The sequence below is a fragment of the Athene cunicularia genome (genome assembly GCF_003259725.1).
Source record: "Athene cunicularia isolate RWA chromosome Z unlocalized genomic scaffold, athCun1 chrZ_part1, whole genome shotgun sequence".
Taxonomy (NCBI): domain Eukaryota; kingdom Metazoa; phylum Chordata; class Aves; order Strigiformes; family Strigidae; genus Athene; species Athene cunicularia.
In genome coordinates, this window is record NW_020799142.1 from 23946483 (window position 1) to 24078171 (window position 131689).

General features: G+C 41.3%; 3 protein-coding genes across 6 annotated transcripts; all 3 read left to right on the top strand.

The window, feature by feature from the left end:
- Positions 1-59891: 59891 nt before the first annotated feature.
- C1QTNF3 (C1q and TNF related 3) lies at positions 59892-74856 on the top strand. Of its 2 annotated transcripts, none has more exons than XM_026865533.1 (6): positions 59892-60259; positions 65236-65347; positions 67781-67935; positions 71396-71525; positions 72963-73062; positions 74498-74856. In XM_026865533.1, exons 1-6 carry the CDS (start codon positions 59972-59974, stop codon positions 74655-74657), a joined length of 945 nt encoding a protein of 314 aa, XP_026721334.1. In that variant the 5' UTR covers positions 59892-59971; the 3' UTR covers positions 74658-74856. The 2 variants fall into 2 exon arrangements, with proteins under 2 accessions (XP_026721334.1, XP_026721336.1); XM_026865535.1 differs by having other exon boundaries at positions 59972-60055; positions 74498-74657.
- An 8745-nt stretch (positions 74857-83601) lies between these two features.
- AMACR (alpha-methylacyl-CoA racemase) lies at positions 83602-103884 on the top strand. Its single transcript, XM_026865532.1, has 5 exons — positions 83602-83942; positions 86461-86604; positions 88955-89115; positions 94284-94470; positions 102880-103884. Exons 1-5 carry the CDS (start codon positions 83693-83695, stop codon positions 103287-103289), a joined length of 1152 nt encoding a protein of 383 aa, XP_026721333.1. The 5' UTR covers positions 83602-83692; the 3' UTR covers positions 103290-103884.
- A 1187-nt stretch (positions 103885-105071) lies between these two features.
- Positions 105072-121625, top strand: SLC45A2 (solute carrier family 45 member 2). Of its 3 annotated transcripts, XM_026865536.1 has the most exons (7): positions 105075-105717; positions 106800-106976; positions 109785-110110; positions 113945-114088; positions 115338-115461; positions 116407-116612; positions 120362-121625. In XM_026865536.1, the coding sequence occupies exons 1-7, from the start codon at positions 105279-105281 to the stop codon at positions 120584-120586; spliced, it is 1641 nt and encodes a 546-aa protein (XP_026721337.1). In that variant the 5' UTR covers positions 105075-105278; the 3' UTR covers positions 120587-121625. The 3 variants fall into 3 exon arrangements, with proteins under 3 accessions (XP_026721338.1, XP_026721339.1, XP_026721337.1); XM_026865537.1 differs by lacking the exon at positions 113945-114088 and having other exon boundaries at positions 105072-105717; XM_026865538.1 differs by lacking the exon at positions 106800-106976 and having other exon boundaries at positions 105073-105717.
- The last annotated feature ends 10064 nt before the right edge of the window (positions 121626-131689 follow it).

A 131689-nucleotide genomic window follows, 5' to 3' on the forward strand; every position in this document is an offset into this window, starting at 1 on the left:
CCTTCTCCTCCCCACAATTTCTTCCATCCCGCATGACCAGTTGGGGATTCATGTGTCCATGACTGAGTCTAGGCCAAATCTCACCCTTCTCCCCCAGTCAGAGAAACAGGTGCAACAGAAGTCCCAACATGCTCTCACCACAAGCCCCTCTGCTGCTTTCCAATTACACCAAGCATACCATGAGCCTTTATTCTGTAAGAACCACTAGGACTCATTCCTCTGCTTCTCACCACCTTCCAGGTGGAGAGCTGGGGCAGACAGCTAGGTCTGGCTATCACCAACACTCTCCTACCAAATAAGACTCTATCTGGTAAGGAGGAGAGGAGAGACCTGGCACCTGAGAGTGGAAACACTCAAGCAGTAACCATTTTCTTCACAGCTAGTGAGAATTTGGAAGTGGAAAGAATGCGAAAGGACTCAACAAAATGAATGGTCATGATGGGGGTGGGGGCAGGCAGCAACCCACTACAGGCTTGGAGCCTTTCCAGAGTGCATTAGCCAGCTAAGTGGATAGCGGAATACAAGAGATACCCAGCAATGCACTCTGTGTGCACATCAGTGTGCTGGCTTTGCTGATCTGATGCCAGGTTAGATGTGCTCAGATTTAAGGCAGATCATGTTTGTGCTGAGAGGTGCCTAGCTATGCACAAGTCCACTGATAATTACCTTGAACCATGGCCTGCTATAACTGGTGGTATGCAGAGTTCCTAGAAGCAAGACTCACCTCCAACTTCCATTTGGGATCAGCAACATCTTGGAGCATCTTATTGCTGTCTTTCAATAAACAGAAAGTACAGATTTCAATTCGCTTATGCCAGTTCTTTCAGTTTCAAACTTTTCTTGAGTTTAAACAGTTGTCCAAGGAAGGAGAATAGAACACCTTTTTTGCAAGAGTGCCAACTTATGGAGAAATGTCTGATCTTACAAAGGGTCTGGTGGAGCCAACCTCTGAGGAAATATGGAGCCTGACTCTGGAACCTGTTAGCTTTTGTCCTGGGCACAGGAGTCTGTTCTTGCAGGACATGAGAGCAAGAGCCTGGCTGACAGTCTGGTGCTGCTTCCAGTTCCTTTAGCTTTCAGGTTTAATAAAGATCATTAAATATAAAAAGTGAACATTTGTTTCTAGTCAGTCGCTAGTTACTTCCTTCTGTTGCCCTGGAAAGAAGAACACAACTACTGAGAGATATGGATACACTTTATTAATCAACTTTTAAGTGCATTCAAAAATAAAAGCCAAGAAACTGTAGCCTCAGGTTGAAGTTATTACTGGAAGGAATGGAACGATTTAAATAAAATGTAATAATAAAGCACAGAAAGTAAATAAGATAGAATTGTTTACTTGGGTACTTGCTTGCCATTTTATTTTACTTTGCCATTTTAAAACACAAATCTGTTTTGCAAATAAACAGTGCCTACATATTTGCAGTGAGGATGTTGTCAATTCCATTTTAAGTAGTTGAATAGCAAAAGTATAGCTGCAAATGGATGCTGAAGAGTGGAGACAGATGGATACAGCAAACATTTTTTCTTTGAACATTAGATAGTTGGTGCTTGTTGGAATGAAGTAAATACCAAGTACCTTAAAATAATTTTTACTGCCTTTTCTCAGCATTTGTTTCTGCAACCATTTGTGAAACCAAGAGGTTTTTGCTTAGAAAATTCAAAGAAAAAAGGAGTCTTGAGAACATTTGTGTATACAAAGGCTCATAGAATGTCTTGTAAACCATCATTTTCTGCCATTGTATCAAAAAAGACTAGGTCAACTTCCCCCTTTGATCAAGTGAGACAAATTTTGCCTTCCAAACTCTACAACAGCATAATTCTCTATGGAGCTATCCATGAGGTTAGCCTCATAATTGAACCAGATTGCTAAATGGTATCTTAAAGTTACTAATTGTAATTTTTTTAAATGATGAGATGATGCTAAAACCTTTGCATGTGGATATATTTGTATTTTCTGTCATTACTTGGGCCCATATTTGTTCTCTATCCAGAATTTATTTCATGCTGGACAAAAGTCTTAAATTCTGCTATTCTGACTTTTGGAATAAGTTTCATATACCTCTTCGGATTTCATTAAATCTCCAACAATTTTAATTTCAGCTTAAAGCCTATCACTTTTATAGTTTCACTAAATCACTCTTAAATTCAACCTTGGTATTTATTCTAGAATCCAGCCACTCCAGCCAGTAAGTCAGCTTCATTGTGTGTAAATTCAAATGCCTCTCTGCAAATGCATGTAGCATGGGGAATAAACAAGAGGAATTGAAGTTGTGTGCACATCTCCAGGGCTTCGATCTTATTGGCATCATGGGGATATTGTGGGACAGCTCCTATGACTGTAGTGTTGGAAGGAGGGATACAGGCTCTTTAGGAACGACAGGCAGTGGAGACAAGGAGGGGGTGTCACCCTCGATGTCAGTGACAGCTGGAGTGCAGGGAGCTCTGCCTGGGGATGGGTGAGGAGCCGACCGAGAGCTGATGGGTCAGAACTAAAGGGAGGGCAGGGACAGGAGATGTTATTGTGGGGGTCTGCTACAGGCCACCTGACCAGCAAGACCGAGTGGATGAAGGCCTCTACAGACAGATAGGAGAAGCCTCATGTTCACAGGCCTGGTCCTCATGGGGGACTTCAACCACCCCAATATCTGTTGGAGGGACAACACAACAGGGCATAAGAAATCCAGGAGGAATGTGCTGATGTTACCTCCACATGATAGTGGAGCCAACAGGGAGAGGTGCTATGCTGGACCTTGTTCTCTCAACAAGGAGGGGCTGGTGAGGAGTGTGAAGCTCAAGGACAGCCTTGGCTGCAGTGACTGTGAAATGGTGGAGTGCAAGATCCTTCGGGCAGCAAGGAAGGTGCACAGCCAGCTCGTTGCCCTGGACTACAGAAGAGCAGACTTCGGCCTCTTCAGGGATCTGCTTGGCAGAGTAGCATGGGGTAAAGCCCTGGAGGGAAGAGGGGCCCAAGAAAGCTGGTTGATATTCAAGGATCACCTCCTCCAAGATCAGGAGTGATGCATCCTGACAAAGAGGAAGTCAGGCAGAAATGCCAGGAGGCCTGCATGAGTGAGCAAGGAGCTTCTGGTCAAATTCAAACACAAAAAGGAAGCCTACAGAGGGTGGAAGCAAGGACAGGTAGCTTGGGAGGAATATAGAGAAATTGTCCAAGCAGCTATGGATCAAGTTAGGAAAGCCAAAGCTCTGATAGAATTAGATCTGACCAGGGACATCAAGGGCAACGAGAAAAGCTTCTATAGGTACATCAGTGATAAAAGGAAGACTAGGGAAAATAAGGGCCCCTTCTTGAAGGAAACTGGAGACCTGGTTACCCATGACATGGAGAAGGCTGAGGTACTCAATGACATTTTTGTCTCAGTCTTCACTGGCAAGTGCTCCAGCCACACTGCCCAAGTTGCAGAAGGCAAAAATGGGGACAGGAAGAATGAAGAACTATCCACCTCAGGAGATCAGGTTCGAGACCATCTAAAGAATCCAAAGGTCCAAGAGACCCAATGAGATGCATCTGTGGGTCCTGAGGGAACTGTTGGATGAAATGGCTAAGCCACTATCCATCATATTTAAGGAGTCGTGGCAGTCCAGTGAAGTTCCCACTGACTGGAAAAGGGGAAAAATAACCCCCATTTTTAAAAAGGGAAAAAAGAAAGACCTAGGGAACTACAGATCAGTCACTCTCACCTCTGTGCCTTGCAAGATCATGGATCAGATCCTCCTGGAAACTACGCTAGTGCCCATGGAAAATAAGGAGGTGATTGGTGACAGCCAACATGGCTTCACTAAGGGCAAATCATACCTGACAAATTTGGTGGCCTTCTATGACAGGGTTACAGCATTTGTGGATAAGGGAAGAGCAACTAATGTCATCTACCTGGACATGTGCAAGGCCTTTGACACTGCCTGTGTGACATCCTTGTCTCTAAATTGGAGAGACGTGGGTTTGACAGATGAACCACTCAGTGGATAAGGAATTGGCTGGATGGTCCCACTCAAAGAGTTGCAGTCAACAGCTCAATGCCCAAGTGGAGAGAGTGACAAGTGGCATTCCTCAGGGGTTTATATTGGGACCGGTGCTATTGACATCTTTCCTGGCAACATGGACAGTGGGTTCAAGTGCACCCTCAGAAAATTTTCCAACAGAAAGCTGTGTGGTGCAGTTGATACACTGGAGGGAAGGGATGTGCCATCCAGAGGGACCTGGACAGGCCTGTGCAAACCTCATGAAATTGAACAAGGCCAAGTGCAAGGTCCTGCACATGTGTCAGGGCAATCCCAAGCACAAATACAGGCTGGGGGATGTGTCAATTGAGAGCAGCCCTGAGGAGAAGGTATTGGTGGATGAAAACCTGACTGTGAGCCATCCATGTGTGCTCACAGCCCAGAAAGCCAACCATGTCCTGAGCTACATCAAGAGAAGTGTCACCAGCAGGGTGAGGGAGGGGATTCTTCCCCTCTACTCCACTCTTGTGAGACTCCACCTGGAGTACTACATCCAGCTTTGGGGCCCCCAGTGTAAGAAAGACATGGCCCTGGCATGTCCAGAGGAGGTCCAGAGGGAGGCCATGAGGATGATCAGGATGCTGTCCCTATGAAGGCAGGCTGAGAGAATTGGGGTTGTCCAGCCTGGAGAAGGCTCCAGGGAGACCTTATAGTGGCCTTCCAGTACTTAAAGGGGCTACAGGAAAGATGGGGAGGGACTCTTTACCAGGGAGTGTAGGGATACCATGAAGGGTAACGTTTTTCAACTGAAAGAGGGTAGGTAGATTTAGATTATGTATAAGGAAGATATTTTTTACAGTGAGGGTGGTGAGACACTGGCACAGGTTGCCCAGAGAAGCTGTGGCTGCCCCCTCCCTGGCAGTGTTCAAGGCCAGGCTGGACGGGGCTTTGAGCAACCTGGTCTAGGGGAAGGTGTCCCTGCCCATGGCAGGGGGGTTGGGACTAGATGGTCTTTAAGGTCCCTTCCAACCCAAACCATTCTATGATTCTGTGGTATGTTTTCCTCTGCTTCTCTGGCTGTTGTAAGTCTGGTTTGTATATGAAGCAGTATGCAGAATGAAATTGCAAGCACGTTCACAGTGATTGTATCTGGAAAATGTATTATTCAGAAGTTGCAATGAGATGGTAAGGTGTTTGCAATGAGATGCTGCCCGGTGAAGAAGACAGTCTCTTGTAACAGACTTCATCCTTCAACATATTCAGTGCTTTGAAAGATATGTTTGCAACACTGCATTTTCTGAAGAAAGGAAATAGGTCCACTTGCTTTAGAGTCCTTATTAATGTAATTCATGGAATGAGAAATTCCCTTGGGAATGGCAGTCTTGCCTTTGAATTTCATTTTTGTTTTTATTTCTGGCAGAGCTTTCATGCAGTTTTTGAACTTTCCTTCTCCTCTCTTTCTCAGCATCGTTCATTCTCAAGGCTCTACTCTCAGTTCCAGGAACCTGACCATCCCACCTGCCATCCTTCAGAATATATCAAATCAGAATTTTTTTCTTCAGTGAGGAATGAATATTATACAAGTGAATAGAAGGGCTCAGTGAGAGACATCTCCCAAGCCAGGACAAAAATGGCCTATGCCTGCTTTAGCTTAGGCTCCAAACAAAGGCAAACATGCAAGTCAGAGTTTTTCTTTCAGACAACATTCAGTCCCCCTGAGCAAAATGTCCCCAACACAGGTGGTTCAAAGACATACAAACTACAAATCATTGAATTAGACCCATATACCCCCAACTCCCCAAGGTGTTGGAGCATGTTTAATGGATACCTGGGATGGACCTTCTTCTGAAGCTAATCCATGTGCACTGAAGTTGCTCTGCAACTCAAACCAACATGATGGGAGATTCACTCTCAAGACCAAACTAAAATATTAATGTAGGCACAGTCAAAGCTTCCTGACTTATTTGAAATTTGTTTACTTTAACTTGATTTAGGAACCAGAAGCAGGACAGTCCCTTTATGTTGCTACACAATAGCAAATGCCTGTCCAAATCCCCTCTCTGCATGTGAGGGGCTAGGATTGCATGATGTGTATCCGTGTATGAAAGCTGTTTCAAATTAAATTGAATTCATGCCATGCCAATAGGTCTTTAAGCCTCAGTTCACTTCATGATGCAGTGAGATCGCCATCAGTATTTAGCAGAATTTAATCTATGAAGTAGCACTTATTGTCATATACAACTGGTATCCAAAGAAGCATTTGTCCTTCAGGAATGGCTTCATGCTTCACTAGTCCAGAAGGTTAGCAAAGAATGTCATGTTCCTCATAAAAGGCATAATTGAGCTAACAGTATAATTTATTTTTAAAAAATCCTTAACTATGTTGCAGCTAATACCTGAATTCAGTAAGAAAAATAATACATGATATTATTCTTTATGCTTTTGGTTTTGTTTTTATTGTTGTTTTGTTTTATCACTTCTTCCTCTTCTTCATGGTTAGAGAACATTCTCTTCCCTTCAGTTTATTGTCAGTTTGTGCTCAGTCTCCGTGTAAGAACATTAGCACAGAGTTCTGCTTTGTGGGCTTCATGCTGTACATGGGAATTTAATTTATTAACATCAACTTTTTTATTTCTTGAGGGTGTTTATTAGTCAAGAATGTTGTGAAAAATTACGAATCTTAATTTTGTGCCAATTTAATACAATAGATTGCCTTCCCAACTACATCTATAAGGGTGATGTCGTTTATTCCTTTAAAGAGGATCTAAATTACATTTTCACTGTTTTACCTGCCATAAGGCAAATAAGAATCTATCCATATGCTCTATTCTTTCCTTCAGCTAACACTAAGTATGTACATGGTCCTGGAGCCAGATCTGTTTCCATTTACATGGTTACAGCTACCAGTAACACTAAACCAGTATAGAGATTGGATTCTTAGCTATTATCTCATTATTAAAACTGATTATGGGAGTGTTAACAAAAGCTGAGTAAGTGCTGAATCATAAGACCATGACTATACCCTTTACCAGCGTTCCAGTCATACCACTATAGGTGGCAGACTGGACCACTTCTTCTCATTGGTTGTGGGTTTTTAATTCTCCTTACCACCTTCAGAATAAATTCTTGGAATTTACAGCCTCTAAAACAAAATAAAATGAAGTGGAAACCCCAATAATCCAAAATCAGGATGTACTAGTAACACAGAGCTACTTACCTGATTATGTACTTGCTCTTTGGGTTAGGTTGCATCACAAAAGACTAGCTCAAAACTGGTTAAACAAGCCAGCCACATCTTCACACAGAAATGTTATAATACTTGTTAGCAAAAGGAAATTATGCTTATAAATTGCACTGTCAAAAATAATTCTTTTTACTGCATATCCCATCAACTAATAATTGTTGGAGTATTCAGTCTGGAGCTGGAGGTTTATTGCTACTTCCTGGTCCTTGAAATTCTCAAAGGGCAAGCATTCATTTATGGAATTAAAATGAAAAAACACAGATGGCCAGTGTTGATAACCATACTAAAAGCAGTTAGGGGCCAATCCTGGAAACATTTACTTACTCAGATAGCTTCTTCTCACGCAAATAGTTCTAGTAAAGTAAAACAGATTACAGATATAAGAAAGGGATGAAATGCATAAAAACATAAATACTGCTAAGACCTGTAGCAATATGTGTATTACGTCTAGTTGAAAGCATTCCAACACATAGTCATATTCGTCAAGCTTTTTATTTCATAAAATGTATCAGTCTAAGCTTTTCCTTTCCCTGCTACAAAAGTGATCTGAAGATGTGCAAGAGAGAGCGCTTCTTATCAAATCTCCAGGCAGTGGCAGGCTGAGACTCTAGATCAGCTAATCAATAAGATCACTTTATGTTTAATTTACATTTTAATCAGTAGGACTATATCCTAAGGTTTTATGGCTCTGAGATGAGATGAGATGAAATCCATAAAAAAAAAAAAAAAAAAAAAAAAAGAGTATATTAAGAACATGAAATGCTTCTACTGAATATTGGGGCAGTGTCTATTAAACTGGAAATTCAGTGTATAAGATTCTTTTACAGACTATCTCCTTAGGGTTATAAATCAAGTGTGCAGGAAATCATTACTAGTGCCAAGACCAGCCATTAACTCTGACAGTTCCTTTCACTGATCAGAGGACAATCTGGGTTTCATAGTCATGCATGTAGAGAAATGCCCTGCATTCAAAACCTTCCCATGCTACATGTGTAAATTTTTGTGAGGACCCTGCATCCATCAGGTTTTTAAAAACATTTCCATTAGTAATGACAATAATTGATGAAATAAGTTCCTCTAGTTCCTTCTCCCCTTCACCCTCCCCCACACCTTTTGTCCTTCAGACTCCAGCCCATTTGCTCTCTTTGCCTGGATTTTTTCCTTTACAGCTACCTTTTATCCCTTTGCTCTCTTCCATGACCTTTGTTTTCTTTTCCCTGCATGGTTCACTCCCCTCTATTTGCCTCTGTTTTTCCCACTCTTGTTTTAACACTGTTTCTCTCCTCCCCCATTCTCTCTCCCTCCATAAATCTTTTGTTTCCCAGGTATGTGTCAGAGAGGGCAGCCTTAGTGATGAGATTCAGTTTTTCTAAGGATGGATTGATCTTTTTAAAGATGATGTTTTAATTACTATATCTAGATTTATACTGAAGTCTGAGTACTTCTACAATAAGTACGTTATATTGTAAAACAGACAGCCAGAAAAAAGAAAACTTCTGTCTATCAATTATACAAGCTATCACTGCTCAAACCATACTACCTTTCCAGAGTGTACAACCTTCCTGGAGCCCAGATCTCCTTGCTCCCCCCATTAATTACCTAGGAAAGCAGAAGGGCGCTCCAGCATGCCCTGAAGGTCAAACAAATGTGAACAAAATCCTAAAGCTGATGATAATTTTCCACCATCTATCAGGCCAAAGTGGGCACGTTTTCCAGGGCTGAACAGAAGAGTTTGCTGCTGGACTTCCTCATCAGCTCATTAGGTAGCTATAGCTGACCTCATGTATACTTGCAATTTTAGTTATTTATGCATTTGGAACTCAATTGCATTCATAGTAAACCTTCTTTACATTGCTCTGCCAATGAAAGGGGACCTCTGAGTAGCTCTAAATTACATAAATATCTCAGGCTGATGCAATGGAGCATTAGAAGAAAGTGGTTCTTGGCTGGTTGTTGGCACCTGGAATTCAGCACAAATTCAGGAAGGAATTTTCAAGAATGGATGTATACATTTCCAGGAGATGAGCTTTAGCTCTTGCAAGTTACTGGACTGGGTAAAAGATAAAACTGAGTGAAATTCTGTGATGCAGGCTTCGCCTGTGATGAGACTAAATGCTCACAGTGGCCACTTACAACCATAAAAATTCATTCATCTTTAATTTTTTTCTGTAGATTTTTATCTTTTTGTTTGTTTGTTTGCAAACAACTCTAAAAGATACAGCATCTTTTTCAATGGTAGGAGAATAATGTTCTTTGCTTGATTTGCTTGTACCTTTGAACAGGATTTATATCAAGAACCATTTTTAATAGGAGGAAAAAGTGTGTGAGGAACTATGAGCATGATAACCTTGTTTTGTATTTATAAACTGATGTTTCCAAAGCAGATTTTGCACAGAAACTTCATATTCCTATCCAGGTCTCTTATAAAAATCATTGTTATTCAGGTGCTGTGATTAACTTTGCTCTGAGGTACAAATCTTCTTTTCATTGAGCAGATATCTGCCTCTATCCCTCCAGCCCAGCCACCTCTGTCTCTGAGGAGTAACAATCTGGGAGATAGGAATACTTAATAACTGTGCGATTATGGTCTGAATGCTCTGTAAATGTTTTTAAAAGCAATAATAAAAATGTGCAAGTAACAACAGATAATCCTGGAAAACCTCTCTTATTGCTGTAAAGACATCACTCAAGTGTGATTTCTTTTTCTGTCAACAAAAAGAAGTTCCTTAGGAATTTAGGTCGAGACTGGGATTTCCTAGTCTTCATCCTGGGTAGATAAGCAAAATGGGTGCAATATGAGCTAGAAGCTGCAATGGAAAATTCTCCTGCACAGCCTCAAATAAAAGATCCCTCTGTGGCTGTTACAAGGTTTTGCAGACTCTAGTGGCCTGAGAGAAACAGGAGGGTTGGGATAGCATGTTTGGAAACCCTTAAGCTAATGATAACCTGTCAGGAATGAGCAATTTAGAATCATTAAATAATCTTTAAAGAAAGCGGGAGGTTGAGTGCATCTGTCACACTACCCTGATCTGGATCAGTTATAAAAACGCAAAGGTCATACTCCAGTAAAAGTTCCATGTTGGACTGAAAAAGTGTTCTGCCTTTGAAAAGCAGGGAGGATTTTGCCTAGATGGTTTCCATAAACACTGCAAAAATGTGTAGAGTGTGGCTTCCCAAGCAATTGTATCAGCTCCGCTGGGGAAGCTGTGAGCTGTGGGCCCATGTGCTGGGTGGAGTGTACAATAGAGAGTCTTTATATTGGCCATGCCTTCGAGGAAAAGTGGGAAAGATGGGTAATTCTGCCTTAAAAATTGATGTCTGTGTGTATTTTTGAGCTGTGCATATGTCTGGTTTATGAACAAAGCATAATCGACTGCAAATGAATATTTGTAGCACAAATTTTGATGCAAAGGAAGGGTGTGGAGAAGGTTGAAAATGTATAGCTTTCTGTTAATACTTTTTAACCTCCCTAACATTTAAGCAGATCAGAAAAATCAGAATATTTAAAGCAAATATTTTTCTTTTATGCATACCTGAAATTTATTGCAGCCTGTTTGTGAGTATAACTGTATCCAGCTAATATTGAGAATATATTATAAAGTGGGTGTGGGAGATTGTTTTCTGGGTGTGAAAGAACAAATAATAATCTTTCAAATATGTAACATCTCAGCTCGTAAGTGTGCTCTGAACACAGATTCGGAATTTATTATTTTCTTTATTTTGTTGTTGTTCTGTTTTCCAAATGGTCCCTTTCAAAATTTGTCTCCTTTTGCTCCCCAATCACGTTTCATGACTTTTCTTTTTGGTTCCTTGTCCCTTCTTTGTATATTTTCTTACACACTGTCCCTTTTCCTCTGGTTTCTGGCATTCCCTCTTGTTGGAGGTGTTCTTAATAATACAACTACAGAAAAAAAAGGTTAGTCAGATCCACATAACCGTGCATCCCTACCATTTTTACACATCCTTCACTTTTTTCCATTCCCTTGAGCTGTCTGTGACTTTACAGAGCACCCTGTAGTCACTGCATGCCTATCGGGGGCTGTGCCTGAAAGAGCTCATGGCCAAGCTGCCTGTTAGCAGTGGTCACTGCTCAGACACCTGCATAATGGTGAGCACAGTCTGACATAGACCTTTGTTAATGCAGGCTGAAGCCATGCAAACACTGAAGCAAAACAAAATATTTTGGTCCAGTGCTCAGGTCTGTGCTTTTGCTGTGGTTAGTTTACTAATGCAAACATCCCACATGGCAGGAGCCTCTTGGGGGTTATTTTCAAGGTGTGGTTAATGTCCGTTGCTGGTTTTCCCCACTGATCCTTATACCCAGTGTGGATGCAGAGTGAGTGCATAAGATTCTCCCAGAAGTTAGGTTATAAAGGACACGTCCATCTTTTGGGTAGAAATCTGCATCTGAGTCAGCTCACTCATAGACTTTCCACAGCAACTAGTTTCTGCCCTGGTTTTATTTGTTTTTTTCTTAAATATACTCTTGTATGGTATACGTAATGAGGTCAAAAGATTTTAGTGCCTTTTTACCAAGAAGTGTTTCTTAATAACTTCTTGAGCAAATAATCTTGGCCATAGTCAGTAACTGTACAGATTCCCAAATCAAACAGCAAGCTGGAGCTGATCTATTACTTACAGTCAGCATTAAAATAAAGGGGCTTCAGACATAATACATGTGCAGAATTGACAAATGGAAAGGAGAAAACAGATTTTAAAGATTAAATAAAACAGTACACATGGAATTTCTACTGAACACAGCACCATAAGAAGAGAAAGTATTATGCAACAAAAGCATTAAAAATAAGTAATTCTGGGTTTCGTGGGTGTCAATGCACATGCCTGGCACTAGCTGTCAAGCAGTCTCACAGGCTGGCTTCTAGAACTCACCTATAAGTGCTTTGCAAGAGACTGAGGATAAATTGGTATATTCTCATTGTGCGTATTAGTTTTTAAGTCCTTTCTTGATGTTCTGGAAAAGCAATTTAGAAAAGCCTCTGTCCATTCAAAGTAATCGCAGGCTCCACAGACAGAAATTCCTGACACACTGAAATCGATCTGTTTGTGATACTCCTCCCCCCATCATGGACAGAACAGTAAATCCTGATTTCTTTCCAGAAACCTGCCATGGAGAACCACTTTTAGAGTCCTTAAAAGTACCAGCGTCCTCATATTGCGAGAAACATAAAAGCCGGTGACACGAGGAATCTGCATCTCCTACAGTACCATGGGAGAGGTGGGCGAAAAGGGAATTCCTTGTCTGTAGTTTCTAGCAAAATCAAGTATGTGTGTGTCTGTCTAATTACAGGAGGGAATTGCTGACCTTCAGCTACAGACCTTGCCCTTTGTCAGTCTCTTTTTTCTTTTCCTACAGCCCCTGAGGCTCTGCATGTTGTCACGCCCACCCAGAAGGTGATCAATAATGTACTGGCCTTATTGATTCAGTTCGGCCTCGCCACAGATAACAGCAGCATTGATAGAGGATGAGGCTGCTTTGGAAGCAGAATTATTGTTTTCACTTCATCCCCCTCAACTGGGAAATACACATGGTTTTTGCATTATGAAAGCATGCTGCTTGTGGGTATTTAAAAGCTGTATGTCTTGCTACTTGGAAGCAAAGCCAGAAAGAAGCTAGATGACACACTGCATCTTCTGATCATGCACAGTCAAGAATGCTTGACTTGTGAAACTCATACAATTTTTGTTTCACCCTTACTCTGGACAGACAGGCACATACAATTTATAAATGGTGTGCTGGAAAAATCCCAAATTCTTAAGGCAATAGGCAAGTTAGTCTCGAACATATCAGATTAATCCATCCCAAATAAAATAGAAATGAAAGCCACAGAGCTTGACTGCATTTTCAAAGGGAATTTTAGCTGCCAGACATCTAATTATGTTTATGTGTTTCTCTGCCCAAAATGCAAGTCATGGTACACTGGTGAAACAGGAAACTTTTACATTCCACAGAGTCCAGACATCACAGAAACAACCGTGAAAAGTTCACATGGCAGGTCAGCTCCTCGTGCATTGCTTCAGTCAGGCACCATGCATTTGTGAACTGGGAAACTCATTGTCAGTGCAGCCCTGGCAGAACTGCAGACATGCCAGAAAGTGTGCCAAAACACTGCTTAGGTCTGTGTGGGTGTGCAAGCGAGTTGTTCTTTAAAACCATTAGCTGTCTAATGTGAATGTACTTACTATTAACTGGGAATATTACAGTTAGATAATCCCTGTTTAAGCTGATTTTCAGTTGTCAGTTGTCAGATATCTTTTATTAGAGATACAGTAGAATACTCAGCTTGTCCATTTCCTTGACATGGTAGTACTTAAAAATGATAGAAGTCAGTCTAAATTCTTAGTCTGATGAATATAAACTTCATGGTTTGGAAAAAAAAAATATTTTGCTTTCCAGGCATGACCACAGGTCCATTTAGCATTCAGCCTTTGTTATTCTGAGTAAATTCATCAAATAGAGGGTTTAAATTAGAGAGGAGACAGAATCAGAAACCTAGATTCTCACCAACACTCTGACCTCGGGCATGTTTCAATTATTTTCAAAGCATTTCAGCTGGGCGACTTTCTATATAAAAAAAGACCAGACCTAAACCCTTGGTCTGGACACACTAAACTGCAAAGAAATTCAGTTTCAGGTCTAAACAACATAGCTTGATTTTGCAAAGAGCTGAAACCTATTTTGTCATTACAAAATAGTGACTTTGGGTGACTCCATTTTGGTGTGTGGGATAGAAGATAAAATTAAGGGTGATGATTTTTTTTTAATGTGGGTGCTCGAAACATTTTGAACATCCAGGTTTTTTAGAGAATTTAACCTCAAATCCCTTATCACTTCCTCTGTAGAACTATTTAATGGTGGCCAGAACGTACTTGGAATTAATTGTTTCACAGATTACTAATGGATTTAATAACAGAAGAATGGCTCTTCTATATTAATTAACTCATCTGGCACACTTTGAATTATTTGGAAATCTAATTCAACATGTACAACTCTATGCTTCTGCTTTGCAACTTTGCCAGCACTACAATCTGTATCGTCGGCCAAATGCCGGGGGCTGCCCTTGGGCCACAACAACCCCCAGCAGTGCTACAGGCTTGGGGAGGAGTGGCTGGAGAGCTGCCAGTCAGAGAGGGAACTGGGGGTGTTGATTGACAGCTGGCTGAACAGGAGCCAGCAGTGTGCCCAGGTGGCCAAGAAGGCCAATGGCATCCTGGCTTGTGTCAGCACTGGCGTGGCCAGCAGGGACAGGGAAGGGATCTGACCCCTGTACTCAGCACTGGTGAGGCTGCACCTCGATTCCTGTGTTCAGTTTTGGGCCCCTCACTACAAAAAGGACATTGAATGACTCGAGCGTGTCCAGAGAAGGGCAACGGAGCTGGTGCAGGCTCTGGAGCACAGGTCATAGGAGGAGCGGCTGAGGGAACTGGGGGGGTTTAGTCTGGAGAAAAGGAGGCTGAGGGGAGACCTCATGGCCCTCTACAGCTCCCTGAAAGGAGGGTGCAGAGAGCTGGGGATGAGTCTCTTTAAACAAGTAACAAGCAATAGGACAAGAGGGAATGGTCTCAAGTTGTGCCTGGGAAGGTTTAGACTGGATATTAGGAAGCATTTCTTTCCAGAAGGGGTTGTTGGGTGTTGGAATGGGCTGCCCAGGGCAGTGGTGGAGTCCCCATCCCTGGAGGGGTTTAAGAGTTGGGTCGACATAGTGCTGAGGGATCTGGTGTGGTTGGGAACTGTCAGGGTGAGGTCAGTTGTTGGACCAGATAATCTCCAAGGTCTTTTCCAACCTAGGTGATTTTGTGATTCTGTGATTCACTCAGAGATACCCACTGAAGTCTTACACTTCAATGTGTACTAAGTAAATCCTATCAGCATGTAGCTGTCCCCACATTTTGGCACCACAAGTAGCTATATCCTGAGCCTTTGGCTTGTAATTGGGTCGGTGTCCTGGAAGAAACAAACCATCTATCATTTTTGGTAAAACGTTCCTTCAGCCTACAACAGCATCTGTCAGGCTGGGTAAGGGGAAGGCAGTGTCCCTCTGCAGAGGGTCTAATGGCATTATAACAATTAAGCATGGCCAAACATAAACTTTGTTCTGATTTGAGCCTTCTGAATTACAACTCATGTATAGTTGTACACAAGGAAATTACCCCTTCTGTAAATGGCAACAGAATTCTGGTACAAAGTGGAGTCCATCTTAAAGTTTAACCAGTTTCGGTACTTAGTTAATATTAATTGTGTTGTCCATTAAAACAGCTTGTCCATAAAAGTCTGTTACAGTCTTTCAGCAGAGCAGTCTATACTTGCTTCTAACTGTCCTTAAAATAGCACTGCACCAAGATTTTGCTGTAGCACTCTTGCTATTTACTGGCCTTTCTCTGTTAATGGCTGTGCTTTTTATATGAACACAAACCATACGTTTTTCATTTCCTTAAAATAGTAAGAAATCTTTTTACAGAAACTGCTGCCTAAGCAAATTACAAGTCTATAATATTTCCATTGAGAGATCTTACTTTCCCAATGTCGAGTGCTTTTGGTGGTGTGTTATGAAGTCCAGAAACATGGAGTGAAAATTGTTCTTGTGACCACAGAAGCATTTTAGATTTTTCTGGTGAGGCCCATATCCAGGTCATTTAAATGTATGTTTGCTTTATGCTTCCTTTTTCACTTTGTAAATTATAGGGATTTAGAAGAGATACAGATTTCTTTCTGAAGATTGTTGTCTAAATGAGTGCAGCATAACTTTCACAGGACTTAAGGTTACACTTTGCCTTACTGGGAAGAAATAGGCATGTCTGGATGGTAGCTGCATCAGCAGTCCACAACTACCTCAATGTCTTTATGGGAATCATGGCTGGCCTGTACAGCTTAAAGCCATTGTTGGCTTCTGAGAACCTGGTGAGGTAAGAGACAGGGGAAGTGAAGAGAGGTGTAAACCCTCATTAACTGAAGTGATTCATCTCACATTTACTCCACACAAATCTCCTTCTTTTCAGAATGAAATAACTCTGTTGGACACAGCATAGTGAAGCAAAGTGTCAAAAGTTCAAAGCTGTCTATAGTAAAACCTGTATTACAAACTCAAATGCATGCAGGTTAGGATGCATATATGTAAATACAGTACACATATTGTAGATCTATGTCAAACTGAACCTCACATTTACTAGCTAGGTTTTCAGCAACTACAGGTGCAATTTCACGTAGTCATGTAATCACAAAACAATTTTTGCAGGTATTGCAGTGATGTGTCTGTGTCCTCACAACTTTACAGGCTACCTGGTTGTGTGCCCATGGACTAACGAGGACCAGCTCTCAACGTATGAGGCCTCTGACTGAGTATGTCTGTTTATATACAGCCATGATTTTCTCCAACTTGTTTGTCATGACGTCTACTTCCCATTTCCCTCAGCTTGAAGGAGTCAGGGGAGGGTCCTTGTATTTTATGTTGCTAAACATATGTCACAGTGCAAACATCAAAGACAGGAATGGTACACAGCACCTTATTTGCATTAGTTATCTCAAAAAACCCCCACTGAATCTGAGAGTTCCACTTGGACTACCTCCAGCTGCAGAAGAATGTAAGGATAAAGATAGAGTAAAAGTTTACTCAGGAAGAAACAGAATCTGGCTGTGCATTACAAGGCTGGAAACAAGGTTACAATAAGTAAACAAAAGAAAATCTACTTGACTGCTCCACTGGCCTGTCCCTTACCTGTAATTCTTCTGGCCTGCTCTGTACTGCAGATGCTATGTCATGCGTGCCTGACATCCTCTGTCTCAGCAACCAAATGATCTGATGAGACCTGGGTTTCCCATCTACCCCTCTAGTTACAGCTCTCTAGCTATACTAGCCCTTTCATGTGCATGGAAAAGCTCCATGGCTTCATCAGGACTGTGATATTCAAGTCTTGTAGGGATCTTGGCTTCCATCCTGCCTGTCCTTCCTTGTTATAAAGGTCACTGTCATACATTTTTCTCCAACTCCTCCTTCTTCGGGCAGAATAATATACCTGGAAAATCCTTCTCAGCTCCACCAATGTTTGCACTCTGCTAGGTATTCAGTGTAAATCACTTCTATTTCTCTTAGTGATTTTGGTTTGCTACTGGAGATCTCACACCCCTAAGGCAGGTCAGGCCACTGGGTGCATTGACTAAGCAGCCTCTGTCCCAGCTTGCTGTGAGCTGCAGGACTTCCCGGCATCACAGGTGCAAAGGACACAGATTCAAGCTGGTTGAGTTTATTACTCAGTTAGCACTGGGTCTGGAAGGAGAAAATAGGAAAGGACTAAGGCAGGAGCTGTATGATTAGATCTGGGGGAAGGCATCTCTGCATTAAGGTTTGGGTGGGCTAATGAACAAAGGTAGCTAATGGTGAAGCTGGGAAATTCAAGGTCTTAGACCTTGACCGGATTTGACACTACTTATGAAAGGAAGGGGAAAGTTTGATCAAGCTGATTAGGCTGGGATGGGACTCATCCTAAGGGACTGCAAAGGGTTAGGGCTGATAGTAGCAGGGACAGCCAGGGTGGCTGTATGCTGCCACTGTGGCAGGGCTCAGATTAATCCCAGGAACATTCAGAGATAGTGTTTCAGTTGTCAGGAGCTGATGAATCGGGCTGTGGTTCAGAGGTGGTGCTGAGGTAGGAGAAGCAAGGAACTCATCTGTTTTAGTATCACTCTGCACACATGGCTGGTGAATCCATTTGTTTAACCTTCTCATTTGCAGTCAGTAGTCAGATTTCCTATATCTGTTGGTCTCCTGGCTGGCGGTGATTGCTGCTTTACCCAGACTGCAAGCCAAAGGAAAAGAGGGGATCTGGAGGGGAGAGGGGAAGGTGGAAATATTGTGTGTGCAGGCAGCAGAGGTGCAAGCAGTTTTTGCTTGGGCATCCATAAAGATTTTAAGCCAGTGTTCGATTTTTTTACCAGTGCATCCATTCAAATGAGTTAGGCACAACTTTTCATTGTATTTGTGTCTTCCAGATCCAATCCTTGAAAATGCTTGAATCATGGTGTGACAGCAAACAACCTTTCATTTGGAAGGCTGGATAAAAGTAACAGTGATGCACAAATCAATCACTTCTGCCTAAGAAGCAGAATCCACAACTTCATTTCAAATTTGTCTCTTCCAGAGCTGTTTGACATGTCATCCATCTGGCTTCTGCTCCTTCCACTCCACTCACCAGACACACTCTACAAAATGCTGTTCTCCCTCAGTTTCACTGGTCCATCCTCCTGTGGCACTCCTCAGACCCCCCTGATTTTCCACTGTTCTGTGGGTTCCTGTCTTTGCCCTCTCCACTGTATTGGGCTGATCTTCACACATTATTACCCTATCTTTCTCTCACTTACCTACAGATGAACCTCTCAATTTCTGAGCCAAACTTTGTAGATGCTTTTCCCAAAAGCTATGCCTGCCTAACCAGTTTGTACCCACGCTCCTGATTGTGTCATCCTCACACCTCCCTGTTACTCATGCTAAAACAACAGTTTATGGTGCTACATGTGATGTTACATGTTGGAGCGGGTCAATGAACTCCTCTATACTAAAAGTGTATGTGGAGAAGGAGAAAAAGACATCGCCCATTGCAATCATTGCAATTTGCTTCAGCACTCCTCAGGCTGATGCATGGGAATAACACGGGGGTGGTGATGGGAGAGGAACGAGTGCTGGGAGCACTTGAAAACCACAGGCTTAACTTGGCTTCCTTCAGACAAGCCTATTCCTCTGGGCATCTGCCTGTGTGGCATATGGTGAGGGGAAACAGTCTTGCCTTGCCTGTGCTTGGGGCTGCCTGGAAGCTGTGTGACTGGGTTTCTGTGACCCAGAGTCCAAACTAATGAGCTCTATTAAAGCTGGTTATACTGAACCGGCCTCAAACCACCTTCCCCTGCACTTCATCTGTTTTCACTGCTGACATGGACAAAACTGAATTCCTCACTTTCCAGCTCTTTTCCTTGCACAGCGCACAGCACCACAGGGGCTCCCAATCAACTGTGTCCAGCACATTTTTCCCGTGATTTTGTGTGCATTCCTTGGATGTCAGTCTCATGGATTTAATGTAGTTTGTGCATGCTGATGCCTACAGTGGTACTACCTAGCAGATCCTGCTATCTGCCTCACTGCTTCTTCTATGGAAAAGCATTTAGCATTTAATAGGGATGAAAATAATATTATTATAGAGAAACAAAGTTGGAAATATCTAGGATATACCCAACAAATGAAAATTCAATACTGAATTAGATCCTTGAAGGCAAACTTTTAGTCTCACCTAAGGAATGTAATAGAAAATTCTATCCATATTATACAACGCTATAAACTGGTTCAAATATTTTGTATGAAGGCACTAACCTTCTGTGAAATTCACGTGACCCTTCCCATAGTGTTTGTCAGCTGCATGTGTTTAACTTTCTCAGTCTGATGGAGTTTTCTGAAGATGATCATTCTAGATCACATATTCTGTCCACTGGACTAATGGCAAAATTAAATAAAAATATTAAAAATATCAACTAATTGGCATATTGGTGAGAAAACATCCAGAGTTAAGGACTAAAAGGTTGCTTTGCTACGAGGACTGGAATTCTTTGGTGTGCCAACAAAGTTGCCAGCTGGCTATAGTAGAAGAAAAATGAGCAGAGAATCTGCAAGATATTTACAGTAAGGGTACAGGGAGGAGGGGAGCAGCCTCCAGAGTTTATCAGTGGTATGCAGAGGTCAAAACGTTTATCAAACCAATTTGATGTGAAATACCCTAATGAGAAAAGGATTTTGAATATTCTGAGCAAGTCCCAAGCTGATGAGTTGTGTCTTCCTAAGTGCACTTTGATTCCCTTGGGAACTGGACTGAGGGGAAGGGAAGGGGCAATGGGAGGAAGGGGGGGGAGGCTGGAGGAAGCTGATTTCTGTGTGTAAGGGTGTATGGCAATGGTGCGGAACTGCTTGGCTGTGGCCTGTGCACAGCCAAAGCCTTGGCTTGGGCTGCCTGGGCTGCCTTACCCACCATCCCCACTGCCCCTGCCCTGAGCGGATTTCATTATCCCTGTCTGGAATGCAGAAGACATTTCTTCCAGACAGCAATATACATATATAAACAAAGTGAAAATGCAGAAACAGCATATGATGGTCCCCCTCAGTTTCAGCTGACTCCTGGTACCTCCCATCCCACACAGGAGACTGGAGGAGGAAGAATACCCTCAGTCATCCTCATTTTCCTGGATTATTCCCTGCTGAAAAAGCCCAGGCTCCTCTCCACCACTCTCTCCTACTCTTCTTCACCATTCTGCAGCATGATTTGCAGCATGCATGGCTCTGTCCCCAGATTGCAATGCTCTCTGCAGCCCCTGCCCATCTCTGCAGGCTGGTTGGGCTTTTCAGGAATGTCATGCTGGTCATTTCTGGCTCATGTCTCCAGCCTGAGACTGCTGGAGCTGATGGGGGATTTCCAGGAATGGGGAAGTTTTCCAGTCTTTGCTGTCGCTGCTGGAGTACAAGGGGCTTTCCAACATGCAGACTCTTATTCCCGACACTGACTCAGAAGGAAGGCTAAAGAGGATGGGTGTTTTAGCCTGTCTCTCTGCCAAAAGGTGAAATGTAAGCTTTAAATCCCCTGGTTTAGATGAATTTAGGTCCTCAGGTATGAAGGGTATGAAAGAGTGTATCAAGCAAGTTTTGTCTTCCCACTTTTCTGCTCGCATTTCTCACACTTTAGAGCAGGTCAGTTCAGGGTCTCAGCTCTCCCCACCACAGAAAATGTGCAGCCACTTCTTCCCTGGGACAGAGAGAGTTAGGGCTCTCCTGGAAAGGAAATTTCAAATTTCATTGCCGGGAGAGTTCACTCCATTCTTTTCCCTGTCATGTCTCTGACCAGTCTTCATCCAGCATCTCAGTGATACTTTATCAGTTCAGACAGAGGTGAGGTGATCAGGCTGGCAAGGGCAGATGGGAAGGATCGGTGTGAGAAACAATGATGTTTGCACAGTTACTGGGCAACACAAAGGACTGTGCTTATTGTGGAGCTCCGGAGCTGTTCCATCCTTGGAGCGAGCTGTGAGGCAGCAGGACTGTGCAGCAGCAATGTCCCACCACAGCCATTCCTGGGGGATTAGTCACTGATTTCCCATGAAATGGGATCCAGTCCTAAGGGTCTAAAACTTTGTTCTCTGGTTTGTTCATGATGGTTGGGGTGACTCCTCTGAAGCAAATGCAAGTGCAGAACTGGTTTAAGCAAGAGCCTTTGGCTTTTTTGTGCCCTGCCCGAGGACATTACTTAGCCACTGGCGGTGGTTGTTCAGAGGGAGATGAGTGAAAGCACACTCTAGACATTAGCTGTGAGCAATGGCAACTGGTTTCAGGCATATGACTAGTGAGGAGTGGTGACTACTTCTTGTTCCTCATGCTGTGCCTACACTGCTTGCAACTTCAGTGTACATTAGAGCTGTTTTCTGGCTGCTCTCAATGAAGTTAATTAATCCTAAGAGACCAAAACCACAGCAGGATTAGACTGTGTACAGTCTGGTTTCCCTCCTTTCCCTGCTCTCTTTTCCTTGACAAACTGTCCTACCCTGAGCCCGACCTGAAGTTCAGGTAGATGAGATTCGCCTGACCCCACTGCCTTCAGCTGTTTGAAAACACTTGTATAAAAACCTGTAGTAAAGTGCTTGAGTTAAATACATATTATCAAGTTTGTCAAAATTAGGAAACCATGTACCTGACTTCCCATAAAAGTTACACAAGTTTATTCACAGCATCCTGCTGATAATTTCAGTCCTGCAAAACTAAAACCATATCAAGTCTGTGAGGTGGTTGTTTTGATTAAAAAGCTACTGGCTGTTTAGTGTGTGGGAAGCCTTGGTAAGTGATGGACAGAGAAGAGCAGAACAAGATCTTTCATTGCTCCTCAAGCACCCCACGCTAAGCTTTCTTGGCATTTACATGTCACCGTACTGCCCACCTAATACCCTGAGATACATGTTTTGAGATAGGAAGGACTATGGAAGAGGGCCGCCACAGCTGGTCTGTGCAAGGTATTACGAAGCCTTGAGGACTCATATGCAGGTCACTTGCAGATCCTCTTCTCCACCTCTGGTGGAGGAGGTTTTGATGGAGAATTTAATCTGAGAAAACAGTGAAAAATGACGGGTCTGTGGAGAAGGGATTAGGAAGAAACGGAGAGGAGAGAAAAGAGAAGATAATAGGGAAGGAATGTTGTTCTTGGAAGAATATTTGAAAGAGGAAGCAGATCATGTAACAGCCACGGGCAATACCACTTGTATCTTTCATAAAACCAAGGGAATCCAGCACTATGATTCACCTCGTAGCGTGATACCACCAGTCTTGGACAAAGAAGCACTGAGGGTCAGGGCTAACTGTGCATCTGTGTCTCTTGGACAGTCATAATTATGCCTTCTGCTTCCCTTGTGATGTGATTTAGCTAGGAAATGAAGACATCCCTAGGACTATCTATCACTCCACAGCATAGATTACCATGTAAGATGGCTTTTTTTTTTCCCACATCCCTCTTGAAAATAGGGCATAAACCCACTCTGAGGCTCCATTGCATGCAGGCAGCCCTTTTCTGCTTTAGCTCTTCACAGGGTAGAGGGATGAATGTTGCCAGACCAGGGAGCACAGTGGCCAGGCATGACTCCAGCTCTGAGGTAGCAGCAGTGCAATGAGGCGGTGCAGAAAATGGCTATGTCAGGCCATAAAATGCAACAGCATGGTGCATAAAGCTGGTATCAGCATCACTTTGATATTCCTGATTTTCATTGCATTTGAAATTGTAATTACTGCCCCATTATATGTTGTTCCTGCAGCTGGGATTCCTGTTTGTGCCAATAACTTATTTAACTACCCCTGCTTCATCTTGGGAGAAACCAAATTACCTCCAAAAGCACTGAGCCTTTCATGCCATGCCTCTTTTCATACTTATCATTGTATTGCCATTTACCTTGTCCACAAAAACTTTGTGTGTCCATTAAAAGGAACTTCAGCTCTGATCTGAAGCAGGCACACAGGAGCCATGCAAACCTTTCCACTTCCTCCAAGGTCAGTGCCTCCTGCTCTGTAACATGGGTTCCTCAGGGTGCAGTGTTGCTTCAAAGCACAAACTCCATCTGGAAGGGATCTGATAGTTCGTTGTCTGGCAGGAGTCATTTCCTTTAGGTAAAATGCCTTTTTTTACACTTGGCAGAGACAACAGTTTCCGAAACAACTCTCTGCATGGAAGTGTTAACACAGGGTGTTTTTCTGTTGCTTTGCCTCTGGAGTCTTGGTAGAACACATACAGGGAGGCTGTTCAGACAGGGACCTTTCGACAGAAAGCACAATGAGCAGATCCACGGCACTTGACTCTGCCAGGCTCCTTGGTCCCTCCATGCAGAACAGCAAAGTCTGTGCCACTTGTCCTTGTGGTGTGAGAAAAACACTGTCAAATATAAATAGGAAGGCACACCCAGTATTGCTGGAAAGGCAGCTCCAAGAGCTATTAACTCACTCATTTCTTATTCAGCTGTTTTTTTCATCGGTTCTGTATTCCTGTTCCATGAGGGTTTTCAGTGACCTATTTTCTCAGCAAGTCACACACTCCAGGGACAGGAAAGTAAATACAGAATAATTTGACATGGACAAGCCCATCTCCCTCAGATGCAAGCTGCTGGGGGACATTGCATCCCAGCACGGCCATGACAGGAGCAGGCAGCTAAACAGTGCCTGTGAAGCTCCAGCAAGAAGCACAGGGCAGGAGGTGGCCTGTAGCAACCTCACCACACTCATCTCTCCCCCCACCACAAAGGGTGGCCTGAATCTCTCCCAGAGGGCCACATACCACAGACTGCTTTTCCTTCAAGGCAACCACAGAAAGATTTATTTGTCTAAAGAAAGGGAAAGCAAGGATTTTAACTCCATACTGCTACAGCTAGTCAGTGGATTGCTCCCTTATGTGGTTACCTACCAGGTGGTCTAAGCCTCCCAAGTTAGGGAGCTTTGGGACTGTGGGATGCTGTTATTTAACTCTTCCTTTCCTCAGGAGCGACAGAGACCTCCCTCATCACAGGAGGTAACACATTAAATCACTACAGCTGTTCCAGAAATGGTTGGGGCCTTGCAGCTGTTAGAGATTTTAGCCATAGATCTCCCCAGTTTCAATACAGCTGTGCTGAAACAGCTTTGCTTTGTGCTCCAGACACTCCCAAGAAGCAGCTTACCCTTGTTTCTTGGGGTCTGAGTCTATACCCATGCTGCGTCCCTTGCAGCACCAATCACAGGCCTTTTTCTTATGCTGGTATGTTTCAATTTTATCCCAGGCTCCAGAGAAACTGCCACTGTCTGTAAGCTTTACCCTTCCACAGCTCTGCCACCTTGTCACATGGAAAATGCAACCAAAGCAAATACCGGTGCTGCAGGAAATGTGCTTGGCTGTGCGACGATATCGTTCTGCTCTCTGCCTTGGTCCAGGAGCTCTGCTCTCCCCCTCTATCCCACCACACCTGTCTTTTCTGCACTATGACATTTTGCCCTCATAACCGTCCTGCTCCATACCTTATCCAGCAAAACTGTCTTCACTTGTTTTTAACAGCTTTGCCCTGAGCTATGCAGTGGGCCATTATTTATTTTTCTGCAAAACATGTTGAAGCTACTCTGCTGTGGCAAACCTTGCTCCTCTTCTCTGTCAAGCATCAGAGATTTCTTGACATCTGCACTGTTTAGAGGAGAGGAGATGATACAGACTCTACACAAAATGCCTGCAAAATAAGGCCTGGTTTTAGACATCTTCTCATTTTCCAGCATTTCAGTTCCTTGTTTAGTGTCTGCAGAATGTGTCTCATGGTGTGTTTTAATTGTGACAGCAAGTGGTGCTGGGGGACCACAAAATGCATTTTTCTAATAATAAACACTCCTCATTCTGTTAAGTGACTGTGCAGCACACATAACACAGCCTGGATTTTCTTTGGGTCCAGCTGCCTGGAGCCCTATTTATCCTCCTCTGGAATTTCTGCTAATTGTGCTGAGAGCTGAGACCTCTGTTTGGACTATGCTTTTCAAAATACACAAGAACAATTGATAACATTTTATCACAAGTGGAATATGGAAAAATCTTCCATCTCTTAGCAAAATCATTGGGCCAGGAAACCTAACGACCTTTGTGATTACAGAGTGGGATACCACTCACTTAATTTTAGCCATCTAAAAGCCATGGCATCTTACCTAAGCTATTTGTCTGGTGTCTCTCTATAATCAGTGGAAAGAGATAAGCCTGTCTGGGGATGACTCATTCCATCTATTTTAGGGTGGGGTGAATCACCCCTTTGCAGCTGCCTTTCTCTATCTGTTGACTACAGAAGGAATCAAAACAAATCCCTTAGACCAGAGATACCTAATCTGGAGTAGCTACAGTTACAGCTAGAATCACCCACTCTTGGTAATACTGAGAAGCACAGTTGAAGAACCCTTTCTGCTGCCTGGGTGTTGTCCTGTGTGGTGAAAGATTGCATGATAATAAAATTATAAGTGATGCATCTTCATCTCATTTCCACACGTTGCTATGATGGACCCAATGGTTCCTTTTAACCTATTGCACTTTTGCCTTCTGTATCTTCCTTGGATGCCAGAGGTGGTTTTTAGCAGTGAAATGGGTTCAGCAATGCCAGCTGTCCCAGCCTGTGTCCTGCATGCTCCCGCAGCCATGGAGAGGCCCCCCACAAGCCACACAGGGGACAGGTGGAAGAACTAAAAGCCATTTCCTCAGCAGTTTAGTCCCAGATTGCTGGCTGACTGCAGAAGCAGGAAGAACATAATGTATGATATAACATATAGACTAACTGTAAATGCAATTAAGCATCACAGTGCCTTTCCTATGACTTTGACCTAGAGCTGCCTCTGCTCTCTATTCCGTTTTGTACATTGAGAGCTCACTTTGACCTCACTCACTGCAGCTGCACACTAGTATATTCCCAATTTAAATACTAGTCCAAGTGAGATGTGAATCTGGCCCAGCTGCTCATTATGTTCCTGTTACCTCCCGGTTCAGTAAGAGCAGCCATGGGGTAAGATACCTTGCCTGGCCCAGATGGCCTAGCTTTCACTATGGCTAGCTGGCTGCACCTCTAGTCAAGAAAATCTGTGAAGGGGTATTGGATAGATATTGTGGGATGAGAAGATTGCCCCCCACGGGCATGTGGCCTGGATGGGCGCTGTGGGGATGTTGTATGAAACTTAAGAGGGGTGGTGTGCAGCAAAAGATAAAAATTAAAGAAAAACAATTTGGAGGGAAAGAGAGGCAAGTGGTTGTTCTTTTAACAGGTGTGTAATATCACTCCATAATTGCTGTCTATGTCTGTGCTTGTGTGGTCCTATTCCTCTTGTACTTCTGTCACTGGCTAAAACCGTTTAAGCACTGTGTAAATTACAATTAAAAAAGTATCCACAATTGCTTGTCCTAGGGGTTGATTTTGTTACTCAGAAGTACCTGGTCCCAGGCCAAGATCTTTTCCACAGGATGCCAGTGTGCTACGTGGCGAGAGCTTCTGTTTCAGAGTTTTCCATCCGGGCTTTAGAAACTTAGGCAATTGCCAAGCCACCCGCCAGGCCAGTTAAAAGATTGCTCAGGGTAGCAGTCCACAGTCTGTTTAACTAACATTTTCCTACTGTTACATAAGAAGGGTGTAGAATACCAGTTAGGGAGGAAAATTAAAGCTTGTCTCTAAAAGATGAAGTGAATTTCCCCCATCTCACCTGCTATATCTGACCTCACTCTCCACTCTTCTACCACCAGCTTACTGTCGCTCAATAGATGTTTTCGTCTTTCTTCTACGCTAGTGCTGTTGTGGAAACCTCTTGTAAGAGCTCATTCCGTGGCCAAGAATATTTGCTTATTGAATATTTCTTTATCAGTCCTGGCTGATTTGTGGTATTGCGGTTTGCAGCTTCTTCTTTGGCTTTATTTCCAGTACGTCCAAACTGGCGGCATCTTCTGCACTAGGTCTGCACTATGTCTAGTCCCTCCTCAGACCCCTTCCCCAGGCTACAGCTGAACAGTCATCTGCAGTGCGGCACAGCCGGTGGTCCCATCTCCACCAGGCAATGCAAATTCAAATTCTCTCTGGCCATTCATTGTAATACTGCTTTTAAAAACACAGTGATGTGAGCTCTGTGATACCTGCGCAAATTCCAGCTGGAAAATCTTCCTTGAAAGAGCTTCCTTTAGTAGTAACAGGAAATGTTATTCTTCCCCCTCTGTCCTACCAAAAATGGGTGCTATCTCGCTGCTGTCATCCCATTCTTGGCTGAATTTCAATAGAAGGATGCAATTATGAAAACAATTTCACAACAGATTATATGAAAGTGTCCTCAGATAATTAATACCAGGATCAATCTAAAGAAAAGCTGTTATTAGCAATTCACATGTGGGTGTTAAGTGTCAACCCCTAAAAACTGCTTGCATGAGTCACCTTACAGAACCCTGGTACCTTAATACAATGAAAAAGTGTAGCTGCAAAAGAGTTGTCATGGAAACATAAAAATAGCTCTGGAAGGGATGTTGAAGGGCCAGCTAGTCCCTTCCCCTGTTACAAGATAAGATCAAATATAATTTAACCATTTCCGACAGATGTTCTCTAACCTATTCTTAGAAACCTCCTCAGTTTCCCAAGGCAACCTGCTCCATTACTTCAATTTTGCTAGAAAGACAACAATTTCTAGATAGCTGATCATTCTTCTTGGCAGCCTTATTCCTCTTGGTCTACATCTTTTCTGAAGAACATTTTCCTAAAGCAGACTCAGGTTCTGCAGGTGAAGCTTTACTAGTATTGATTTAAGGTGAATTATTATTTTCTGCATGTTATTTATTACATGTCAATGTGGTATTTACATTTTTGCATCAGTATTGCACTGCTGGCACATGGCAGGATTGCCTGAGCTCCCAGAAAACACATTCCTTCACCAAAAGAGAGTGAATGAACTGTGAATACATCATACGGTCCCAATAGCTCATTACCAAGGGGGACTCCCCTTTCCACAGCTTTGAGAATGTTATGTAGCAGGAATCTACCTTATAGCATATCTATCTTATGGATAGCAGGAATCACAGGGAAATTTACGTTCTGCTGTCTGGACCAAAATGGTTTTAGCTGGGACAAACATGGGTGAGTTCAGAGTTCACTGCCTGAAGCCCCACATGTGCATGGAGGAAAGGGCCCACAGCAGTTGGTCTGTGCAGTCAGAGGTGACTCCTTCCCTCTGAGAAGCCAGTGATTATGTCATGTGTTTACCACTGAGCAGTGCTAATGGCAAGGTTCGCATGCAAGAATATCGATTAGGTTGTGCTAGGAAACCTGAACCACCCAGAGTCCACAGACTGTTTTGTTCCCTGTTGGGAATGTGTCTGCTGGGAGTGGCATGGCTTCTCATGCTGTTTTAACCAGTTTTTACTACTTAGTATTATTTGAAACAAAATAATTTGATAAAAGTAGTTGAACTGTTTTATTTAAACTGTTTTTACCATAGAAAATTCTGGGTTTTCACTGCATGTCTTTTCGGGTGGGGAGGGGAAGTTTGTTTAAATTTCTCTTTAATTCATACACTGAAATTATTTATTTTGGACATTGCATTTGAGTTTTCTTGGAAAAGGTGCAATCTGTTTTCTTTACACCTCTACTTTTCTGTACTGAGGCTTCTCAGCTGATCTGTGTCTCCGGTGATATGATTCCTGCGATTTAACTGTCTCTCTTTATTGTGATGGATGATGGTGCTATTTACAGTTTGACAAGCTTCTATTTAGGAACACCAGAATCCCAGCTTCTGAGTTTTAAGGCAAATATTTCAAGGTTCAACTGTGAAAAGTTCTTCCTCCAAAGAAAATTAAACTATACTGTTCTGCTGAAAAAAATAAATGTTGGAGCAGCTTTGGGTCTTGCTGTGGATTTGAAAAATATCTGTTTGCAACAGGGCAGCTGGGATGCCCTGTGGTGATGGCATTTGTCTCTTACCAAGGAAACCCTCTTAAATGTGCTGCTTGAAGTCATCCCTAGGCACCCATTCTTGGAGGCACCCTCCCTCCACATGTGATGGAGGCCTTTGGACCTACACCTGGATGTATTTGGTGTTCAGGAAAGAGCAAAATCCTGTGTACTTTACCAGGTCTTTCTACTGAAGTAGAAAGTGCCTCAAGCAGAGCAGCTCCACCTTGCTCCCCCCTACCTTTAGCTGTGTTCTTCTACAGGTGCTTGCTGGGCTTGCAGCTGTGCTGTGATTAATTGGCAATACCACTCATCAAGCTCAAAGGGTTGCAGTGATTTCATATAGCAGAGAGAGTAGGGAGGGATGAGAGGCAAGCATGCTGCCAGGCTTTGTTAGCCACAAGTGAAGAGTTAAAGATCCTTAGCCTTTGTGTAGCAGTGATAGGTGTGTACCAGTAATATCAATCTACTTGCTAACAGGTAAATTAAATCTCTGCAAGGATATTGTTGTTTTAGTTCTTGAACAGGCATCTGACACCCGGTGAAGTGGTGTCTGAGTATTGCTAAGGTAGAGACGGAGATATTGGTATCGTTCAAGCGAAATGTACCTGTCAGGAAAAGCGAAGAAATCTTTAGCACAAGCAGCTCACGGTGACCCGAGAGCAATCATTCACACCATGGCAAAGGGTATGGAGAGCCACTGCAAGCAGCCCCAGCCCATTTGTTGCTCACCTTAGGGAGGACTTAGTGCAGGGGGACTGTGCGTCCAGGACATATCTGTTTATGCCAACTACAAGGGACAGGGCAGGGGCTCACACAGCCTTTTCCTGCTGTTTAATCATAACATTATGTCTCGTACTCTCAAGAACAACAGGGTCAGTGCATAGCGTGAACCAGGGACAGTTTTTGCTAGGCCAAGGATGTGGCCACCCTATTTTTGAGGGACAAGAACTGAACATGACCTTTTCTGTGCTTGTTGCCCCCAGGACACCAACATTTCCTCTCTGAAGAAAATGGGGATCAAATGAAAGTGTGGGATTCAGAAGACACAGCAATCAGCCTCTGAGCTACGATGTGCCACACATCACCTAGGTGTTTGAGGGACATGTGCCATGTCCTCTCTTGCAGCATCTCATCAGATGTGCTCCAGAGAAGGAATAACTCATCTATGACCAGAGACTGTTGCATATCCCCTTGAACAGCTGGATGTGTGTCCATCACGTCCAGTCTGGGTCACAGGACTGAGTGTCAAATCAACAGCGTGATAGGTGATCAGAGAAGGGACTTGTGTCTGTGGCCATATGGTTGCACATCTGGGGGACTGAGGAAAGGGGGCAGCTGGAATTGGGCTGCCAGCACAGTGAAAATGGGTCCTGAGGGAAGGTGGTGGAAGAACTGGACAGGTGGCAAACTCTTCTGGGACTTACCATTGACATGGCCAAAGGAGGAAACTCTCACTGCTTATGTCAGCCTCTGCTTCCTTGTGTCTCCCCTGAAACTCTGTCCTGGCCTCTCTTAGAACCAGTTCTCCCATGCCAGCACATTTCCGTGATACCATTCCTAGTTTCTGCTAGGCAAAATATAGGAGTGAAAATGTTTTTCCCATTTCTAAAGAAAAGACAATTATGAAGATAAACATGATCTCTTTTCCATTCACTAGTGAAGACTGACTTTTACATAATAAAGTTACAAATACCCAGATGAAAGGAGTACAACATAGAATGCACTAGATTAGAGGCAAAACTTCTTAACCTAGCAGTATGACTCAGTTATGTGGATACCTGTATCTCTACACAATATAAATGAACAATGCTCATCACCTTTCTTCCTATAGCTGGTAGAGCCAAGACTTTTGAAACTGTCTGCCTAAAGCTGTCCCCAAGCCTGCTGTTCAGCCATCTGAATAAGCTGTCTGATTTTCAGACATTCTGAGCCTTTTACAATTCCCATGTGATTCTGCTAACAGAAAATCTTGGCCTCCGAGCCTAGCTGTTAAATTAAGCAGCGCCAGGTCTGGCTGTGATTATTAGAGCCGAGAAAAACCTCCATTTGTATTTCACTGCATGCCAGGCAGAGCTGGCTGGTGTCCCAAGCAGACCTGTGCTAGGTTGCCTTTACAAAAAGATTTGCACAGCTGTGCTCTAAACAACCCCCAGAAATGTGGCCTCACATATAAAAATGCTGTGATAGGACTCCTGTAACTGCAGTATTGATGCAAAGCAGCTCTGAAACAGGCGTAGGTACAAGCAGTGGTGGAAAAGCTGCTAGGATATGCCCATCTGAGGAGTTAGAGATGTTCTGAGAAGTAGAATTGAATTTGCTGAGGCTTCAACTCAAGAGACGGAAGAAGCCCTGTTTCAACTCATCCTTTTAGTTCATGGACTAAACTGCTTTCACTTCAATGTTTTTAATATATTCAAACATTTTAAAACTGTGTGATATAGTACAATACACTCCCATTTGGTCAAAATTAAATCTCCATAGGCTTGAGACAAGACTTCTCTTCATAAAATAAATTCAAGTTTGTTCCAGCTTCAAATGAATCAACCAGGAAAATCTTTAAATCTTCCACAGAACAGAATTTTCTTCCTCCAGACATATGTCGGCAGCTGCTGCAGCTGGTGTGTCTGCCTGGATCAAAGGGATCAGGAAGAGGCAGTGAGACAGCATGACATTCATCCAGCATGTGATAGCGAGCACAAGGGTTAGTGCCTAGAATCATGATGTCATCGTATGAATTATAGAAAATCACTGGAGTCAAGGGAGACTTTTGTGTCCCTTTCCTGGTTTGGAGAATATTTATTTTGCAAACTGGCTGTGGAAATATTTAAGAACAAGTTACAGTCAGTCAAACTTCTACTTGTCAGTGGGAGTTTTGTATCAATCAGGAATAAAGGATTTAAAAGTTAGACATATTTCTGCAGATCTGCTCTACTTGTGTATAGAGACTTGAATATATGCACCACTAAATGCCATACTAGGCAACAACAGTGGCTTTTAGGATGATACTGTTCTTCTCCCGCTCTGTTTCTTGAAGGAATATTATTTTGTCAAGGTTAAAAGTCATGCAGAATTTCCCACCTCCTAGGTGGCTTAGCTTGAACATGGCCAGTGAGTTCATGTGACTTTGAACTTGTGTTGCTCTCCTCCCTCAGCTTTAGTTCTTTAACGATGTCTTTTTGTTGATTCATTGCCTGTGAGTGCAGAGATAACCTCTCCTTTTCCTTGTAGCTCAAATAGTCCGTAAGCACAATATAGCCTGTATGATTCAGCTGTCAGACCTCTCTGAGTCTGGCAATGAAGCTTTCCATGTCCTTCAAGTTCCAGATAACCAATGGGAGAAGCAGTTCAGAAATTACGAATTACAGCCCTGGTGCATGGAAGAGAACCAAAATTGGTGCTGATTTACCTTAAAATGACAGATTATCATTTACAACAGTTCAGGAGTGTATAAGGAGACATCTAGCTGTGCCTGCAACTGGCGTAGGAACCTCTGAACAAGGGTGGGACAGAGAGAGGGGGCAGACTGTCAGGTCAGCTCTCCCATACTTGTCATAAGCCCGTTAGTGAGTCAGAGCCCTCACCCCAGCTGAAGTCATTAAAGCTTTCGTGTGTCTCTGGCATCAGACGCATAATGCAAATGTGGGTGTCAACTGCCTGTGTTACAAACCGCACTTCCTTGAATGGACGTAGTGAACCACGTGGGGGGAACCACAGGCACTGATTTTTATGAAGCAACATGAAAAGCTTTGCTTCAGGACCCACATTGGGTTTATGTATGTAACTGCCCAGTGCTTTGAAAAGTGCCTTTTATGAGAAAAATGTAATTTTAAACAAAATGCAGTCATTTTTGATAGCAAAACTCTGTAGGTGTAATTACTTCCCTGCAAGTGGAAGATGAAGGGAATGTTGTTGCTATCTGGAGTTATCTAATGGGAGGGTATGACTGAGCCAGGCAATTCACCTCGAAGGTGGTGGTAGGACGAGAGGTGACAGACACAAGCTGGAGCATTAGATAAAAAGAAAAACTTCTTCATAGTGTGGGTGAACAAATCTTGAAGCAGGGTCTGGAGACGTAGGGAATCTCCATACCAAGAGATTTTCAGCACTTGGCCAGAAAAGTTCCAGAGCAACCTGATCTCAGCTGCTTGGATCAGTGTTTTGAACTGGGCAACCTCCACTTGGGTGTCCTTTCCAAAATTATTATTTTTAATGATTCTATAAATCCAACCAGCAGAAAACCACATGTAGTCTGGAAAGAAAAGCAGATTCTTAAGGAAAAAGTCTCTAAAGATGAAGTTACAGGTATCAGTTAACATTTCTCACCAAGAAGAGTAAGAGCAGGTCTACCCCCCTTGTTCGTATCACTGCCCCCAGATGTGTCTTGCCCTCTCCCTCATGTTTGTTCTGGTGCTTGTCGGACCTTCCATGGGGCCACCCCAGTCCCCAGCCTAGCAGAGCGCTGTTAGGGGTGGCGCAGGCTCAGGGCAGGCTCTGGCAGAGCAAGGGTGGTCACAGCACTTGGAGCAGGTGGGATCTGACAGAGAAGGAGCCTTCTTCCTTTCAGCCATGGTGACCCGTTTGATTACCTCAAGCCAATGCATACAACTGCACCCTGGTGAAGCATCCATGGTGCGGACCATCCAACAAAGAAAAAGCATGGCACTTGCAATTACAGTAACATACATCATACAGCGGCAACTCCACATCTATTGGACCATTATACCTAAGCAACTCACAGCAAGTACTGAGAGTACTGTGCTCACGACATATGCACTAGAATCTGTTTTACTCTTCTGAGTGAAATCAGAGGAGCTCTGCGGGGATCCTGGCCATCCCAGACCTGTGGTTGCCATCTAGCGGTCTCTGCTCTTCGTGCAAGCTCAAGTGGAGCCGGTGCCTCCTGGAGCAGCTTTCTGGAAACGGCTGTGCCCTTTGCCCTTTTCTGCCTTTGCTGGATGGAAGATCCTGTCCCATCTTCCCTGTGCTGTGTGTGTCCCTCCTGTGCTCTGTCCCACCAGCGTTTTCAGATCGAGCATCGTTGCCATCCCACTGCCCAGCTCTGTTGCTTGTAACCGGCTGAGTCCCAGGGCACTGTGGGGCCTGTTCAGAGGAACCCAGGAGGATACACACTCACCCCTTGTGTCAGGTTGCACCACCAAGGTCTCCTCATCATATGACCAAGGACACGGTATTTCATCCCCTGCCACATTAGGCTATCTAGAGAGAGAATGCTTGGGAGATCTCTTGCTCAGGGAAGGTAATTGAGGGCTTTCTGAGCAGTGCACAAAGCAGGGCCAATCCCTACACCAAGGAGACTGGTTACCTTTCCTAGGACATGAGACCGTTTTGCAAACTCCTGCTTTCTTGCTTTACAAACTGCCCACATGGATGGTTGTCTCCAGAGACAGAGGACCACTCTTGTCCAGCAGCAGAGTGTGAGCTCTAACAGGGCCTTGCCAGACCAGGCTGCCTCAGAGACTGCAGCTTTTCCGTAGGATGGCTTCCCACAATGATGAATGATGTGTTTAGCCTGAAACTCTGTCCTGTACATGGAGATGGGAACCACTGGTCAGGTGTGGACTTGGTCTTGTGTGCTGGAATCAGGGAAAAGCCTGCCTGGGCATGGAGGCAGGGACTGGGTTCATGTGTCAGTTCGTGTCCCCTCGTGTGGTACATCTGTGGCGTGGCCTGAGGATGAAAGCGCTTTATTTCAGTCTGACCTGTACAATTAATTGGACCTGCTTGTCCTTTCTGTGGCATTGATGGCTGAGGCCTTCCCTTTGGGGGAGGACTCAGGTGTAAGAAGCTGCTGAGGGAATCTGTGGAGAGGGAAGAGGTCTCCAGAGGGGTGAGCAGCCCTCCCAGGGCTCGGCTGTAAGTCATAAATCGTGCTCAAACGCCATCCACGGCCCAACCGTAGCTCTGCCACCTGCCTGCCCGCTCCCAGGCATCACTAGAGGGAGACGGAGCACTGTCTTGTGGCACTGCCCTGAGGAAGCTCCTTAAGATCCATTTTCCACGGCTTTTCTTTCTGTTCGAGGTGACTGCGGGAAGTACAACATGGCGGAGTACGCGCCACTGGCTGGGCCCTCGGGACCTTCTGCCAGGAGCCTGCGGGGCGGCACGGGCCCTGCGCTGGCCGCCTGCGCTGGCAGGAACGCACCCGTCTGTGAAGCAGCTGGGCGGCAGTGCCTGTGCTGGGGGCTATTCGGAATGAGTAAGAGGACATGGAAGGGAGAGCTGGCCGCGGAAGGCTTGAGCCGCTGTAAGGGAAAATCAGCAGAGGTTCCACTGAGCAGACGCGTAACGACAGCGAGGGGGACACAGGAGCTTAGAATGGCTGAACTGCAGGAAAAAATACGGGTTTGAAGAAATAATCTGTTCTTACTGGGTAATGTTTATATAAATACAGCCAGGAGTGATGCTCTCTCCATACAACAGACAGCCTAGAACTCTGGTTAAAGCAGTGGGTGCCTGGGAGCCAGAGGAGGAACAGCAGGTGGTGGCAGCCACTCCTGCCTGGTCACATCAGATCAGAAGGGACCGTCAGGCAGAGCTGGGATTATCCTCGCAGAACTTTGCCTGAAGGTTAAGTGTCTAGAAGAAGCTGTGTCATGTCCCAGTCCAAACAACAGAGAGACACCTGCTGCGTAAGACAACTAACTCACCTCCTCCCGGGACTGACATCAGAGATAAGTGGTGTGACTCATTCTCTTGATTTACTATCTCTACTGGCCACAGAAGGAGCCTACACACCTCACCTAGAAGAACTGTCTCATTGTTGGCTTGTGCTGGATGGACCAAGCATAGATTTTAATTGGATCTGCCACGCATCTTTGCCCTTTGCACACCAACCTGTTTCTCCTCCATCAAGAATAAACAAATATATCTTCCAGGAGGATGCCTGCCAAGCATATCAAGAACTGGACAATGCACTACTTGCCCAGCTTTTCTAATTTCTGATTTGAATTCAGCTGGTTTTAGGTTCTAGTCACAAGTTCCTGCAATGTGTTTCTCTCTTGGAAAGTGTTTTATCCCCACAAATTCATTTAATCACTACATTCAAATGCCCTCTCAATTTACATTTTGAAAAAAAGATGAAGGAGGAGGTTCTTAAAAGCATTTTGAATATTTTATTACTCTTACTTTGCCAAATTTTTTGAAGTCTTGAAAAAACATTGCCAGCAGAACAGTTTTCCTGGTTCCAGAGCTGGACTAATCATGGCTATGTGCAGGATCAAAATGAGTTTTTTGATCTCTGATCACATTAGTTTGTCCCTTGGGTACAAATTTGATTTTGTCACATCACACTGGGAGCTTTTGCTGAGCTGTTGAACCACTATGACTGTTGCGTTGTTTCACTGCCAGAGGTTCCCAGGAGGGACTCCATATAATATGCCTGATATTTTTGTTTAGAGCTTTGTAAATTTGCTTCGGTTGTGTTAGAAATATGTTTTTACAGGACAGTTCCAAGATAAATACAGGAGTATTGGAAATTTTGCCCCAGATTTTTTCTGTTTGATGAAGTAAGGGAAAGGTTAATTTTGTGTCCTCTCTATTTAACTTTCTATGTTTCCTTTCTTTCTGCATTATATCTACCCTCTCCTCCTGCCTTCCCTCGGGACAGATGTACAGATACAGATGAATCTAAGTCTCTCAAACATTTGTTTCCTACTCTTTGTCATGTGGACTGTATTCCCAATTCAAAACTTAAGCAAGTTGGTGTGTCTGCGTTCTGAAATATGTATGCCACGTTATATGAGAAGATTACAGCAAACAGCATGAAGTCCTGCTATCATGCTGTTCTCAGCAGTAATTTTTTTTCTGCTACATTATACTTTTAAATTTATCTCACTGCTGATGTAACACTATCTTATGTATAAAATTCCTACAAATTCTGTTTGAAACATTTTTATGTTTTCTTAAGACTTGGTTTTAGGGAAAATAAGAATTGCCAATCCCAGGACTGGGAGATGACTGAGGAACTTACAGCATTGTTTTTACCAGTGGGTAAATCAATTTTCCTTTTTCTATTTGATTTCTCCACTTGTCAGATAACAACTGCAGTGCCATATTGAGATGCCTTACAAAATTATTTGAAACCTATGGACAGAAATTACATTTATAAACGGGGATTTATGATTGGGAAGAAACAATTTGCATTATATCAGCTATGAAAGTGCATATAAAAAGTTGGAAAAACGCATGCAATTCTCCTCATATTCTCATTGCAGTCCTGGGCAAAAAAGTCTTATTCTGCAGAGCAGCAGCAGTGGATGAAGAGGAGTCTGAGAAACTTCTGTCTCTGCTCCAAGGGCTGCACTGACTGGGGATGCTCCAGACTGGCTGGCAGCTGAGGGAGTGACCTTCCGTTAGCTGCAGAGGAGGCCTGTGATCCCCTGAGAGCTGTGGTTCCCCTGTGCTCCCCCTTTGGGTCCACCAAACTTTTCACAACCTCCCCCTTCAGCACGGCTTCGCTGTCGGCCCTGCCTGGCTGCATGGGCTCTCAGTGCAGCTGGCATCCATCCTTCCTGCTGTCAAACCAAGCTTCTCATCATTAGAAATCATGGCTATGGGGACCTGGAAAACTACCTCCCATCTTATGACCATTCGAAAGGCTGGGGCACTATAAGCCTGCCTTCTTCCAGCTCCAGGCAGCCAACCTGACTAAATAGAGCCCTACATCCTTCCTTGCACAGTGCAAGTGCTGCACCACGTGCTGCAGCCTCCCAGACCCCTCTGTCAAGTAGCTGGTGCTGCTCTGTGTGCTGTCTCCCACCTTCTCCTTCCTGAGATAGCTTGATCATCTCCAGCATGTCTTTAAACAAATGACTGGCTATGGAAATGTCAGATGGGGTCATTAAGCAGAGAGGCAAAAAAAAGGAAAAGAAAAAAAAAAAAGAGGAAAATTAAAAAAAAAGGAAAGAAGGAGAAAAAAGTAAGGAAAGAAAATTGAAAAGAAAAACCCCAAGCCCCAGCATTTCTTCCATCAGAAGGAGCTGAAGACCAGGGGGAAGCTGCGTACTTTGAAGTGGCTTGACAGGGTGTTATATACAGCTACTGCACCCTCACATGGTGAGGGTGATAGGGTTTATATTACACACACAGAGCTTTGTTCATGGTGTCAGAATGCATGATGAACTGTGGGGAGAAAGGAAAGGCAGGAAAAGGAGGAAGATTACAGCCAGACCCCTCCTCCCAGTGCATTTGAATAGCCACTGGTGAACCTCTTAGAAAATACTGCAATGTTCCTTCTCCCTTTTTCTAAGAAGAAAATGAAGATGAGCAAATTCATTCACCATCATATTCCATTTAGGCTTCTCCAAATCCCAGTGGAAAACTCCTGAGAAAAAAATGCATTTAATATGGAATATGTGTCTCACAGCTATAGGTCCTGCATCTGCCATGAGTGCCGCTGACCAAGTGTGACCTCTGGAGCAACATAATACATTTAAAAACTGAGAAATGGGAATGTTTCTGCCGAGAGTCCTCAGATGATGTTCACTTTATCAGAGGACATTGTATTTCACAGATGTGGCCAAATACCTTGTAAGCTTGTACATTGGAGCTCCTCCCCAGCTGCTCAAAATGCCTAAGAGACAACGAGCCATGTGTGCACCTACATGTAGGTCAGGCCCATCACCTGCTCCTGTGGCCTCCTTCTGTTCACTCTGCAGACCCACTGAGAGTCATTCTCGCATATTCTTCTATTTCTGGGACATCTGTGACCCTTCTGCTCCCCACCCTGTGGCAGGGCCAATATAGGGACACCTTGTCATGCTCTGCTGCTGGCATCACTGTCCTTCAAGTATGTGCCCCATTCCAGTCTCTGCCACATGCTAGGGGCTCTTCATGCCCCTCAATTTGTTTTCCTATGACTCCAGTTCTCCCCTTCTCACCTCTTGCTGTGTCTCTGGCTGCATTTATCCTCTGTTGTGTGCCCAAGGGCCATCCTGTATCCTTCAGGCCTTTTCCCACCTTTAGCTCCCTGTCTGTCAGGACTACATGCCACAGAAATCCAGTCTGGTTCATGCTTTAAGACTTTGAAATTCAAAGATGGTTGTATGCAGGGACCTGGCAGCTAAGATACAGCACATTTGTGAAACTGAGATCCTATCTTCAGTTTCAGACATGTCCAAATTCAGAGGACTTTAAGACATTCTCTTATTTTACCTGTCTTGAATTAAGACCCTTGAAGAATATCTATGTGAGCATGTGGTCACACTGGCACTCTTGGAGAGATGCCAGCAAGTCACTGACCATGAGCAAACACTGCCCCTTCCAGGGGAGCTCTGAAGCACTGGCCAGGCTGAAACAAGGAGTCCATGGCTGAGGCAACTTCTCCTTCTGCTTGTTCCAGCTGTTTGCAGGTCTATGGGATGAGGGCATGGCACTAGTTCATAAACTGTAGTACACTGGAAAGATAGCTGAATCATATAGTCGGGGTTTTCCTCCTGATGGAAACAAGGACTCAGGTATCACTAATCATCCTAATTGCAGGCAGTAATGTGACAGATTAGAAGAAGAAATAAATTTTTACTATTTTTACTATTTTTACTATTTTTACTATTTACTGGGAGGAATCTCCATGGAGATGAGAGGGTACAGGACACATCTGGCCCCAAATACCCAGAATCGATACATACATCAGGAATACTAGAAGCCAGCATGTACACTCTTATCACCTCCAAAGTAACAGCCCAGTCTGTTACAGTGTAATTCCATCCCCTGGGGGTGATCTCTGCACAGCCTGCAAATCAAAACGGAGCCACCATGACTGCAGGTCATTGCATTTCTCTCTGAACCTGCCTACCTTCAGCAATATCTGGCTAATCAGCTTCAAATACTTGCCAGAGTATGTGGAGCATCAGTGCACACATTGCTGTTACATGAGAGAGCTGCAGGTGGTTTTCCTTGGGGTTAGACCAAGCCCTGGATGAGGTTATTCTCTAGATGTCTTCTCTGAAGCATGACCCAGTCTCATGCTGGGCAATGGCAGGGCTCGTTGGCTGAGGTCCTCATGAGCCTCCCTGCTGCACTTGCAGCAGTCATCCATACAGCTTCTGATCCCCAGGTGCACAGCTGGTGCTCCCCAGAAGCCCTGGGATCAGGGCACCGTCAGCCCTGCTGACCCCTCCAGTGCTCCCATTTAGGATGAACACCAGCCCTTTCCATGGGAGTCAGCTGAAGGTAGCCTACCTGACCCTTTTTCTATTGTGTGTGGTGTCCATTTTACCCATTTGCCTCACCACACACAGTGTTTAAGATGTTTTCATGGACCATGGCATCTTCTACTTGTTTATTCCACCAGAAATCCAAGTCATGCCCCAGCCTGGCAACCCTCATGGCCTACCCAACACTGACACGTGCTATTAATCAGGAGATTAACCCATGGGTTAATTAACCTACATGCACTGAGTGTAAACTGGGCCTATGGTGTAAAAAGTGATATCTTCTGCTAGCAGTAAACTTGTATGGAGGACATCATGTGCTCCATACTTGCATGGATTTGCTTCTAATATTTTCAACATATATGCAAACATCCAGCCTTTTCCTTCTCTCCTAATTAGGGAGGCCTTATGATTCACCATTATTATATTTAGTAGATATCTGTGACCAACTTTAAAATATCAAGATTCCAGGGCACAAAAGCTCTTTTATAGCCTTCATTCACAATTAGGCTTGTGCTGCATTCTTGCCATTTTGAAATGACCCTTGTTTTGTACACTGCATCTTGTGATGTGCAAATCAACTACAGGAAATGGTTTCTAAATGAACATAAATCGTTACTGATAATACACTGGTTGTATGTTTTATCTACAGATCTCTGACCTAGGGAGTTGTTATTTCTTAGAGCCTTTACCATAGCAAGGCAGAAACACTGCAGAGTATTATCCAACATTACTGTGCATGAACAGCACATTATTTTACAGTATTTTTGTAATGTAAGCCTGTTCCAAGTACCAACTGGAATATCAAGAGAAAACTCTTAACTGATGGCTCCAAATTTCCCATTGGCACTGCATTTCAAAGTGGCAGCTATAACCTCCCCAGTCCTTGCATGCATTTCTCATCTCATCCAAAACGCACATATTTATACAGAGCCTGGCATGACTCCAAGGAATCTGCTGCAATTTATCAAGTGAATATCCCACATTCGGAAATTGTCTGCATACTTACCTACGCAATGGGCTTCTCTGCTCCACATGAACTCCTTTGAGACAGCTCCTTCCCCGGTTCCCCCCAGCCTCTCCTTCTGTTTTCTTGCTTATTCTCCTGCACATTTCTGGCTGTGTGCCTCCATATTGCCACAGGACTTTTTGGGAACAGCAGGTCACACCGTCTGCTGAGCCATTCACCCCTTGTTGTGCATATGTGTGGTGTTGGAGAAGCATATCTTCATTTCACAATGAAAAGCCTATGTATTTTTCTAGACTCTTTATGGCACATGGGTAAGCAATGCTGAGGACAGTCAAATTCCTGTTGAATTTGCAAAGTGGCCCCTTTAATTTAATCAAGAAAAACCTTGTCTTCTGTCACAGCCCTTTTCATAACAGACCTATAATCCTTGTATAAATTATACTTCATTTATATACTATAATAATTACTTAACTGATACTCCAGGAGGAAGTTTCACTAATCTAGTCCATGTAAAGCTCTGACTAATCCAGTCCTGGGGCCCTTTCCCCAAAGCTCACTCTTCCCATGCAAACCCACCCTCTCCTTCCCCAGAAACCTTTAAAAACACATGGCTCAGCCATGTGAAACTTGTTATGGTTTTATTTATGCTGCAGAAGTGAATGCCAGCATGGCAGGACCCAGTCTTGGCACTGGTGCCACCCTCAGCCACAGCCATGATTTCAGCAACACTGGACATCCCAGTGGTTTTCCCAGACTGGGGGCTGACAGAGGCTCTTCTTCAACATAAGCCGAAAGAGCAGCAGGGTCACCTCCCATCAATTGCAGAGATGGAAAAACATATAGGAGAAACACTTCTTTCATCTTTCAGGATTTCTCTCTCTTTCAGATTACTTTGCATGTCCCAGCAAGTGACAAGCAGCACCCAAGTAACCACTGCAGAGCAGACAGGGCATACATGCTGACGCCCATCGAAGCAGCTATGTCAGCTGAGCCTGGGTAAAGGAAGGTCTGCGGTCAGAACCTCAAGAGACGTGGAGGAGAGGGGAAGGATTTGTAGGAGAGGCTTTTAGTGAAGAAATGAACCTTGTAGTTTTTTTAAAGAAAAACTTAGTCTCTCAGTTATTTGTAAGGTCAGCAGCAGCAGGTTCAGCAGGACTTCTGTTTGTGAGGTAACAGCAACTAGGCCTGCAATTAGTAATGATAAATGAGGATGTTTACAGTTGTGCAAGCTCACTGATTTACTCTGCTCCTGTATTCAGGTGGGTGCATCTGTGGCAATGTCAATCTGTGTTAGATGTATCCCAGAGTTATTAGTGCAGCCCTATCGAGAAGACACATCTGTTCTTACTTACATTGAGCTCATGTTTTCCAGCTTCTCTTCACAGGTGTGAGGGGCTGTTTTCTCAGAACAGAAGCTCAGAAATGAGACTGGAGGCAACAGTCTACTATGTTAACATTGGTGTTTCTTGACCATGGCACTTAGATGTCTAATACTCTCACAGAGCTGCTTCATGGGCTTGTAGCTCCTTCTGAGCCTGTCTCTGCTGTTAAGACAGCTGTTGAGTTGCTGTGTTGATGGCTGGTGGAAATGGGTCTTGCAGGGGTCTGAAGGTTAGTTGGAACTAGGAGGGTAGGTGGTTCCTTGCAGTGCCTAGACTGCACCAGGGAGAGAGATGGTTTTTCCACAAGCCACTCTTCAAGTCTATTCACACTTCTCAAGACTATTTCATCAAACCCTTTTGATGCTGATTTTCTGCTCTGACTCTGTGTGAGAGCTGCAGGAGAGGTGTCTTTGTATCATCACAGAGACATGAGAGGGGAAGAACGGTTCTTGTTAACAATTAATCTTCCCCTCAGGAGTGTGGATGAAAGACTGTTGTAGCATAAAAAGAACAGGAAGATAAAAGACCAAAAATATAGCCGATGTGAAAATTCAGGCATCTCCCCTTTCAGCCAAATTTTGCTCTCAGTTTCTTCCTATACTACTTTAGGCAGTGCAGTGCCATCAGTCTGAGTATTATTCCCTTTTTTTGTCTGTTTGCATGAAGGCCTTTGACCTTGGTATCAAACTGTAGGTCTCATCACACTAGGACATAGAACAATCATGTAACAAACAAGTAGCCAGTGGCTTGAACTCCACAATACAAGAAAACATTTGGACACGAAACTCAATAATATATGTTTTCACCCTTAAGAATGCATTTCTATTACTTCTTAGAATAATTTTTATATTTCTTTCAGGACATAAAGAATATGTTAGCCCTGGATATATATGAAGTGCATGCATCTGAATTTAAGTACAGAAAAGGACTGTGCTTGGACTAGCATGACAGGTGTCTCTCCATCAGTGACCATTTTCAGAGATACAGGTGCTTTGGAGAATGTGCTGGAGCTTGAGATCATGGTGTTTGGGCAACTGGAGCCGTCCTTGCTGGCAGGAGGAACAATGTTGGATCAGATTAATCTGCAGCTGTGGTTGGTCTCTTTGGGACTCCTTGAAGCCAGGTTATGGTTTTCTTTGCTGGGACCTATACTGACATGGAGGTAAATAGTGCTGAGTGACTGGAGAGTAAGGGGTGTTGGGTCATATTGTAGAGAAAAAGACCTGGAAACATGCAAACATTGCTGATGTCTCCTGACAGCTACAAGCGATCAAACAACTGGCCATCTACCTTTGTCTCTTTGCTTTGAAGGTTATTTTAAAAAAGAGATTTCTTCTGTGGGATCTAACCAACATTTCCCACAGGGCTGGGGAAAGTGGAAGGTAAATGGTGGAGAGAAGGCTGACATGAGTACCACCAGTCAAACTGCAAACCGTGTCCAAAGAAAGTAACCAAAGAGACAAGGTTGGAAGCTTCCCTCAGACTACTCTTCTCCCAGTCCTCACCCTTGGCTCAGAAGATCCCAAGTATATGGTGGCAGGTCCCTGAGGTGTGCCATGCTTGCCAGAAAGCCTTGGCAGTGTTGAAGCAGAGTGGAGTTGTTGAAGCCAGCCTACTGCTGCCATCTTTCACCACTGAGTTTAAAGCAAGTGGTTAGAAAATGTATCTACCTCCAACATCTTGTGCTAGCCTGTGCTCATCAGGTGGTATGGACATTTTGAATGGTTATTGCCAATTTCAGACAGCCCTGACATGTTCTGTCTGCATGGGAAGAAATTCTCAAACAGTTTTGACAAATCCATCGAAATCTGTAATGTAATTGATGTTGAAACTTTTTGTGAAACAGCTTTTATTTCAGATAAAAATCTCAGCATCGAAAGTGCCAATTAAGCAACATACTGTAGTTCTGAAAAACAGATGAAGAACAAAGAAAGTAATTTGGTAATTTAGTTTCACCATGCTCTTTAGTTTACTCTGTTTCTGCCTTTTTAAATCTCCACTTTTCCCCTCTTTTTTAACATCTTCCCACTTTTTCTGTGGGATGACAAAAGAAACCATTCCAAAAAAGCAAAAAGCAAACCATCTTTTTTTCTTCACATTTTAAAACCTGAAGGAAAACTAGGACTTGATGTGAAACAAATGTCAGTTTTATTCTGATATTTTATGTAAAGAAACCAAACACCTAAGTATGGGGAAAGAGGAGGGGAGAGGAAAAAGTCAAATTTTCCATCAGGCACCCTCAAGGTATCTCGACCATAATGCTGATGTCCAATTTTCCAAACACAACTTTGAAGTAAAGGAGAACAGCAGCTGCCAGTCTCCTCTGACTCTTTCAGCACCCTCCTTTGATTGCTCAGAACAGAGCAATTTGTTTTCCTCACCTCATTTTCAAAATTCAGACAAAGGAAATTATTGGCTCTCGGCCTGTGCAAGGCAATAGGCAAGGGCTGCAGCTGGGAGGTGAAGGTCCTGGTAGTTTCCCTCTGATCTGCAACAGAGCACCTGGAGGCCCTGTGGTCATTTGTGTCACCAAGCACTAGGGCTGGACAGTGGGGAGCACAGGACTGATGCAGCAGTTCTGCCCTGAGTGACCTCCTGACCGTTGCTTCCCTGCCCTGAAGACATGTGGATAGCAGTAACGTTGCTTCACTGCTTGCAAAAAAGCACATTCCTTGCCATGCAAATAACAATCAAACCTGAAGATTATAACTGCCAAATATTTTTCTGAATAGCTTGGACTGTAAGACCCTCTTTACAGCAGATCAGTTGAAATAAAACATCCTCTCTCCTAAGTTAGGGTGTGAGTGTGAAGAGCGCTGGACTCCCCAGAGGAAGCTCTCACATTTAAGAGAGAGCTGAAAAACCTAGACAAACAGCAGCGTTCACTTCCTAAGCTGTGGACAAGGATCTCCACATCTGAGGAGGAACTGTGAAATGATGAACAGCACAAGCATAACAGTCCAAAAGCTCCCCGTTCAGATTTCTGCTATGGTTTGCCCATTGTCTGCTGCTTAGCCCAGACACTCTTTCATATATTGGCTCACACTGCACCAAGCAAAGAGGAGAGAAACTTTCCACCATTGCTATCAGGGTTCAGCCACAGCAACATGAGAGCCCTACTGTGAGACAGCTTCCAGCTGGTAGCAGGGCTTTCAGCACAGTGTCATCTAACCCTCTGGGAGCAGCTGTCGGGAAAGCAGTCCAGAGAAATGCAGCGTCTCAACCAACCCAGTAATAATGGGTGGTGCTACTTGGATAAGATGCATTCTGAGAAATACACTCAAGCTGACATTTAGGGATCAGACTAAACCTAGAAAGTATTTTCCATCCCTAGTGGTTATAATTTTATGAGGGTCATTCCTACACTGCAAGACTGCTGGAGAAACATGAAATCAGCACTCCTTTTACCAGGTTTTTAAAAAAGCCTCATTGATTGGGCATTGTTTTTGTAAAATGAAAAAGCAGCTGTGAGTCAGCCCTACACGTCCAGTAGATCAGGTTAAACTATTCCACTCTAAGCCCACCTTGGAAATAAACATTTTCCTCTTCATTTAATTTCTGTTGCATATGGTTAATTTCTCCTAACCATCATCTGGGCAGAGAAAAAGCTGCTGTGATTGACAGCACAGAGAGCCACAGACGGTGCTGTTTCTGTTCAAGCGAAACCTAGAGAAATAAGACTATTCAGTGGCATTACTCTCACCTTATCTCTTTATAGTCACTTTTTTGTGATGAACTGTGTCAATACCTTCTAAGACAAGCACTCAGATACAAACCAACTTTAAATTAAAGAAACATCAAACCCCAAACATTTCTAGGCTTGTGTACTTTACCAGTATTTCTCACAAGCTTAAAAGCAGATAGTTTCTCACACAAGCATCAGTAAGGGTGCTGTAGTACCCAGAAACATATTCATGGTGCAAAATTCCCTAGTGATTGCTCAACGATGGCACTACTCACTACGTAGTACCACATAACACATATGGGAGGCTAAAAAGCATAATGAGTTTCAGAAGAGCAAAGGAAGTTAGTTGCTTGAGAGTGTGTCCAGAGTAATTATAGATATTACTTTGAGATGTATTGGTATAAGAGGGAATACTGTCCCTGGGTAATTTAGATAAAAAGCACTCAGCAAGTTCTTATCTTGGATTTCCTGGAGAATGAATTTTCTACACCCAATTTTTTCTGCACAGTCAAACCATAGCAGGGCTGGCAAGCAAATCTTGATGTGCAGGAAATCTCCTGTGTAAAGGAGAATTTCAAGCTATTCATCTATGGTTTTGGTCGTCTAGACTAGTTATCTGTGTTTTCCAAATTTGCTCTTTCCCTCTCAGAAGCATATCCAACCGACGCAGTTGCTCAGACACATTCTTGTCTTGTGGGCCTTCACAAGTACGGCCTTTACAAGTAGCTCTGAGATGTGGCTTAGTGTCAAATTCCCAAATTCTCGCTGTCTCATGGGGCCAGTGGCAGTTTCTTGAGCCTCTAGCATCCTACCTGCTGTGCATAGAGTTATGGCTCCTGATGTAGCCCCAAACCAGGAAAGCAACATAAACACTTTGCCAGTTAAGGCAGATGAAAACACAGGTTTAAGGACTTTCATCAACTGGGACCAGAATTGGAAGTTTGGTGCTACCCCAGAGTGACAGGGATTTGCTCAGTTCTTCAGAGGCTTCAGTCACTATCTTTTCCACTAATTTTTTGCAAAAATGGATCTTTGAAAAATCTGAAAAAAGTTAACTTGCCATAACTGAGCCTGATGTTAAAACATTTCTAGGTGCAAATTGTATTGGTCACTAATTAAAATGAACTCTTCCTTGCCCACCAACTTGGGTAAAGTGGTTGGAGATATCCTGGTGTGTGATGTTATTTCTCAGGGATGGGATGGAAGTGTCAGAGCAGAAGCAAAGTTAGTTTTTCTTTTCCAGGACGAGCCTTCTTTGACTGCAGGAGCTGAAAGTGGTAAAAGCCAAGCACCAATGGAGGGAGCTCTGCCACTACCATCACCCATTCACTATGCTGCAGGTATCATTTCACCAAGATCCTGTGGGCTCCTGGGGCTCCTATGTCAAAAGCCATTTACATTGCTCTGGCCACAGGGGAAGGCTCTGCTGTCTCTGTGTGTGTGTGTGTGTGTGAGACCAAGTACTTTAGTTTGCTTGAGCTTTGCATGTTCTTTATAACACAGCTATACATGAGTTAATCAAATTTTGACACAAACTCAGTGTTAAGGTCTGTGAACTTAGATTAAACCATGAGCTTTTGGCTTGTGGCAGTAGAAAAAGACAAGTAAGTTTTGCGGTGATTTTTCCAGTCCTACTTCACACCAGGGCTCAGACCAATGTGTAATCGGGCAATGGTCTGTAAATGTTCAGAGACTGTTCAGCTTCCACAAGAATGTCTGTGACCTGTAGCACAGAGCAATGGAGACAGTGACATAAACCCCATATCCTTTTTAGATGTAGATTCCATTCTTTACTTTAATGTATGAGGAAGAGACAAAATTCAAATCCATGAGATCCACAGCATGAACCATGAGCAAGACAATTTATGTACAGCTTTCAGCACGGGTTTCTGAAGTAAGGTATTAAAGCCATTGGTGGATAGATGTGTGGATGGATGAATGATAAAAGCTGCTCTTATTACATTTACAGGAGGTCCTTATGGACAAGGTATGAATTAGAGGTTTCATGTAAGGTCTCTGAATCTGAATAATGGTTTTCTGTCCTTCAGGGTTGGAATGAGGGTTGTTTAGTAGGCAAATGTGCTGCTCTCCTGATCCCATTGCTTTGAACGCATGCAGTCTGACATTTGAAATTCACATAAAATAATAGAATAATTCATGTTGGAAGGGACCTTTAAAGGTCATCTTGTCCAACCCCTCTGCAGTGAGCAGGGACATCTTCAACTAGATCAGGTTGCTCAGAGCCTATCCAACTTGACCATGAATGCTTCCAGGGATAGGGCATCTATCACCTCTCTAGACAATCTGTTCCACTGTTTCACCACTGTCATCCTAAAAAATGTCTTCTTTATATCTAGTCTAAATCTACCTTCTAAAAGCATTACCCCTTGTCCTATTGCAACAGGCCCTACTAAAAATCTGTCCCCACCTTTCTTAAAAGACCCCTTTAAGTACTGGAAGGCCGCTATAAGGTCTCCCCAGAGCCTTCTCTTCTCCAGGCTGAACAACCCCAACTCTCTCAGTCTGTCCTCATAGGAGTGGTGTTCCATCCCTCTGATCATTTTTGTGGCCCTATCATGGAGTATCAGGTGACTCACACATAAGTAACATTCTGTTCCCATGCAATCAAAATTGGGTTTGTCCCTAACTTCAATACATTTAATCCCCCCCCCCCGCCCTGCTATTATTATTTCCATTACCATGAATAGATGTACAGCATTGTAGCTTTTGCTCCAGTCAGCTTCTTTCAAGTTAGCATGGAAGGACACTCAGGAAGACACTGGAAGAAAATGGGGTATAACTCACCCCTACCCACCCCTGTGACACAAGGCAGAGCCAGCACAGGGAAGCAGCTGCCCCGCAGCTGCCTGCAGTGCTCTCCAGCAGCACGCTCCAGCTGGCGCAAGTGGCTGACCGTTCCCTGGCGACATCCTCCTGCAGATCCCATTGCTGTGTCTGACGCCAGGTTCAGTTCCAGTTTTTCCTCAATTAAAAGGGATGTGTGGCACCAGGCAGGATCCGTCGCCTTTGTCAGCAAGCTGCATGCACGCTATGTGCTCTAGGTATGGAGACAAGCTGGGCTGCCTCCTCTCTCTATAGATGGACCTGACACAAAATATGAGTATTTTAGATAGCTAAGTCTGGCCTCAGCTGAAATGTTCCTTTCCCCTTTTTCATCCTCCCTTCACTCCCTCCACTGTCCCCAGCACATTACTCCACTGCAGGGGTCCATGCTGGGCAGTGCTGAGGAGTACCAATCCCATGGCAGCTCCTGCTGCTTTGCTCACTGCAAGCATAGCACCCTACTTGCTTTGATAGTAAAGTAAGGTCAGACCACTAGAAATTCTGGTGCTTTTGGGGTTTTAAAAGAAACATTTCCCCTTTGTAGTGCCCATCATTGGCAGGAACCCATGTCACACTTCAGGTTCCTGCAGGGTATGAACCTCAGTTTGGATGCAGAAATGAATTTACAGCAAGACCCCAGACCCAGACGGACAGAAAAGCATGTTATAAGTGACATTTGGACGTGCTATGTGTAGTCTCTGCCCTGATATTACCTACTCTGAGGTCTCAGTTCAGTCTTGTTACTATGAAGGAAGCAGATGAGGTCCCTTTCCGCTGTGGTCGCTATGTTGGAGGGGGCTGGGACAGCTGTCCAAACCCTGTTTGACAGAAGCTATGAGCCTAGCAAAGTGTTTGTGGCCAGCTAGACTTAAAACTTTAGCAGGTCACTTCAGACCCTCCCAGCTCCAGTCACATACGCTGCTGTGGGAAGTAAATCTGTGTTTCTGAGTTGCACAAGTGTTTCTCTCCTGCCACACTGGGTGGACACCTTTAGCCTCTGTCTCTGCTGTTCATCTTTGCTCTGCCTGCGTAACCTCCTGGCATACTTCTGCCGGTGGGGATTGATTTTTCCTGGTTTTCAGGAAAGCACATGCTTGCCTGTTGCCTAGGACACAGGTCATCTGTGCAAAGTGGTATGTTCTAGGAGGCCTCTAGAGGGAAATGGGGTAAGGCCCAACAGCAGAAAATCCCATCAACTGGAGCACATTGTAACAATACCACTCTGAAGACTTTCAGAAGTTCCTTGAAAGGATTCAATTTTGTTCTTCAGAGGCACTCCAAGAAGCAGTTTTTCTCTGAAAAAAAACCCAAAACAACCAACTTCAACAGAGCATCTGTGGCTAGTCTCCTGCATCAGTTTTACCATCAGACAGGTGAAACGAAGTCTCCAAGAGGAGCTGAAAGCTGCTGCCCTGGGAATAGGGAGTAAAATGAAGATTTGCCCCAGCTGCACTCCCCCAGTGTCCCTTCAGCTGGTGGGGAAGGAGTGGGATCAACTTTGGCCAGCCGTGTCCTGGTTCTCTGCTGCTTTGGGAGGGCTATGATCTTCCAGCTTCCCCTCAGGCAGGCAGGCCCTGCTGGCTTTGCTGCTGCAACAGCAGACACATTGCCAAAGGCTGCTCTGTGGTGCAGTTTCTCTCTCTGGCATACATCTGTGATGCTGTTGCTATCTTTCAGGCTGCACCCTGGCAGCTGTCTGCTATGGCTGGCCACGGGGTGCAGCAAAATAAACACACTGAGCACAATGATAGCATTGCTTTTCGTACATACCATCTTTATAACCCAGCCCAAAGGTGGAGGTGTAGGCTGGGCTTGCTGCCTAGTGTGTTGGGAATGTCTCTGTTCAGAGATTTGCTAACAATCCTGTGGCTGAGCCATTCATAATAATACTCAGGTTTCTTTCCCACCAGAAAATGAATTTGACATTACTGATGAAATTAATAGAAATTACAGGTGCGGGGTGTGAAACTTGTTGAGCCAAAAGTGTCCCACAGCAGAAGATGTCTTGGACATAATTCAGAGTCCCATCTGTTTTTCTTGTGAGCTAATGAGCAACATTAATATCAGATCAGTACATTTAATGTCTGCTTTAGCAGCTTCTGTGTCCTGAGATTTCTGAGGCTTTTCTAAACATGTGTTAGAAAAATAAGTTCTCTTTATTTCTCTACAGAGCCTGTGTTGGCTAAATGAATCTGAGCTCTCCATGAGAAAGTTACACCTCCTATGAACCCAGTTCTGCACTTTTAAGCTTTAAATTGCCAAAGCTGATAAGATGATCAGCTTCTCTAAAAAAAATAAAAAAAAAAACAACACCAAACTGAAATGCAGTTTTTCTCCTCAATAGAAACAGTAATGAGTCAACAAGAAACCAGATTAATTTATACATTTTAGGGGGTAACTGATTTAGGAAACAAGCCTTATCTATGTCAGTTTTTCTTTGGTAGGACTTGTAGAAAGAAATGTTTTCTTTACAGAAAGCATATTAAAAGCAAAATACCTTTCCATAATGTTCCAACAACATAAATAGATATAGCAGCGCTGTGGGTGATCAAAAAGCAGCAGATACTGAGGCTGATAGGGAAAGTGGTTTTGAAACTGAAGATTCTGGCATGAGATGATAGCAAAGATATCAGATCAGTGTCCATCCACTTTTTAAATGAGCCTAATATTTTAAAATTATTATTTGGAGTCAGTCTCCCAAAATAAAACTTCAGGGTGTGTACCTAAGCCTGCAACTTTGGCAAGGTCAGTGTCACCTGAACAGGCGATGGGGCAGCTCTGACAGCCTCTCACTGCCCTGCCTCTGAGTGTGTTGGGTGTGTGCAGATTACACTGTATTTAGAGGATTAATTGTTTATACAAAGTCCTCAGCCATTTGTGTGACTTTGAGTTTTATGTGACAGAAAGAGACTTTTTGGCTATCCTATTTGTTGGCAAAACTCCTGCAGGATCTGTACTTGGGAAAAGCAAAGTAAGGGATGTTGCTGTCCTCAGTGGCAGGGTACAGAGCAATAAGCAATAACCTGGCACTGTGTGGATCATGTCACTGCAGACTTGAGAAACAACTAATCCTTATTAAAAGCAATGAACCAGACAGGGAAAGAGGACTGAAAGCAGAGTGTAAGAAATTGTCCAGTTCAAGTTTGTTCACAGCTTTCCTCACCTGTGAAAGCCCAAGGAGAGCCAAAACTGCTCTGCAAAGGAATTATCCATGATCCTACAACCCTACACCCATCTTGGATGGAAACACCTCAGTCTGCTGCTGGGACACCACCACAAAACTATCCTAACCTATTTTGGGTTATTTTGGAACATCAGCCTTACCAAGAAAGTAGCAAGACTCTACTCCAATGCTGCTAGCAGGATGAATTTGGGGAGATCCTTCAGCATTTGCAGGCCTAAAGGGCAAGAACCTTAGGTACCACTGCTTCCCCACTTATTTTTTACACTGTCTGCAGTCAGTATTTAGACCGTGTCAGAACATTTTATTAATCTTATCAGTGTGCATGGTTGTGCTCATGGAAATCAACTTACGTGATGCATCTTCCCTCCAGGGCAGCACACCATGGGTTGGAGACATTGCCTCTCTGTGCCTGGCCTGCTCACACTAGCAAGAGAAGGGACTTCTCCAGGCTTGAAGGACACCATTCACATCACCTGGCTAATGCTAAAATGATATCACAGCTCTAAGAGGTACTCTCAGCTCTGTACAGCAGCTAGTTCTACCACCCCTGTGTCCTGAAGAGACAATACTGATAGCATTGTCAGGTCACAACATCAGTCCCTTGATATATAGCCATAAATAGGTCACTCACGCCCTTAATTGCAGCAAGGAGCCCAGGAGCTGGCCGACTGATCTTGTGTCTTTGATACAGTGAAAACCTCAAGTAACATGAACACTCGAAACAGCAGAAGTGAGTATGCTTATGGCACTGCTAGAGAACTGAGGTGTCCAGCCCAAACTTTTAGGTCTAGTTTGCTTTTATTTCCACTCCACTCGCTCTGAATCAGCCCAAGGGCTGTCATAAGGGGATGAACATTTGATAACAAATGTAGCAGCCAAAAAGTGAACAAACTCCTGGAAGTCTTGCAAGAGCCGTTCCCTCAACCAGAGGGAGTCATCCTTGACTTTGAGAACAAAGGCCTGGAAGTGGTTGGCAACAGGTCTAGGAATGGTCTATAAGTGTGTGGAGCACTGTAAGAACATCTATCCTTTCCTATGGATGAAGAAGGAAATCAGTATATAAAGCCATAATCTTTTGCAAATGCCATAAAAACCTCACCATGGTGATATAATATCCTTTTCAAACTATCTCTTTTTTTTTTCTTCTCCCTGTGAAAGCGAATATTTAGAAACCAAATTAGGAAGACAAACACAGCTTTTCCTTGCAGGAAGCTCATTCTTTTCTGTTATAAATGGCTCTAGTCGGCTGGGCTTTTACCCAGCAAGGGCTGCCAGCCCTGTAAGAGAGGTTACTTTTCTCTCCAGTCAATGTGGCTCTTTCCCAGTTATTATTACAGCATATATTTTAAAAAATATTTTTAGTTTAAACAGGCAGGCAATGAATGAAAGTGAAAGTGCCAGATGTCCTCTCAATTCTGTCCAGTCTATTAATTTTCTGTCTCTTTTGGGGTAATAGATGCCTGTGGGTGGGGTATTTATCAGAAACCTTTTACAAGGGGAAGAAATTAAGCAAAAAGCTAGGCCTACAGCACACCACAGCTGCTGGCTTTATAGGCTAGATTGGCCTGGGTTGTTCTGGTAAGTCCAACCTTTTTCTCTTTTCTAGGGGTTGACTTCTTAGCTCTTTGCAAGCTGGCCCATTCAGGGTATGTATGGCTGGTAGGAGATGAAGGTAATTTAGCAAAATCATATGGTGTTGGACATTCCTGCTCTTACCACAGCATGATTTATTTTATCTGTTTCATGACCTTTGGATCACAAGTGTGGTGACACAGGTTTTCTCATTTTGGCTGGACCCTGGACACCGTGAATTCACAAACAAGCACTTGGACCTTTTTCCTAACGATCTCTGCAGAGCCCACCAGAAGGTTGTAAGCCAAAACTATAGCACTGCCATTTTCCTAACAGTCCCACTCTTGATCAATGGCATCTCAATACATGCATAAAACAAAGACTTTAATAATCTGCTATTAACAGTCAAAAAACATCCCAGTAACCAGATCTTACCAGGTTAATAGAATATGGATCAGCCACAATTCATTTTCATCCAGTGACCAAGTATGGTAGGGAGAACTCCTGACAGAGTTTGACCGTTTATATATTTGATATCTCTTAGGAACCTCAGAAACTCTGTTAAATCTGGGCTCTTAAAAATTATTTATATGACATCGTCATGTAAATTCTGGAATTCTGCTTACAGTCCCCAGACAAATGTTCTACAGTTTATTCTTCACCTCTCCTGGATATGAGAACACACTGAGAGCATTTTGCTTCATGCCTTTCATTGTGCAGGGCAGAAGAACAGTTTTGGGTATGGCCCTGAAACTGTGTCTTGGCTTCCCACACAAAACTAGCACACCTTATCTGAACTACCCACACATCCTGCATATGCAAAGCTTGAGCTGGGGATGCAGTCAGAGCAGGATTTCTCACAAAACATTCTTTATTGCTTGTTGGGTGGTTAAAATAATGAGGAGTTGTTTCTGTGGTATTTTAACCGTTATACTTTTGGTCCTGGCCAGAACAGAGGAATTGCAGAGAAGAGCATATTTCAAGCAATAAATTTAAACATTTTGAAACTTGAGGAAGAAAAGGTGAATTAAGATGAAGCCAAAGATTCAGGTTAGATCTTGTTTAATCCAAACCAGGATATCCATCCCTGACAAAAATGTTGACCACGGCTATTTTTTTGGCACCGTGTCTGTTCTATCCCCACCCTGCTTTCTTGGAAGTCACTGTGCTCTGGCTCTTCAATTAGAGACGGATAATTGATGAATTGCAGACTGGAAAAAGCTTATCACACTGCATTATTTGTTCCACCACCGGAGCCCTATCACCACTGTGAAATCTATTTCTGCAAGTTTGAAAGAAACTTGGATAAACCACCTGGTGATCCTGTCTGGGACTGTTGACAGTCTGATCCCAGCAGTTTGTCATGGACTCTTGAAAATAACATTGACAGAGTGAAGGGGTCTGTGTCTCCAGTGCATATTTTGGAGTGAGGGTTTGTGCAAATGAGCTGACAGAGGCTATGCTGTGTTTTGGAGGATCACTCAGACTGCAGCTTTGCTTATAGACAGGAGTTCAGGCCTGAATTTACACCCAGTGCTGATTCTTTTGTTCAGGAGATCCCTTAGTTTAGGTGTATAGAGAGTGGGAAAGATGTTTTCTAGGCTGTAAAAAGTGCAGGGATGAAGTAGCAGTGGCAGTCCAGGGCTGCTGGAGCACTTCACCGCAGGGTACATCCCTGGACAAACCACAGGGCCCAAAGGGGTGGTGGAAGGCAAGGGAGAGCCAGGCCCTCAGCATCAAGCAAGGCAAGAGGATTTCCTGATTGATGGAGAAAGCAAAGTTAGGAAGGATCCAGACACTTTTGGAGACTCATCTGCTTGGGGTGAAGGCAGAGGCCGTGTAGTGGAGCTGGATCTGCCCCAATCTCCCCCACTGACAGCTAGCAATGGCTTCTTATAACCAGTGAGGAAAACAGTTACAAAACACACCTCACTGCCACATACTTCTGGGAACTGTTATTACTAGACTAACTGGACTGTGTGTAGTTACTAAACTACACACACCTTGAGTGTCATGAAACAGACTGCTCAAAGCACTCACTGTATCACTGCCATCTGCAGACCTCAGTGGCAGTGGGCTACAGAAAAAAATGTTTAACCATGGAGAAGATGTTGCACAGACTGTGACTGTAAGCACTTTTTGGGTGCACAACACTTGGAAAGCCCCATGAATCTGCCTTTCCCGTGATGACCCATCTCTGGAGGCTGCCTTGGGGAGGAGGGATAGTGGGTTTTGCCCAAATCCCCATTACTGACCAAAACTCATGCAGAAGCAGGAAGATCACAGAAGCCTTCGATGAAAATACTTCAGTTCTTCCTGTGGGTTTGCCATGGTCAAACAGAGGTGGGAAAAGGTTTCAAAGCCATGATGAGGTCTGAGGGTTCTGTCTGTGGCTATTGCAGCAGCAAGCCAAAGAGCAGCATAATGCTGAACATTTTGCATTGGCAGTGGAGAGAGAAGGCTTTGTCCCTGCATTGCTGCAAGAGTGGTGGAAGTGCCAGCCAGATCGAAGGATCAGGCAGCCCAAGAAAAGCAGGGCTGAGACTATACCCAGGAAGTAAAAGCCCAGAGAGGTATAGCGGGCTAGGAATTTGGCAGTGGTTGGCGCACCATGGTGCTGGGTGGACTTAATCCCCTCAGCTGTGGTCTGGCTTTCTCAGTGTCTCTCAGTGGAGATTGTTGTGATATAGCAGGTGCAGATTACCCCTGTGTCTGGTATGGAGGAGTTATCACTGCAAATGAGATTCTTTCTAAGTGAAGGAACTGTAAATGTTTAATTATGGATACAAGCCTGCCCTGAGCAACAGCAGGCTTTTTTCAAAAATTATTTTTTAATTTTAATAATTTTGTTTTGTTGCCTCTTGAAACAGTGCCCTACAGTTTTATATAATAACATCACTAATAACCCACCTACCTAATGTCAATATGAATAACACAGTAATAAGAGTCCCCCTTCTCTACAGAGCCGTTTTTGTTTGCAGAGAAGATGGGAAGCAGCTATCACCCAGCAGCTACCAGATTTTAGCTGATATCTCATTACCTGACAAAAACAGATCCATGTGCTTCATTTCATCTTAAACGGTTGATTACCAGATAAAGGCATATCCTGCTGCCAGAGACCAACAGGGGAAGGGTAATTACAGCTGTGCTTGAGCTCAGCTGGCAAAGGCTGGAAGGGTGATGCTTGGTGTGCAAACACACAGCGAAGAGGTAGGGAGGGGGTCAGATTTTATTCTGTCTGTCAGCGCTCCTGCAACACACACAGTCCCTGCAACTAAAAGCAAAACCAAACCTTTTATTTCAGTACTTTTCTCATCTCCAGATCAGTAGGACCTGTTCTTCTCAGCATGAAGCATTTTCAGTGTTTTATCCCATTACAAAGTTAATTCAAAGCACTGCTATTCTGATGTCCTATTATTTTATATTCAGTTCACCCATTTGGATAAGTATATTTGACCATTTGGAGATCAGAAATGGAGAATCAGAATCAGTTCCTTCATCATTTTTACTTCCTAGCCCAAAATTTCTGTTTGTGGATGATGATTTTGTGGGCCAGCTATTCCTTGCTGAAGGCAGAGAGGAGAATGATGGGCAGCAGATTTCTGCAGATGGGATTCTATTCAAAATACTGGAAATAAAAGAGGAAAGTCTAAACTCTACTATTAATTTGGACCAAAAAATGTGTGCAGCATCAAACCACCAGAGCAGTGATGGGTAGGAACCAGGTGGACTCTATTAGAAAGGGAGGAAGGGAATCTTTCTTCTTTCTAAAAGCTGCCAGGAAACATGCTTGTTTCAGCTTTTGCATGAAATGATAGATGGGGGCTTTGAAGCCCAAATGTATTTGGTTTTATTCCTCCTCCCTCAGGGACATGGGTGCTGTAGATGTTCATTACTCACATTGGAAACATTTGCCACAGGAAGCTCCTGGAACAGAGTCTGGAAAGCCATGAAAGCCCTAACGGCAGCTGAGAACATCAGTGCTGTCCCAGCACTTGCTGAATCAAATTATTAAGTGCCAAGATAAATTAATGTTTGTCTCTGAGTCATTCCAAATTTTATAGAGTCCAGGGTTTTCAAACTCCCTTCCTACCAAGAAAATCCTCTCTACTTGAAAAAGAAACCCCTTTTTAGTGGCAGCAGTTTCCAAAATCTGGAACTGTGTTTGCAGAAGCTTTGCCTCACTCTCCCCAAATTCCTTTGCATCTCTCCTTGCCCAGTGAAATAACTGGAATATTTGCCTTTTTTTAAAATCAGGATTTTCAGTAGTCATAAAGCATAGGTTAACAAACCTCTTTTTCAAAGCTATTTATTTAATATTTATACACTGAAGCAAGGCTCAAGAGCTAATCTATGAAGTGTTATTCAATAATCCTTAACACTTGCCTCGAGAATCCAAGATTTCACTGAAATTTAATTATGATTCCTGCCATTAGAGCTTCAAAATAAGGGAGATAAATACAAAAAAAGCATTAAGCAAGGAGACACCAATGTCTTTTGGAGTGCACCATTTCCCCCTCAAAATTAAGCCTGGGTGTTATTTGTGGATCATCAGCTTCAGAGGATGTGTGATCATTACCTTCTGGACGGATGAAACCTTCATCACCATCCCAACAGGACCCTGGTGCTCCCAGTTCCCTCACATCCCATCCTTGGATATGCAACCTCAGCCTTGTGCTCTGAAAACACTGACTGTAGCATCCTGCAGCACAACCCTCACATTTCATCAGGCAACTGAATAGGAAGGGAAAAAAAAATGTTTAAATAAAAAAGTGGGATAATTTAGGGCTACACAGCACCCCAGAGGTGACAGAGGAGCCCCAACCAACACTAAGCAGGGTGGTCGGTCTTGAACAACTTGAGTAGGAGCCAGTCCATCACACTGCAGGGCCAGAGATCATTCCCTGGGACTGATGCCTATGGTAATGTTGTAGCCATGTACTGGTGAAGTGTTTCTCACAAGCCAGGGAGCTACTTGCTCTTGGGAAGGTTGGGTGTGCATGTAGACATGTATGCATTTGCAGAACTGCATTCTGCAGTTGTGGCTTTCTAGAGGATACCAGTGGGTGGTTCAACAAATATAATAAGGATATTATACATATATAATTTGATTCTTTTAGTCTGAAATAAGCCCCTGGTAAATTTATATTTACTTGGCAGCAAAGATATAAAACTTGGTTTGGCAGTTGCATTTAGGAAAACACTGCGAACTCAAGGGAAAAAATATCACCTGGCTGAGTAGATTGAACTAATTTTGAGAAATGGGGCTCTGTGAATCTGAATTCAATCCAGTTTTTCAGTTACTTACCCAGTCTCCTTCCACCACTTGCCATTTGACAGAAATTAAATATTTTTCTTTTAGTGAATGAAAAGCATAGTCAGAAACAGCTATTGGGTCAAGATCATATGCAAAAGCTCCTCTTGTGCTTTTGTTTCCTAATTGCTCTTGGAAGGATTTTTCGGACTGGGCTGACGCAGTTTTGTGTGTGAATTTCCTGGCAAATAAGGAAGGTGACTGTGTCCAAAAGACATTTAAGAGTGTGAATTCACAGCCTTTCCATGTCTAATCAAGGAGCGTAAACCATTAGCCACATGTTCTCCATTTCCATTACATTTTTTCACACTTAAACAAAAACATGCCAAGAAAAGGTGCTACATTTTTTAATGCCCCCAAATAGGAACCACGGGAGTCCGTTAAATGCTGTGGTCATTTCCAGCATACAAATCAATTTTCCTTGTGGTGGTGAAGTGGTGAATAATGCCTGGTTTGTTTAAAGGAGCATGACTGATTTTGGATGAAGGAACCTGTCACTTTGGCATTTTTAGTTTTATTTATTGCACGCAACCGTATAAAACCTGGTACTAGTCTCAGTGCCAGGCTTACTAGTGGAAAAGCTGAAAGGACCACATAACTCCTGGTGCAGCAAAGAGGTTCTCCTTCTGTAAGGCATTTGCTGGACTCCTGAAAATTATTTTTAATAACATGGCAGAGAAGGATTTCATCAGTTGGCATCTACTGGCTTTATTTTTTCTTCCATTTTGCCTGTGTCAAGATGAATACATGGAGGTGAGCAGAAGATCTTATAAACCAGTGGCCAAAGTATTGCAAAGTCACCACCAGACTGGCCATAAAGGTTCCAGAAGCAGGGAAATATTGAAACAGCGGAGTCAACTTATAGAGTGGACTGTTGATAATAGCACTTCTACAGACCAAAAAGTCCTGAGACCAGAGGTAGATGATGTAGAACTGACTACCTCAGATAGAGTCCAGGTACTCTGAATTAATCTTCTAAAGATATCTTTAAAGCTAATGAGATTTTTTTTTTTCTAAGTTTATTAGTGATATATTTATGAAATTATTTTTATTAAAGCTGTATATTGGTCTGTATCCTGCTGGGTTGCTTTATACAATCTTTTAATGAGCTGGTAGAACCAGCAGTGGTTGGGGACACTGGTTTCAACATAGACAGCAGCCCTTTGTTTTGCTGAAACTGTGATCCTGTGCAATTCTATATTCTGATATATAGCCTCTTAATTATTTCAAGGTATAACTTACTTAATATATTAAAGTTTTATAGTCTGTTAAATTATTTGGATGTGAAGGAAAATTACAGAATTTACAGAGGTATTTGGAAAGATTCAATTAGCAGAAAATAACATACTATATAAATTATACTTTTTGAGTTTGAGACAAACATGATGAAATTCTGAATGTTCAGAAATTTTATTCTAAGGAATAGCTTGAAAACAGTTTCTAAAGTAATGAGTAGATTTAATAATATATATCAACTTGACAGTTTCAGAGAAAAAAAAAGATTCAGAATGAAACAATCTGTAGTATCTGTGTTTAAAACTGGAAATCTTTTTATTACTTCTATATGGCATTTTAGATATTAGTCATTAGCTCACAGCAAAGGGAAAATGGCACAATTTGATTATACATAAAATATTGTAGTCCAAATTTAAAAAGAAAAGTCTGAAGGGCAGAAGATTAAGCTTTTTCTAGCACTAGGCAAAACAAAATTCCACTCAAATTAAGCTTTTGTTAATTTTTTTTTAAACAAGGACATGAGTGTTTTGTTCCTATTGCTGATACAAATGTTTAATTCCTGTATAGCTCACCTTTTATAATTTGTTTTTTAAAATGCTTTCTGATCAAACTGTGATATTTTGAATTTTGAATTCAAAAATCACAGACATGCAGACAAGTGTTGAATAGTAACCTACTTCATGATAAGCAGAGAAGACATTTGATTTTAATTCTGTCCTAGGCTTGAAGAAGTGAAACACATCCAAGTATGGGAATGTGTTTAATACACCACTATATTCCCTGTATTCAAATTGTATCGTGTTTTCCATATCATCTTTCTTGGGGAGGAGTTTTATTTTCTCAATGCACTTATCAAAATAGATATTTAACTGTAGGTATGTTAAATTGCACTTGCAGGATAAACAGTGTAAATCACCAAGTGTATAGTCCAATGAGCCAGCTAGTGTGTGCGTACATCTTTACTGCAGAGAGAATTGTGCAGCTGCATACTACAGACCATGTATTATTGGTACTTAAATAAGATTCCCCTTCCATGCAACATAATTTCATGTCATGCAGGATTTAATATAAAATCACAATTTTTTTAGGGGTTTAACTCTCCCACATAAAGTTTCACTGTGTTTGGGGTGCATGTGTCTCTCATCAGAGAGTTTAATGCAATGTGTTTGGAGTTGTCTGCTGGGGGAAGAGGCTCTGACATTAAAACTGAGCCCACCAAGTCCGAGTACAGCTGATGGCAGTCATTTACCTGCCAGACCCTCTCTAAGAAACAATCTTTGCTGGGGAAATGATGCAATTTTTGGCTTACTGAAATGAAATGGAGCACTAGCAGATGCATGACAGGGATAATCCATCACAGAGTGGCTGATGCAATAGGTATTTTCCATCTTCACACCCCAGGGATTTCCAGGCAGAGGAGAAGCAAAGGTGGCACAGACATGTTTTAACTCATGTCAAACTTCTTTCTTCCCCTTGAACAATCTGAAAGCTGTTTTACCCCCAAGTCTCTACTTTCTTGGTTGTCTTCACTCTGGCTGGAGAATTTCACCCTCTTGCTAAAGTGTTTTAACAGTCCCATTCCTGTTGTGAAATACAGACAATAGCATTTGTCTTTGCTGCACTGGGTAAAAGGCCAGTTTCCACACTGCTGGTAACCTATGTAAAATATAATTTTGTATATAATTATAAATAATAAAATAGAATTATAAACTGTGCATTTCTCAAGCACAAGAACTGCTAGTGACTCGGGAGAACCAAGCCAGACACATTCTTCCTTTTAAGGTTTCTCTTTGAAAACCTTCAGGTATACCTCAACCTGCTGGTGTTTTACCCTGAATTTTGGAAATTTTAGGTTGTTTAATTCTTTGCTAGAGAAGATGCACCCACATTCACATGGTAATTTGCATTCAGGAGTCAAGAATGGTGGATGTACATTACTTGTCTTCTGCATTCTCTTAGACAATATAACAGAAACCCATAAAATTAATCAGGAACTGAAAAAGGGCCAGATCTCCAATTATGATTCCTTCACAGCTTTAACTTAGGGGAATTTTACAGACCGTCTGTTGCCTTGAACTGCCTTCTACATACTAAATCATAGGAAATTCAGCAAACAGCCTCAGAAATATTCCAGTTGTCTATCTGTTACGAGGATATCAATGTGGCAGATGCATTACATGAGCTCCTAAATCATATTCATGTTCTGAGAGTGATGCCAAAGATCCATTGTGCAATAAAATTTATGTGCAAATGGCTGCATAGGACACCTTTGGCAAGTAGGTTGTAATTAATCTCTTTGTCCCATTTAAGCGTAATTTTACTTTAGGAACTGGTTTTTCCTTTAAATGTAGTCTTCATCAAGTTCTTTGTTTTTACAGATTAATAGAGTATCCTGAATATTAATTGTTCTGGCAGCTGACTATGAACATTTTTTTTCCTCCTAGTCAAAGGATCAGTAAAGATAATAGGTCAATAATACTTTATGACTTGCATAAGTAGTTATTTTGAACTCAGTGGGAACTGTTCTCATACAACCAGGCTAGCAGGACTTGCCTCATTTCACATGTAATAACGTGGTGAGCTTTTCGAGAGGTAATGCCAAATAGCATTTGGTTATGACCAGCACTAGTATCTATTTCATAACATAGCTGGTTAGCTAATAATGTTGTTCAGGATTTCAGTGCATTGGGTAAAAAAACAGATCATACCTGCACAGAGAGAGTCTCAAATGCAGTCAAGTTTTCTGGATTCATGCCTTCCCTTACCTACAACCCACAGTTCTAAGTCTCTGGAACTCTCTAGGCTGATATGACTTATTTTCTCTGGGCAGGTGTGTATACAGTTGCTTTCTCATTTGACATGAATATGAGGCAGTATCAAAAAAGACCTGGAGATTTTAATCTCAGTGCAACACTCAACATTAGCATTTCAGGTGGTGCAAAATGCTTGTGCAATTCCAGTCCTCTTGTATTTGGCTTCCCTTCAAGGACTGATAATGGGCTGAAAGCAGGGCTACTTCTCTCATATTAGGAAAGCTTTAAACAATGTGTTTGGTGATTATCAGTTATGTTTTTCCTAACAACTGGGAGAGAAAAAACAGCAATAAAGGTACAAACAGGTTATCCAGTAACAGACAGTCCAATAGGCAGAACTCGTGAAGTATAAACCTTATTCAGAATGAAGGTAAAAATCATAGTATTGACAAAAATTCCATACATATGAAGCCCTTCTGCCCACTGGCAAGTCTTAATATTTTCAGAACTTTGAATATGAAGCATATTTGTTGAACTCTCAGGTCAGCCTTTATTCCCATTGTAACTTTGTCAGTGGTTCCAGGTGGAGAGGGCACATGTTTATCCCATTGGAGGAGTGGCAGTATTTTGGTGGCATGAAAGGGGTTTCCGGTATCCATAAACATAAGTTCCCAAGCCTCCTGAAATTAATGAATTCTGGGAGTGTGCTTGGTATTGTTCAAAACATGGGCAGAAGGCTTCAGGGTTTCAGACAAGCCAGCTGACAACCTTGGGGGCAGGAACACAGCAAATATCTATGTTCATTTGGTAGCTTCCATCACACCAGAGGCTTGTTTGCTGTCATTAAACCAATAGGTCTGCATTAGGCAAGGAATTTGTGGATATAAAGATTAAAAGAAATAGAAAGGAAGACAAGTAGTAAAATGATTAGAGAAAAGTAGTAGTTGAATTGGTGTAACTATCACCCTCCAGAATTCAAGAACTGCAGATCTGCACCTCAGGATAACAGCAAAGAATTGTAGGAAAAAGAATCAAAGAGAGAGAAATGAGAAGGAGTTAGAGAAATTAAATAAAACCCCGGACCTCTGCCTCAGCTGAGCCATTGGAAGATTTGTGACCATTAAATCACCGCAAGAGCCTAGTTACAAAATCCAGCCAGGATTGAACAAGACTCCATTAGTATAAATACAATAATATGGGAAAGAAAAGCACTGAAACAAAACTATCATCACACTATTATTACAGTAGCTGAGCTGTAGTTATTTATTAATTTATTTATACTGCTATATTAGTTTCATCATATAAACAGGCTTTCATAGTTACACACCCACAACTACAAATAATCAAATGCCCCTAACACCAGGTATTGTGGTCAGTTCAAAATAAGTTCTCCCAACTTCAGTGGTGAGTAAATATGCAAGCCTGGGGCCATGAACAGAACTGTGCTGCACAGACATTTTTTAACATCTCCTTTGGGTGGTCCAACACAGTTTTCTTTAAGTTTAGTGGAGAACAGTTCATTGCTGAAGGTCAAATGAAGACTTGTGTCCTACCACTTGTACACAGACTTGTTTGTCAACAAAGGTCAGCTGAAATGCGGGCTCAGTGAAAAGCAGTATAGGAACTTAACTGAAATATTAATCTAATTTTCATTACTTGGTATTACTCTATTTTCAAAACCCTCATTATTTTACAGGACAAGTTGGGGTTTTTTAATATGTATATAGCTCTTAGAACACTTGAAGAGCTATCCCCTTAAATCTTTCAAAAATAACATCTTCAGGGACAACCCAAGTATGGGCGATTTCAGCCCAGATATGAAGTGTTTTGAAAACTTACCAAATATATAACCAGAGAATATATAATGAAGACCCTGTAGATGACATGCATATGATTGATACCATCCATGAATGAGCTACTTAAAGTGTATTTTTCTTCACTTAGCCCCCACAAACTGGACCGCAGAATCCAGACTGTAGTTCCTGCTGCCGTGGTGACTTTGGAGTTCGACTCTACCAAGGGCCCCCAGGACCTCCTGGACCCCCTGGGATGCCAGGTAAAGATGACCTTTTGTTCATTTTTTGATCAGTCTAATTACAGGCTATAGATTACAGGCTATTCTATGAGTATCAGTGAATGGTCCAAAAATCAGCACTTCAGGACAGATTTAGGAACAAGTTTTTCTATAATTTCTGGGCAGAGATTTTCAATTACACTCTAAAATCTTTTCCAGTGAAAACCGATTTGTTATTAAAATTCAGCTTTTATGAATTCATATTGAAAGTAATCTTATTACATTTATAGGGCAAATCAGTCTCTCTGCCTAAACCAGCATGAAGCCTCCACTGAAGTTGAAAGAACTTGTTCCCTGGAGTTGATTATTGTGATCACCTTTGAATATCCAGCTATGCTATTGTATACTGTATTTAGAGGCTTTTTTTCATCTAGCATACTGCTAGCCAATATTTTAGAGAGACATAAATGCTTATATTCTCCCATAGAACTTCTTCTTTTCTTTCTTTCTTCTTGTCTTCCATAATAAACCGTACCTTTTTTTTTTTTTTTTCCCCATTAAAAATGCATACAGAATAACAGGATACAGAAGAAAAGGCAATACTTTGATCTGGTAATTGGCATGGAAAACAAGAGCCTAGAGAAGGGAAAAAAAAAGTAGTTAGTTGCATGTTAGTGTAAACTGTTACTTCAGCTACCTCCAGGGATTTGAAAATCACCATTCCTAAAGCAGATGTGTAATGTAAATGAACATGTCATTAACTGACAGATATGTCTCATCTTCAAAAGCTTACGTCTTCTGTTATCACAATAAAAATGCAATTTCATAATCCTTTTGTCTCACAAATGTACTGACAGTAACAGATATGACAGACAACACAAAAAAAAAATTATGTAGTGATTTTTGGTAGAAACAGTTTACAGTAACAATTAAATCTGACTGCTATGAAGTTAAATTTGAGTGAACAAAGTGTTTCAAGAACTAGCTTCAGTTGGCAAAATACTGAAAGAAATTGTTACTTTGACATATTTTGGGTATTAGGCAAAATAATGTCATAGGCATATTTGCTATTAGCATGCTGTGAGCTATTCATGCATCAACCCTTTATAAAAATACCACTGACCATTACAAAAGTACGAGAAATCTAATGATGAGGCCTCTTGTGCAGAAATACTGCATTACATATGGATAAATTGTTGGCTTCTTAGAAGCAGAACATGATTTTGTATTAGACCCACACTTTCAAGGCAGCAGTGGACATACTGGGACACAGCCCAGTCCCAGCTTTGCCCTTTCCTCATGCATTTATCTCTGTCACACATTCTTGTCACCATGGGATGCCACAACTGTATGGCTGACAGCAACCTTCTGCATCCTGGAATTTCTCTACCTTCTTCATCTGCTGCATTTCATAACACTGTGCCTGCAAGGGGAACAACGACAGCTGTTTTTCCCTTGATTGAATCAAATGCCACTTGCAAACTTCTGTTCTGAACTGGTATATAATTAGTTCTGGCTTTACATGAAGGATCATTCTTATTTTTAAGAGTTATTGGTTTTTCTATCAAAACACGAATTTGCTTAACTTCTTTCATCATTTAACTACTTTGTCTGAAGTAAATTCTTTTCTCAGTACAAAAACTCTGAAGAATCACTTAATCATTAATTTTGATCTCAGACACCACCATTCTTTTGTACATGTAAATTTGTAACCAGAGTGACTAATCAGAGAACAAGCAGAGTGGCAAAGAATCTAATTTTAATTCAGATAGAATTAGAACAATGATGACACTAGTTAATTCCCTGAGTAATTACTTGAAAGGTTAGGCTTTTGCTTCAGCTATGCATAATAATTCTAGCCAACTTTAAAATTTTGTCAGTCACATAGATGTTTGCTCAGTCATTTCCTCAGTAAACATCAGGAAGTATAAAGATGCAGGAACATGTTTTTATGACCCATTTTACAAGAAGCCATCTCAGAAAAGCTTCATTATAAAAATGCCTTTGTTTAAATATAGGAGTATGCAATCAATCAACCCGTTCAGGCTAACCAATACCCTGAGAATGCACACTCTCCCATTTTTGGCACAGATGGGTCATTTAGATAGTTTAAGGCTACAGCCATTCTTCATTTGTATACACATGCTTTAAAGATAGCAAAATGTTAGCAAAATGATAGCTGAGTTCTTGCCCTTGCAGATTTCCCCAATAACACAGTGTGTTGACACATCCACAGTTTATACAGCAACACCAAGATAGCACGAGGATTAATTCTTAAACATCAACCTGTATTATTCTGGAAACTTGCTCATCAAAACCTTCACCTTCAGCTTAACCACACAGCTGTTTCTTATCCATCACAGCTCAGAAGTCCATGTGTTGCAAACTGGTGGAAGAGGACCCCACCACAGCTATCTGTTAAAATATACTACATAAAATTATTCAAGTTAAACAGAAAGTTCTGTTTCCTTTAAGGAAATCATGGAAACAATGGAAATAATGGAGCAACTGGCCAGGAAGGAGCCAAAGGTGAGAAAGGAGACAAAGGAGATATGGGGCCGAGGGGAGAGCGTGGCCATCATGGACCCAAAGGCGAGAAGGGCTACCCTGGGATTCCCCCAGAGCTACAGGTACAAAATCTCTGGCTTGTGTTGGCTGCAGCAGTTCTCAGGTTATGGTTTTATTCTCTGAAAAATAGCACCTAACTACTGTAAGGTAGTTAAGAAAAAAATCTCCCTTTAAGTTAATACAGCGAGCGACATATGTAGCCCTTGTCATGACTGACAAATGTGCTCTGCCAGATCTTCCTGGACAAGAAAGTCATTAGGGCTTAGTCTTCCTTTAGAGTAAGAATCCAGCTGAGAAATGGGCAGGAAGAAACATATATGGTTCCCTTTTTAGGGCAGAAAGCCAGTATCTGAGTCATTAAAGGAGAATAGCGGGGACTATCATTTTTCTATCAAGCTATACACATAACTGCTCTTCCTATGGCAGTAGGAGTAAGGAGTCTCTCAGGCCCGTCCTTCTCAGGTCTGTCAGGCTTTGTGAGATTCTCAGAAGCATATGTATCCAACTCTTCAAAGTATCAAGTCAAAACCTCTGAATGCAGTCAGAAGTCCTTTGGTTTTGAAAAATACACCTCAGTAGCTATCTTTTTGTATATCTATATACCTTAAATACATTGAGAAACATATAAATTCTGCCCATGAATGAACTACCCAAAAGACAGATAAGCAGTAAAACATGGGTTCAAGATTGAGCTGATAAGCTCTGCTAGGGGATGGCAGATATTTTTGGGGCACAACGCTGTGTTGGCATAGTCACATAGCTTTTGGATTAGAGCTACTTTATGCACCAGGAATCTGGAAGATGGCAGAAAGCTAATGTATATATGTATATACCTGCACACAGTGGACATGTGGTGTAGTCCTGTTCTTAAGGCAACTGAAAGTAAATGGGACTTGGATAACTAAGACCCTTGATTGTTGGTTGCAAAGGGGACTTAAAAGAGTTGTCCACACTGTATACTTCAGCAGTACCCGAGCAGTTCATCTGCAATAGCCTGACTGGATTATCTCTATGACATAGCACAGCTAAGGTGCTAAAATCAAGATTTAGATGCATGGCAGACCTTTGAGATGTATCCCTCCTGGTCTGCAGCTGAAGTCAGATTCAGCTCCAGAGACTACATGTGAGGGAAGCATCTAAACTCCTATGTAAAAGCACAACTCAGCTTAATCTGACAGTCACTGCTGGTTTTGGGCAAATGGGACTTCAAACACCACAGAGTATACAGGCTTACAGAAACTGTAAGGGAGTTTACATCCTCACTCACACATACCCACTTTAATGGAAGTGTCTTAGTCTTGATCTGATTCCCACCCCCCAAACCAAATTCACCACAGAAGGGACAAAATTGGATGTAGCAAACACACAGAGGAAAATCCCTACTTCCAAATACTCTGACTATGGGGAAAACTGAAGTTCTGATCTATTTACAGAGCTACACCTTTTAAGTGAAAGATACTGTTTTCCAACAACAGTCATTCATATATGTTTTATATCCTCATTAAAACCATGCAAATTAACAGCAAAATCAACAGTACAACCAATGTATGCAATGTGAGAAGATGGTTTTGGCTTTCTCAGCATTGTGTATGCTTGAATTTTTCACCCTAGGTTGCATGAAAATGTGACAACTGCAGAGAATAACATTTTCAATGAAAAAAGTTTCCAAAATTACTGAACTTTTGTAACAGCACAGAATTATTTTAGTATTCTTAAAGAATTAACTGGAATTAACATTATAGCTGAATATCTTAAAAACATATTTGTTACAATTACATTCAACATAAACCCTTCTGCAATTTTAAAATGAGCTATCAGCACTTTTTTTCTTACATAAACATAATGGTAGTAATTTAATTAAAAACCGAATAATGAAAGAGGGTGAATAACAAAAGCTCATACTGCAATACCTATTTCCAAGTAAAATTCCATCACTGTTTTTAACAGATGTGTTTAAAAATACTTTACACAGTATAGCATATAATTTCTTGTTAATATCATGGTTAAGAATTTTAAAGTGGGGGTAGTTAGAGGAGAAAACACTTTTTAATACAATACTGGTTTAAGTACAGGATTATTTTGAAAGACTTGGTGTGTCCATGTTAATCTGCTACATCAAAATGAGACCTAGAGAGAAAGGACGTATTTTTCAACTCTTCTGATCAATCCAAGAAAAGTAGCTTGGGGTCAAAGAGAATATGAAATGGAATCTAGACAAAAAGCAATAAATTCTATCAAGCTGCCACTGCAGCTGCTTTCTTTTAACATATGATGAACTTTGATGTGATCCTGGCTGAGAAGCAAGAAGTTAACAATTTGCCATCATAGAAAATGCATTCATGCAGGGATAAGGCAAATCAGTCCAAGCTTTCAGCTCACATCTGGAGCTCCTCAAATTTCTGAGCAGATGGTTAATGATTTCCATTGTTGGATCCAGACTTACATTGATTTTGCCTGTTTTGGTTTTGTTCTCATCTGGATCTGAAATCAAAAGAACTTAGGGATATATTTATTTTTTTTAAAAAAAAGAGACCAGTATAACTGGAATCTCATGAAAAATGTCAGTTTTTGTGAGGGGCTGTAACAACTGTAATTGAACACTTCTCATCTAAGAAGTTAAGATGTAGAGATAAAATGCCAACTCACTATGTGACCTTCTGGCATCCAGGTGCCTGTACCCTGTTTACTGACAGTCAGATGGAGGAGTCACAGGCTCATAGAAGAGATAAATCCCTTCCCTGTCCATGAAAGTTGACAGTTTTGTTCCCTGGTATCTTGATGAAGGTAATTTGTATTGTCCAGTGTGGAAGATTTTGCACTGCTTTCTATGAAACATTTTCCACAGCCAATACATCTCACTGCAAGAAGCGTAACATGAAGTTGAAGCACAGTTTTCACTTTCTTAGTGTCCTTGTTTGGTCTCCACCATGCTCATTGTCATGACTGAGGGTATAGGGCAACTGGTAAGAGAGAAAAAGCAAGAATGTTGAGTCCCAGCAACTACATTTCTAGCGGACCTCTAATAAAAATGCCTAACGTATCTCTGAGAGTAGCTAACAAGAAACACTAATGTTTATGAAATTTACTGAGCGTTATTTATTTCACAAATTCAGTTAAAAGCAATATCCAGTCTAAGTGCTTTGGGGAATACATAAAAACTAATTAAATCACTTTTGTCCGAAACACCACCCATTTCAATACCAGTTTTCTGTTGCATCATTCTAGAGAGACTTAAAAGTAAATAAAATCCCAAATGCAGGTCCTGACCTGCAAACACTTGCCCATACACTTACTTTTACAGTCATGAATAGTCCAATTGAATGTAATAAACCTAGTCCTCTTCCCGTTTCATTCAATGGGAGTTTTGTTACTGGAGTTTAATGGCTTTGGAGCAGGCCCTAGAAGAACATCTCTGTCAGGAAAATAAACAGACTGCAAATACAGGAAAAAATTCTGTAGCTGATTCCTCTACATATGTGCATTTCATGAATGACTGCCTGAATAGGAACTGTATTTTTGCAGGTCGCATTCATGGCTTCCATGGCTACTCACTTCAGCAACCAGAACAGTGGGATCATCTTCAGTAGTGTCGAAACCAATGTTGGGAATTTTTTTGATGTCATGACCGGGAGATTTGGAGCTCCAGTGAATGGTGAGTGTTTGAAAAATAAAATAATGCAATTCTTGGGCTATAGGAAGAAGTGTGGTCAATAATGATGGGAAACTAGTTAACTGCCTTTGCACAAGGCACTGATGAGACTCCCTCTGCATAGCTCTTGCTAACTACTTTCAGGAAAAATTAAATTGGAAACTGAGTGAGCCAAGAGAGGGCTTGCCAGCCAGTGAGACTAGTGCTGGCACAAAGGCAGGAGGAAGAGGCATGGCCAGAGCTGGGAAAGGAGCAGGACTGTCTGCTTTGAGACCTTTTGCCCTTCAGTCACTGTGATGAGATAACCATGGCCTTGATGTTGCAGCAGCAGCTTCACAGCTGCCTCCTGTCACTCTCTTCATCCTCATCTTCCCTTAACATCCATTCAGATGTGTGCCTGGATATGAAGCATTACAGTCTTTCCTGACTTATTTTTCTGCTGCACTGATCCCTCAGCTGATGCAGCTGTGGGGCAGGAAGAACAATAGGAGATGGGAGAGGCAGGGCCACAACCAAAAACATGTCTAAGCAAAGCCTGAAACCACCTTCCTTCATTTGGTCTTTCTCACCCTGCTATTCATGTACTCACTGCTATGGGAAATTATATTAGATTAAATGAAGGTCAGGCCCTCCAAGCTTGCTGTAGCACATCTTACAGACAGTTAGGGGTGCATGTCCTTGGAGCTGCCTCCTTTTGAGGCTAATGTATATGTGGATGTCAATAAACTTTGGCCCACAATGATTTAATGACTTTGATGCAAACTCCAAGCTCCTATTGCAGGGTCAATGCTACAGACTTACTGTTCAGGAAACAGGAGCTTGTCTTCCCATCTAGAGGAGTCTGCTAGAGTCATGACACATATAACTGTTGCACTGACAACATTGTTGGCACCTTTCAGACAGAGAAAGAGCTAAAAAGGATAATGATAAAGGTGTGTTGTGCAAGAACAGAAAGTGGTAGCTATGTCTGCATTGTTCAGGATGCAGTACAGCCAGGTGAGCAGCAGTGGGTGCTGCCAAAACCACTCATGCCCTGCCTGACCTGGGCAACACATTGGTTGCCTGACAGTCTCTGAGGCTGAACCCTCGATGGCCTGGAGACTGCCCTTTTGGGAGAGGGCAAGAGCAAGAAGGTAAGGAAAAAATGTGAGAGAAGGGTTACTAGGCTCAGCCTCTGGGAAATTCCCTTTTAGTGAGAAGAGATGAGCAGTCCTGCCATGTTCAAATACGGTCATTTCCCTGAAACATGATGTGGCTGAACCCCTGCCATAGGCAGAATAAAAATGAATCAGATTTTTGTAGGCAGAAGCAAAATACCCACTGACAACTGGAAGGTAATTTTGGCCTCAGCTGTTATGTTTTCTAAGCAAGAAGCACAAGTCTGCAGCAAGACTACCTCCTTCTATGAAGTAAACATGCTGCATTTGGTAATCTTTTCAGGGGTGTATTTCTTCACCTTCAATATGATGAAACATGAAGATGTGGAGGAAGTGTACGTGTACCTGATGCATAATGGTAATACAGTTTTCAGCTTATATAGGTAAGTGAAAGGTCAGGCCATTTTAATGCAAAGGACATGTTTGCGCAATGTGATAGCTTGATCATATTTCAAGAAACATGAAATTGTTCATTTTTTGAAGAAATTCTGTTGGGTAAAATAACCAATAAAGAAAATCTATTATATTTTGACCCCCTTAACTTGCAAATCTGGATCATAACTGCTACAGATACTGGACCTAAAATTCAGCCTTGATCAAAAGTTCCTCAAAGCTCAGGGGAAAGAAATTACCACTGCAAGTCAGGATTGGAGTCCAGTGCTAACAGGTTGGCATTCTGCTGAAACATATTTTCAGTCTCATTTTGCCTGTCAGAGAAAGGGCATAATGAAGTGTTCAACAACTAGTTACAGTTTTGTTAAACATTAGGGGAGAAAAATTTAAAGGTGGAAAGCATTTAAATTGCTGTAGTAAGGATGAGTAAGAAGCAAAGGTCCTCCATTTATGGACTTTATCATTAACACACTGAAAAAAAAGTTTCTGAACTCTTTATGTTAGCTGGAGGATCATCAAGAACAGAATCCAATTCTAGTCTATCAACTTCTATAAGATTAGGTCAAGAAGCTTGTAGCCAGATGGACATCTGAAAAAATATGTGTTTGAAGAAAATATTATTTCTTCAATACCAACCAGGGGCCTGATCACAAAATCAGGCTACTCCCCTGAGCCTGAATAAACAGACACAAAAGTTTAGATTAATCACACTGGATTTTAGACACTTAGATGATAGTAGGGTCATTTAAGCTGTCCAGATTTCTTCAACAGCCTGTACCTGAAACAGCACCAAAGGGTGCTTCATCCCCAATAGATTTTTACTGCAAAAGAAAAAGTGCCGCGTGTTTTTTCCATGAAGCACTAATGTGAGAGAAGTCACCAGGTAGAAGGAATGGAACCAAAGCTCATGCAAACCAGCAGGTTAGTCCACATCAAACATATCTATGTTCCAACAAAAGGCCTCAGGATGGAGTAAGATGCCTGTCACTGCCCACTGCCTGTGCAGAGAACACAGGGGCTCAGCTAACATGAGACTCCTCGCCTGGAAGCATTTAAAATTATCTGGGATGAATCCAAGGGAAAAAGAGCATCACAGGAAATCTGGAGTGTTGTGATGAATAAGCAGAGATTTATTTTAAACAACAAATTTGTCCCTGTGCCCTGGAAAAAAATATGTAAGTTTAACTTCCAAATTTTCACAAAGGAATGAAATTATGCAATTAGGTAAGCTGCAAAATGTGACTAGGAGATCAAATGCAGAAAGATGCCAAAATTTACTCATAAAGCTGAGAAAATGTTGGCAAGCCTTTCAAGGAAGTTTTGCTCAGGATAACAATGTGCTTTCTTGCATTTTTTTGTTTTAAGTTGTTTGCTTGATCATTGTTGAGAAACAAAAAGCTGACTTTTTAAAATATTCATCCTTAGCTATGAATCAAAAGGGAAAGCAGACACTTCAGGAAACAGTGCAGTCCTAAAACTTGCCAAGGGAGATGAAGTTTGGCTGCGAATGGGAAATGGAGCACTCCATGGAGACCATCAACGCTTCTCCACCTTTGCTGGGTTTCTTCTTTTTGAAACCAAGTAAAAAAAAAACAAAACCAAAAAAAAAACCCACCAAAAACCAATAGATGTTTATTTGAAGAAACTTCTTTTTTGGAACTGGTATTTTTCTCTGGACTGGGGAATAGCATTACAACACTGAAAGATCAAGAACGCTTGTTTTGATGCAATGCATTGCTATTTGTGTGTCAGAAATGAGCTGACTACATTGGGTAGTTGACACACAGATTCACAGAATGTGTATTGTCATCTGGGTTGTATCTAGTGAATTGTTAAATGTTGCTACTTCTCTCTTCTCCAAAGTGACTGAAAAACAAAGGAAAAGGAGCTTAAATAATCTAGAGAACAGTTTGCGCAGTAAAGTCAATTTAGTTAAGTATATGTCAGGAATTTAACAACTGATTCAAGTTTTTCTGTTCATTTATTCAGTTCTGATTACAAGCTCATTTATGTTTGCATCACAGAAACAGGCCTGAACGAATTATAAGTAGGCTCAGCTGAGACCAGGTTTAAAGGAGAAAGTTTTTACTAGACTAGAATGAACTTTACAAATAGAAGAAAAAAATGTGAAAATAAAGATGTCAAGGATTCAGGTTTATTCCATTTCCTTCTCAAACCTCTGAAAATGCATAATTTTTCATAGATTTTTAGTACATATTTATGCTTACTCTCTCTTTCTTAAAATAAGAGTGGTAGTAATTCTTGCCTTAGTAGCAGCTTCAAGCTAAGGTAATTTAGCCTGCAGTGTGCAGGGGATCAGACAGGGGAACGGTAATGCTTCTTCCTAGCCTTCAAATTATTGAAACCCGATGTAACTAACTACAAGGTGTCAAAGCAGAGGCATATACGCTGGAGAAGTTGGTATATGCCAAGAGCACAAACAGAGAAACACACATTTTATGGAGTCTGAAGCTCTTTTAGAAGGATGTACCTTTTAATATTGCATATTTACTTAACAGTGAAGTTGTTGATAGTTTTCCTAGCAGCCTTCCAAGAACCAGTATTTCACGAAAAGACGCTGCAGCCTGGCAAAGCAGCAACTAACCCAGTTCAATATTTAAGCAAACACAAATGCTGTCTGGCTCAGAAGTTCAGGTCACAGTAAACTGGGCCATTCTTCAGCATTAATATTTACCACCCGCTTTTCAAAATTTGGGTACCTGAAATTCTTTCTTGCTGTTTTCATCAGAATCAGCACAGAATATACTAAGCCAGTACTGAAGTTTGAATATATCTTCTGCACATTCTGGTTCTCCACACACAAGCTAATGAAATATAAATTACATTTTGACAGATACTACATTTTAACCAGATATTACCTGCCATTAATGTATAATAAGCAGGTAGGGTTACAAAAACATTTATTCGAAATTCTTTTAGAGTCAATACAGATATCAGTAGCATGATAATAGAGCAAATGAATCAAAATCTGCCCTATGAATTTTTATGTCCTTCTACATGTTCCTAGTGTATGTACACCATGTCCTATGATGACAAATGCATGTTAATACTTGATGATTGTGACTTGTGGTTTTTTAGTTTTATGCATCAACCACTGAAAATATTAGCTTTAATGAACTGTCATCCAATGAGTTTTATTGTTTGTTAACCTGAGTCAGGTTTGCACCACACAGGTTTTCAAAAAACCTGAGACCATGTTATTTTAATAAGCGTTTTAGCAAAATTCTGGCATGCCTTCAAACTAAAACCCACCCACCAGGTAATGAGCTAAAGTTATTCTTTTGGAATAAGTGCACAAGTTGCATGAGATATATGGCATCATAAGCTAATGTTCATAGTAGGAAAAATCTTGAAAAAGTATTTCCTGTTGTGTTAGAAATGTTTGTTTACTTTATAAAACATACATTTACCCAATAAAGATTAATAGTCATAAAACTATACTGGTTTGTTCATGTCTATATTTACCAAGGACCTTGCCATTTGGAGACTATGGGGATATAATCTTAATAGTTATTTCCTAAGCATTTATTTTGCTACTGAACATGAGAAAACCAGCACTAAGGTTCAAAATATATTTATTTTACTGGTGTGTGTGTGTGTGTGTGTATATATATATATCTATCTCTCTACATAAAATTTAAATCCCCAAGGTTTCCTTTGGGGACTTAATTTTCCTTTATGGCATGACCATTTAAATCCATTTTGGTCAGAATAAAGCACTTAGAAACTATGATACATATACTCATTTTAAGCTTCTTTACATTATCCCTTGTAATGGCAATTATATAAAAGAAAGCCAAGTTTTGCCATTCTCATTTTATGCTGTTTTCACAAGTTTTGTACAACTTGGCCTGCTAAGAGCAAAAGCAACTAAGAATGATCACAAAAGCTTCTGAAAAACGGCAGCATGGTCTCAGTTCCAAGGTTAAAGCTACGAGGTTTTTTTACATCAAGGTTGAAACTTCCTAGTTTTTGTATGAAATCTCTAGTCTTTTCTCTGCAAAGTTACTGCATGCAATCTCTGCTGAGTGTTGTAATACTTAAAAAATAAATTGTTAACTTACATATTAATTTCAAATATCCTTCAAAATATAGCAACTGATGTAAAAATCTGTGTGTGTGTGTGGTTTTGTTACTCACAGTTATCAGGTTTTGCATTCAGAAAGTCAAGTGGAATATATCTTTTTTTTCTCATGTTTATGAAAATTAGTCATCTTTCCACTGCTGCTGATAAATGAAAGCCTCTTGCTTAGCAGATGCTGAAGACAAAATGTCTTCTGTCAGAGACTTTAGTCCTCTATTATAAAATAGGTGGTATCTTGTAATTTGTGTTACAAGTAAGAAACCTGGAAACTCAAAAGCTGCAATTTGGAGTACACTTAATGTTTTTTTGCCTTTACTAAACTGAGTCTATATCTCTCTCCCACACCATGAGCTCTCAGATTTAAACAAAACTTTGCAAGAGCTGCAAGCCCCTGCCTGCCAGGAGAACTGTGGTTTGGTAGGTGATATCCTGCCTCTGTGGTAGGAGCTGGCATCCTAGCAGAAAGAAACACTGCCCCACACACAGACAAGTTGAGCTCTGCTCTATGTGAAACACCAGCTCCCACTCTAGGTCCTCCCTTCTCCCTGAGACTCAGGGACTGCTGCCCTTCCCTGTGACATCCTTGCAAGGTAGCAGCTCTCATCTTTAGATTCATTAGGAACATTAAGGGCTGCATTTTCCAAAACAGGTCTGTGTGCCACTTGAGAGATGCTAGTTGGACCCCCTTGGCAGAGGTAAAACACAACTTCTGTGCATGAAAAACATGAGCTACAATGAAACCTAACCGAAGGAAAACATCTGAGGTCTGGGTCAAAGTTTCATGAGTGGTGTTTAAAGAAAGCGGAAAGCAGCTCAGTTTAACTGGAAATCCTTGAGGAAAAAATTCACGGTTTGAGAGGCTAGTCCATGGCCTGAGGGTGACTGAGTTGATTCTGAGAAAGCAATTTAGACTGACAACAGTTTGCAGCCTGTTCCAAAGAAAACCTTGTGAGCCAAAGGGAAGACTTTATTTAAAATAAAGTATCAGTTTTTGAAAGGGAAAATAAGGAAAGCACTCTTCACTCAAATCTTTCATCTTCCCCATGAAATTTTGCACAGTTTCCTACATTACACCCTACTGCTTTCTGAAATACTTTCTAATAAAAGTGTTTTTTTACTAAAATTGTTTTTTTCTCCTACCTAGCTAATATTATGTTTTCTGCCCAGAACCCCCAAAAATCACACAAGGACAAAACATGCAGGGATTTGATGCATGGTGTCTGAAAAGGCCCACAGTTCTCAATTTTGGTAAATCAGTAGGAAAATGTCTCTGTTTTGCAGTTAATTGTGCTTGAGCAACCGAAGGAAAGAAAACTTGTCAGTGACTAGCTCAGATTTAAAAATCTGAGGCAACAAAATGAATTGTGCAAAGCAGTGCTCCAGGCTGCATGTCATACTTGGGTACCTGTGAAGACATAAACTCTAGAAACCATCTTCATAAATTAATATAATATGCAGTTCTTAGTATGACCAGGTTCCTTCTTACGCCGAAGGGCGACAGCTCCTTTATAGTCTTTGGGCCAAACCACACAGTCATAGCAGGAGTTAGAGCACCTGCAGTGCCATGTTAATTTTCATTATCAAATAGTTTCCTTGAGGGAATTAGGCAGCACAGGAGTAGCAGCACACAACTTGCCTCACCACCCTGCTCTCTGGTTACATTGATACTAAAAAAACAAAACAGTGCCAGAGTCTATTCTCCAGCCTGGAGTTATCATCTGACTATGTTAACACTAAACTCTCAGCCTCCATAGTGGGGTGTCTGCTTGCAAAACTGTCTGTTGGGACTAATCCCCAGTTTGAACTAACTTTCAAGTAGTACTGAAGAAAAGTTTGGGAGATAACTCCTTGTCATGGGCTAAAGGCATTTGCAAGGACCTTCTGCTAACAGTGGCTCAATATGTGTATCTGCATTTGAAATGCAGAAGTGCATCCTCCATGAGCATACTCACAGAATAGTAAAACCCATGTGGTGCAAAGTTTTATTAAACAAAGAGACTTCTTGTGTTAACTGGTGAAAAATTGCACAAATGGAGTTTTATCCTTCTGCTTTTCTGAAAACAACCCAGCAGATTTGAGAAATTCCACAAAAAGCAGTGTTTTAAAAGAATCACATCGTTACAACACCAAGAATGGAAATACCCATGTTAAAACCATCTTTGACATCTCAGCTCCCATTTCCTGTGAATGTGTCTCATCATCTAGCCACATGCTACTCCTTAGCCTCATCCAGCAGCAATTATATGATGCTTGTTGAATAAGACATGGGCCATATACTGGAATGTGATAGCAAGAGATGAATATAGAACAGCTTCATTCAGTAACTTCATCCAAATGAAGTAGTTACTACAGAAAATAGAGCATACTAATATGTAAGAAAGAACAGTGGAATTAAAATTCACAGCATCAACCTTAATTTTAGATTTAATTTTCTGTTTTTAAGAGCTTCCATTTTTCAATCTTAGTAATTTTTTGAAAGAAAAACACTCCAGACTCTTGCAGTGTACTAAAGTTGATGAGAGTCAAGGAAGACTGTAAGGACTGGAACTTCAGGCCAGGAGATGGGAATCCAGTGTTTGTGCCACTCTGTCATGTGAAAAGTCTTGGTCTGCACCTGAAAGTGTTGTATGGAATTTTATTTGTCTCCTGTTCATCTTTTAAACTAGAGAAGAGTAGAAGTGTGTGTTTTGAATAAAATCTTTAAGATACTGCATCACTTAAGATCAAAGCTTTCTTCCCTCCAAGACTACTTGCTTCTCAGAATGGTCCATGATTGTTTTCTAAAATTACCAAAGGCACACAAAATAAATAACATGAAGTAGGTATGCCACAGCTAAGGCGCAAATGAAGGGTGCATGGGCAAGGTGATGGAAGCAGTTCATAAAAACAAAGGCTTATCAATCCAAAGAACTAGCAATGCAGGAGAAACTGACTTTAATGAATGCAGTAGACAACACTGTCCAGCAGGAATGGCTCGCTGGAAGTAAGTTTAGGGCATGATTGCAAGCAGTAGTATGTGTGGTGCCCAGCACAGCGCTGAAGCTCCGTATCCAGGCAAACATAATCTGGGAATAACCCTGGTCTAGAGTCTGCAGTCCCTACAACAGTGGTTAATAATAAACACACAGGAAAATATTTACTTTCTACTGATTAGCCAATATAAAGATTAGCTAATTGCCAGTCTCTTAATCTAAATCATGAAAGCACAGTAATACCACAGACTGTGACTCAGAGGAGATGGTTCAGGTACAAGGGTAAATGACCAAAGTACAGAAATCACTTCCACAGGCATCAGTAATTTGTTCTACTTTAGTAGAGTATTAGAGGGCAAATTTCTGACTCTGTGACAGTTTGTGGCAAAGCCTGTTTACTGCAGCAAGGCCCATCACCCCAGTGACTGGACTAAACAACTCACAAACTGTATTTTTTCTAGGATGTGTAGATTTTAATGAGGTAGCACAAGGCAGTTTATGCAGTTGCTTTCTGTGGATGAGACTGAGCTTTCACTAACTCAATCTATAATTCATAATCTCAGATAGACAGAGCCAGATTCTCAAACAGCATGAATTCACATCTACTATTGATCTCAGGATAGATCCACTTTGGCACTTTTTGCTGGTGTCTGGTGGGATGTACACTTATGAGAGTGAGCAATAATATGTGAATTCACACTCACACAGAAGCAGAGAAACACAGAAAGGCAAAGAGAAGCTCCACACTGAAGAATCTGTTGAAACTGCAGAGATTAAGCTGTTGCATTTGACAAGAGATAGTGTGTCACAACAGCACACAATATGATGTCAGAAATCTGGAGTATCACCCACATGGTCTCTGTGGATATCAAGAAGTGTTATGAATGGAGCACAGCTCCTACTCAGGTAAGGCATAAACGCAGGCTTTGGGATAAAGCACCTACGCTTGAAAGCTTTGATAAATTTGGCACACAAAAATATCACCATAAATTTCATGAGAATGTTTAAAGTTCTTAGTTTAAGGTTAATACATTTGAAGTGACTAGAGAAGTTTCACCCTAAGTAGTGACCTACTGTTTGCATTTTCAGGCAATTATAATTATCAAGATTTGAAATATTAAAACAAGTAAGAGCAATTCTTGCTTTTCCATTTAGCAAAGCCAAAACTGTACTGATACTAGTATCTCTTTAACCATGTATTAAGATGGACTAAATTATAAACAATATACATTTGAAAGGGGAGAATCAAGGTTTTGTGTACAGCTACAACTTCACATTCCCACCTTAGTTTTTTTTCCAAAGGACTGAAAAGTAATTGTTAACAACATATCTGATACAAATTGTGAAAGTCTGGCATGCAGGGTAGCCAACCTGTACCAGAATTGCCTGTACCTCTGTAACACACAGTATATATAATTTAATTTTTTGAACACTGTAGAATACACTAATTTCAGTATAGGAATTATATACATTTGACAGGATGACACAGAAAGTGACTCACTGACATAATTCAATAAAGCTCACAAAAGCAGTCTGATAAAGTGTGAAACTCAGCCCAGTGTCCTGCTACCCACACTGGGGTTTTAATCTGAAAACAATCTCTTTTACTACACCTGTTGCTTCTGTAGTGAATTCATACAGCCACCTATTTGCTGCTGTGTGTTGATGATGAGTATTAAATGGTATCGCATAGATAAGCACTGCATGCCTTGGTTAATTGGAATATTTGTTTCTCTCTCATGCCTGTTTATTTCTTAGTTTGTTAAAATCCAATTTTTCAAAGTGGATTTAATGCTCACAAAATGCTCCCCTCACACCCCTGAAACTGAAATAATTTAATAAGGTCCTGACCTGAATGTTTCTGCCACAGAGTACCCATTGTCATGGTGAATGACAACAAAAAAGCAGGTGCAAAGGGCTGCATAATTAAACCATAGCAAAATCCAGACCTTATCCAGTGTGTGATCATGGTTATTTGGATATGATAAAACAAACAGAATCCGGGGAAATGAAAGCAGGTGACACAACAGAAATTGCTTGTTCCTATTCAACACAAACTCCAAGACTCAAAAGTTAGAGGAGACAAATGAAACTGAAATAACTTAAAGAACTGAAGTGTCCCAGTAACATGATGATGTCTGTGGAAATAAACCTTTATACAGAATAGTGTCTCTAAGGGAGGTGGATAAATAAAACAAGCTAGCTTCATTTGAATGAAAATGCACGTATTTTTATCTCTGTCGTTTCTTGTGGCTGGCAGTATAGCAGTGGATTCAATCAGTGCCTGCATTACAGGACCAGGACTTGGAAAATAAAGGGGTATTCTGGCAACAGACCTCTTCTGTTTGTTATTGCACAGTTAGAACAAATTCTGCATTCATATTTGCAGCCTTTACACATTTTTGTGGTCCAACTAATTTAAAGAAATAAATAAAATGAGCATGGAATTGATTTTAAGGGCCTCTTTGCTGTCTCCTACCTGGTAACCTGAAATACTGGTAAATTTGAAAAGCTGTGTGTTAATGCAATGCCTGTTTCATCACCTCTTCCAGATGGATGTCTTTTCCTGTGAGCAGCCTAAACAAAAACAAGACGACCAAGGCCTCCAGTCAAACATGGCTGCTTTTCTGGCAGGCTGCATTAAAAGAGCAACTCTGCATGAATGCGGGCTTTATGAAACCTCGTTTGATTTAACCAAACACAAACCCCTGTGCTCAGCGCAGGGGAAACTGGAGCCATTTCTGGCCAAAGCTCCACCACACTGCTGGCCAGGCAGAAGGCTGCCGGGCTGATGGCCTCCATTGTGAGTCTTCCCTTTGTGGCACCACTGGGCTGATGGCTCTGCACGGGTGTGCTGCAAGCATCAAGATCTTGATTAAAGTTTGTATTTATTTAAAATCCCCGTGACATACTTTCCACAAGCTGCTGTTCCAGCCCTGTCCTAATCAGATTTATCAGGGACTGTTTAAGATGTTGCTACTGCAGCTGCAGGCTTTGCCCCTTCAGGAGAGGCTACAGCTGCTGTAGCAGGAGCAACAGATCCAGATAGCCCAGTTTAAAGGCACATCTGGTGCTACTAAGCAGCTTTAATGAGCTCTTCTGCGAATATCCAAGAATGTGACCCAGAAAGGCAGATGTGTGTGCAGGTTTGGACCGCCCGTGGCAGCCCCAGCACAGGCTGCACAACCGGCACTGCTATCAGCCACCCTGTAATAGAGGACGGCTGGTACTGGGGAGGTTTTCCGCAAACTAGCTGCTGATTTTCACATACTTTGCTGCCTGCCCGACGCCCGGCAGCGAGAGAACGGCCATCTCCTGACTAAAACGCCATGCGGAGGGGCACCGGGGCGACCCTCGGCGTAAGACGCACCAGGCCGCGCTCAGGAGACGGGGCCGAGGACCGGGAGGGAGCCGTCAGGCCCCGGGAACCGCGGCCAAGGCGAAGAGCGGAGGCGTGCGCGTCACCGGAACCGTTCGTGCGTCGGCGGCGACCGATGATATATCGGCGCGGGTCGATATTTCGGCGCTCGGCAGGCGGCGGCCATGGCGCTGAGCGGGGTGCGGGTGCTGGAGCTGGCCGGCCTGGCGCCGGCGCCGTTCTGCGGCATGATCCTCGCCGACTTCGGGGCCCGGGTGGTGCGGGTGGACCGGATACCCCAGTCCGCCGTGGCCACCGACGTGCAGGCCCGCGGCAAGCGCTCCATGTTGCTCGACCTGAAGCGACCCCTGGGCGCCGCGGTGCTGAGGCGGCTGTGCCGCGGCTCGGACGTGCTGCTCGAGCCCTTCCGCCACGGTGAGGCGGGGGGCTGCGGTGTGGGGCGCGGGTCAGCCTCGGGGAGGTTGTGTGGTGTGCGCCGGAGGTCGGGGGGGTGGCGGCCAGGGGGCCGCGGGGTGCGGTGCTGAGGGGCTCGGGTCAGTCTGTGACCTCTTGTAGTGCACAAAGTGGGAACAGAACAGCGTCGTGTTGCTTCGTGTGACTGGGTGAGAAGTGCTGTGGCACGGACCGGAGTTCGTGAAAGTCAGCAGCCCGGCAACACCACAGGGAAGGAGAAGCCGTGGAAGGTGCTCAGCCGGGACCTTGCTCCACTGACTGAGGCGCTGAACAGATAGTTCTGGATGGCAGCAGAGGGTGTCTGAGCTGAGGACTCATGCACGAGCTTGGGCGTCAGTCCTGCAGTGATTTCTCAGGCTTGCTGATGTAATTCAAGTCACATTTGTAAAGCTGGCACCTGCGTAAGATGTAGCAGAGTGTTGGTCTAAGTCTCAGAACTTACGATTTTTCTGAAGACAACAGATCTAACATGCTGTCTTTGTTTATAAACCATACACAGGCAGTCATCTGGTGCTCACACACAGGCTATTTCATTATCTGTAGGGAGAGGCGCTCGGAAGACCTCGCGATGTACGGGAAGAATAGGGAACCAATCAAACATGCCAAAGAAGAATGTTACCAAAACACAGCCATGCTTAAGGTGGATCCCTTTAAGGAGCATATATAAGGCAATTGCACAGCTAGTAAGTTGAACAAGTAGCAGCCATCATATTGGTGTCTGTGCTTTTGTTCCCGCGAAGGTTTTAACCTCCTGCAAGGGTTAGCTGTGATCTGAGTGCTGCATTTCTGTGGATTGGCAGGTAGAAAAAGACAGCTCATGCCTTACCACAACAATTATACCTCCTGTTCCTTGAGGATGCTGTTCTGTTGTCAAGACGGTCAAGAAGGCCAGGTTGGACAGGGCACTGAGCAACCATATCTAGTTGAAGATGTCTGCTCATTGCAGGGCAGTTGGACTAGATGACCTGTACAGGTCTCTCCCAACCCAAACTGTTCTGTGATTCTATGATCATGCCTCAGTGAGGAGCTGGCTGAAGTGTTCAGGGGTTCCTGCAGTCAGTTTTAGAAATAGAAGGCTGTAGCAGTTAAACATCCCACATCACAAACAAATTACGTATTCTGTGTCACAGATAATGCTTTTTCATTCTGAAAACAGTTTTATGATTGTCATGTTTTTTTACCTTAAGAGTTTTTTGTTTTGTTCCTCAGAAGCTGTGCAAACAAAACTAAGACATTAAATTCCATTCTTCACTGTAGCTAGTTTCTTATTTAATTTGTGCTTTTTCGTATCATAGAAATTTCCGTTTTCTTTAGTTTTAAAAGCACTTTTTTTTTTTTTTTTGAAGTATGGAAATGCAGGTAATCTTGTAAGTAAACACCAGGTTTTATGGGCCTGTAACTGAACTATGAAAATCTGTGATCCAGCATGAAGCTGGTGTGAACCAGTAAGAAGATGAGAGCCCAAGTGGCAGCAGAGTTTCTCTTTTCACTTGTCCTTTTGAAATTCTTGCTCTTTATCAAATTTCACTGCTTTCTTCATGGCATTAATCACTTGCCACTGCCCAGTAAGTAACACGATAGAAATAGATCTTAGGAATTTGAAGGTTTAGTAATAGTATGGACTAGTCCATGAAACGAGTTGCGGTAATAGATTCTGGGGCAGAATAGCCATTGAAATTACATTACCCATACCCCTCCAGAATGCGTCTCCCTGCAGTGCCAGTATAGACTGTAGAGCATAGTTTAACCAAGCTCCACTGACCCAATAAAAATTCATAATTTATCTGCAACTTGAATTTTCTTCTTTTAAAACCCACTGTTTTAGAACTGCAAGATCAAAATTTTAGCCTTGATTGCTATAAACCCATGCTGACCAACTTACATTTCACTGATGTCTAAAAGTTCCTTATTCTCTGCATTACAAAAAGAACCCATTTTCTTCTGTGCAGTTGTTGCAGATCTGTTGTGGACTAGTGGCATGATCCATTTGCATCAGTGAGTTAAAGGACAGAGGAACACATGGGGTACTGAGAGGCTAATAAGGGTGAGGAAAGAATATTCTAGTGAAAAACTGAAGCAATTGCAGGTCATTTTAATGTGGAATCCAGAAGAATTTGCTTTCTTTTGGTTTTTTTCCTCCCCCAAGCCTTTGGTAGCTTTCTGTCCCATTCAGCAGTACAGGGATTATAGCAAGCTGTCTGGCAGTCTTTTGGGGAAGTAAAACTGGAAAAAAAGCTGAAAAAGAAGGGACCTTAGAACTTTATTTCCACTTAATTGGCTTGTATTCAAAATGTATGCAGTATGTTGGCAATTTCTAACATTCTGGCTTTTCACACTGTAATATAGATCCTGAATTACAATATATTACTTCATAAATTGCAATTCAGTTCTGTTGTATAATTTAACTTTGAATCATATATATTTTGAATCTTATTAAAAATAAATGTGAATTAGCATTCTGTGTCTTTGTCTTTTTAAGGTGTCATGGAAAAACTGGGACTTGGTCCAGATGTCCTTCTGCAGGAGAATCCCAGACTCATCTATGCTAGACTTACTGGATTTGGCCAGTCTGGAAAATATGCCAAGTCTGCAGGTCATGACATCAATTATTTGGCTTTGTCAGGTAGGCTGTTGAATTTCCTGTCAAATAAGGTTTTTTCCCCACTTAAATCAAGACTCAGGAATTAATTGAAAGGTTATTTGCAGATAGCTCAAGTTACCTGGGGTGCAGTCTGATGAAATAGCTGAGCAGATCTGAATAGTTTCTGTGAAAGGAGGGTTTTCTTCTCCTGTGTGCTTCCCCCTGCTCCTTTCTCTTAAGTCAGCTCTGGTACTTCCTTAACCCCTCTGTTAGCTCCCTCACAATTCAAAAACTGGGCAGGAGAAATAAGGATGTTTTTCTGCCATATTATTGAGGTGAAGCAGTCCATTAAGGGATCCAACAAAAATAAAAAGTCAAAATAGGAAAGGAGGAACATGGACTGCACGGGTTTTTCATTTTGGCAGCAGTAGTGAGCTGTTAGACTGGATCAGCATGTCTTCTCAGGCTACACAGTATTTTCCTTCCTTTGTACTATTTTATCTGAATTAAGTTTTTCTCTTTGAAGAAGGACTGAAGTTTTCATGCATTTTTGTCTTTCTTCAGGGCCTCTCTCGGGAAAACCTTATATTCAAAATCCCAAAGGGTCTACACATTATTTTGCATGTCTGTGAGCAGCTTTTTTTGAGTGAAGAAAAACTAGGCAGCCTAAGCCATTTGAGCTCTTGTGCCTTTCCACTGCAAATATCTCTCCATTGATACCAATCAAAAGGAAACCAGGCTTAAAATAAAGTGGTAATGCTGTTTCCTTAAGGTGATGTAGACAGTATGCTGGTTGTAAGTGTCACAATTCTACAACTATGTAGTAATAAACAGTAACAAAATTACCCAACTCTGGTGATAGCAGTTGGTGTCATGCATGGCCCAGCTACTGCTGTTCACACTTCTGCTGCTGCTTCTCTGAGCCTGCAAGGGAGGTGCAGAAGTGGCCCAAAGCTTCTTGTCTTCCCGCTGGACACAGCATTTCTTTTAGTCCCAGCAAAGGGCCAGAGCAGAGGCACTGCAAATGGGGGGATCTGGTATCACCTACTATGGGGGTCATTGTGTTGTGGAATTAAGTTTCTTCAGGGATGGGTTCAGTCTTTATGTAAGATTGTCAAAATACAAAAAAGAGAAAAGAAAGAGTGCCTTGTTTGAAACACTTTTGACTTCATATCAGATGATTTTAAAAGTTTTTTTATTTTTTATTGGCATAGGGAAAATAACAGTACAGAAACAGTATAGTCCATCTCTACCTTAGATTGTAGTACTTCTGTTCACAAAAAAGTGTTTTTTTCTCAGGAGCTGATTTAATCAGTAGTATTTTGGTTAGTGCTATCTTCCTAAAATCATTTTGCTTGAAATTTCACAGTCAAGTTTTTATCCTTATTTAAAAGAAGCACAGGACAAGGTGTTTGGGAGGTATCATTCCTCAAAATGAGATCTCATATTCTGAGAGTTTTCCTGATGAGCATTGCCTTTTTTCTTTAACTAAAGTCACTTGCGTGGGAAACTCCAGGTACAAGTTAATATGTTAATCTGCCTTTAGGCTGTTAAAAGTGAGATTTCAGTCAGGAACAGGGCTTTATGCTATCACTACAGGGTCTGGAAACTTCTTTACAGTGTGCACTCAGAAAGTGCATTAGACTGTTAGCTAACTAAACAGGCCATCAGAGTCATGCAGTTCTCAGGCAATTTTGACCATGTATGCTTCAAGTCTCAGATCTTAGACTACAGGCATAGGAGAAATATGAACATACCGCAGTTTCTTGCCTGCCCAAAGGGAATCACTATGAGGGAACTACAGAGTAAGGTGACAGTAAAGAGGTTGTTCAGGATGGCAGAGAAATGCTAACAGATGCAAAGCTCTTTCTGAAGTAAACTGGCTTAGCCTTTGCTCTGTTCTCTTTCATTTCTACATAATTACTGGCATGAACATAGGTTCCCCGTGTCTGTTGTATGCAATCAGAAGTAATCTTTCAGTGTTATTCACGCATTCTTCTTATACACAAAGTTGGTTTTTTTTTTCCAAAAGGTATTTGAAGAGGGAGGATAGGACAGAAGTCTAGTTTTTGGTGGAAAAATCCTTTGTTATAATATTTTTTGGATTAAATTTGTCCCTATATAGCTAAATTATCAATGGTTTATCTGTGAGACTTTTGTTAATCTCTTTAATTAAATGCATCTTCACTGGTGAGATCTCATATATTCTATTTTTTTGTGAATTAAAGAGTAAATACTTGCTATGACACAGCCGACTAGAGACAGAAAACTGTTAGTAGAAGTTTTCTTTATCCCTTGTTTGAAAAGAATGAAACTTTAATTGTAGAAATGTAGAAATTAACATTTATAATTAATTTTATACTTAGGTTTGCTTTGTTTGCTTTACTGTCAGGAGTGCTATCTAAGCTGGGTAGAAAAGATGAAAATCCTTATGCACCTGTAAATCTTCTGGCGGATTTTGCTGGTGGAAGTGTCATGTGCGCATTCGGCATTGTTACAGCACTTTATGAGCGTACCAGATCTGGCAAAGGCCAGATCATTGATGCAAGTATGGTAAGTTTGGTCTAAAGGTAGGTGGGGTTTCTTAGGTTTGCTTGTTTGGATTACTTTCCCAGTCTCAGTGTGTAAAATGGAGGAAATAGCAGCTTTTTTGTAAGATTTAAAATTGATAACTTGGTCAGGGGAAAGTAAGTAATACATAAAATAGCTATTACTTCATGTTCAAGCAGTTTTTACATATCCCTATTGCCATAACATCCTTCTGACATGGGACATATGGCTTTCCCCCTGTGCCATTCCCTCTCTTTCCTTTTACCAGTTGCCTTCTTCACAAAATATTAGCTGTATATATTTGATGAGTAAGCCTGGTGTGTGAAGTAGGGTATCTAATAAATAATTAACATCATGCATAGCAGCAAACATGAGGATCCTAATAAGATGAAGAATTGCATTAGCTTTATTCAAGATACATCTGCTTATGAATTTGTGACAGGTCATGTCTTATTAGAAGCACCGTGCCCTCGAATAATTGCGGTGGATTCCAAGAGTTTGCGTTAATGTACCATAAAATAAATGAAAGACTAAATGAGCTTAATATGGATTTTTTCACTGCAAGGCTACTCACTTCCAGAGGAAAAATATATGTTTGCATTTATCTGTGAAACCTATATTATATACAAGTGTTTTTTTTTCTTTCTGTCTCTCCGTTTTTCTTTTTAAAGAGCATTGCAGTTAAAATGAGACCTCTCTTCAAGGTGTTGTGGTACAGTGAAGACTATCATTTGAACTAATATAAATTTGATATATATTGTAATATATGTATAATTGAATGTATAAAAATGTATATAAATATACATTTATACATTTATATGTATATACATTGTTATATATAAAATTAAATATATATTGAAACACATATATCAATATAATTGAAATAATATAAAATGAATCTAAATTGAAAAAAAATATATTGAAGAAAATCCCTTTGAAGAGGTCTTGAAGATAGAAGAATAGCAAGATAAATTAGCTCTATTGACTTGAGAAACTTTTTGGCAAATTCACATGACATTCTTAGAAAACTGTCCTACATTAAAATTCTGTGGGATCAGTGCAAAACTGATTGTTTTAAACACATTTGCAAAAATGTTTTTAGCCTGACAATAGTTATTAGTAGTTGATTGTCAAAGTGAAAAACTTATCAAATGGAGTTCTGCAGATTGTTGTTTTGTTTTCAGTGTTTTCTCCAATAAGCTGAATAATGGATGAGTGATTGTGTTTAGTAAATTTACAGATGATAATATGTGTGGGAAGAACTACAAGTGTGTTGGACATTTGGATTAGAATTAAAAATGACCTTTTCAAATTGGAGAAATGACATGAAAAAAATTGGCTGAAATTTATGGAGACCAATGGTCTGTAGTCCTCTTAGGCAAAAACAATTAGCTGCACAAATGCAGTATGAGAACAATTGACTACAAAGCAATCCTGGGGTTTGTAGTAGTCACAAGCTGAACATGAGTCTACAATATCATGCTGTTGTAAAACACATACACACTGTATTAGGATGTATAAGCAGGAAATAGAGCCAGCAAAGTTTCTGAAGTAATTCTTCTAACCTATTCAACATTTATAAGGCCTCAGGAAAATACTGTTTCTGATGCTGGCCATCACCTTTCCAAAAAAATGACCGATTTGAGGGAATCTGAGAAACACCAAAAAAATTATGTGAGTCTGAAAATACGACCTACAAAGAAAAACTGAAGGATTTTTGTATATTTCTGAAGCAGAAACTGTGGAGAATTGTGGCAAGTCTTCAAATATTCAAAAAGACATTTCTTGAAGTTTAGAGTATTACCTTATTTCACTATCGGTAGTTTAAGTCATTAAAAGAATTTGTTAGAGAAGAATCATTGTAAGTCCGCTAATGTCCTGATGAGATCTGTGGCCCATTGGAAGTGGAATGTGTATAGGTTTTTGTGGTTTTAAGACATCAAAACTTCTTTCATTTTTTTTCTTGTCTCAATATAATTGTGGAATTTACAGTTCCCTGCTGATGTTCCTGGTGTCCTGTGAAATAGATGTAATATTGTCCAGTGTCACAGCCTATTTTGTTACGTTCCTTTCACCTGAACAGACTTCCAGTGAGACAACTGATGAATACCATACATGCATCATCAACAAAGACAGTTAAATAGACTGGGTTGGTGACCCTGTTTTTATATCTAAGTTTGTTTCATGGAGGTAGATATTTTTAAAAGCACAATACCACAGCATTTCAACTGTCATTTCATTTTAACATTATTTTTTGTTTAATAGCCCTGTTACTTAAGTTGTTGTACAGTTTAGGTAGTCTCAGTGTTAACAGCTCTGACATGTGGTGGAATTTTCTGTGGTAGAATAGGGAGAATTAATTTCTTTTTTCACAGCTTTGTGTCATCAGGATTTCTGATATTGAGTTTTCATCTTCATGGATTGTTTTACTCACCACTTGTTTATTTTTTTCTTTTACTGTAATGTCTATTTTTCAGAAGTAATGTAAAAAAAATATTTCTTGTCTTTGAGGTTAGTACTTCTGAATTGAGATTCAAATTTTTGTGATAGAAGAATTTGTTATTTATCTTTTATTTCTAATTACTATACTGAAAGCTGAAAAATGCTTTGAGTGCATTCTTATGATCAGTGATACACACATGAGAAACCCTTCTAGTTACTGAAACTGAACTGGTACAAGAAGAGATTAGGATCAGGCCAAGGGCTAGATTTGCATCATGTGTACACAGTGTCCAGTGTTATTTTTGCACTGAATAAAAAGTAGACACCAGGGTTTTGTTTCCAGGTATCTGCCTCAGAAGAATTAAATGCCTGGTCTGAATTGTTTCGTGTTAGTTGCTGTCTCTTCTCACTGACTGTATAGGGATTATGGGTATCTTACAGTGAGCCATATAGTTTCTGCATGCTGAGTAGGATGTGGAGTGGACACTGCAATATGATGCAGTAGGCACGCTTGTACATCCACACTGGAACAGAGGCATGTGAATCAGGGCCACACTTTAGGTTCACTCCAAAGTCAGACACCAAGTCTTCTGCTGATGGTAGGCATCTGACCAAACATGACTCACTCTTTGTGAAAAGATAGCCACAGTAGAAGATGGTGGTAGTTATCACTTGCATAACAGTCTCATGGCAAGAGCATTTAGCTGTCCAGCGGAAGACTGGCCTTCCAGGTTTTTCTCAGCCTGGAGGTATTTAAAACCAAAACTCCCACATTGTAGAGGCATTCATCAGTCACGAGGGTAAAGATTAGGTTGGTGTGGGTTTGTTCTCAGTTTTGTTTGAACGGCTTCACTCTGCAGAAGGAACAGAAGACTCATGGAGCAGACAGGTCACCCAGCAGGGTGATGCCTCTGGATTCTTGTTCTGCTTCAGAGTCTGCTGATGCTTTTATCTTGAGGGAGCCATTAAGTGAAACACATAACTGTTACTGTAATCATTCTGCAATTATGGCTAAGTGGAGTCTCCCCATGTTGTCCTTTTCACGTTTTGAAAGAAAGTGACTACATTAGTGTGTGTGTAGTGTTATCTGAGCAGACCTTCGGAGGTTTCGTGAAGATGTTAGACACATTTTCACTTGCCTCTGAATTGCAGTGGGTCTCAGGCATAAAGTAGCTGTCCAGTTGTGCAGCCAGGGATATTTTTAAAGTCCCTATACTAGTCCAAAACAGATGTGCCATTTTAAGTGTTTCCAGGGGAAGTAGCACTATGCATAGGTATTGCACGTAGTTCCGTCAGTACCAAAATCTAATTTGCAGTTAGAGTTTATTCTGATATTATCCACATATATTATTATCCTCACTTCCAGTGGTTTCTGTGTATTTTTGTTAATATGAGCAGTGGAAGATCAGATCATTAGTAAAGCAAACACTACTTTGATATTCTTGCAGTCATTTTGTAAACATGTAAATTAAGGTATACATGATTTCCTCATATGAAGGTACTTTAATTGACTGTAAAATATGACAAGCAGGACAGATGAATTCTTGTCCTTGTGGTGGTATGTGAGAAAGAGGCCGAGTAATACACATTAAATGAAGGACACCATGACTGCATACTGCAAAGATTTGTGTGTTTTAAATTCTTGCTTAGAAAGGTAGAAACTAATAGATCTTTCCATATGAAAATTCGTAGCTTTTTAGTTTTGTACAGTCTCTGTGGTTCTCTCTCTAGACAATATTGGGTTTATTTTACACAGCTGAAAATGCATGAATCAAAATGATATGCAAAATGATACAGCTCAGATTTTTCTCTCTTCTACTGGCTTGTTTCCAACCATATGCTGTTACTGCCTCATTTTCTCTTACAGTTTTTATAATGCAGTTGGAAGAAAATGGATTCTGCTGGTGAGCAAAACTAGTATGTGATCTTGCTTAGAAGGACTGGTAGAAGCTTGATAATTGTTGAAAGGCTGAAGAAACTGAATTTTCATCTGGCTGTACTCCACATAGCCAAAATTTTAACTTCCAAATTGGAACAGGATTAACTGTGTTTTCTAGTGCTGTATTCATCAGACACTTAACTATTTAGAGATTACCTTGCTAGGTCTATGTACCTGTCAGTGATGACAGTTGGAGAATTTTTGTTTTAACTTACTGATGGAGATGTGCTTCCCAGTTCCTATGGTATAACAGAGCTTTAACCTTTGTTTTCAGTTTTATTCTAAAAATAGCGGTCATTTTCTGATCTGCAAATTCGAAGAAGTTAATGTTGAGATAAAAATTTGACACATATAGGACTGGTATAGGCATCCTGATTTCCAGAGGTTTAGAAGGCTCGACAGCTGTCAGATACTTAATGTTCTGTGGAGCTAAGAAGCTTGTCTTAAAATTACTTACATTGTTTTTGTGAACTCCTAATTATTATAAACTTGCTAAACTGTAAAACTTTGTGCATTGAACATGTGTTATCCATCTGAAGCTACATTTTTACTTTTATGCTCCTTCTTTAATTCTAGATGATTTCAAATATGCTATATAAACGGTAATTGAAAAATTTAAGAAATTAAAACTGCTTATCAGAGATTTTGTTATTAAAAATCTTTACAAAGGACAGAACTGGTAGTAGTTTTTTGCTGTTTTGTTTTATGTAGAATTAAGGTAACATGCCAAGTAATTTGCTGAAGCTGTTTGGTTTTGTTTTGGTTTTTTTTTTTCCTGTAAAACTTCAAGGTAGAAGGAGTAGCATACCTAAGTTCTTTCCTGTGGAAATCACAAAGTTTGGGACTTTGGAACAGACCTCGAGGTGAGAACCTGCTGGACGGTGGTGCACCTTTTTGTGAAACCTACAAGACCTCTGATGGAAAATTCATGGCTGTTGGTGCCCTTGAGCCTCAATTCTATGAACAGTTCATAAAGGGTAAGTAGCTTGGAGCAGTTGTTTCACATCAGCAAAGCATGACTGAATGAACTCTTCAAGTACTTGGTTTTGATTCATGACATTGGCTATGTTAATTTCTTTGCAAAAGCCAAACACTTCTTGAAAATAATTGTCTAGTAGTGTAGCAGTTTAGTTGACTTTCTTCTTCTAGCAATTGAATTCTTTCTTTTTCATCCCTTCGTCACTTTACCCTCAGAAAATACCCTTAAATTACAGGTTTTCTTCTGGAGTTATGGTAATAGTAGTCTGTGATATGGCTGGAGCACTAAACAACTACTTTTGGAAACCGCTTTTTTTCAAGGGATTGTGAACATACTTTAAAAAGAAGAACTAATTCTTTGGTGTTGCAAAGAAAATTTCAAGCAATTTCAGTTATTTGTGCTATATTTTTTTAAAAAATGTTTCTTGATAGAATGGAATTTTTCTAGAAGCAAAGTCAGCTTTATAAATTAATTTCCACCACACAATTTCAGCTTTTAGTGGCAAGCTATGGATGTAATTTTTGTATTTGACTGAAGACTCTTTAAATATCACTGTTAAATATGATTTACCTATTTGAGAAATTAGAATGGGTCATGCAAAATAATTTTATGAAGTTAAACCAGAAGTTTGCAGGTGCCTCTCTACCTTTAATCTGTGTGCTTCAGGCTTTTGATTAGATGTGCTTTTAGCTTCTTACTGGTTATTTTAAAATAATTTATTCTGTTGTGCTCCTTTGGTAGATTATTATGCTTTTCATACAGAATTTATGAAAATATAAAAAAATTCATAAAAGAATTTGGTATTTATTCTCTTTCCGTTATTCCAAATATGAAGCATATAAAAAATTTTCAGTTTAATTTTAGTTTTGCTCAATGAGCAGAAGGAGTACCAAGGAAGGGTGTACATGAGGTGGATGTACCCAGTATTATATGAACCACTTTTGTATGTGCATTACTTACATGAAGTAAATCTTTGCCAAGTGAGGATGGTAGTGTTGTAGCTCCATACTCTTGATCAGTCTCTCCCCACTGATTATTCTTTGAGTGTATCATCGATACATGTACAGGTTTTGGCTGGGATAGAGTTAAATTTCTTCATAGCAGCTTGTATGGGGCTGTGTTTTGGGTTTGTGCTGAAAATAGTGTTGATAGCACACTGATCTTTAGGTATTGCTGAGCAAAGCTTACACATCATTACTTTTGTGCTCCTCACACTGCCCTGACAGTGACTAGGCTGGGGGTGCACAGGAATCTGGGAAGGGGACACAGCCAGAACAGCTGACCCCAACTGGCTGAAAGGATACTCCATACCATATGATGTCATGCTCAGCAATAAATGGGGGTGGGGGGGAGGCTGACAGGGGGACCACTGCTTGAAGACTGGCTGGGCATCGGTCGGTTGATGGTGAGCAGTTGTTTTCATTTGCATCACTTGTCTTTCTTGAGTTTTATTTTCCTCTCTCTTTGTTATTACTTTTTTCCTTCTTTACCTTACAGTTTTAAAAATTATTATTATTGTTTGTAATATTAAACTGTTTTTATCTCAAACCATGAGTTTGTTCCTCACTTTTACCCTTCCAGTTCTCCCCCCCATCCCACAGCGGGAAGAGGAGTGAGTAAGCAGCTGTGTGATGCTTAGTTGTTGGCTGGAGTTAAACCATGATGATTCTTATCACAGCCAATTACTGCCAGCTGAGTCCCAATCATCTATGTTGTGCAAACAAGAGCATAGTCAGTGCCAGGGCCTGCACTTCCAGGAATGTTTGAAATTCAGAAGCATGGTAAAATGAAATTAAGGTATAGGGTTGTAAGGTGGGGTATGCCTATGAGCAGGATTCCAAAGAGAAATCTTTTTCTATACACTTCAGCTTTGTTCTTTTGCAGCCTGTGGTGCTCCTAAAGTTCTTGCACATCTGTGGGTGTAAATGGCTGCTTCTCTATGTAGTTTAAAAAGGGCTGTGCAGTTGTGTAGAATAGCCATATTGGTACATGCTGATACATGAAACATGTCAGACAGGCTCCTGGAGACTCTCAGGAACATGTCTAGCATTATGTGCTGTCCTGAGATTAGATGTCAGGTTTGGAAGAGCCATTTTGGAAGAGTCAAGTTTTGGCTGAAGAGGCTGGTACTTTGTCCCTCATTGTTCTGACAATAACTTGTTTGCGAACTCCAGGTCTAAGCTACACAGTTGTGAAAAAGAAAGCATAGTCGATTATTCCATACTTTGCATTTCTTTGAAATGTTATTCTCATCCAATCCCTTAAGAATTTTTGCTTGCAAGAAATGGAGTTGGAGAGCAAAAATAAATATAAAACTGAATCAAAGTAAAATGTAAGCCCTTTCTCTGGAAGTTTGGGAATTTTGAATTCCAATACATGTCTTCAGGGAGAATGCCTGTATTAAATAAAAAGGAAACAAGAAAAGGATAAAGCTGCCTACTCAAATACCCATATGTTTGCCTTAAAGTGATCAAACACTGGCCTGCAGTATTCATGGCTGCAGTATTTTATTCTTCTCCAGAGGTAAGTTGAATAGTGCTTATTTTTAAGCTATAGGAGTGGGATGGCATCTGTATTTGTTCAAAAAGAAAACAAGTTCTGCAGTTAATAGAATCTGGTCTTGTTTGTCACTACTCTTCTCTCAACCAACCAGCCAGCTTATCTAGAATGAATCCAGAGGTCAGGCAATATGACATGATCACTGGCTGGTCTCTGTCTTATTTAGGTAACTCTTTACTGAGGAAAATGCTAAAATTCTGTTTTCCTCTTAGTTGTTTCTCAGAAATTTAGAACATAAAGTTGGAACAACAGCTATGAATTTACCTATCTATATTGGAGCACCCACATTGGAAAACTTTATTTTCATGTTTGAAGGTATTCCTTATGGTTACAATGCACAGAAATGGCTGTTAAAATTGCAGCTGAAGTTTAAAAAACAGTTATTCCACCAGTAAAGAACTGGTGTATCCGTCTGTAAATAGACAACAACTGCATTCACAGCTGTGCTTGTGTTTCAGTCTGTTTCTGTCATATTTAAAAAATCCAATGTACAGACTACAGTCTTCTAAAGAAATTTTGCTTTTTGCCTTTAATTGTATCACAATCTTTGCTTGTTTATAGTCAATAATTTTTCTTTATTTTGTAAAAGTGTGTGGTTTAAAGTATTAGATGGAACTGAAGATTTTTTTCATGATATTGCATCTAAAATAAGTGGTCTTTCTTAATTGCATTTTAGGTGCAAATTATGAATTGCTCAGATTTTCACATAAGAAATACTTATCCCCTTCAGTAGTTAGGTTTCAAGCTTTCTGAAGCAATAGTGTACTAAATTAGAACAGCAGATCCTTCTTGTGTCTTAGGGATTTTTTCCTTTCTGGGATATCTGTTTCAGAAATCTAGTTCATAATTTAAGCCTTTAAATGTTACAGGGAAGAAGCAGCTGCTTGTGAGATTTGTATTGCTTTTTCACAGACCTGAGGAGCTTTGATTTAGGCTGAGTCGTCTGTTCCAGGCATTAATTCCCTGCTTTGAAGTAGTTTTAAAATTATATGTTCCAGTTACAATTTCCGTAATTTTATTTCCTATTTTTTTCACATAATTCTGGTCAGTTCTGCTGGTGAAATATTTGGTGCTGTTCCATATGAAATATATTCAAGTCACTTTATGTCTCTCTGTCCATATTTAGAGAATGAGTTCCTTTTGCCACTCTATAACGAGAACACAAGGGTACAGTTGTTGCAGATGTAAGAGATGGAGATTTAAAGATTGCAGAATTGAGAAAGGGACATGATTTCCGAACCATTTGTCACTGGTCACAGAATTCTGGTTAGCTGAAGAGAAACTTAATTTCTTTTGGTTTGGTTCACTTTAGTGTTTCCCTGCAGAATTAAGAACCCACTACTGGACCAGAGTGCAGTTAATGACATTGTGAGGAAGGTCTGCAGAGGGAAACTAAGTAAGTTTAAGAAAATACAGCATCTTAGTTTGAGAAGATGGTTGGCTTTGTAGATTGTGCTCAGCGGGGAAAATAAAATTTCTGCTTACTACAAATTATGAATTTTTAAGGTCATACGAGAAACTGAAGCTGTATAAAATAGGTATGGTAAATAATTGCTGTAGTACCTGTAGTATAAGGAGTTGTATTTGGGGCTCACTATAGACTATTTACTGTTAACAAACATGCTGTAATCCTCTTGCTTATATACAAAAGTCAGCCAATAAATAACTAAAATGCCTTTGCATCTTACGAAAAATCTGATGTAAGAAACATGTGCTTCTAATGTTAAGTCTCAGTCTTTTAGCAGAAGGAGACAGAGTGTCTTCCAACTGACCTGCAATTTGCTTCTGCAGGTTTCTCTTGATTTTTAGCAATATATACTTAGTATTGTTGTAGCCAGGCTACAAGAGGCGTGCAGAACACGGTAAATTTTGATTGATTCTGTGTTACCATTAAACTCAGTTACATAAGGTGAACTTAGTATAACCTTACATTGATGTAGAAAGCACTAACAGTCACTAAAGTTCTGAACATCTATTTCATAGTACTCCTTTCATATTACTTTGATACTCCTGCATTGTGTGGCTTCTGTTTAAAAAGAAGGGAAAAAATGAGGAAGCTCTTGAAAAATATAGTTTAATCATTATGAAGAATTTCTACACGGCTCTCAGTTTTGTGATTGTAGAGTATTGTGTACTGTATTAAAAATCTGTTAATGTACTGAATTCAATACTGGGTTGTTACTGAGACATGTAAAGTGCACAGTTTCCTCATCACATTTTAGACACCCTCTGTTACACATAATGTTAAGTTTTCCTTGAATTTACTAATTGTGAAAAGCCTTAAACACTGTACAAGTATTGTAGAATGTAAGGTTCTTGCTGCACCAAAACATCTGCAATTGTGGTAATTAAATATGTAAACTTGGTGTACCGCTATGGATGCATTTGCAGCGATGGTCTTGTAGTACTCTGAGCCTGGTCAACCCTTTGCTGAACTGTCACTTTCTAAAAAATGATTTTGTTCTGGAAACTTTGAGCAGAGATTTTGAATATTTACTTTAATGAAAATTCACTGCTATCTTGGAATATTCTAAAGTTCAATTCCCTCTCAGAGCGTGACTGAATTCTATTGAGAGAGAGCAATGACATATACCTCATGGATGTGGTTTGGGCCAAAATTAAGGATTCCCATACTAGATGGTTGTGTTCTGTCATGTTGTGGCAACGTAATTTCAAAATTACTGTGCTATCAACATGTAATTTTGAAAAGAAAAATCAGAAAATTAAAGCAAGCAAGTCCTGAACAAAGCTCTGCTAGGGATCCCAAATGATCTTTTAAAATCATATGGCCGAAATACTGTTTATTTCCAACATACCAGAGCAGCTTCACTCATTTATGTAATGAATTTTACTGTTTTCTCTCTTGAAATATGTGCCTAATTTTACTGCAGTTTGTCTAAGAAGTTCTGTAGAAATAGACATTTCAATTTGTTGGGTTAATAAATGACATGCAGATTTATGTCAAAAAAGCTATAGCATTTAAAGGAGACAAAGCTATATGATTATGAGGAGACATAGTTTTAATTTTTCAAAAATTTCAGAGTTGTGCTAGAGTAGGTTACTGGGCTTTTCTAAACAAAAATCTTTAGATGAAAATTTGAACAAAAAAACTTGGAAACAGGTTGTGATTTCTTTACCAGATATTCTGTATAAAAGATACTTTTCTTCTGATTATGTTGGGTGAAACCTATCATCCTGTGGTATCCTAAATTCTGTGCTGTGTAAGTGTTTCCTTGTTGACTCAGTCACTCCTGCTGTGCACCACAAACAGTTAGCACAGGCTGGAAAATGAGAAGCTATAGTGCTTAAATGCTGTCGGTTCATGCTATTTAAAGTTGAAGTCTTCAGTGGTCAGTGGAAAATGAGCATGTAACATTAAATTCCAGGTTCTGCATATTGTTCTGTTTTGCTAGAGCATGTATGGTTAGGTTCAGCCAACTTTCCATCTGGCATGATCTTCAAATATAATTGTGTAATGGGACAATAATGGTAGAGCTCAGTTCATGTTGAACTGGCTACTGGAACGCAAACCATAATTAATAAGCAAATAAATACTTATGAAGCAATGTTTCCAATTGACGAGATTTCATGCATTGAGATGGAACCTCAGAGAGTGTGTTGCTACTTAGCTTTACTTACTGTGGAAGGTAAATTTGACTAACCTCCTAGTTCTTAAGTAAACTATATAGCATTGTTCATCTTTTAATATTGTACTTTGAACATTAATAATCAAATTAATTTTTAAAGCATTGTTAGCTTCTATTTAATTTGAATGCACAACCGGTATGAGTAATCTTCAGCTGATCATTTTTTAGGATGATATAAATGGTTATGAACACTGGGTTGTAAGTTTAGCGATTTAGTATGTTTAGTGCATGTGACCTGTAACTCAATAAGGATTGATGCTTACCTTGTACAGTCCTTATACTGACATTTGTAGGAGTCTCTCATAAGGTATGACAATGCTTATTCTGACTGTGTTGATTTTTCTTCTGAACATCAACAACTGCACTATGATATTTCTGAGTCTGGAGACTGGCAATTTCTCTGTGTTTTCCTGTGCAGTACTAAAGAAAGATTTCAAAGCATGTATTTGTTTTCAAAGCTACTATTTAAGGATTTTTGATAGTGAAATTCTTAAATGTTATGATAACTTGGGGGAGACTATGAGCCCCAAGAAGTGCGTGTATAATAGTAAAGTCTATGAACAGAAAGAAAGAACTTAAAGAGCAGAAGAATGGACATTATCTCAATTTCTTCTCTCCTTTATGTTTCAATAGCTATGTCTTTTCTTAGGGATAAGGAAGCTGTAGAAATAGAAGATACAGAAAGTTTTTTCTGCCTGTCTACACCTAAAGATTAAGAGGAGTTCTGTGTTAATTTTACTTGTAAACAGGCATCTAGTAGCCAAGCCTGTTAACAGTTGCAAGTCAAATCATCAGTCTGATACCAGATATCCAAAGATAAAAGGGAGAATGCTCAAAGTTTCAATTTTTGCAGAACTCCACATTTTCTCTGCCTTTTATGCAGAGCTCTTAGCAGCTCCCTTTTTTTGTTGTTTGTGAAGCATTATGATAGTTGCTCTCTAGCCTTTCTAATTTCTCACATTAACTTCTTTTTTATCTCTGCTTTTTCTGAATTTTTACTGCTGTATTCATGCTTCTGAATTTCAAGATGTGGCTGTTTGGACAGCCTTCAGTATACCACTTCTGTTTCATATTTTTACCTCTGTTTGTATTATCTTCATTCTGCAAGTGGGGTTTAATTGCCTTTTCTCTTTCTTATTTCTTACCTCCTTTTTGAGATAAACCCTACAAGAAATTATAACAATTCTTGTATCTCCTTGAAGTAGAAGAAAGGAACGGTAGGGAGTGTAGAGAGCAGAATCCTTGAGAACAGAAACAGAGATGGGAAACTGTCTGCACAGGAGAGATGTAAACTCCCCAGTGAGAAGGAAGGTGGTGCTTAGTTAAGACCTAGGGCTTGCCTAGTTCAGGGAATTTTCAGTACAAAGCTTGTGTGTCCATCTTCTGCTCTTGTGTTTTAGAAGGGATGTGTGTATTGCATACCTGTGTGGGCCATGCGACTGATCTTCTGGGAACAGTTCTTCAGCAGTTAGTGAGTGTAACTCACTATGGGTTTAGGTTTTCCAAAAGCTATGAGCTAGCTATGGGCTTCCCTTTTCTAAAAGAGCAGCAGTGGAGAGTTGGAATCTGGGAAGTGTGCTGAAGAAGGGAGGGCAGCAAACACTGCTGGAGTCCTTTTGGAGGGAGGGAGTTGAGAAGCAAGTTAGCCTGCAGACACCCGCAGCTGAGCTACCTCATGTACATCAAGCCTGGGTATATCCATCCACACCATCTTCTCATCACTGGCGTAGAAATAACCCGATCATGTTGGACTTCAGACACTAGCCTGCTGAATGTCCAGCTCCAGCAGATTAACTGGCTTCTGTAAGTATGTTGCTGTAGTCCAAGATCCATTCAGCAGACTTTTGTGTTGCTACTGCCAGGTAGAGAATACAATACCTGTTATAGAAAGATGTTCTCAGGACAAAATGCTGTCCTTAGGCAGCTGCTGCTCTTACGTTTATACAAATAAGTGTTTGTTGTACGTACTTAGTTAAAAGGCTGTAGCTGTTGTGGTTCAGTCAAGTAATAAAACATTTTATTCTTCTGCTCCCTCCTCATAGATAACCTAATAAAGTTTGAAGCGACTTTCAGTTAGTGTGCTCTGCTGTGTTGAACTGCCTACAAAATACTAGCTTCTTGAGGAACATACTTAGTTGTGGGCAGCACTTGGAAATGTATCTAAGCTATACTATAGTTAATCTCTGCTTTTCTCCTTTCAGGTCTTGGGCTAGATTCAGATAAGCTTCCCAGTCAGATGAGTTTCTCTGAGTGGTCAGAAATGAAGAAAAAATTTGCATCCACGTTTGCACAGAAGACACAAGCTGAGTGGTGCAGCATATTTGATGGTACTGATGCCTGTGTGACCCCTGTTTTATCCTTTGATGAAGTTGCCTCACATCAGCATAACAAACAAAGAAATTCTTTTATCAAAAATGATCAGGAAGAGATAAGTCCTAGACCTGCTCCTCTTCTATCAAGGACTCCTGCTGTTCCATCATTTAAAAGAGATCCTTTTATAGGAGAACATACAGAAGAGATACTTCTAGAATATGGATTTACTAAGCAAGAGATTGCTAAACTTTATTCTGATAAAATAATAGAAACCAGTAAACCAAAAGCTAATTTATAATCTCTAACTATGCAGATCAGACATATTTCAGGCTGATAAATTTTTATGCATTAAAATTTAATTATATGACAAATGTTTGCTTGATACTGCTTTCAGATAATTTTTGTAAGTTATTGAAGTTTTAAACTTAAATGAAAACAGTGGAAATTATGTACTTGTGTACCTGGATGACCTGCAGTCTAGAATGATACCAAGATTGTGTTCTGAAGATGTACACAGTTTGCTTAGTAAGCAGCTGTAAATCTTCAAAATGTTTCTTTAAATATCATATCCTCTGAAATGTTTGTTTCTTTTGATTCTTAATTACATCATGGCTTTGTAATAGATGTTGTAATTACATGAAGGCAATACTTTTCATAAAATACAGTTATATCGAAGGGATTTTTTTCTCTATCCTACCATATTAATTCATTTGCCTTATGCCAAAATAATGATCGAAATAATGCTGTTTTCTTATGTGCTGCTGCAGAGTTATTATCATAAAGTAATTCTATTTAATAGCCTGACTACATTTTCTTAATTGCAGTCTCCTGATTATATTACATTTGGAATTTCAGTTTGCCTAGAAAATCACTTCAGAATAAAATTTCTTATTTTAAAATAGCTGCCAAGTATTAATCCTTTCCCCTCTTTTTGGAAAAATGGTAGGCAGCTTAGCTGCACAGGTTTTAAACAATGGTTATGCCATGGTGGTTTTCATTTCCTTCAAAATTAAATTAAACCATCATTTGAAACAGTCTCCTTCAAGGCAAAAGAAAATATGCTTTTAAAAATAATTAGTTATATGGCCTTAACACAGCTTTCTATAGTCTGACATGTCAGGAATTATGATATGAGGAGGTGGGTTTTTTGATAATTTTGTTAGTTTACGTTGCTGAAGATTAGTTTGTTGCTTACAAAGACTTCCAAAGCTGAGATATACTTTGGCTCATTTTACACATATCATGCCCAGAATGTCATCATTATTAGTATAAAAAAATCTTTTACACTCTACCACATAAACATCTGCCTGGAAGCAAGAATTATCTGGTAGGTCCTGACCAATTAGATTAACAGTCAACAGTTATCTTAAATTTCCAGCTAATAATCACTCTAATGTAAATTACTGAATACTATGCACCTTTACAGTAAGATTTGACAATTTGCTTATTCCCAGATGTATCTGATTGTGTTGGTGAGCAATAGACATTGTCAAATGTAATCTCCAGTGCACCATTGACTACAAAATTGGTGAAGTCAACTTAAAAACTCATGTTAACTTCAGCACGGGTTGGATCAGCTACCTCACTCTGGTGGCTAACCTGAAAGGTGCAGTTATGCCGTGTCACTACAGATTTCTTTTAAGGCCTTCTCTTGGCAGGTAAAACTGTCTAAAGAGACCCACAGTGATTCTGATATCCTTTGTTTTTCAGAAACTAAGAAAATAATTGGTTGCATTGAGGGGGGCATGCAGCAGATACAAAAAAATACTCAGGAGTTGCTGTTTGACAGACATCTGTCAAGATTTTTATCTCCCACTAACACTCTAGGGCAATAGGTGGGTTCACTTATCTTCATGAAATGCACTGAGATCCTTTTCTGGGTACATATTACAGATTTTTTTCCCTGTTTGATCAAGAGGAAAGATGAGGGCTCTAGATTCTTGGTATCACTGCTATCTTACAGCAGCAAGAGGAACAGCTTTGTCTCCAGCTAAATCCTGTGCCTTGCTCATGTGATGTATGTTCCTGTTATATTTGTGTTTCATGCCTAGACAGTTCTTTAATTGTGGCTAGTTGGAAGCTTTGCAGACACCCAAGAGCTCAGATCTGCTAATGTTAACACACGCTTCCCCGCCCCCTTCCTTGCATAACTTGTGATCGCAGAGCCATGAAAATATGTGAGTCCCTCCCCCAGCACAGACCAATCCCACCTGGCATATGACCTGGGCTCCATGTCAGCCAGGGCGGGCAGCGCTGACTTGCCGGAGTGCTGCGCGTAGCCAGAGCGATGACCTTAATGAAAGAGAGTTTCCACAGGGCTCTTCCACCCCCTTCTGAGGTGGCCAAGGCCGACATGGACAGCACCAGAGAGAAGGAGGAGGCTGGGCTGCAATCTGTGTCGAGGACTGGAGCAGTGGTGCCAAGGAAGCGAGCGGTGGGAAGGCTGGTTATGCACAGCATGGCGATGTTTGGCCGGGAGTTCTGCTATGCCGTGGAGGCCGCCTTTGTCACGCCGGTGCTGCTCAGTGTAGGGCTGCCCAAGAACCTCTACAGCCTGGTCTGGCTCATCAGCCCTGTCCTGGGCTTCGTGCTGCAGCCCGTGGTAGGTTCAGCCAGTGATAACTGCACCTGTAGCTGGGGCAGGAGGCGGCCTTACATTCTGGGTCTGGGCATCATAATGCTGTTAGGCATGGCTTTGTACCTCAATGGGGACGTGATGATCTCAGGTGAGTGAGGGGCATGTGCTGTGCTGACAGACAAAACGTGTCCTAGCCTTTTGAATTGTAAAGAAAAGAGGGTTTCCTTTTCTCCCTGCTAAAAGGGGCTGTTAAAATTGGGTGTCATGTTACTCGTCTGCATTGAAGGAGTTGAGGAACACTGAAATTTTCATACATGTTCAATCCTAACGCTGCATGTTATGTACCCTGTACATAGTGCTCTGTGGTTTCTGCGTGTGATTACAGTGTGTTGTATGTTGGTGTGGTTGCCTGGTCAGTTCATACAAGTAAGGCCCAGAGTTTTTACAAACTGAAATCTACCTTGTTAAGTTAAATGAACAATATTGTTTGTGTGATGTATAACATACTCAAACTGAGTATCTGTTAATCCCTATTGTAGATGGATTAGCATTCAAAATACATGTCTTTATTGCAGCACTGGCTTGTCTCAGGACTGGGTTATGCTGGTGAATAATAGAAATCTGCAACTCACTGGAAATCGTGTTGTACCTGGAATGTGCAAAATCAAATAGGAGTGACATCCTTAGACACTGCAGTATTTCAATTTGAGATGTAACTTCTCAAAGTCTTGAGGGAAAGCTGTTGCTGTCATTATGACTTGGCAAAGGGGGGTGTGTGTGTTTTCATGGGTTGATCTATTTTCTCTTCCTGGATATCATTGGTGTTGAATACACTTGTATTGATGTGCCCCAAAAGAGGTGTTACAGTCATCTCTTGATTATCTAAAACAATGGAAGGGTGGGACAAATGGAATAAAACAAAAAAGTACTATGAAATGCATGTGTTAGGCTGCCATGAAGGTGCAAGGGAGTAGATTAAAGCTAGTGACTGACGCTCGATTGTGGAGCTGGAAGTACCCCGAGCTTGTGCTGACTCAAGGCAGCAAGTCAGCCTAGCACAGCTCAGTGCTACACAGACTCAGTTACCCTGCTTCTCTGATGTGATTCTGGTATCACTGCTCTCTCTTACATAAGTAAGCATAGTTTAGATTTGGATCAGGAAAGATAAAATATGATTTTGCAGAACATGGCACTGTTGCTGTCAGAATGAGGGTGTTTTTCTTTTTGTAGCTTTCATCGGTGAAAGAGACAAGCAGCGGACGTGGGCAATAGTCATTACCATGATGGGAGTAGTACTTTTTGATTTTGCAGCTGATTTTATTGATGGCCCCATCAAAGCATATTTATTTGATGTCTGCTCTCATCAGGATAAAGAGAAAGGTCTGCATTACCACGCCCTCTTTACAGGTACCCAGATCCCTTCTTTTCCTCCCTACCTCTTGAAGGGGGGGGGAAGTAATTGCATGGATTTTATCCTCACTGTGTTTCTAATCTTGAATGAACTGATCATCTGATCCCGCGCTTCAGTCACGAGTCTTTTGTTGCTGGGTTTTCACTACTCCAGAGAACTGCAACTTGTGGCTGCTGCTACAAGAATTCTGCTGCAGAAGGCTGCAGAGATAAACGTTTACACCAACATAGCCATAATTTAAATAAGAACAATTAATTATTTAAAACAGTGAAGTAGTGTTTATTCAGCTTGTTCTGATTTTTTTCAAGTTTTTTGTGAAGCAAAAATTAAGGGATATAACTTGTTTCCTTGATATAGCACACAGAAATAACAGTTTTGATTTGGCATGTGACATCAGTCAAGAGCTGCACAGACTAGAACAGTTGATTTCTATTCTTCAGCAGTGCTCCAGTGTGTGCTGCCTTCCTTACACAGCAGTTCTGTGTAAAATTCAGAACTTTTCAACTTCCACAAAAAAAGTCCAAGTGGTTCAGTCCAGACTTGCAAATGACGTAAGAGCTTCATTTGCCTTTATATGTTTGAAATGTTGCTGAGATACAGAAGGAAACCTTCTGTGGTACATGAGTGCTGTGTTAAGAAAATGCACAGGGAAGACACACAGGGCTGTGTACCTGTAATGTGCATCTGGAGAATCTTCCAGCCATGTCTGAGAGCAGTCACTGTGAAAGGACTAGACAAAAAGCAGACTAGATCAGAAGTCACGCAATCTGTGTTGATGCAGATTTTTGTGGGTACCGAGCTGTACCAAGAGCAGAGGCATGTAGATTCAGTGGCAGTTACTCTAGCCAAGGAAGGTGTACTAGTTATTGACAACAGGCTGATTTTGGACATACGAAAAAGATTATAAGGGAATCTTAAAGCCATGTGGGAATGAAATCAGTGTAATACATTATAAACTGAGAGAGAAAAATTTTAACAATCAGTTGTTTGGTCAGAGAGGGGAGTGAGTCTCTATGTGTATTCTTGCCTTTAGAAGAACTGTGGTTGCAATTTTTCTTTGAATGGTACTAAAAAGGTTTGATTTCCAAATTTGGAGCTACCGATATAGCTGATTCATTTGTGTACTGAGCTGTGGAAAGGGATGTGGGTCGAAGCACATCAAATAGCATCAAAGCACATTGCATTATTTGGTCCAGCACTCTGTGCCCTCTATAGCAAATTCACAGGGATCTTAACTCTTCCTGATCAGTAATTACCTAGCCCATTCTTGAAATCCTCCCTTGGCAGGAGTTCTGCAGCCCTCCCAGGACAGTCTGTTCCAGCACTTCACTGGCCTTGTTGTTTGACAGTTTTCCCTAAAATCTAATCTTAATATCCATTCCCTGCAATTTACCTTTATCGTTCCTTGTTCTATCCCTATTAGACATGGACAGCAATCTTCCCATTTCTTTTCTGGCTTACGTTTTAGATATTCCCCCCCCCTTTTTATACTAAATATCCAAGATTTTTCTCTCCAGTTTAAAGTTCTCCAGTTTAAAGTGTGAACATGAAACTCAATAGCTTTGAAGTTACAAAATTTACAAGCACTGAGACAAGTGGAAGAGTGCACACATCCAACATGCAACACTCCAACTGTATTCCAATATCATAATTGCTTTTTGCCAAAACAGTACGCAAAGATGACCTTAAACATCAAACATTCATTCTGTTCATTCTGTGCAAACATTTAATGTAGGTTTTATTCAAAAAGTTATTAACAGTTTGTTTTTTGTGCGAAAAAGCAAGGATACAGTCCCCTGTAAAATGCAGTAGGACACAATGAAGAAGGGCCATAGTCAGACCCAAGAGGGAAAGAAAGTACAGGAAGCCCAGAATGAAATAAAAATCCCAGGTTTTGTAGGTGAAACAAATGTAGGTCCTGTTAGACAAAATGGTTGGGCCATACATTGCCTTCAGTTCTCCTAAGCAGAAGAGTAGAAATACTTCAAAGTCCTTCAAATGATTCTATCCTGCTTAACTCTCACATCCTGCAGAGCCACCTGATTAACAAGGTGTTAGGACTCTACAAAGCTTCTTTCCCTACCAGAGCTCCGTACTGTAAGTAAGTGTGTATTTGTGCTTCTGAAACTGTGTGTACTAGTAACAAGAAGACACTGTAAAAAAATCAAGACTGAATGCTGGTTTTAGAGACACAAGGTAGCATTCTCATTTCACTTTTTATTCTAACTTTTCTGAGAAAAATCAGTAAACAGAATTACACATTTGTATTTGATCCATTTTGTTTTCTTTTCCAAGTGGTGAGGTACTTGGATTTTGATAACTACAAACAATGCTTTTGTGTTTATTTCCTTTTTAAAAAATTTCACACAGAGACAGTATTTCTGTTTAAATTCATCTATATAAAATACAATTTACAAAGTCCAAACTGTAGGTAGTCTCAATAGAATTATAAAAATGTTTGTCCTGTGAAGTTTTAAAACACCCATAAATTTCAGTAGAATTTTGTATTACTCACTGTTTCAAAGAAAATAAAGCTTCAAAGAGACAAGAAAAGAGATGGAGGCCCATGTTGCTCTATGTTCAGGGTTTTTTTTCAGAACTCTGTCCACCAGAGCTGAGATTTTTCAAAAGATGTTTTGGTAACTGCTCATATATGTGATTAGCTCAGTATTCCTGTTTCTTGTGATTAATATCTTAAAAGTGATTATTCAGTGGTTTCTAGAGGATATCACATGTTGAGGTTATTGTGTACTGTTTGTTTATCAATGACAGTAGACCTTTTTTCTCCTTTTTTTCTCCCACAGGTTTGGGAGGAGCCTTGGGTTACCTGACAGGTGCTGTGGATTGGGGTCAAACTGTACTAGGATTTTCCTTGATATCGGAATTCCAGGTGATTTTCTTCATCGCAGCCTTGGTTTTCATCATTTGTCTTACTGTACATCTGCGCAGTATTCCTGAAGTCCCACTCCTATACGAAAATGAAGAGACAAAGTTCTTGTTGGAAGTGACTGAATCCTATAAATATAGCTCCATAGAGGAGGAAATCAAGAATGGTTACTTAAAATCAACATGTACTGAAATAAAAGCTGCAGCTGAATCAGGGAAATGTGCTGTTACGTCACGTACAGAGGTAAGTGCAGAGATGATTTTGTAAACTATATTGTTGCATCCCTGGAGACCCTTTTATTAGCTAACGCTGACTATTTGGAATGGAGGGAATGGAGCCCTTTCACACACATAGAAGAAGGATCTTCCACCAGGATACAGGGTCAGGAGAAAGGCTGCTTTCTTTTCACTTTTTTTATTTATAAAGTATTTCCAGCAAGAGGGGTGAGACAGACTAGTCCTGGTGCTTTGAACAATTGGCAGGGATGAGGGAGAACCAGCTTCACGTTTCTGCTCTGTGACAGTGCTTTGATATCCTCCTCGTGTGAATTTTGTCAATAGGATCTGCTTTGGCCTTTAGTCTCAATAGAATTAACATCAAACTCTGCACAAGGACTACAGACAATTAATCTTTGATATAAATCTGTTAACTCCGACTGAAGTTCACACACTCTCATATGTGGTACATAAGAGGTGTTTGTTCCCTAGTGTAGTAAACATTGGGGTTTACTACTATTCAACATTTCATTGAGGATTTTTTGACAGTACCGATGAGCTTAAAATTGCTACTCCTATATCAGTACTACCTCACTTTTGGAGTTTTAGTTTTATTTCTAAGTTGTGGTGTAGCTCTGTCTTTGGCAGAACTTTCAGGTAGGAGAGAATAGTGAGTACTTTCAAGTCATCACTATTATTTTGTTTCTGCTGCATTTTTATAAGAGATTGCTTCAATCTAAGCCAGCTAGAAAAAGGTGAATCTACCTAAAAAATATCTGGAGAGCATATTTCTAGAATGGTCTTGGGAACAGATAATACCTTTTACTGTTTTGTTGATGACTTTTAGTGATAGAAATCCTCAATGCACTCTCATGGTACCCTAGGTAAGCAAAGGCTAAATGTGTATGTCTGAGTGTAATAATAAGTCTTGAAACAGTTGCTTGTTTTAATCTCACTTCTGATCTCTTGGCATTATGTATATCTGTCCCCAATACAGGTTTTGAGAAATGAGGTGAAAATACTGAGAATGTGCAGATGGTTATAAGTTAGAAACCAAAACTCATGTTTAAGCTACAGATAAAAGGGATTTATTATCTTTTACTATTTATAGTTTGTAATATAATAGCACTTGGTATTCAAGAAAAATATTATTGCACCAGATACAACATAAAGGTGGAATAAGAGATGAAAGATGCCTGATGAGAACGCCAAACACAGAGAGGGTCAGACATCAAAGCAGCAGTTTGTCAGGAGAATATGGCTAGCAGACTGTGGCGTTGTCTTTTTTTCCCCCATCATAGGCCAGCTTGAGCAGCCAGCATCCTTCACCAGCACTGTTCACTCTGGTCATCCTCCAAATGGTCAGAGATGCTGAGTGTCATTGACTGTTTGACCCATGTGGGCTCTAAAGAAAGGAGAGTAAATGGAGAGATGCAGTGAAAGCAAGGGGAGCAGACTATAGATTGGGGTAGCCTCTACCTTGGCAAGAACTAATTCCACTGAATCAGTAACATCTGACACTCAAGGTGAATCTCTGATGTCCATTGTGGGCAAGCTTGTGCCATTGCCCTCCTCTCTATATTTTTAACTGGACAGCCTGTTAGAGGCTCACAGTGCTTTGATCTGTCTCATGTTTATTTGATGTGCCTGGGAATGTATAAATTCTGGACACTCACTGCCTTAATGGTCTGTCTCTTGTGGCACATGTTTTTGGAGTTAATTCATTACTGTAATTGCTTCCTTGAAGAAATGGTTTGGCTTCCTGTTTTTCTGTGTCTCTTTTTTTTTGCTGCAGGCCCATCACAGCCCTATATCTTCTAAATTAAGGACTGTGCTCTTACATGCTAATAGCTACCATGATTATTAATGAGATTTGACCTGTTACAGTATGAACAGACATCCAAAGTGATTCATCTTTTGCTCATTAGTTTGGTGCCAAATTACTCAGGATTTACTGCCTTAAAACCCAGGTCATATTGATTCTGCTGTATCCTTATGAATCATCTTGGGCCTTGAGTTGTAGTGATTTTATAGTGAAAATGCTTGGGTATTGTGGGCTTCTAAAGGATAAGGAACTTAAAGGTAGGTAAACTTTAGCATGTCATTTAAATCAGAGCAGGGTTTGTGTGCTGGTGTGTATTGCATGTGTGTATTAAATATTTCAGTTTCCATTTCCACTCTCTAAAGTATCTAAGTAGAAAGCAAGCACTTCGGTCTGGCTGTCAAATTATTGTTTGTAATTACAGCAATGCCCTTTGTCGTTCCCTGACCTTATGTTAGCACTTTGATTGGAGAGGCTTTTTTAAAGAACTGCGTGGAAGAGTTGAACAAATTAAAGAAGCCAAGTCAAATGATAGTAATTATCCTTGAAATAACACTAATGAGACAGTGTGGAACTTTCTAAAATTTGTTTTTTATAACTGTAGCAGAGTAGAAATCTTACCCTGCTTAAAAGAGACAGTCATGCCAAGAGAAATTCCAAGGGATTTGGACAATATGCAGTTCAAGGTGAAAGTCAGCAACTTGAATTTTGGCATTCCTGTGAGGATTAAAAGCCTCCCACTGGAGCAAAGTATTTTCCAATTTTATATGTTGTGATTATTCATAAAGTAGCTTGCAGCATAACCTAGTTCAGAGGAAAGCAGAACTGTGAAAAGTAAGTAGAACATTGAAGAAGGAAAAACTGTCATTGTCTTACAGCAAACTGAAGACAAAATTCAGCTTTCCATTAATGAACTTTTACAGTTCTTCCACACTTCATGACCACGCAGCTTCCCTTACCATCTCTCCCAACACTGTTGCCTCTACATATCACTAGAGAATATTGGAAGTGTTCTATCATGCGCAGATAAAATAGTATCTTTTTTTCTTTAAATGCAAAGAACCATGTGGGAGCTTTAAAGCAGTAAGAATTGTGTGTTGCTAATGCCTGACATCAAGCACACCTATAGTACTAAAAAAAATTCAGGTGATACAAATGATCTGATGACTGTGACTGAAAAAGAAACTGAGAAAGAGTTTTGGGGCACAGGGTTCCAAAAAGGAGGAGGGAGATAAGGCGGTATATTGAAGATGGTGAGAAATTTCATTTTTACCCGTCAGTGAGATTTGTTAACCAGCACCAAAACCATTTTGATTTTGAAAAGAGTTATTTCTTCCTTGGGATGAGGTGTTCAGATGCTGGAGCTCACATTCTCTGGGCACTAGGATTTTGAGTGGTGCTTATGTCCTGTGGTATATCACAGGCTTTCCTGAATTCATGGAGGGGAGGAGAGTGCATAGTAGAAATCTCACGGTAATGATACACCAGAGGAGGTGAAGTTTTCTAGGGAATTTAGCACATAGAAGGAAATCAGGAATAAGGTCTCAAAGTGCCGAATTCCACAACTGTTAATTTTAATTCTCATGAAGTATTTTGAGTTTCATTTTTTCCATGGGAGCTTTAAATTTTTAATGGAAAAATTATTGCACCCATAAAGAAATTATTTTTGTTTCTTTTGTTTCTTTTTATTTTTTTTTTTAACTCCACCGAATCTGTTTTGGCAGAAAATTTTCATTTGCTTCTACAAGTAAACGATAATCCTACTGATTATAACAGTAAGAAATATTACATCCCTGCTGATGTACCCCAGGTCTACCAGAGGCTCTGTGAATCTTTCAGATCACTTTATTAGGCAACAACTCTGCAAATGAAATATATGGTGAAGGACATCCAGTAGCCAAGTGGCCCTTCCTAGTAAAAACAGAGTTAAAACTTTGGAAGTTTAACAATGAACAGATGCTGAGGCCTTCATTAGCTGTCAGCTATTTTATTAGCCTTCAGGGCAATAATACAGTATTACTGTTAAATACTTGCTTTCAGGATCAAAGGCGGATGACCCTTAAATCACTCTTGAAGACACTTTTAAGCATGCCATCCCACTATCGCTATCTCTGTGTGAGCCACCTCTTTGGATGGATGGCTTTCCTGTCCAACATGCTCTTCTTCACGGATTTCATGGGACAGGTAAAAGTGTAAAATCCTCTTGCTTCTCCTTCCTTGTAGCATCTCCTCCTCCACCAAAAAGAAATGAGACAGTGTCATAGTTCTGAAGAAGTGACAGTGGTGGCAGAGCCAGATGTATCTGTATGGCTCAACAAGAGTTTTGTAAAACAGCTCATTGATCTCAGGCCCTCATTCTGAGCCAGTCTGTGGGATCTTTGGAAAAGACCTTTTAGTATTTGTAAGTCTATTTGTGTCTATTTAACTGTTCCAAATGAAGGTTTTAGAGCTGTTCCAAATACATCCATTCTCAGCTTTGGCTTCAGAGACACTCCAAGGTGGACAAGTTTCCTGACTGATGTTGCTTAGATGTGGCTGGCCTCATCCTGGTTTGTGGGCACTGCCAGCACAAGGCTGTTCACCTACACTGAAGCCTCCCTGGCCTTGGGCTCTGCAACACTTTGCACACAGTGAGCTACTTGGTAGCTGAAGGGTCTTGTCTCCTTGAATTTGGCTGTGCTTGCCATAGGTCTTTAAACCTTTCCCCAAGTCCCTTCTGCCAGCAATTATTTGCCTTTGTGATACCCAGTGCTCCCTTTTCCATGCCATTCCCCCACAGTTAGACTGTATGTCCCCGCCAGTGTTTCTTGCCAATACGATCCTATCTGCCTCCTTTCTTCCAGCATACTCCTGGCACAAATCCTCAAATTGCCACTTCCTTTTTCCCGTGGTTTCCACACAGTATTCCCATTTACGTGCCTTTTTTTAGTCTCTGTAGGCAAGAGGGAGTTTTTTTCTTCCATGCAGTGTGTTTGAATAGCTGAAAGAAAAAGTTTTGTTTGCCTAGATAAGGAAATGAATAAGACAATTACTGGGTGGAAAAATAAATGTGTTGCGGTAAGCCTGAAAGAGAAAATGAAAAAATTAATTGTAGTTAAATTAAGGAAAGAAAGATTAAGGCAAGAAGGCAGAAGGGAAGAGAGAAGGAGAGTGGGAAATGAGACACCCAAAGGTAAAAGACCGAACAAGTCAGTGTAGAGTGGACAGTCCAGGAAAAGACAGAGGGTAACAAATGATGAGGAGCCTGGGATGTGAGAATCTGGGAGAGATGAGTGTGACACCTGGAGAACTGTGAAGGGATGGTTAGGGCACTGCTTAACATATTTCTTGGGTGCTATTTCCCCTGCTCTGTGTTGAGTACCCTCTTCCCATAAGAGGTATTATATACATGCAGTCCATCCTTGCCTTCTGTGATCTTTGTGGTCTCTTTCAGGTTGTATACCAGGGTAGTCCTTATGCTCCTCATAACTCCACACTTTACCTTACTTACAAAGCAGGAGTAGAGATGGGATGCTGGGGGCTGTGCATCAATGCAATTTCTTCATCAGTCTATTCTTGTAAGTACACAGGAATGTACCCCAACACTGTGTTTTGAAACAGTGTTTAAACTGCTTGCTATTTGCCATTGTTTAAAAAATAAACCAAAGCCCAATTAACCAGTTGGTTTTTTTCCACCCAAAAAATCTTTAAGAAATGTTGGATTCTCATCATTATGAGAAACTTGTATCTTAACATGAACAGTTCCTGACCACATGATCAAGGGTCACTATGGGAGTAAGGCATTGTTCTGCGTGTGAACTGACCCTGAACACCGAAAATCATCCTGAAGTTAAATGCCAGACTAAAATGGATGCCACGGGCATCATTCTGAGATGCTCTTTCGCCTAGCAGTGCTGTAGCTGTAGGTTCTCAAAGGTCCCTCTGGTGGCCTCTGCTCATCTGCATTCCTCACAAAACAACTCTTTCGCAATGCAGTGTAAGTTCTTGCCAGAAGCATGAACCTTGTTCTCCAAAATTATGTGTAAATATGCTAGCACAGTCCACCAGCTAGACTTCACCATAGCTCTTACCAAGGATTAAAAAAACCTAGCAATCTGAAAACTCAGATGAGTGGCATCTGGGGGGCCTTGAGGGAAACCTTTACCCCTTTGGAGCTTAGCTACAGGCATTTCTGTAGTGCCTTTCTCAGGTCAGAGAGAGCCTGATGCCAAATGCTTGCATTACAATCAAACAGTGGAAATGTCTGAGGCTGTCAATGGGAGCAGTTCTTCCAGAATGGTGAACTACTTCTCTGAAGTTGACTATGCCAGAATAAGGCTATCCCCGGAGGGAACAAGTATTTTTTGGCAAGTTTGTACATACAATAATTTGAGACAAGTTCCAAAATCAGTAAGATTATCTCCTTCATTGTATTTTACAAAATAAAACCCCTTAAAGGAACTCCCTGATGAAATGTGACCTGTTTTGTTTCAGCCTTATCAGCATTTTCATTCTTTTCACAGATGTGCAGAAAATCCTTCTGCCATACATAGGATTAAAGGGACTTTATTTCATTGGATACCTACTTTTTGGATTGAGTACTGGATTAATTGGCTTGTTTCCCAATGTCTATTCCACTCTGGCTCTGTGTTCCCTCTTTGGTGTCATGTCCAGCACGCTTTACACAGTGCCCTTCCAGCTCATTGCAGAGTATCACAGGGAAGAAGAGGTGAGTTGAGTGTCTAAGGAAGGGTAAGTTTTTATCTGTCTAGGTCTGTTTATTTTGTGAGAAAACTGGATAGAACTTGTGAGCAGCTTTTAATTTCAAATTCTTTATGATGACACATGTTATGAATGGAAAGTTTCTGTCAGAGAGAGTTAAGGTCTCAGCTCAAAACTCTTCAAACAGACATGTAGTGAAACAAATAATTATTTATCATCACAACTGAAACAGAACCGATCACAGGACATGTTTGGGCAGTAAGCAGATAACAGGGCTCTACTTATGTTGTTTTCAAGTCTAACCTTCTTTTTATCCTTCCTTCACCCTGTATTAGCTGGGATTTGACTTCTGAGTTCCTAAGGTTAATAACCACACCGTAAAGGCTGGCAGAATTTTAGTTAACTGCAACGTGTTACAAAAGCTGTTAGCTAATAAAGATATGAAATTCAAGTATAAACAGTTTTAAGTGGTTCAGTATTAAATTATACAGCACGTTCCCATTATCTCTTTAAATGTCTGGGGTTGGGTTTTGGTCTGGAAAAGCTTGCATTCCTTATGTCATGTTACCAGGCACAGCAGGATCTTCCTATCTTGTAGTGCTGAGCAATTTGATGGAAAATTTCTCTCAAGTCTCTTAAGTTTCTGGGGAAACAACTGGCTGGATGACCGAGCACAAAGAGTGGTGGTGAATGGAGTAAATCCAGTTGGCGGCCGGTCACGAGTGGTGTCCCCCAGGGCTCAGGTTTGGGGCCACTCCTGTTTTAACATCTTTATTGATGATCTAGACGGGGGGATTGAGTGCACCCTCAGTCAGTTTGCAGATGACCCCAAGTTGGGTGGGAGTGTTGATCTGCTCGAGGGCAGGGAGGCTCTGCAAAGAGACCTGGACAGGCTGGAGCCATGGGCTGAGGCCAACTGGGGGAGTTTCACTAAGGGCAAATGCCGGGGGCTGCCCTTGGGCCACAACAACCCCCAGCAGCGCTACAGGCTTGGGGAGGAGTGGCTGGAGAGCTGCCAGTCAGAGAGGGACCTGGGGGTGATTGACAGCCGGCTGAACAGGAGCCAGCAGTGTGCCCAGGGGGCCAAGAAGGCCAATGGCATCCTGGCTTGTGTCAGCAATAGCGTGGCCAGCAGGGACAGGGAAGGGATCTGACCCCTGTACTCGGCACTGGTGAGGCCGCACCTCGATTCCTGTGTTCAGTTTTGGGCCCCTCACTACAAAAAGGACATTGAATGACTCGAGCGTGTCCAGAGAAGGGCAACAGAGGTGGTGCAGGGTCTGGAGCACAGGTCATACGGGGAGCGGCTGAGGGAACTGGGGGGGTTTAGTCTGGAGAGGAGGAGGCTGAGGGGAGACCTCATCGCCCTCTACAGCTCCCTGAAAGGAGGGTGCAGAGAGCTGGGGATGAGTCTCTTTAACCAAGTAACAAGCGACAGGACAAGAGGTAATGGCCTCAAGTTGCGCCAGGAAAGGTTTAGACTGGATATTAGGAAGCATTTCTTTCCAGAAGGGGTTGTTGGGTGTTGGAATGGGCTGCCCAGGGAGGTGGTGGAGTCCCCATCCCTGGAGGGGTTTAAGAGTAGAGTTGACATAGTGCTGAGCGATCTGGTGTAGTTGGGAACTGTCAGTGTGAGGTTAATGGCTGGATGATCTTCAAGATCTTTTCCAACCTAGACAATTCTGTGATTCTGTGAAGTTCATGAGAAAGATGGAAACACATATTAAAGAGAGTTGGGAGGATATAGGAGAAGTTCTCATTATATCTGGGGACATTAAGAAAGGAAATGCTGAATGCTTGAAAAACAACATAGAAACCTGATACCAACACAGTCTAGATCAAGTCCTTGAGAACATGTCCTACTGTTCTGTACAACTTCTAAGCATCACCATCTGAATGATGAATACAAGAAAACTCTTAATTATTCTACTGAATCCTGGGAGTCTAATTCCTAATTTTCCGGTAATTTCTCTATTCCTTCCAACAGAGAATGATCATGATGAAGAGTTTTAGAAAGATACAACAAAGGGCAGGGAATGAACCCAGTTTAGGGTGAGATCACGATCCTAACCTCAAGTCAGCCAGCTCAGAGGGAATAAAGACAAAACTGTAGTCTAGCTCTGATTCAGAGCTGTTCCAAGACAAAAGTGAAATGAAATATGCTGAAGTGTGCATGGACTTTATATAATAGGCTAATATATTAAAATGTTACTTGTAAAACAACCGATTGTTTCTTGTTTAGTGCATGGTACTGGCTACGCCAGATGATAAATGATGAATAATTCTCTGTTAGATCTGATATTAACAGAACTAGGTTTAGCTCAAATCTTCTATAATGTACGTTAGAAAAAATAAAGAATAAACATCAAGTGCAAGATTGCATTCATTTACACATTCATGTAATTGTGGTCAGAACTACTGGCATATAGGAACACTGGTCACAGAAAAATCATGTCTAAAATTGGAAATACTTCAGGTGAAAAGACTGTATTATTCCAGAAAAAAGAGCAGACATTTTCCCTCACTATGCATTCTACCAAAATCATGTGCTGAGTTTTAAAGTGCTGCCATTTCTAGATCTGTACTGTGATGCTGTTCCCTAGGATCCAAATTCAGTTTTGTCTACTGGATTAGGAAGAGACTCTGTCTCCAGTACTTTGTGTACTTTGAGCTTTGTGTGGTAAAGGTTCAAAGGCAATGTTAATAGGTCTTGTGAAAAGCAAAAAACATCTTAATGGCTGAGAGTGTTTGGGTACCAGAAGACAGCAGCACAGCTAGCCTACAGCATGGAAAACTTGTTTGTTAGAATACAGCCTTCTCCATTCAACAGCCTATGCCAAAAGAACAGTATATATGTAAACTTTCACATAATTTCACAACAAAACAGAACAGTTCCCTTCTGGAGGGAATCACAGAACAGCTGAAGTTAGAAGGAACTTCAGCGATCATGCAGTCTGACCCCCCTGCTCAAGCAGGGCCACCTGGAACAGGTTGCCCAGAGTCCAGTCCAGTCAGGTTTGAATAATTCCAAGGATGGAGACTCCACAACCCCTCTGGTCAGCCTGTTCCAGTGATCAACCACCCTCATAGGGTGCTTATATGTGAGATGAGCAGAGCCTTTTGCTTTGCCATGTATATCATAGCAGATGAATAGATAATCAGTAGTTAATAATGGTCTTTGATGGTGTAGAAGAATCCTAGTCTGGACATGTGTTTTCAGATATTTTTTCCCCAGCAAAAAGGCATTACATCTAGATTTTAGTACTGAACTCCTTTATGTGCTTTGAGCCATAACTTCAGAGCACAGTGCTCCATTATAACTAATAATGCTCTGTATGTGTGTGGGACATAGTATGACTCATCTTAACATCCCTCTGAGGCTCTCCTTCAACCATGAGAGTTGAAGCTAAATTATCTATGACAGGGTGTCCCTTACTGTGAAATGTCAGTTTGCCAAAGCTCAAATAGACCTGAACTTGAAGGAAATGGGTAATTTTTCTGATCAAGTTTCAATTCTTTCCTTGAGAAAAGGGATAGAAGGAAAAATTGCATATGGGAGAAAAGGCCAGTTTGGAAGGAGCTTGGAAAACTCATTATCACTTGTAAAATCTCTTACAAACAGAAAAAATGGAAGGGAAGTAGAGAGCTATTGGCCTGTTTTGGTGCACCTGGGGGTTGTGACAGAGCATTGGCTGAGAGCTGCAAGTTGTTGGCACTGTCTCATTTCACTGGTTCTTGTTTTGTGCTTATTTGCAGAGCCTGAAGCTGCAGAATGGGGAACAAGTTGTAGAGCAGGGGCGAGGGAAAGGCATTGACTGTGCTGCTCTCACCTGCATGGTCCAGCTGGCCCAGATCATTCTTGGTGTGGGCCTGGGACTCCTGGTTATTGTTGCTGGCAGCGTGGTCACTGTGATTTCTGCATCTACAGTGGCACTGATCGGCTGCTGCTTTGTTGCTTTTTGTGTCCGATACGTGGAGTAGGACTATGTGAAGCGATAGGAAGAAATCTCCCAAGGGGAGCATTTTCTTTCTGGTGCTGTTGCTGTGCTGATACTGCTGGCACATCCTCCTCTCTTACCTCCTTGAAGCAGCTGAAATTCCAGAGCTTTACGAAATGGAGACTTGATAAAACTGGTTGCCTAATGGCTCAGATTGAAAGCTTCTGTATTTTGACTGCTTTATTTCTTCATTCCTGCTGACATCAGTGTATTAACATGCTATTACACATGACAGTGTGTATATCCGTGGTATCTCAGTTGCCCTGCATGAGGAGTCATTCAAAACTACTCATTTCCAATTTGTGGAAGTTAATAGACGAACTATGTGATAAATTGAAGAAGTAACAAAAATGGACAGCGGTATGAAGAAAGTTGTTATTTATCTTGTTTTTCAAGTATCTTAAGTTTGGGGATATTATGTCTGGTAGTCAAAAGCTACCGGACAATCAAACAGGTGCCAGAGGCCATGCAAGGTGCAATTGCATTATGATTAGTAGTACTGCTCAATGGGATTAGTTAATTTCCAGCTACTGTCACAAGCACATTTGGGTGTGAAAAATGATTGGAATATAAAAAAGATTGAAGCCTATTGTTTAAAAGCATAACTGTAAAGTAATTATGTTATACTGAATGCTGCTGCTTCTGTATAAATGAAATGAAAGTACTGGCTGAGCTTATCACAAAAGTCAGCCTAAGGCTGCTCTTCAAATCCATGTGTAGCCACCTAAACAATCCATCTATGGGAAACAGCTACCATTTCTTCCCTCTTAAAAAACTGGCCTCTTGACTTTGATACTGTGATTGAAAACATAAACTTGGCCAACATAACGGTTTTATGAATGGTTGTAAGCCACTGAAATCTTGACACTGGATATGATGGTATTTACCTTAAAGTAGCATCTCTGTTTTCTCTGTTTGCCTTCATGCATTTAGCTTTGAGTGAAATGGCATTTGTTCTTTACAGAATACTGTAAATAAATCCAGTTCTGCAAAGCACTATCAGGAATTATTGTACAGTAAATACTTAAATCCAGCTATTTGTATTTACTTGCATATGAAGCTTCATTCTTATTTAATAATATTGCCACAGTTTTGAAAATTCCATGTTTGTGAAAGTGATAACTGTGTTTATGCTGTGATTCTTCTGTCCTGAAAACTGTCGTATCCATATGCTATGTTATATGCTAAGCCACATGGAGCCATCTGCTAATGCAATATTGTTGCCAGGTATAGTGTTTGGTTTAGATTTTTTTTTTTTTTATGTTGCACATGTATAATCAACACTGTTCAGTCAAATGCTCTGTTGAGCTTATCAGCTCTTAGGAGCTCTGCATGATCCAGACAGACAACACCATAAATAAATGGCTAAATTTGAGCATAAGGTGCCTCTGCAGAGATGCACCAACTTAATCCTTTTCATATGTTTTCAAGAGTAGAATGGTTCATTTATTCTCAATTTTCCCTTAGGTAAATGCTCATTAGTTATAACAAGCTCATGACAACCTCCGCTACCTTTTCTTGTTGATGATTGCGTCCCCATTTGTAGGCCCAAAACAGGGCTCAGTGCATGATAAAGTTTACCTTTTTTCACAGCTCCTTCATCCTGGATTATGAAAAGGACAAATTTTAGGTGTGTTTTTTTTTTTTTTTTCATTTTGTGGCTCTTCATGAATCCCCCTCATGCCACAACTATGGAAGAGAAAAAGTTGGAAGACCAAGCCCCCAGACTGTGATTGGAATACTTTGTAGGTGCTGAGATAGCTGGAGCACAAGGGCCGAGCAGGACAAACAGGACAAGGCCAGAAAATGAAGAATGGTTGTCTTCTCAATTTGCTTTATGCCATCATTAACTCACTAACTTCCATTAACTCAGTATATCCTGAGAGGAGAAATTTTCAAGGGAAGAGGAAGGCTTATGTGGAGCTATAAAAACAGAGAAGGGAGGAGGTGATCTGGTTTTATAGGACTTCAGGACTTAAAATACTGTGTAAACCCGTGCTCCAGGAGCTGAGGTCATAAATCTCTGATTCTAGTGTGAGGCTGGGAAGGGAACTTTGCAATGTTTATCTGTGTCTTTGTCAATATTTTCTTTGAGGTTTAATGCCATCAGAACATTAAAATTTGAGTGGTCAATGCTATCTCTGCTCTGTTACCCAAAAAGAAAGCTGGCATTGATTCAGGCCCACAGAGTGACTGTAGACCTGTAGCAACATAAGAATTATGTGTCTTCAGAGAGAGGAGAGATGTAACCATCACATATATCAATGCTTTTATTTACAAATTCAGAGAAAACTGTTCCAGGAATTCACATTATCATCTTTCTCATGATCTTTCCTTTTAAAATTCACTGCACGCTATAGCACACAGAACAGAATTGAGTCAGTTTTTCTTTGGAAATCTCTCCATATACAAATCCTATACCTGTTTCTAAGACTTCAAAATAAAATCTTTCCTAATGAGCCTTCATCAAAACCAGCAAGCAGACAGAAAACTATCTACAATTTGAAAAGCAGTGTTTAAAACAGAAGAATTATGATGAAGTAAAAAATGCATTTCAGGTATTACTGAAAACAATCTAAAATGTTACTAATTCATGAGGATAATTATTTCTTTCAGCAGTAGACATGCTAAAATGTTAAAGGCATTGAAGAACTGTACTATGTTGCTAGTAATTTAAGAAGTTCCACTTTTTCTGTCCTTTTGCATTAGTTCAGGACTTGAACTAATATGATCAGATATTGTACTTAGTATCAGCTTTTATTGCAATGATATGAGTTTCAAAGTTGGAAGTCCCCTGGGTCTGGTCTTTCTTATCTGGTTTTATTTCCATATACATAAAATCAAATAAATATCTTCTCTATATCATGTTTACACAAATGATACGTTTAGATGAAGACAAGATGTCTTGAGATAAACCCCTCCTTCCTCCCACTTTAACAGAACTAGTCATGGCTGAACAAAACAAGGCAGGTAAAAGTCTGCCATCTTCACAACACTTTTCTTTTTCTTTCTCTTATGAATGTCTGCCACTTATTCCCATTTAATAAGCAGGCATGTCCTGCAAGCAAACCATTCAAGAAAGTTTTTGGTCCTCTTGTTTAGAGGACTCTCAGTATTAGTAATGTCACAATTGGATTTTTTTGAATGTTCATCTGTCTTTCACAGTGATCTCATTAAGTTTCTTTGACTTCCTTGAAAAGAAGTAACTCAGGTGGTTTGTGGGAGACAGTTTTCTTCCAGATACACAAGTCAGGATGAATGATAAATGCCATTGCCTTGGCAGAACTCACATCTTAGCATCGGTGCCCATGAATCATCACCAGTCCCTGCAGCATGTCAAAAGATAGGGAGAATGGTGTGAGTAGGGGATGTGGCAATGATGACATTTGAACTGTAGAGGGATTGCTTCATGGAGGAAAAGGGTGAAATTACCTGCTGTAAAATGTCTTCAAAATATTTTTGGCATGATAATGCTATTATAAAAATTATCTATAAACCAAAACTTTTCCCTCCAAGTTTCCAGCTTTTATTTCTTATTCCCTAGCTGCTCCTTCTGTGTTTATATTAAGCAGCAAGTATTTGGGGCCACTTGTCCAAGACCAAACTGTGAAAAGCTATTTATAATTCTGTTGCTTCCTACAGAGTATCTAGTTTCATACATTGCTCCTTTAGGTATGCAAAGTGTGTTCATCAGTTTTATTTCCTAAAGTTTTTTCTTGGAAATGAACTATTTACTTCCCCATGTATTAATATTTTACCTGTGTGTTAAAGATAATGGCTTCACATCATGCAGAGACATCAAACCAAAGAGGATTGCCTTGTTTTGCTTCAGGTAAGTACTTGTAGTAGTGGTAAAAACAAAATTCTGAGTTTTCCACTCTTGATTGCAGAGTAGACTGAGATAAGCAGATCTTGTATGTTATTTTCAAAGAGAGAGATCTGTGACGTCTGTTTTTTGAAAGGATAATTATCAAAGGCTATGTCTTTCCCGAGGGGAAGAGGGAATGGGGCTGCTGTCTTTTTAAGTAAGAATCAAGCACTTTCCTCCCCGAAGGCTGGGTGCCTGTTTGCCCCCCAGTGTTCAATGACATTATAGCACTTCTCCAGAGCGTAGGAGCTCCCTTTCCTTGCATGGCTTTCTCACCTCAGTCCTGACCCTCTGTTTCGTCTTACTCTGAAGTTTCCTTATAGTGATGCACTGCTGCAGTTGAGTTATCTTTTTTTTGTACGTAGACAGGAAAGAAAAGTTGCTCGTTACTAGCTGTACCCCAGCTGTGTAATGCCAATGAAAACAGTGCCATACTGACACATGGTGGTAGGAGCTCACTGAAGGCATGCTTGGTGTCAAACTCATGATAGAATCTGACCTTTGAAACTTTCAGTGCTAATGCCAAGAGTCAATTCTGTAGTGCAGCCATCCCCGTTTGTTTGGCAGATGAATTTTTGCTGCTTTCGTTCCCCACAGGTAAGAGGCATCTGGAGGCAGGGAAGTGGTCAGCACATAGAGAGGACAATAGACAGCATCAGGGTCTTTGACACCTCTGTTTTCAGGGCCCCACTGCTCATTAGGTGCTGAGGAGGAGACAAAAATAGCAGAACTGTGAAGTCTAAGGAGTGACATGAGGGAAAGAAAAAGGGTCTGGCAGAGATGCCTCTTGTTAAAGGCTGGGAGCACTAGTCTGGAGTTGCATGGCTCCAGATCACCATGTAAGTGCAAATGTATCTAAATTATTTGGTCTGCTTTTCAACATTCAGATCTCTCTCTCTCTCTTTTTTTTTTTTTTTTTATAAATGCCATCTAGTAATACAATTTGCAAATTACCAGATTCTGGGGATTTTGAGGGCTAAAATACTTGTTTCTGTAATAAATGCTGAAATTCCAACATAACACCCAATCCCAATAAGTAGGCCTTTACAAAATATATTAGAAATATTGTTAGGTCACCATAACATTGTAAAACCTTATCAATAAAACAGCTGTTAGAACTATGGTTATCTCTGAGAGAGATGGCACTTTATCAAAGGGTGTTCTTTTGCTGAAGAGGAGTTTTATTTTTTGGAATATTTTACTTAGAATGATGTTACAGGAAGGGTGCTCAAAATTCCAGATTTCAGTTTACTTTTCTGAAATCCCAAATCTGAAATTCAAACTATTTTTTTCACTATTTGTGACTGGCTGTACAGGTTGAGCAGTTATTTAATAAAGTGCTATAGGATCCCTATTACCTTCAGTTCAGGAGCTCATGCTTAGCCCTCTACCTCTATATGCATCACTGGATTTGACTGTGAATAAGGGAGGGGAGTGCAGCAGGAAACGCCTTTTGATGGGCAAGAGGAAGAGTGAGTATATTTTCTTTGAGCCCCCTAAGCTCTTTCAGCAGAAATAAAAAGCAGTAAAACCAGTTTTGAAATCTGTTTATGACCATAAACATATAATAGATTATTTGACATACACAGCAGGAGACTATTTGAGAGCATAAAATTTTTAGAGGTTTTTCCAGAATAAATGTCAAGCAAGACAGCCATGTGCTAACTCTGCTATATTGGAACAAAGATGTATTCATAGCAATCTGCAATCACAGAACCATGCAGAAGCACAGAATAGTTGGGGTTGCCCCTTGAGATGACCTAGTCCAAGCCCCTGCTCAGTGCAGAGTCACTAAAGCAGGCAGGTCAGGCGGTGTTCAGCCAGGTTCTGAGCATCTCCAGAGATGGAGAATCTGTAAGCTCTCTGGACAACTTGTTATAGTTCTTGACTGTTCTTACCATAAAAAAGGGAGGGTTTTTTCCTCATGTTTAAATGAAATTTATTGAATTTCAGTTTGTGTCTATTGCCTCTTGTCCACCCCCTGGACCACACTGAGAAGAGGGTTCTACCTTCTCTAACTCCCACCCCCCCATCAGGTATTTACACACACTGATAAGATCTTCCTGAGCCTTCTCCACTCCAGAACCAAACACCACCAGCTCTTGTCAGCCACTCATCACATGTCAGATGGTCCAAGCCCTCCATGATACTGGAGCCTCTCCAGTTAAGTTCATCTCTCTGATACAGGGAGCCCAGCATCCCAGATGTGTCTCACCAGGCTGAGCTGAGGAGGAGGATAACCCCCCCTTGATCTGCTAGCAGTGCTCTGCCTAATACAGCCCCGGATGCTGTTGGCTGCCTTTGCTGCAAGGGCACATCACAGAAAACTTCAAAAAACTTCCACAGCTAAATAAATTTTTTGTGTCTCCAGCTGTTTTTTTGGCCCAGTTTGCTCAGCCATGCTGTCAATCTATATTTGGTAAGATTTTGTGAAGGACTCTGAGGTTATGAACAAACATAGGCTGAGAAACCTGCACGTATGTGCAAATTCATTTGGATTTGAAAGAGACAGTTGTAAGGAAAAGAACTCCCTGCACCTAGGGAACACATCTAAGACATGCTACTAGTTACACTTCAGCAAAGGAACAAGTTAACTGGCTGCCCAGCCTTTTCTTGCAGACTGTCTCAGCTGCTGCTGCAGTGACTGAAGCTGAGAATATACTCAGAGGAGATTCTTATAAATGCTTAATCATGATAGTAATATATTTTCAATAACCCCTTCTGAGTGGATTAATCAGACTTCTCTTTTGAAGCAAGAGGAAAATAACCCTCACTAAAAAAAAAACAGGAGATCCAAGCTTCCAATTTAATGTCCTTGAGCTGCACTACACCCATACCTATGCCTGCTCAAGCTCAGGGAGAGCAATTAGATCAGATCTTCTGTGCAGGCACTCAGCTGAATAATCAACTTTTAAAGCAGAGTCATGAGTGGGAATGAAGGAAACCAGAGGGTTTTTTACTGCTGTAGTCAATGCCAGAATAACTCAAAGAAAAAGCGAAGCAATGTTTCTATTGACATGTCATTTCAGAGGGAAACACAGAAATGCAATTGGAGGTTATTACATTAAGATAAGATTACATAAGTTAAATTTGAGACGGGGAAGATACTTAAAAGCCCTTAGCCAGTGTCTAATGAGAATATCTGGGCTTTAAAGGTTCTTTCAGTTTGTCACTAGATGTCAGCCTGCACCTTCTATTCCCTGCCATTCTGTAGCAATGTGCACCTCTCTACCAGCACCCCACCCGGAATCTGTAACAGGAGTTCAGTCACGAAAATCTTTTAAAGAACTCTGTAAGTACTGTTTTGAATTCTTCAGCTGTGTTTATTTTAGCCCATGAAAAGGTGATTGTTACAAATGAAGACATGAACATTTGGAGGAAACAGGAGTATTTTTGAAGCGTGGTGTACTGATTACTTAGGAAACCCCCAGATACCCAGTAGGATTTGTTGTTGTTTATGTGTAGCTCAAAGCTGGAGCTGCAAAGACCCCCTCTGCTCAGGCCACATCCCTGATGCTGTGTACACACTCAGAAGAACTGACCCTTCCTTGCAGTGCCCAGGCTGGTGCTCCCACCCATGCAACACAGAGCCCAGATTTCATGCACTGATAACTGGAACTCACAGCACATGTGAAGCAAAATTTCTCTCTGCTCATGCACAGCTAGAGCAGTGCTCTTTGGCCATGCTGGACACACACTGACCTGTGCAGCCTGAACTAAACCAGCATTTGGCCAGTTGTGGATGGGTTGTGCATCTTTCAAACAGCAGATTCATGACCTACACCTGGTAGATCAGCAGTTAAGAAAGAGCTGCCCTCTAAGTCCATAGACAAGTCCCTACACATACGAAGTATTTTCCTTTTTGGATGATTTGCCAAATGTAAGTTTTTTTAAGTGTTTCGTGCTCAGATTACTGAGGCTTCCTCTGAGCATGGTATCTTGCTAGTATTCTGGGCCAACCAGGGGTTGCTCTGAACATCATCTATTTCACTGTGCTGTTTTGTTGGCATAAAATCACATCTATGCTGACATCCACAAAAGCACGTGGGTTTTTTCATGCTGAGCACTGCAGAGAATGTCTTTTAGGCAGTTTGCTATCTACTGAAATGCATAGTTGTGCTTTAGACACCTGGATAGCTTTTTACGCAATGCACAAGAACATTTAAACATCAGGATAGGGATTAAAATTCCAGCAAGCCAAGCAAGAAACTATACTGTTCAAAAGCAAACACTGAGAGTCCAGCTTTGAGATTTATCTCCTCTTCTTGATTTAGTACTTCCTCCTGGCTTGTAGAGACATGGTCGGATCTCTGAACTCTGAAGTGTTCATAGTATCCTTTTCTCACACAACAGTGTAGCTTTCTTCATCTACTAGTACAGGCATTAGGACTTTCTCCCAGAACATGTGAGACCCAAAGGCTTTTCGTGAAAATCCTTTGACAAATTAGGCCGCTAGACTTACAGGTCTAGAAAGCTCCCAGGCTCTTGCACAGCATACTGAACTTTGATTGAACTAGGATCTGGGAGCAAGTTAATAATTGTTTTTGGAAAGGGGAGACCTAGAATTTAGACCTGGATCCAATTTCTCTGGAGAAAAAAAAAAATCTTGGGACTTCCTTTTTGGGGCTCACACCCTAACCACTATGCTGCAAAGTAGCATTCAAGGGCCTGCTTTCTCTTTACGATACAGCAATCATGAGCAACTCATGTTTCAAGCCAGAGGATTTGAGCACATCCATGGAGCAGTCCAGACATTCAGTCATTCCCCAAGGATGTGGAAGGGGAGAAGCTGAGTCTCTTAGGCTGTGGGCAAAAGCTCTGCCCATTTACTTAGTTTCAAAAGGGAAGAGGAAGGAGCATAATCTGCACATGCATTGAAGTTGGGACAGGAGAAGCATATCTAGACATAGATGCAAAGGGGTGGGGGGAATGAGTTAAGTTTAGAGTGCTTCCTAACTTAGTGTGGCCTGGAACTGGCTGTTCCTTGTCAGGATGCAGAGCTGCCTCCCTCACTTAGGATACACACTGCAGCCAGTCCTGACTGAGAGATCCCCAAGAAGCACAGAGATAAATGCTACAGGCTTATGCAGATTTAGGCATGCTCAGGAGCAGACTTCTAGGCACAAAAAAATTGCTAGAAAAAACTTCAAGTACCTACACACTTCAACTGGCAGCCATGTCAGTATTTAGGAACTTAGTTGCAGTTGTACAGTACTTAGATGCTCAAGTTCTTCTGTGGATATTTCTTCAGAGTCTTTGCATCTGTGTAAGTATGTCCCTCAGCTGCCAGCCCACTTCTGCTGTTCTTCTCCAGGCATCTGTATCTTCCCAGTTAGTGAGCGCTCAGAGCTGTAGCAGAAGTCTCTTCTGCCTTGAAAAGAAACCAGAATAACAGCTTCTCCTTGCAAGTAGCAGAACCATCTGCCAGACCAAACCTGAATTTTACAACAGGAGTTACCAACATGTACAGTAAACCTAACAGAGTCTGCAAAGCATAATTGCCACTAACGGCACTGAAATTTTCTCTGGACAGAAATAGCAATACTGCTTCACATCAGTACTTAGAGGTGACAAACAACCCTCTGAAGAAATGCTTTTTTAGCAGAGTCGGGCAGATGTTCGAGTTAGGCTGCAGGGGAAGGGGCTGGAAATAGAGAGGGGTTTTGAATATTGCATTTATATATATATTCATCATATATGCAGTATTGGGGATTAATGAACTTGTGTTTTGACAACAAAACCAGAACTGTTGCATTTCCCCATCGTTTAAAAGAGATATTTTGATTTTTCCATTTTAAATTATTTTTCCTCATAATTTAAAAAAATATTTTAAAAAGTAACCTTACCATAAAAAGTTTCACAGCTTAAAAATCACACTTTTTTCATGACCTTAAAAGTTCATTTCAGATCAAAATCAAATTATTTCCCAGATGTTTCTCTGGAACAGGGGCTGGACAGGCATTGTCCCTGCCCTTCTCCAGGGTGCAATAGCACTGAACTACGGGTTCTAGGGCTGCTCACACCAGAGGAATTGAACTGGAGTTAATTGAAACACTGGCAAGTATCAGTGCAGACCCTTAACAAACACTTTAGCAGAACAGAAACCTTTGTGCTTGGTTTTAGGTGAACCTAGAAGTATCCCAGAGCAAGTGGTTTGAAGTGGCTATGATTTGTTTCTTTTCCCCTTTTTTAATTTACAGTTGTGCTGATTTCCTGGAGTGAAATACAAACAGTCTGAAGCACAGCAAGAACAAAGCCTGCAGCTTCAGTGCCCTGTGAGAGATGCCTGCCTTGCTACACACAGTTTGGGACTGTGGGCTTCCCCACCAGCAACCTGGAGACAGGCTGGGAAACACGATGTTGAGGGGCTCACACCCACCTCTCTGAACCTAGGCAAAACAGCACCTCTCCATGAAGCTGAAAGTCCTGTCCTTAGATTTCCCCTTGGCTGTCTGGGTTGTTCTGTACCCTGGCAGCAGAGGGGATGGGGGGAGCTGAAAAAGCAGGTCTTGCACAGATCCAGAGGGGATCACAGTGGTCCTCATCCCCTCTCTTTCATAGGTCCCTAAAAGAGGGGAAAGGGCCCAAGCCTGAACTAGCAGGAGCCCTGTACCCACTAGCCCTGGCTGTTCCTATCAGGGCAGTGTGAAATAGGACATAGGCTGCCTGATCCCTGTGCCCTCAGTGGAGCCCAAGGAGCAGTGACAAGAGCCAGGCTGGCATCATTTATAATGCCATGCAGCAGTGAGAAAGCAGCCTGGCTCCCTCCCCCTGCCACAAACACACACACACAGGGCGGGGCAGGGGACTGCTGCCCCCCTTGCTGCTTGCACCTCCCCAAGTTGAGGAAACACAGCTGAGGCCTCCCAGCCTTGTTCCACCCCACCCAGCCCCTCTCTTCCCTATTTTGACTTGAACATCCTGCATCCTCCTGTCACCCTCCCTGTTCCTCTTCCCCAGAACGCATACAAGCACTAAAAAGCATCTCCTAGAGACACCCCAATCCCCATTGCACCACTACTGCCTCCTCCTACTCCTGTTCTCCAGTCTGGGGGACATTTTCAAGGCAATTGCCATCAACAAGCTTCCAAGAGCAGACACAACCCCAAAAGATCATCTCTCACTCAGAAGTGCTGCTTTACTTGTCCCTTCTCCCCTTGTCCCTACCAGGCACTCAATATCCCAGGGCCACATCTTGCACAGAACCCACATTCCCCC

Bases quoted from the DNA above. Each gene is read 5' to 3' on its own strand.
- AMACR (XM_026865532.1), top strand. From the start codon at position 83,693: ATGGCGCTGAGCGGGGTGCGGGTGCTGGAGCTGGCCGGCCTGGCGCCG. The intron at 86,605-88,954 runs GTAGGCTGTTGA...CTTTACTGTCAG, and splicing joins CAATTATTTGGCTTTGTCAG to GAGTGCTATCTAAGCTGGGT. The intron at 89,116-94,283 runs GTAAGTTTGGTC...TAAAACTTCAAG, and splicing joins AGATCATTGATGCAAGTATG to GTAGAAGGAGTAGCATACCT.
- SLC45A2 (XM_026865536.1), top strand. From the start codon at position 105,279: ATGACCTTAATGAAAGAGAGTTTCCACAGGGCTCTTCCACCCCCTTCT. The intron at 106,977-109,784 runs GTACCCAGATCC...TTTCTCCCACAG, and splicing joins TTACCACGCCCTCTTTACAG to GTTTGGGAGGAGCCTTGGGT. The intron at 116,613-120,361 runs GTGAGTTGAGTG...GCTTATTTGCAG, and splicing joins AGTATCACAGGGAAGAAGAG to AGCCTGAAGCTGCAGAATGG.
- C1QTNF3 (XM_026865533.1), top strand. From the start codon at position 59,972: ATGGCAGAGAAGGATTTCATCAGTTGGCATCTACTGGCTTTATTTTTT. The intron at 65,348-67,780 runs GTAAAGATGACC...GTTTCCTTTAAG, and splicing joins TGGACCCCCTGGGATGCCAG to GAAATCATGGAAACAATGGA. The intron at 73,063-74,497 runs GTAAGTGAAAGG...ATTCATCCTTAG, and splicing joins ACAGTTTTCAGCTTATATAG to CTATGAATCAAAAGGGAAAG.